This window comes from Gasterosteus aculeatus, chromosome 15 (genome assembly GCF_964276395.1).
Source record: "Gasterosteus aculeatus chromosome 15, fGasAcu3.hap1.1, whole genome shotgun sequence".
NCBI classification, from domain to species: domain Eukaryota; kingdom Metazoa; phylum Chordata; class Actinopteri; order Perciformes; family Gasterosteidae; genus Gasterosteus; species Gasterosteus aculeatus.
Genome location: NC_135703.1, coordinates 19,097,323 through 19,241,501, shown reverse-complemented (window position 1 = coordinate 19,241,501; position 144,179 = coordinate 19,097,323). Strand labels below are relative to the sequence as shown.

The window sequence follows — 144,179 nt, the reverse complement described above, 5'->3', positions numbered from 1 at the left end:
CAGGTCTCCAGCTTCTAATTCAGTTTCTTTCCCAGAGTTTTTTTTGTGCTTTCTCGTCTCACAGGTCTCTGTAAATCGTGGTTCCGTCTGGACTCTGGTCCTGACTCCTGCCTGGCCCCGTGGACACCTACAGTTTCTAACACCATTGATATTCCCATTTCTATTGCTGTAAACATTAATGCGCATCACTAGCGTTGTTTCTTCCACAGAGTATTTGGGCTTTCTCGCCACACAGGTTCCCATGGATCATGGTTCTATCTGAACCCTGTTCCTGCCTCCTACCGTGGCCCTGCTGACACCTGCTGCTATCATCATTATTATTTTAAATATTAATCATATTACTATTACTGTCATCATAACAACACAACATTAAATAGCAACATTACTCACTCCTAAAGTCTCTGTGCTCTCCCTCCCCACAGGCTTCTCTGGATTGTGGTTCTATCTGATGGTGGTTGTCCCTGCAGTGGTCCTGACGTGCACCTGGCTTTCTACTCACAATTACTTGAATCATTTCTGTTATAGGAGCTGAATGTATTGTATATCTTTTACATTGCTCATTCTGTACACATGACATCCTTTGTAGTCTGTCCATCAGGAGAGGGATCTCTACTCTGATGTTTCTTCCCTTTTTCCCCCATTTTTTGTGGAGTTTTTCCTGCGCCGATGGTGGGTTTTGGGACGAAGGATGTCGCATGTGTACAGACTGTAAAGCCCCCTGAGGCCATGTTTGGCTATACAAAATAAAATGAATTCAATTCAATGTCTGAAGAGGTCAAAAGGTTGTTCCGTGAATGGTGGTTCTACCTGTTACCTGCACCTGCTTGACATTAACAAATTGTACTTATAATGGCTCTTCTCTACAGCAAGTTGTAAATCGGCTAATTTAATGAAATTGCACTTTCCTGTTACTTGTTCTTTGGATAAAAGCGTCAGCTAAACGACATGTGATGTGATGTAATTATTTGTCACATTACTGTTATAATATACATTTTTTCTAAATATATTTCAGGGTTTATAGCTGGTTCTAAGGTTACCGGGTTTTGGCATAGATCTGTATTGGCAAAGGGCAGGAGATTATTCGTTTTCTCTCTAATCTTCTCATTGAAGAAGTTCATGAAGTTATTACTACTGAGGTTTAAAGGAATATACGGCTCAACAGAGCAGTGAATCTGTCAGTCTGGCTACAGCGCTGAGGATTATCTGCTGAGATTTCCATAAAAGGAATAAATGCATAAATGCAGTAATTTAATTGTTGTGTATTTCCTGGAGAGAATGATAATGCTGGTTCACGTTTGAGAGGCGTCCAGTTCTTTGCTCTGGTCCCATTCTTCGTTGGCTTCTCAAGGTGTGGCGTGTGAACTGGTTGAAATGTGAGCGTGTCGCAGTCAATGCGTGAGACTTGAGAATCCTGCAATGAGTTTATTATAGAAAAACGGACCTGGCAGGTCCACATGGATCTGGAACAGTCCTGAGCTGTTAAATGGCTTTTTATCCCCGAGCACATCTTGAACCGGCGGCGCGTAACTCTCTGAAGTGCCTCAGATTCAACCTGCTAGCTTAGACAGCTAAGCTAAGGAAGTGCACACTCATGTCGTCGTGGTCCATAGTCTGTTTACATGAATGATGCACTCATGACACATTAATAACTGCCCTCAACCACCCTTTTGCCTCTATGGCAACACTGAAGGGACATATTATCTCATATGCTAAACACTAAACATGAGTCAGTCCGTTCCACTACAATAAAAAATATGCCAAGAGATATTCGAATTCCACCCACCAAAGTGGCTGGTGAGAGTGACTGCTTTACCCGCCACAGCCACATTCTGGCCGCGGGTGGCGAGTGGCCGGGTGCTAATGTCAAGCCCTCATTGTACGGTACAATTATCTACCAATCTCTGTGCACGAGAGTTTCATACTGGCACACATTAACGTGTAAAAGACCAAGGTGGAATTTTCTTTAAAGGCGGGCACATTTATCAACAGAATAAATATAAAGTCAGATAAATCACTACCCTTCTACATACTTTAGTAGCAAAGGTCTATTTATTTGAAAAATGTGCAACAAATGCTGCAGCATTTCTTTCACAGTATTTCTGACATGAGAAAAGCCAGAGGAAAGAGGTTTGTGTGTCTTGTAATTGTTATGTAACAAGGTGTTTATTTTGCTATCTCTCTGTGTCATGAGGAGAGAATAAATGACTCAAAGCTAATGCGCATTACTGGAAGTGCGCGTTTCTATTAGTATTTTTTTTATTTGGAGGTTTGCGGAGTGTATGTGTCTGTGTGTGTGTGAAGGTTGGCTGGGATCGCTACCTTGCTCAGCATGGCATAGAGCAGGAAGTGGGCCAGAGGGGGATTAAATGGCTACTGCGCCAATGCCTCACCCTCCCTGTGGGCCATATATGCTGTGTGTGTGTGTGTCACTGGTAACCAGTAACAGAGAAAACCAGGTCCCTATTGCCACACAGCAGTAGTCAAGTGCAAAGATAAAACATCCTCAGCTTGAGTGGAGGACTTATTTTTGTGTGAATGAAGGGTGGGTTACCTCTTCAGCTCTTAGAGGTTGAGTACAGTGTTAGCTGCAGCGTTTGCGAAGACTCGCCGCACGAAGACGAGCAGGACAAAGACCAAGGAGTCTTTCGTGGGAGTCTTCGTGGCAGCTGAATGCGGCGCCTCCTTCTAATATTATTAATAACGAGTTTGCTCCCTCTACCTGTACCTGTTCAAATCTCTTCCCACAGATACTACAGCCCTCGTGCTAGATCTGCTCTCTATCGTAACCTCTCCTCTCTCACCGATCCCACCTGCTCCACACACGTCCAGCACCTCAGCACAGGAGGCCTCTGGAACTGCCAGTCAGCTACTCGCAAGGCAGACTTCATCTCCGGCTTTGCTATCCAGCAGCCGCCTTCTCCTTCAGCCACACACCCAGACCCACTGGCAGGGGTGGTGGCACATGTCTACTCATTTCACCCAAATGGAGCTTTTCTCTCAACCATCTTCCACCGTCCACCCGACTGTCTTTTGAATTACAGTTACTCACCCAGTACAATTAAATATCAGTGTCCTTTACCATCCACCAGGCTCCTTGGGTCATTTCTTGAAAGAACTGGACATTCTCCTGTCCTACTTCCCTGAAAATGTCCCTCCGCTCATCCTACTGGGTGACTTCAACATCCAGACAAAGAAGTCATCTGACCTTTTACTCCTACTACTTTCTTCTTTCGCTCTGTCCCTCTCCTCCTACTCACAAAGCTGGCAATCACCTTGACTACATCTTCACTAGAAACTGCTCTACCACTAACCTCTCTGTAACTCCACTTCATGTGTCTGACCACTTCTTCATCTCTTACTCTGTCCGAGGATCTGTGTCGGATCTGTGTCGGAACCTTGTCCTCTTACTACTGGAGTTCCTCAGGGTTCCGTCCCTCCTCTTCTCGCTCTACACCAACTCTCTCGGCGCTGTCATTCGCTCGCATGGCTTCTCTTACCACAGCTATGCCGATGACACCCATTGAATTCTCTCCTTCCCTCACTCGGACACCCAGGCGGCAGCACAGATCTCTGCCTGTCTGACTGACATCTCTCAGTGGATGTCCGCCCACCATCTGAAAAGACTGAACTACTTCTCTTTCCGGAAGAAGATTCTCCCACCCAGGACTTGACGGTCACTGATTATATGCATTCTGTTTGTTTAGGTGTCGTTAGGAAGCTTCTGAACATTTGGCTTAGAGGAGCTCTCTGATTCCGTTCATCTGCTTCGATTGTTGACCAGATGTCTGACAATCTAACGAGCTTGCGCAACTATATTCCGTTGGAATTTGCAAGAAAACCGAAAACATTGAGGGACATTGACAGGGGGAATGCAACAGAATTTAGGATTCTTTTGTTGTTAACTCTTTGATAGATTTGAAAAAACTGTACAACTGTTACTATACAGTGTCACACTTCTTGGTGTTTGTTTAACTCTACGTACTGTGGCGCATGGAGTAGAGAGGGAGAGCTGGGAACCACAAGGTTGGCGATTTGAATCCCGGCTGCTCCATGTCCCGTGTCAAAGTGTCCCTGAGCAACACACCTAATCTCTAATTGCTCCCCAGGCTAAAATGTAAAAACCATGGGTTAAAAATGCAATGTTAGTCGCTTTGGATAAACGTGTCAGCTAAATGACATGTAATGTTTTTAACAGCAGATATATTTTTTACACTTATTCCGAGTTAACTTGTTAACACTTCGTTGAGTGTTGATTTAACACTGACAAGATTGGGACAATATAAACACCAGCTTAGAGTTAAAATTGAATCTCACAGAGTCAAATTAACTCTCTGAAATTTGCTGTTTAGAATTCCCATTAATCCGTTTGAAAATATTATATGCAAATTAGTCCAGAAAATTGTGCTGTCAGCGGTGCAAAAGCTAACACGGACAAAAACATAGCGCTAGCCAAGATTTAGTGATATCATTAATATTTCTCCTTGATTCCAATGTGCCAGCATCCAAAATAGCATGACCAAAATACAACAGGCACATAGTTGATGGCATGATTACATTTGTGTTCATCCTGCAATGACACGGCTCAATAGGTGCTGTGTCAAGCGTCTTTACAAACATGACCATGTGTCCATTATCTCACTGACTGGCATTTGACACTGTGAGTATCATAACATGAATCTGAATGCAATAGTTATGCAATTAGGATACTAAAAGGTTCCTTTTTTTGATTTTATTTGAGGAGATACGGGAGTCAGTAAACATTTGTGGCAATGGAAAATAGAGCTCAGAACTCAGAAAACCAGTTTTGGTTCTTAGATACTGTATAAATAATCGGTTTTTGAACATGATTATTGTATTCATTGTGAGAGGCTCTTTGAATACTGAAGTCACTAGGGAACGCCTCATTACTTTTGGTATACACAACGCAATTCTGTATAACATATTGGTAGGTTTTAGGGAGGGAAAAATCATGCATGGTTTGGATTGAAATAGCTACATTTGTTAGCCTACGTAATTTAACATTACTCATTAACTATTAGTTTTACAAATACGAGTCTTCTGGGTTTGACCAATGTATCAGTCGTAACCACCGTCCTCTGCGGCTGCAGGGAATTTCTTTGCCTACCATGACAAAGGACCCTCAATTGGCATTGTCCCAGCGCTAGCACACGATTTTAACACATTAAGAGTTATTTTGCAATTAATGGCCAGGTACTTTACCTCCTTGAGACAACCCATGAAGTTGTTGCTGACTGGAGATCCAGGCAGGTCCGCAGTGCTGGGGCTTCCACCAACATAGAAGAAGTCATCAGAACCCAACATAGTGTAGTCTTCCTGGGTGTAACCGGTGGTGGTCAAAATCCCATCCACTGATATTGTCACCTGATAGGGAAAAATGATCGGTGAGTGTGGAAATGAAATGTTTCTCTGGAATTTTCAGGATCGAAGATTGTTTTATTGTTTTAGAATTCACTCTGGTCTGTGTAAAATAGAAATCTCCACACTGGTGATGTGTTGTGGACGAGGCAGATATAAATAAAATATGATAGCCAATAATTTTCTTCAGTTAGCAGATGCTATTTATAGAAGTATGATCTATATGATGCTTACTCTCTTTTTGTGTCAAAACATTTGAGGAGGTACTGAAACTAATAGAACCAGCATGCAGGGCCATAGAACATTATATTGACAAACCGAAAGGAGAGGAAGGAGGTAGTGGGAAGACAAAGAAAATAGAAGGCAAACATGCACAGGACACACACGCGGGACTTCAGTCCTAGAATAAAAACCTCCAAGCTGTGAGAACATTTTTATTAGTACAATCTTTAGCTACTTTTACTATACTCAACTATTTTGTTGTATGCTTCTTTATACCACTTTGCATGTATTTGACCATTTGCAACAAAGTATGAAAAAAGTATTACAAAACCACTGTTATAAAGAATAAAACAACAAGATGAAAAGAAATGTTTGCCTTCAGTAGATCTACATGTTAATAAACGTCTTTAATTGAATTATACTATACCCAAGGTGTAATCAATTTAAGTTTTCCTTAGATTTTCCAAATGTAATGGTAGTGAAAATCTATTACAATCTGGTTTATTTGACCATATTGTATATGGAGAGGGATGACATGACATGTTGAATTAAGTGCTTTATAATATACTATAAACTTAATAAAAGTAAGCACATTTTAGTTCAATTCCATTTCCACTTAACAGTTTTAGATTTTGTAAAAATATTTTCACGTAAATTTACTTTGAAAATTATATTTGAAGTTGGGAACACTGCAAAAACAAATATTTCCAGATGTCACAGGAAGTTTTTCAAACCAGTTCAAAAAGGTATGCAAGAACATAAAAGTGCAAATAAGCAATAGTTTCCCACATTGAAAAACTCAAGGGGCTCGTTCACTTGATCCGGGTGGTGGATTTCCAAGTCTCTCTTTAATTTAGTGGGCTTCATACTTTTAGATGCCAGAATGTTAAGACACAAAACCCACTGGGGTCTCTCTTCCTGACCGACCATCGTGCTTGTAAAGAGACGGATGTTAACATGGCTGTATTGTCGTTGATTTGGGATTTCTTTTGACTCTGGCCGCAGCGATAGGGTCAGGAAATGAGTACTGATGAACAAAGTTTACACCAGTACATGTGCACATAAAAATTGGTTGTCTATACAATGTTAGTCGCCTCTAGTTTTCACTTTGATTGAAAATGTGAGAGATGAAAGGTGGATTTAATCCGTGTCAGATTGTGCACATGAACTCTTGTGCACCAGAAACAATTTTAAGACTTCAGATGTGGACTTTGTCTCTCTCGAATGTGGTTGTAATATTCTTGTTAACACTAATCTTAACACCCTTGAAAATCTGAAATGAAACAGTTTCAGTAAAACCTTAATGGAATAAAAATGAAAGCAGTTAAGCAACAAGGAGAATGATAGAAGAAGAAAAGTAAAACAAATGAGAAAGCTGGGAAATATCATTATTTTTTTGTCAAGGGATGGTATCTTTATTTACTTAATTTAAATCATTTTGAGGCGAGGAGGAAAAGAACACAGCAAACTAAAATATGATAATAATAATAATGATATATACCATACAATGGAGAGTGTTTACCCGTCCAATGCTTGTTTGCTTTCCAAAAAGGTGGGTGGGTGAGAAACAAAAATACACAGTTGACCAAAGGTTTTCTAAGTACATAAAAGTAAAACAAAAGATAACCAAATTATGGAAAGTGTGGGAATACACATGTTTGTAAAAACAATGCTTAATTTCATTCTGTAAGTCACTACTTACTTACAAAAAAGAAGTTAGGAGCTGTACTGTGGAGCACTTTGCTCACATATGAATGACAATGGAAATGAGTTCTGAAACAATCATCTATTTTGCTTGCCAGCCCTTAAATGATTGTGTGAATAGGTTGATGAAAGGCCAAAATGCTATGAAATGTACTGTACCTGTGTACGTACCTACCTGCCTAGCTCTGCTTATCTCTTGTCCTACCTGTAGGCTCTGATAGTAGCTGCGCTCAACCATCCCTGTGCCTTACCTGCCGGAGGTTGCGGGTCACTTTGACATCGTGCCATGAATTGTCATTGAACTTTCCATTGACTGGCTCCACGATGGCTTCAAAGGCTCCAGAGCCCAGATTGATAACGAGGGACACGGCGCCGTCCTTCAGTGCCAGGTTGACGTAGTCAGCTGACTTGCCGGTGTGAAGGATGAGGCCATTGCGCTGCCACGTCTTGAAGGAGAGAGTAATCTCATCGCTGCTGCTCTGGATGGGATTCTGGGAGAGATCGTAGCAGAAGTACTCAGAGCCACGGAAAGTGGCCACATTCTCTTCTCTGGCTGTGGTAAGAAGAGCAAAGAGGAAAGTACAGACTTAAATAAAGCCTCAGCCCTGAAACTGTTCGAACATTGTCTCTTTATACACTACCATTCAAAAGTTTAAAGACATTTTCTCATTCAATTCAATGAGTCTGATGACTGATACTGTATCTCCTTAAGATCACAGGTTCCGTCTGATGAAGGAACCAGAACTAACAATACACTTCACATTGATAAAAGTCCTGTGCCCCTGTAGTAGAAGAAGAGTTGAACACTCTTCTATTACAGAGAGAAAGACAAATTGAATCAGAAAAAGGTAGTAATAATGATGTGTGTAGTCACAAGAACATGAAGCTGCTTGTAGATGGTCTTGACATTTTCTTTCTAATGTCCTAAAATAACTGTTGTCAATGTTACCAAACAGCACAGTGACTACTTTTCACACTTTAATTTGAATTTACATTGCTAACCACAAATTTGCTGAAAATGTTATTATTAGTGGGCTACAATTAGTATAATGGCAGAAGGCCATTATACTTACATTACATTTTAAATCCATTTCTTAATAGTTTACTATTAAGAAATGGATTTAAAATGTAGAAAGGGATGTAGAATGATTTGCCGCTCAATAAATGAAGTTGAATTCAAAATAACCATAAATCAAGAACGAATCCCTGCATGGCTGAAGACCGTTCTTACTGACAAATAAAAGGTCCCCCCCGGCCGGAGAGGAACGCAGAGGACTGGCAATGAGCCCGGCTGTCATCCAACAACATCAAAGGGCTAATTCTGCCCTTAAAATGACCAATTCCTGTCAAATGACTTGCTCATGACACAGCGGTTGCTTATGCTTATGATGACAGAGAGAAGACGAAATAAATGATGTAATCTTGATGAAAGGGAAAGACAGAAGAGAAGCAGTGAAGTGTGGAAAGAAAGAGAGAAACCAGGCCAGCTGACCCGAGGGACAACAGAGGAAGTCAGATCATCTTCAATTAAGTTACTGTTTTAAGTCATAATCCAACAGCCACCACGACACCCAGTGTGTCGTGCAGCATGCATGAGCATGCAAGAGTGCATGAGTGCAGCCCTGATACAAAAGCACCTCCGGCAGCCTCTCCTTAAAGTAGACTACAACATAGAACACAACATTGATCACTGATGAGGAGGAGGAGGAAGGAGAAGAGGATACACTAAAGTGTGTCGTTTTGCAGAATTCACCAAAAAATATTAAATGAATTGATGATAATAGACTCACTAAGACTTGCCTTTTCTAGTTATTACTGACATTGGAAATGAACAAAGAGACATTCCTACAAATATCATGTGGGCAAACAAGAGAGACTGTGGTAGAAGTCTAAATGTAAACCTCACTTTCTTTTCCCTTGGTTAATAAGCACATAGAAATGTAGATTTTACTCTATTACGTGTCAAACCATAGCTCACTCAAATCGGCTCGGGAGCGCATGCACTCAGCCACTCATCTGAGTCCTGCGCCTAACGACCGACGCCACAAACATTACGGTAGTACGGCATAATATAGTATAATAGTAGTTCACAAGTGCAGGAACAGTCTTCTCCTGAATAAAAGTCATGTGTTCTTTAACATGTGTAATGCGTAAGTTACTCTGTAATAATGCCATGGGGGGGTCAGCAATAGTTTCATGTATGGTGAGTCGCTCATGCTGTTTCCACCAAATGCAAAGCAAATTTTCTCATCACGCTTCTTTGTTTTTGTTTGTTTGTTTTTCTGCATTCTTACAAGTAAATCAACCGTTTCCTCGTGGTTTTCTTTTTAACGCCAGCGAGGAGGAAGGCAATGCCTCCATGTAGACTCTCTTTGATCAATCAATAACCAATATTGCTGCTTTGTACCCAAGAAACGAAAAGGTTGTATTCACAAGAAAGGGCCAGCACAGCTGAGGGATATCCCAGAAGAACGCTCCACTTACGTGTAAAAACATCTTAATTTAACACAACACACCACATCAGCCACCCTGAGGCCCAACACAACATGCATCCCTCATGGTGATGATGATGATGATGAGGCAGAGGACAATATGCTATATAGTTCTGTCATGGATTTCACTATTCATATTCATTCTTAAGTAGAGAAGATGAATTTGCTGCAGGTTAGAACCTGCCCTGCCCTGGTTATTTCTGATGAGTAAACTTCATAACCCTCGAGTACTGCTCTGCGGCTGTCTAAACTCAAAATTAAATATTTCTTATGTGGTTTAACAGCAATAGATGGATAAAAAGAATTCTTAATGAACACAAATAAGCACATATTATTGCACACAGTTTTGGGGGTTCAAAGAAAACCGAATGGAGTTTGTGCGTTTGGCACAGCTGCCTGTTTCCTGGTGGGTGGAGCTGGAACACTTTAACAGCTAATCTGATTGGAACCTTCAAGAAGGGAATAAAAGACGCACTTTGTCGAGTGTCTGGCTCTCTCAGCCTCGCCCAACCTTAAAGGAACTCAACTTATAGTGGAATAAAACAGTATATATGTTTGTGTGTGGCCTCCATTTTTATTGCCGGGTGGTAAGAAATGGGTGCTTGTCCGCGATATTGGCAAAAGGCGACACTGGGAAGTAGTTAAAATGCAACTTTGTTAGAACATATTTTTGGGTACAATTGTATTTTCTAAACTGCTGTTAGTCGTGCAGGCCAGTGGATCAATTGAACATTGAACATACATTGAACGTACATACAACAATGTATTTGACTTTTGGCCATGTTGTTATAGATATTTATAATGATTTTATTTATATACATGTAATATTTGCTAATGTCACCATCTTCCCCAACATATAGGCTACTATACAATATATACACATGTATTTTTTTTTATTGAGTCCAACCATTGCACCTCTGAGGCTGACCAGAACGGACTGCCTTAGTGGTTGAGAATATGTTGCCTTAATATCTTTCTTTGAATTATTTCATTAACAATGAAGATAGTATTTATATATTGAACTAGTTTGTATGTATGAAGTAATTGTATGAATTAATTGAACCTATTCATAGCACCCTTTCATTATAGTCATATGAATATCTTTTGTTAACACAATGGGTTATGGCTTAGCATAGGATGTATTTGGGGCTCTTTTTAAGTAGCAAAATTATTAAAATAGCATTTTAAGATTATCCAACATTTTAAGGACAGAGAAAAGAATGCATATTCTCATACATTACAGCCAATAAGGATATTTTTTTCATAACTGTATGATTTTAGTTTGATCCTGTGTGCAACTGTACAGTGAGATGCTGGGAGTCTTTGGATGGAAGATAAATGGAGAGAGGGAAGACAGTAATCTGAGGGGAGGCTGGTGTTGGAGAATGGGTGGTGGTGGTGGAAATGGGTGGGGTGTGCAAGATAATCATCAGTAATTTCAGCATGCTGGCGGATTTCCATTTGTTTTGTGGCTTGACCAATGATGCGTTGAGATGTCTGCACCTAACGGCAGTGGGGAGCTGAATCAGGGAGGGGGGATGGAGCCACAGATGCGTTAGCTCTGAGAAATAAAGAAAAAATGAAACCATTTTGATGGTTTCAAGAGAGCGGAGGCTGGGATGATGATGAGTCGGTTGTCAGTATCCATTCATACTGTGTGTCAGCAGTTCTGGGGGCTCTGAAAGGGGCCTTATCCAGCTCCATGGCTGCTTCAGCAATATGACCAATACTGGCACCATTTCTTCAATCAGTACATGGAAGATGTAAAATATGACCAGTATGACAAACAACATGGAGTAACACGCTGCTGGAATTGTCTTTAGACTGGAACATTTAGCACACTACTTGATGGACGGTCAAAAAATAAAAATGTCAATGTCATTTGATGCCACAACCCAATACCCGATCCAGAACACACACACACACACGCACACCTCTGACTTTCTTTTTTCTTTGATATTGAAAATATAACACTCTTCAATTTGCCTCTCTAACCGAACTGATAGCGGCAACAAGAAAAAATGTTCTTCTCTTTTTATTTTTTATTTTTCAATGTTTTCTTTTACTCTATCCTTTTGCCAAATTCCCCTCCACCTTTTTCATTCACTATGTTATCCCTTCAGCTCGCATTGCCAGTCACCATTTCGTTCTCATTTGTCATTATTTTCATCTGATGGACGGCTTGTCCTTTAACTCAGAAATATAATTGCATTTGGAGAGGAAAAGATGGCATGAAGGGAGAGATTAATCACAACAGTAAACTCATCTCTGAAGGAGTCAAGGTGGTCGGCAATGATTCCACACACTAACTCCTAGCAGAAGTGTACATCTCCAAAAATGAGAAGTGGCAGGTCTAATACTGCATGAACACAGTGGCCTAATGAGAAGACACTCAGGTCAGGATGCCCAGATGCCAATCAGCCTCCACAGGACACTGACACCCCCTCGAAAAGCAGTCTCTCACTGTGTCGTCGGCCCGGGTTTTGGGAGTTTTTGGCATTTAGGCAAAAAATACATTTGCAATGTTTTCTTCATACTTCATACTTCCATACTTCTTATTTATTAATTCAAGTGTAACCTTCCCACTTTGAGACTATAATTCCACCCTTGACCCCAGACCCCAGATATGCCTTTTTGGGCAGAGAGAATGCTGCATGGTTCCAGCAGCTGAGCTGATACTGGAAGATGGAGTCAAAACCCTGCAGACCACTGATTGGTCAGAAAATCCAGGGAGAACTGTGTCATCTTCAAGATGATATGGGAGTTGCTATGATAATATTCTATCTGCAGTGGAACATAAAATCTAGTAAAAAAAGAAGGTTGATCTGCATCATGCAGGAGAAATGAGGCTTTAGACGTAATACTTCTAATACACGATGATGATGAACTAAGATGCCTAAAACAAACCTTCCACTGCAAGCACTATCCTGTTTATACAAACACATGCGTATCCTTTGTGTCAGCGTGAAGCGAACAGACAGGGATGTCTGATGGGTTGGAGGAAGTAGTAAGTGATTTCGTATGACAGCGGGGAAGCCCACACCGCTCACACACAGCCGCAGGCTGCACACGCACACACAATAGGCCTCTGCAGGCCTTCCTGAGGCTAAGTGGCGTTAACCTCTTTCTCTCATGAGTCCCAGACAAAGGCCCCAGAGGAGCGCAAATAATCACCTTGCTATCTGTCCCTCCCCCACAACACCCCAGACCCAGTCCGCATGGCTGGGCTCTACAGTACAGCCTCATTCAACCGACCGTCAGAAAAGAAAAAGGATTTTTATTTCAAGCCACAGAAATCTGAAAATGACCTATTGTGGAAATATATATCCTATAATAAAAGCTTTTCTCTATGAACTACTAAATATGTTATGCTTATTGTTATGTTAGGCATGATCAGATATGGACAATGTAAGTAACTAAAGTGATATCTGACTCAAATTTAAGTCTTTGGTTTGATTTAAAGTCAGAGGCCCAACACACAAGAGGCATGGAGAGGTGGCTCCATTGTGTCCTCTTCAACCAACAAATCACATCAACCAACATCAAAATTAAAATTGACTTTAATTTTAAGCATGTGAAATGATTAAAGATTTTTTATTTTCTTTCTCTTGATGTGATTAGAAATATATATAAATGCTAGAAAAAGGAAACAAAGCAGGACAGATAAAGGTAAATAATAGGCGAGACTAGACTATAGAAGTGCATTACACATAATATTAACTTTTTATTGTTAATATTATCACATAGTGAAAATATATAAAACTGAGCATATTCATTTGTCATGAATGATTTCAAACAGTATGGACAAGTAAATATCTCTGCATCATATCTAGCCTCTAGCATTTAGATTGACAGTGACAGATGCTATTCACATATTATATATATTTATATATTGTAACTGTAAATTCGTCATCTATACCAGCAGGGGTGGATAGAAGGTTATTAGCAGTATGCTTTCTGTTAGTGTTCGTTACACTGACTGGCCTGCAGAAATAACACTCGGTAAAGATTCACAGATTAAAGACAAGATGTTCTATCTAATATTCACCATTTGTAACGTATATCTGAGTGTGTGCCATACTGACCCCATATAGTCCTGTGTTATGATAGTCAGCTTGACAAATGAAGCTTACTGTGTGAGCGTGTGTTTGTGTGTGAGAACGGAGGCATTTGAACAGCTGAGGGTGGGGGAGGTATTGAATTGGGAGTCATTGGTGTGTAACGGCCCAAACGCCCACTGATCCAGCAGCATATTTTTTCTTACAATTACCCTTATTTCACTTGAAACAATTATTTATTTTCTACCCCTGTGTTGTCTAACCCTCAGTAGCTCTGTGACTGTTAATTAGTATTTTAAAAAATTAACACAAGAGTCAAACACATTGAAGTTGCAGATGTAACATATAGGATTATAGACGTGTGCATGAATGTATATGCATGTTCACATTTACATAAACAAGTAGCATTGCAGCTCAGTTTTATTTCAAAAATTGCTACCCGGAAAAGGTTATATTTACTATTTTATTTAATTATTGTGAATGAAATGCAGAATCCTACAAATTTATAGTGAAGCAATACGGCCTGAAAGGTGCTAGTGAAAGCCGTGGGGAAAATGAGGCATGGAAATACTGTGCAGGAGCAGGAGGGGTGAGGGGGGTGAGGTTGCAGGATCTGGTGGGAGAGAGATAACAGCTGAGTTGTCATGTGTCACAGTAAGCGACTGGTCGACAGTGATATGGCCACGGCCCACCACAATAATCTGCTTTTCAAATACACACCTTCCAATCCACAAAGGAAACCTTGGCAATTATCAAATTTACTCAGGGGAGCTGCTCATCAAAATGTTTTTGCTCAGGAAATCTGCACCATAAATCCCACAAAATATCTGTTCGTATGTGTCGGCATATATGTTTGCATGGAAGTTAGTGCATGTAACTGCAATTTTACACAATTTTTCAATTTATCCACTTTTATCCACATTTGTACTTAAAGCACTTGTCCTTTGGAAGCCATTCAAGGTGCAATGTTTTGCTAAAGGACACGTGAAAAGGAGGAACAAAGCAACAAATCCTGTATTTAATGGACTTCCAAATGTGTAATTGACTGAAATTAAAAATCTTGGATGTTGGTCACTTTCAATAACATGCACATCAGGGATTCTAAGATTGTATTTATGAAGTCCGGACTACCAGGTGTCCACATCCATAATTCAGAGGCTTAAAGTAATCATCCTGCTAACTTCCTCAGGGTCCCCAACGGACGCTGAAGCAATTCATCTGGGTTTGTTTCGATGGTTATTCCAAATTAGATATACTGGTGTTATACCTAGTGATGGTTTTGGTTTTTTATTTACACAAGTGACCAAACGGTGCCAAAACAACAATTGACAACTTTGAAAAAAGTATTTCCGCGTCGGCTATAAACTCTCTTGCCCACCTCAGGTTCTTGGAGGCGAAGAAGATATGAGGGACGGCAGATTGCAGAAAATCACTCTCATAGCAAAGCGAATGATACGCTGCAGTATTCCGTTGTCCTTGGCGGTTGCTGCAGCGTACCAGACAGTGATGGAGAAGCAACATTCAGTTGTTTTCACATTAGAGTGAAGTTAAGAGGCGGTTCTTCTTCTGGATTACGCCCCGGAAAGCACCTGGAGCCAAAGGTGTAAGTGGACATGTCTGAATATGTATTGCATCGAAGGACTGTTTTAAATGTGTTGCAATAATAACTAATAAGTCTTTTTAATAGGCTTTGCTCGAATATAAATCTTCACTGAAGGTAGAAAAGGACATTTACATATGAGCGAGACTTTATCTACAGTTTGGTCCCGGTGTGGTTCCCTGTTATTGTTTTTTATATTTTAATTATCCTATTGATATTAATACTTTTACTGATATAGTTATATTTCATTCAGAGGCGGTATTTAACATTGGCTATCGTCCGTCACACGCACATACAGCTCGAGTATGTGTCAAAGTCAAGTTTAGCTAGAATGACCTCCTCACATTAACACTGTATTATCTAGTGAATGTGCTCGGTGATGCCCATGTGGTCGCAGCACATATTCCCTCCACAAGAACACCTCGCAGGGATGTCCGTGATGTTGAGACGCTCCTCGTAGAGGGACTCTTCATTTTATGCATGCGTTCCCCCGAGATGCCCTCCCTCAGATGCATGAGGTCAAGGAAAAAGGTGCAGTGGTCACGGCCTTCTTTGTGCTGAAGGGGAGCCATATAGGTCTTAATACAGGGAGATGGAAACATGTTTGCGAATATGGGGGAACAATTCCCCCTAGTTGAAGTGTGTTGTGTGAATTAGAGGCACATTTTAAAGCAATGCAGTTTATCTGCCGCCAGGAAGATAAAGGGGATCGAAGACCATACACAAGAGGGGATCGAAGGCCATACACAAGATCGCAAGCAATCTTGGTGAAGTGGTTGAAATCTTCCCTTATGAAATGAGACAATGAGCCAAGCCAAAGGCTAAAGTTAGATTTCCGCCGTCATGGGCCATCAATGGGGGGAAAATGAAACACAAAAATACAGTATGTAAGACGGACTGTTGTGCACAGATATGTCTTGAACCATTTTTTTGGGGGGGGGGGGTTTGCTTAGAAAAAGTCATTGCTATCGCCGGGGCACATGAAAATAATAAAATAATAATTTAGAAAAACATAGGTAGCACAGAGGGGTTTGGACAAAGAAGTGTAAGGATTGGACCCATTGGACTCATTTTGGAGGTTAGTGGTCCGGATGAACGGAAGTGCGATATACTGAGAAGTGTTCCTACATTACATTCATCTAGATTAATATCAATGAACATAGACGTAATACCAGAAACAACCTTGCTATATAGTGACATGGTTGCGCCTCAGCAGCGGCGTGATTAAAAGGTGGTTGATGTTACGCTACTGTAGTTTAGCCGCCATTTGCCATTTCCTGATGGCCGGTGTCTCTTGACAGTCAAGGCGCCCCCTGGTATACATGCAGATTTTACCAAGTTAATTGGTTTTACTCTGCTCTTCCTAAAGGTTTCTTCATTTATTTGTATTTTTTATCCTAACCCTAAGAACTATTCAGATGGTGTCCATGTTTCCTGTTTACATGTTTACTGTTTGCCTGAAGTTCTATTTCATTCTTACTGACCGCCAGAGGCAGTGCTTCACACTGGATTATCTTCTGTGTTGCGCATGCGCAGGTCAAGTTTTTATTCCGACAAAGTCAACTGTGACCTCAGAAGACCCCCCGAGTACAAGTACCGGTTTCATCCTGAGATCAGTCCTATTTCATCTTCTCGCTACGCAGGTACCTACCCTGGCAGCTAAGCTTAAACAAGCAATTTCTATAATATTGAGACATATTTGGGCTTATTGCGTGTTGCCTTGTGACCATTGGTTGGAGCTGCGGACCTTCCGCCCTCCAAAGGCTGTGACAAGCTGCCCCTCTAAGAGGGAATGGCGTGCATTGTCATGTTGAGGACCACCTAAAGCGCAAAGAATGCAATCGCTGAGATCGATTCAAATTATTTCTAACCGCCGTGGGTTATTACGGTTGGCAGCGCACTGCTGCGCTGAGCTGACCAAGGGGCTCGTTAACGAGAGCGTAGAGGAAGCTAAGCCGTGGCACCGTCCGTCCCAGTAAGCGCCGTACGCTAACTTGTGAGATACTAACTTGACGTTAGTTAAAGTTAGATCAAGACTTAGTCTACATTGTTTATAAACATTACAGCTATCACAGTTAGCATTGTGTTCTCGCCCAGACTAACTTGGCTGATGTGTTGAAGGTTGACTAATTGGGTCAGCGGTAACACTTTCTGCATTTGTTTGTAAGCATTACGGCTATCAAAGTTAGCGGGGTGGCCGCGCTCAGACCAACTGATGTGGTAATAATTTACTAGATCAACAGTAACACGTTGTACATTTGTTTTATAAACATTATGGCTGTCACAGTTACCAGAGTGTTCTCGCTCAGATTAACTCAGTGTGGTGGCGGACGTGGTTTGGCTCGGCTGCAGAAGGGACGGAGAACGGAGTGGTTCGGGTAACGGTGCCAGGAGGAGGCATAATTGGCCTCAGGTGTGTTAATCGGTGTGTGTGTTTGTCCTGCTGAGGGCGCTGAGCAGACGAGGAAGCCGGAGCCGATCGCGTGTTATTGTGTGAATAAAAGCATATACAATGGACCCTGTGAACTTCCTTGCTAGCGAGGCAAATCTCTGCTCGCGCTCAAAGGTGTTTTCTGTGCACTCGCTGTTGTTCTTTTGGACAGTAAGTGGGAAGAGCCAGTCACCATGGTAACTCTAATTGGTTACAAACCCCGTCTTTGGATTAGCCTCGCAAGCAAGGAAGTTCACGTTCCGCTAGCGAGCAAATATCTTGCGCGAGACAGACTTTTGCCCGTGAATGTTTGATTCTTCGCGCGTGAACCTCTTTCTCGAATTTTGACAGTGATTTGCCGCCAGAATTGAATCTTCCTTTTCTATCTTCTCCAATCTCCTAAAACCCCCCAGTCCTCCTCCCCCCTCCACCCTTCTTCCGGGAGACTTTGTCAACTACTTTACCAAGAAAATACCTGACATACGCTCCTCTTTCTCAAACCCACCTCCTACTACTCGCGTCCCACCGACTTGACCCCCCTATCTCCTTACCAAATTCTTACCCTAGTAACCACCTGCCCTCTTTCCCCATTCCATCACATCTTCTACAATCTGTCGCTCCTGACCTTCTTTTCCTCACCTGTCTTATCAACAATACTCTGTTATCTGGCTGTTTTCCCAATTCTTTAAAGGAGGCAAGAGTTAACCCACTCTTTAACCAACTATCCTCCGATCTCCATCGTAACAACCTCCTTGACCCCCCACCAGTCAGGCTTCAAGGCCGTTCCACAGAGACTGCTCTCCTTGCTGTCTCAGAGCAACTCCACACTGCTAGAGCCGCCTCTCTCTCCTCTGTCCTCGTCCTTCTGGACCTCTCTGCTGCATTTGACACAGTCAACCAACAGATCCTTATTCCTCCCTTCAGGAACTTGGTGTCACAGGCTCTGCTCTCTCCCTTCTCTCGTCCTACCTCGACGGCCGCACCTACCAGGTAACCTGGAGAGGATCTGTGTCGGAACCATGTCGTCTTACTACTAGAATTCCTCAGGGTTCCGTCCTTGGTCCCCTCCTCTTCTCGCTCTACACCAACTACACCACCAAGAACTATTTTGTTAATATCTCGAGTCCAGATTAATGCCGGTGATTTACCTATGTAAATGTTCTGTTGGGTGACTTCCTGTCAGCCTGGCAAGGAATGAAACAGTCACTGACATGTGACACATCGGAGCTAGACTCCGATGATGGAAATGAGGAAGTTGGTCGATACAAAAGAACACCTTAAACCTAATGTACTATTTTGTACTGGATTTAGGGGTCGACTGGAGCCACAAACCGACTTGAACTGACCGACTTTGTTCTTTATTCAGCCATGTCATTTATTTTAGTTGTTCATGTAATATTTCCATGGTATTGGAATCGGTCCAACAGACACATGGAGATACTCATGTCGGGAAACAAACAGGAAGTTGGCCTCAACAGGGCCTCTATTTATAGCGTGGGAGGTAGCTCACCACTTCGTGCCTCCTGTGGCAAGGAGGGCAATTGCATTCAGTTTCTAACAATCATGTTGATGATATATTTGTCATGCTTTCTGTTCACTTGGTCCAACTAAATATTTCAACTCTCTTATTTGAGTTCGAAGGAAATGTGACTTTCATAGTATTTTTACTTAAAAGTATGCAATGTTTCAAATGACCATTTAGTTAGAAGAAACACAATGTCTTGTTGCAAAAATGTATTTCTTGCATTAAAATGAAGTTTTTACATTATAACATGCAGACATCTAACAACTTCTTTACTGTATTTAAACAAAATATTCAGTGACAGAATATTCACAAAAAGAAAAACCTTCAAGGCAATGTGAGATGGACTTCATCACTTTACAAATAATGATCAACCCCATCCATCTTTTTCTCGAGGCAGTTCAAAATGTCTTTAGTGCCTGCAGCTTTGTAGACCTCTAGCACCCTTGCGACCAAGTCATCAACGGCTGCGTCCAGCTGGACCCTGCTTTGGATCAAGGACCAGAGAGTAGAAACGGTCCGCCGGGCTCACGTCGTAGCACAAGAATGTTGCTATCCACTTGCGCACTCCTTTGCTGTGAAAGTTTTTGGCCTAGAGAAGAGAAAGTGTCTTTAGCAGGGAAGAAACACGGAGAAGACAGTTAATCTTACATGGCCCAAGACAGCGGTGCAGAGGTCAGTGAAGTTCAGCCGGCCAGGCAGACCATTTGCAGCCAGGCAGCCTGCATCCACTGCAGCAGCAGGTGTGTGACTGTCAAACCAGATGATTTGTTTGAGGGTTACACTTTTGCCGCAACCTCAGCCATCTCTCAAACCAGGAGTATTCGTCTTGGGCACTCTGTTAGCCCGACTAAAATTCATGAGCATGCGAGTGGCGAACTTAATTCCCTTCGCATTGGTTAAGGTATGCCTTGTGCACTGTGTGCCTTAACGTTAGCCAAAGGTAGGTCCCTAACTAGCGTTAGCTGCAGACATTTTAGCCAAAACACAAGTAGTCCATAAACTGACCATAGCCCCTGTCATTACATGAACGTTGGCTTGATTAAATTATATTTTTGTAAATGTCCTCTGAAACATTAATATATTGATAGGACTTCATATACTATTGTTGGACAACCGTTCTATTGTGTCTGGGTCGGGTTATCGGGATGTACGCGGCTCAATCGTTGAACTAAGACTAAGACTAAACAGTGTACTATTTGCGATATTGTAACAAGTGCATTAAACTAACCTCTAGTCTAATGCATTTTTGGACAATACTGTCAACAAAAAAAAAACGTTTGGCTTGAATGATATTTTGATGGATCCACTCACCTCAGGCTTTCTTTCTTTTCCGAGATGTCGCGCCATTTTTCAAATGCCGACTCACGTTCATCGTCTCGTTGGTTAACGATATTCATCCGCCAGTTGGTTCGCTGAGCTGACGTACTGCGTGATGAGGTCCAGGTCATGTCTGTGATCCGGCTGTTCAGAACGTATTAATCCACCGCCTGGTTTAGGTTAGTTTGCCGTCTGGTATTTCCATTGGTTAGTGATGCAGCTGAGCAGACAGACAGCTCGCAGTTTGCGACCTGGTACAGTCAGATTATACATAACTTCAAGCCTCAATATAATTTAAATGGATAAGTAGTAAAAAATAAGACACCCCATACACAGTTCACGAAGGTAAAAATTTCCAAAACATTTAGTAGCAGAATGTATGCGTTTGTATTTCTGTGTACATTGTGACAATTTAAAATGGGAGTCCAATGGAAATTGAATCGCTTCAAGTGGCCGTTTGAGGAACTGCAGTAATTGGCACTGCATTTTGACTGTTGGACAAATAATTAAAACTTGTTTAAATTTACAATTTGTTGAACTGGCTTAAAAACCTGAGTTGGAGTACTGAAAACAATTAAGCTGTAATTGTATAAATCATTATGATAAAGTAAATAACACAAAGACGTTATTATGACTTATTGTCCTTTAAAATCCTTTTATAAAGTGCAGACATATAACTGTGTGTAAAATAATAAAAATAGTTGCAAAATTATAAAGGAGAGAAATTTTCCATATTAATTTAGAATGGACGAAAATGGTATAACTACTTATTTTGCTTACAATATGTCAGCTCTCAATTGTGTGCAAGAGTGCTCTTGGGAGTGTGTCAATTCTGTTCTTACCTAAGAACAAATCCCAAATAAGAAAAAACATCAGTAAATTGTATTCTACTATTTTCAGTGCTGTTGCTGCTATTATTATTTGTAGTACTAATTTAACTTAATACTATTACAGTTTATTATATGAAAAATTAAGATCCATTAAACGTATAGTAAATCTTTTACACAATTTTACTCTGTCCATTACGATAGCAGGATCCCTCCACTTCCGCTCTCCCTCTTCTTTTGTTTTTAAGGCAGGGGGGTCCTATACCGAAATGAGGGTCCTGGGACAGAGCATCTTGCATACATCTTGTACATACCTTTGAGAGCAAATTTTTCATTTTTAAATGAGTTGTGATTCCCATTAATACGATAAAGTAACCAGAAAGCAGGCCACTTAAATTACAGAATACATAAATAATTATTCCCTGAAGCACAAAAAAATGATTGACCTTCCAAAATTAAAATGAATGTTCGAGGGTGGGTAAGTAAGGGCAATCGAAAAGCATTGCATGTCTCCAATCTGTGGAGCCTGTCAGATAAAAATGGTAAATACATTGTTTAACAGATTACACCGACACACACAATCAAAAAGGCATCCATGCAAACAAACACCTTTGCAAATATGCTCTCCTCCACATCATATTTCATTTAACTGTTAAATGTGGCTTTACAGCATGAAAGCATGAGCTAAATGGAGAATGACAGCTGCAAATAGTCTCTCAGAGCTAGGCTTTATTGTTCCTTTAAATCACTATCTCAATAGTTTGTTGCCATCAATAGTCATGTCTGCCTTGAGTAGAAAATACAGCGTTCAAACCAGTATTATAGAGCAGGCAGTCTTTGAAGTACACACACTACCCCTGGCAGAAATCAATAGAAGGAGGATGAAATGCACTTCCATTTAATTAAGATAACCAGCACATTCTCACTTATAATCTATTTTCTTCTCCATTTCACTCTCCCTCCATCTTTCTCTCTGTGCTGCTTGGCAGGCCTTTCCCCTGGAGGGGGTGTGTGTGTGTCAGAGGGGGGGTGTTGTTGGGAGGAATCTTGATTTAATCGTTTCCCAGATCGGCGCCATGTTTTTCTTCCCCTGAGGCATGTTCTCCCTCCCCCACCCCCACAACCTCCTCTACAAAATACTGTCTAGGGACTGTTCTGCAACCAAAATGTGTTTGCCCCGGGGCAAATGAACTACTGAAGTTGACATCTTCAGCTGAACGGGATACAATTCATTTTATGGGACCGAGTGACAACATTTTCGGTATTTTGTAGCGAATAAGTGCTGCTTTGGCTTCTGAAGAGGAAAATGAGAGGACATCATATACCAAGAAATGACAATCCAAAGGATGATGATTGTCTCACCCCTCATGCTGCTGTTCGCTCTGCAGTGGTCCTGCCTTACACCTGGCTTACCACTCAATGTTTCAATCATTTCTGTCATTTAACGTACTGTACATCTTTTATGTTGTTCGTTCTGTATTCTCCTGTTCTTAAGGTTTCTTCCTTTTAAATCGTCAAACCAACTGTAAATCCACTTCATTATTGGAATTAAATAAAGAAGAATTCAGACAGTCTCCAACAGTTTACATGTTCACTGTAAGGTTTTACATTAAAGCAAACATTTCAGCAAACTTTCCAGATGTACTGTATCCTCTGCTGCTGCCATTATAATTATTATTAGTAGTAATTGTATGTACTATTCAATATTATGAATCATTTCAGTCATATGCATTAATATAACATAATAACCCAGCAGCCCTTCTTTGTGGAGTTTGCATGATCTCCCTGGCTATACCTGGCTCAAGGTGTACTTGGGGTCATTTAGCTGATGCTTTCATCCAAAGCGACTTACATTGCAATAAGGGGTTAGGCGTCTTGCTCTGGGACACTGAGTTGGGACATGGGGCAGCAAGGACTCAAACCACCAACCTTGCGGTTCCAAGTGCACCCTCTCTACCCCTGCGCCACGACAACCCCTCTATTGTCCGATGATCCGGGGATTGACTCCAGCCCTCCCGCAACCCTCTATGGATAAGCGTATAAAAAATGATTGTAAATCTGACTTCAACATCCAGACAGAGAAGTCCTCTGACCTCTTAAACCTACTTTCTTCCTTCGCTCTGTCACTCAGTCCCTCTCCTCCTACTCACAAAGCCGGCAATCACCTTGACTACATCTTCACCAGAAACTGCTCTACCACTAACCTCTCTGTAACTCCACTTCATGTGTCTGACCACTTCTTCATCCCTTACTCTCTATAACTAACGACTCCATTGACTGACTCTGTACCCGTTCGTCGCAACATTCGCTCCCTCTCTCCCTCCTCTCTGGCCTCCTCTGTTCTATCAGCTCTCCCTTCTACTGACTCCTTCTCACTCCTGCATCCGAACGCTGCTGCAGAGACTCTCCTCTCAACTCTTTCCTCCTCTCTAGACTCTCTCTGCCCTCTTACGACACGACGGACTGGCAAATCCTCTCCGGCTCCGTGTCTGTCTGATCCGGTGCCATGAGAGCCACCATGCGAGCGTCGGAAAGGAGATGGCGTAAATATAAACGACCTGAGGACCTGCTTGTGTTTCAATCTCTTCTCTCCTCTTTTTCTGCTTCTATCTCTGCTGCCAAAAGCTCTTTCTACCAATCCAGACTCTTTTCTATCTTCTCCAACCTCCTCTACCCCCCTAGTCCTCCTCCCCCCTCCACCCTTCTTGCAGGTGACTTTGTCAACTACTTTAGCAAGAAAATAGCTGACATACGCTCCTCTTTCTCAAACCCACCTCCTACTTCCTGCATCCCACTGACTTCACCTCTTTCGCCCTCACGTTCCTCTTTCACCGCCCTCTCTCCTAACCAAATTCTTACCCTAGTAACCTCTGCCCGTCCGACCACCTGCCCTCTTGACCCCATTCCATCACATGTTATTTATCTTATCTATTGCACCTGACCTTCTTCTTTTCCTCACCTGTCTCATCAACAATGCTCTGTTATCTGGCTGTTTTCCCAATTCTCTGAAGGAGGCAAGAGTTAACCCTTTCCTGAAGAAACCTACCCTCAACCCTTCTGAAGAAAACAACTACAGACACTTTCTGTCCAAAACTCTTGAACGTGCTATCTTTAACCAACTCTCCTATCTCCACTGTAACAACCTCCTTGACCCCCACCAGTCAGGCTTCTAGGCCATTCCACAGAGACTGCTCTCCTTGCTGTCTCAGAGCATCTCCACACTGCTAGAGCTCCTCTCTCTCCTCTGTCCTCATCCTTCTGGACCTCTCTGCTGCATTTGACACGGTCAACCACCAGATCCTTATTTCCTTCCTTCAGGAACTTGGTGTCTCAGGCTCTGCTCTCTCCCTTCTCTCGTCCTACCTCGACGGCCGCACCTACCGGGTAACCCGGCGAGGATCTGTGTCGGAACCTTGTCCTCTTACTACGGGAGTTCCTCAGGGTTCCGTGCTGGGTCCCCTCCTCTTCTCTCTCTACATCAACTCTCTTGGCGCTGTCATTCGCTCACATGGCTTCTCCTACCACAGCTATGCCGATGACACCCAACTAATTCTATCCTTCCCTCACTCGGATCTCTGCCTGTCTGACTGACATCTCTCAGTGGATCCGCCCACCATCTGAAAATCAACCCCGACAAGACTCTGCATGTGATAAACTGCTTGTTCCTCCTCACTGAGATCAAAACACTCGACTAGATCTCCACTCTTTGCTGTCCTGCTCCTAAATGGTGGAAGGAGGTCTCTGAAGACATCAGGACCACAGAGAGCCTTCACATCTTCAGACTAAAGACACACCTCTTCACACTCTCTTATATTGGACTTATAATGGTTCTTATCTACAGCAAATTGTAACTTGGCTTATTTGAGGAAATTGCACTTTCTAGTTTCTTGTTCTTCTGAGTTTGTGTCCTTATGGTTGAAATGTTCTTATTGTAAGTCGCTTTGGATAAAAGCCTCAGCTAAATGACATGTGATGTAATGATTCCTTCTGCTTTAAGTTCAGCATTGTGTCTCTATCTATCAGAGCACTATCGTGCCCCCGCATTTCTCTAACGTCATGACTTACAAATCTAAGTTGAGCTGATATCCAAAGAAGCATCAACCTTCGTTGACCTAACACGTAAAGATTAAAGAATTTAAGACTGTTCTTTTGCTTACAGAAAGCCTGCACATCACAGCTTCCATCAGCCAGGAGAAAGAATGTTTAGTGAGGAAGAGGAGATGCCTGTTGTTGTGAAAACCGATCCTGAGTGAATGTAACTCATAAATCTGTATAAATTGTACGGCATTTAAAAATATTACAAAACACGTGCACACACATGGTAAGAAAACACAAAGCGTCACACTCTCTTTCTATTCAGGTTGGCTTAATTACTCTACATGCACCCGCAGTGAGAAGGAGAGTAGTAGTGAAGTAAAGACATTAGACCATCAAGCGGATGACACCACACTTCTCTCAAACACTCACAGAGTAAGCGTCGTTTTTCATAGAGGCCGTAAAGGAAAGATTTCGAAAAAGCTGTACCTTTGCTTTTAGCTAGAGGGGCAGGAGGAGACAGAAGAGAGGATCCACAACCGAGACAGGGAAGAAAAAGAAGACACGTGAGACAATGTACAATGGCAGCTGTACATCACTAAACAAATGAAACATGCAACCACAGCAGGATTCCAGGATCTGTGAATGTCACAACAACACAGAGAACTACACACACATGTTTTTAGGCTTCTCGGGTTAAGAAGATGTCAATAAATAAATCCTTTTTAGGGCAATATTATTACTGAATGCATTGGTATTGTATGTAATAATAAGTGTCTACTGGTATTGTTCATATTAAGATTGTTATATCATTCATGATGTCATTCTATATTTGGAAATACTCCATTTTATATTGTTGCATTTACACAATGTAGGAGAACTTTTAAAAAGCAAATGTACTACAGTTAAGGATGAGGTTTAACGAGAACACATGTTTTCAGTTAGATACTTCGGTAAGGTGGCCTCTTTCGTCATGGGTACAACAACAACCTGTTGATTAGCATTTGAGCTGTTAATAGAAATAAATAGAAAACAAACAACGGCGCCCCGTGTTAAAGACATTTTGGTGATCCATCCCAAGTATAAATAGTACAAATTAGAGAGGTACCACCTTGGATATTTAGTTTTCTATAAAATGTTGATCACATGTGTGGACCATAATGTCTTAGCACATATTCTTAATTAAACTGGGATCATTTGTTGGAACTTTAAACATAAACTGAGTATTAGTAAGGGCTTGTTGTAACTTTAAACAGCTCTCTTGCTTAGGTGGAGGCCAGGGACTTTGCAGCTCTTCATAGCGGCAGTGTGTTTTGGATTCATAGGGCAGAATGAAAAAACCTCACTATAAAAATATGCAATTTCCTTTTCTTGGGCACAAAAACATGCGGTTGCACACTACAATCCCACACAAAGCACAGGCGTGACAGAAGAGAAGGGAGGAGGGGCATACCTTGTTCTGCCATCATATGTGCAAGGCCTTGAAAAGGAAAAGGAGAGGAAGGTGAAAAGGACAGAACCCTTGAGCAAAGAGAACACTTGGTCTCAATACACTGTGGTATTGTGACGACACATGTTTTCTCAGGAGAGAAAGCATAGCATTAGAACACACTGACTTCTGTGGCTTTCCTCATTAGAAATACCAGCATGTTAGCAGAAGAGAAGCCTATGGAACAACATCGTACCTCCCCTTTGCTTAGTTTCAATAAGCAGCCTCACATTCACCACCATGCTACTTGGTATGTGCATTTCCAATTTGCACATGAATGAAATTGAAACTATTGCACACATACAATTAGTGTGTCATGGTTCTAGGCCTCCGCCAACCAGAGAGGTCTCCAAAATATGTTATTATTCAGTTCTGGCCAAATACATATCTTAAGAGGACAACGTGACTTTTGAAGAAATTTGCTTACAGGGTTATTCCGGAGAAATAACTTAACAAACGACCACAAGGACACCGAAAAACCCTGATATCTGCAGCCATGCTGTTAACATTAGACTCGCCTTGGATAAAAGCATCCGCTAAATGACATGTAATGTAATGTAATGTAATGTAATGCCTGAGGTGGAAATGTACCAGTTGCTTGATATTGCTGACAAAATGTTTGCAGCGTTCTAGCCTGTCTGCATATATGCAGCTATACCAATGGTTGCTGACAAATGATATATATATATATATATTAGAATTAACTTTTTTCAAACTCACCTGGCATATTATTGTTGAACCCTGGAACACAAGGGGAGAGAGAAAATAAGCAAACAAAGCAAGTATTAGAAACATGCGTACTACTTGCATGAATATCATGCAAAAATATGATACACTTCATAGTCCATACAACGGGCACAGCCATGTGCATGCCATTAGCAATGTTGAAATGTTCTAACATTTAACATTTGGTCTGGAAGAGCTCGGTGTCATTAGATAAGATATCCAGCGTGATGCAGGGGCCTTTCTCCCTCCACGAGTTGGCCCCCGGATGACACACAGACGTATTCCGGAGTGTGACACCCTGCAGGTTATACAACATGCTGATGCTTTCCCTTTTCTAGGAGACACTGTAGTATAAAAGTGCCAAGGTTAATTCAGCCATGGGGCCACAAATATACGAATCCAAGACTCCCCTGGAAAGAAAATGATATCCATGAAACTTAGAATATTAGTGTGTGATCATAGAAATGCTCTCTGAATAGTGTCAATTCCTAAATGAAGCCACACACAGCTGCTTCCACTACCAATATTTGGGCTTTAAAATGATGCCAAACAATGCAAAATACAGAACACGGGCCCGAAAACCAAAGTTTTAGAGGCAGTGTGTGATGGTTGAGGTGCATAAATCCACTGTGGAGTCTCCTGACCCACAGTGAGGGCGTGTTAAAGATTAATGCAGGATTGTGGTCATCGTCTAAATAGACCCTGCAGACTGCTGGTTGGAGATGGATTACTTAAAGCAGCTGGTGTATAAGACTGGTATATGCTCCTGGTGTAAATGTAAATATAACTTGTATACAGGCGCTCATTTCCACTGGATGGCTCGGTTTAACATTTGCCTCTTCAGCTGACATCTCCCTTTTAGTGGAGGCAGGCTTCTCAGTTGGTCGCCGTATGAGCACGGTACTGCTGGGACGGCATTTTCTATGTCACAATTACCAAATCCTTTCATCACAACCTAAACAAAGGAACAATATTATAAATAACAACGTAAAGAAGAAGAATCGACAAAGTAAAAAACAACACAAATCTCTGGAAAGTCAATGTGATATTATGTAAGGAAGTGGTCATTTGGTGGAAGCAGTGCTCATCTTTCAGTTCCCTCTCCCCCTGATCTTCTGCCTGATTCCTCGTCAGGAGCCCAGTGTCTCTCCATCCTCTGTATCATCTGCTTTCTCTCCTGCCCATTTCATCATGTTCTTCTCTATCATGACCTACTTCCTTGGACAATTTAGTTCCTGTATTATGCCACTGTTTCTGTCACCGGGCTTTGGTGTGTGTGTGTGTGTGTGTGTGTGTGTGTGTGTGGACAGGGTGGCCTGCAAACACATAGATCTTTAAGTGATCACGGGTCCACAGCTCAGTGGCGGGCTGGCCTACATTGAACTTAATACTATGTGTCATGTGTGCTACGCACGTATACATCTCACCTCAGACATTTCCTCATCACCATTCTATGATGTGACAGTTTGATCAACTTTGATAAACATATTTATATATTTAATCTAGGTGAGAGCATGACTCTCTCTTATGATTCAATAGTCAAGAGGATTAGAGCTCAAAGTGGATGATGTTTGGGATGAAGTAGAAACGCACAGTGATTAATAAGGTTATTGATAAAATGCTGCTTTCTTTCATCAGTGCTGGATAAACTAATTCCTTTAATGTCTCAACATGGAGGGTGTAGAAGCACATTGATGGTATGCAGAGAAACATTCCCACAGGGTGAGGGCCGGAGTCCTAATGGCGTTGAGGGCTTGATTATTACGATTTTCATCATCAATATTGTAACAGCCATCACCTCCTAAGCAGCAGCCATCTTTCATGTTGATGTGACCATAAGGTGGCTGGAGAAGCAGACCAGGAGGGCTGCTGAATCCATCTGCTTGTGTTGGGTGGAAGTCGGCCGGGTGCCACACGGAGCTGTAAAGCCAACTGACAGCTGCTCCATTCCCTAGTCTCTGCCTGACCTTGTTCATGTGTTTAATCTACAACTCTACGTTTTGCGGCTTTTGTAACGACAACTTGCACATATTCTTTGGCTAAGAAGTGTAACTGCTTTTCAGAATATGGCATTCATCAATTACAACACTGAGAACAAGTGGTTGTGACTCTGTTAGTTCAAACTTCGACAAAGACCAGATCTACTACTCTTATTCTTACCTTCCACAATAAAATATGATTAAGACCATTATCTTTCCAGGTAATGTGGCTTCCTACCTCACTCCAAAGACGTGTTAGGTTGATTGGACTCTAAGTGATCCAAAGCTTAGGACCATTGACCGAGTGGTGGTGTTGGATGTGTTGGGAGGGTTGGAACGGGTTCTCACTGTCCAATCAAATAATAAAAACCATATCCGATAAAAGCTTTGCTGCCATGTGGTTCATATATATGAGTGTTCTCCCTCCTTAAAAACACATTCATGGACAGAATGAGCTGAATTAGGAGGGTGCAAAGCGTCCCACATGTCATGAACAATATATGTCCATATAAGTTTGATGGAAGGTTACTGAACAAAAGAGGAAATAGAAGTTATTGATTAATGCAGAATGAATGAGCAGTGGAGGGGTGGTGAGATATTTTATGCTTGTGTAAATCATTTAAATAAAGTGCATTAATATATGTGTAAAATGTTTGATGTCATTGTCTCAGCCTCAGGCAGCCTCATTAGGTCTGTTAACTATCTCTGATGCGTGCTTCCACTCACCTGTCTGCCTGGCAGGAGGCAACCAGGCATAAATCCACCCTGGGAACTGATCCCAATGTGGAGCATGTGAATCAGTGTTAAGAAATGGCATACCCATGATAAAAAGGTCTAACTGTAAGTGCTGTGGGGATAAAGGGGAAGTATTCTGTAACAAATCAGTTTATATGTTACAGGTTATCAAAATAAATCAATACAACACACAAACATTATGACAATCTCCTGAATAAAAGTCACGGACGGCCCTGTGAGACATACGATAAGACATACATGGTGGCCCAGTGTGTGCACAGTACACATGGAACTACTGGGGAAAGCTTCTGCCTCACACCACAGAGCTGATTCAAACACTTTTTCCAGTCTATTGATCCTTGTTGACCCCACTGCGTCCACGTGAACCAGCCACTCAGAAGCCAAATGGGTAAAATAAGGCTTAAGAGTCAGGATTGTCTGATAAAACAACTGCATGGAAGGCGCTGAAGTTGCTAACAATGGCCGTGGTACTTATGTCAGCGTCTTCTGGGTTTTTTACTACTAAGAAGTTTGTATCTTATACAATAATAGAAATAATAAAACTTATACAAATACAATATATTGTTGAAATGAAATCTGCGGTTACTGGCTAGTTGTTGTAGCGGATAAACTAGCATGTTGCGATTCGTACTCAAGGGGATCAACGGTTGAACCAACTGGTCCACTGACAGGTTTCTTTTTGCTTGTTACTTTTTAAACAAGTTATTGTGAATTTACTGCGTCCCTTCAGATCTGAATGGGTCAGGGACGCAGGACGCGTACCTAGAAACATCACTGTAGAGTTATTACACCTTTTATCATGGGTATGCCATTTTCAAAGCAGAGGCCAAAAAAGGCCCAAATAAGCCACGGCGAGGTTAACAACAGCAGGGAGAGGTGAACAACTATGTATAATGCCTGCCTCCGTCTCAACATTTACCCTGCAGAGAACCACTGTGTCCCTAAAAGACAGTGGTTTGGACAACGTCCTGGACAAATGTCGATTGTAGGGCACTTAAAACACATAAGTTTAACTTAAGACTTTTAATGATTCAAATGAAAATAGGTACTAATTATGGCGTCAACCTGTGCATTACTACATCATTTTATCCTATTCAACATTTGTGTGAATCTTTCCTAAATCAGCATTAATCATGACTAAAAAATGGAGAGTAGAGCGAGCAATGCTAAATTATTTAGCAGATTAGAAGATCTGTAATGCCTGGTTTCTGTGGCCAACATAATCCCATCCTAGACTTGTACTAACAGTAGAAATCTCTTCATGTATTTAACTCTGCTGCTCAGAGCAGAGAGGGTTTCCTTCCAGCTGTAGCTGGACCTCCACGTGTCTGATGTTGTGACAAAGCAGATTTCCTTTAATACTTCTTAAGAATGCAAAGTGAAAGATATTTCAACCCCCCATGATAAATTACCGTCAAAATCTGCCACATCCCATGTGCCTGCTACCCTCAGACACCGAGGAACATCTTTGGGTTTGTTCGAAGAGTGCTTCTCTCACTTGGACCCAAACTACAATCACTCAAAAAGCTACTAATGCAGTGAGGAATTGTCTTCATGATGTTTATGGTCTGTGACATGCTGCGGTAGACCCAAGAACTTCACCCTTACTCTTTACTATGGAAAATGTTTTGTTCATGTTGTCCAGTTGACTATTGCATTTGTTTATCCGTTTGTTACAAACCATAGTCTTACTTTTCCATGATGCAAGGCATGCTTTTTTTCATATTGTGGGTAATTGCATGTTTTTTGAAAAAGTTTAGTTCATTCTAATATTTGAAACCAACAAACAAGTAACAGAACATTGATTCATATTTGATTAATTGCCTATAGTCTTACAGTTAAATTGGATAGGACGGCCTTTTTTCTTTGGGTTTCCTTCAAATGCCCTTATAGCACTAAAAGGAGAGGCAATCAGGTTTTTTTGTTGCAATGTTTTAAAAGTTTGAGCAAAATGTCCACATTTCAAAACATGTCATTTTAAATGTTTTCATTTTTTAATCATGATTTAGATTAAGAAAATGCGTGAGGAACTTCCTTAGAAATAAACTTTGTCTTCCATTATAACTGTTCTGTCTTTGTTTCCGAAGCTTACAGTCTCCAGTTCAGAAACGAACTAGAGGCGATTTGATTATTTCTTAGTGAAGTGAATAGTTGGATTAGTAAAGTTAACTTTTTCTTATTAGTACTGCTTACTTAATATAACTCAAATCTTTAAGCTGACTGAACTGACTATTTATTGTCCACATAATTAATCATTTTAAGTTAACTATACTAATGTTTACTGCAGTTACATGAGTTGCCTAAACTTAGTTATTTTCAGTATTAACAACTTAAAATTAATGAGCGACTTTACTTAGAAATTTTGAGGCAATCGGTTTCCTGACGTTTTTCAAGTAAAGTCAACTTATTACATTTTACAGTGCAACACACACACACACACACACACACACACACACACACACAGAAAGACACCTTCCCTTTTTGTCAATAAAAAAACCCTAATCTTTAAATAGCAGAATCCCTCGTCTTTTGTCTGAAACCAGGGGATTTGGCGTCAGCACAAATGAGATGTAAATTCCATATTTGTGAGAGGTTAAGTAGAGGGCTCCAGTTCAGAGATGGGGGTAAAATAGCTAAATAAATATATTACAAAGAATTACCTCTGATCTGAATTGATTTAATGAAAATACTTTCAAGTCTAAATGGTATTGATTATCTAATAAGGGTTCAGATTAGTGTGTACTGGGAGCAGACTGAGAGATTTGTATTGATTATGAATAATTAAGTACATAAGAGTTTATTTTCAGAGCGCAGAAAAAACACAAGTTCAAAAACTACAAACCGCAAAACAGACATTATCTCTGTGTTAAGTGCCAAGGATTTATCAAATCACAGGAAACCCAAGCTTCCGCATAGAGCAATTGAAAGTGCCTTCTATGTGGCATGCAGGAGAGAAATAGTGGGGGGAAAGGGGAATGAGAAGAAAATATTTTTTATATACAAATTTATTTGGTCTAAGCACAGGCAGCTGGGGAGCAATTGGAACACAGCTCTGGTAAATTCTCAGCACAAAAGAATGTGATTTAAAACATCTGGCATCTTGTGATTGGGTGAAGAAAGGGGCTCAGGAGGCCCCGTTCTCTCTGTAGGCACCCTTATCACTGCCAGCAGCACCCATCGCATTCACCTCTGCCTCAATGGCTAATCACGCTTGGAATGGCTTCTGATTTTAAAACTCAGCTCCACATGAACACACGCACACACACACACACACACTCACACAAAGAGCGTGTATAAGATAATCATCATTGGGAGAGCAGAGTGCACATAGAAAGCTTCAGATCATGAACCGTCCTTGGACTAGAGAGATACAAAAAAACACTGAAACCTTTAAGGTTCTGACGTTGGTCATAAACCTTCCTGTGAAGTTAACAGAATGAATAGATTGACACTGTAAAATCCGCTGAATTCATGCACATGAAAAACAACAAACGGTTAAATCAAATGTGATAGTTGCTAGACAGCTACAGCTCTCCAGATGTGAAAATAAGCACTCAATGAAGCCAGGTCTTCATTTTTGATTGATTACGTGGATGATTATAGCTTAATACTTCACAAGCTTTAACTTTCTTTGTTCCCAGATTGCTGCATTATTGGCTACATTTCTAATTTGTATCTAATTCAAACCATGCCCTCAGGAATAGCATGGGGGCTATGTGGCAAACTTGGCATCATTTCTTTAGTTGTATTTGAAATATATAGTAGTATATAGTTCAAATACAAAAAAGAAAATTAGGTATGTTTAAGGTTGAATTGAGAGAATCTGTTTCACAGTTGGAGTCCTGCCAGAGTCGATCAGCATGAATGAATAAATCATGTGTCGTGCGTTACCTTCACTACAGAAGCGGCCCTTGTATTCGGTTTTGGAGCAGTCGCAGAAGGGCTCTCCGTCCACCACGGCGCACGTACCTCCATTCTCACATGGGTTCACCGTGCACCACCCTTCTGACTCCAGGGGCACCTTGAGGCTTCCCAGGAGCAGAGGTAGTGAAATACCATATTTGAGGTCTGTAATGGAGCCCCTGAAGGGCTGCGTGTTTCGCACCGTAGGCAGTGTGAGCGCACCTTGGCGGATATCCTGAGGCACTCCACCCAGGAACAGGTCGCTGACTATGTTCATGAACTGGCGCTGTGGCCGTACCTCGTCTGCTTTGGCCTGGCCGTCCAGTACCAGCACTGTGCGCAGGTTGTACCTGCTAAGACTGGCAAAGTGCCAGCTGCTGTCATCCACCCGTCTGTCAGACAAGACAGAGGTCTCAGCGCAGTCGATGCTGAAGCTCAGCTGCAGTCGGCCCCCCGCCACTGACAGCTGCAGAAAGTCACAGTAGCCTCCATCGTCAAAGTACAGCAGCAGCGCCTCCGAGGCCTCCGTCTTGAACTGGAAGCTGAGGTCGCCTCGGGTGCTGGCATCCCAGCGGAGGTAGCGGGCCCACTGACCTGGTGTGCCTAAAAATTCCAGTCCCAGACACGTGCTGAGGAGCACTTGTAGAGTGATATAAAAACCTACAAGACCCATGGCTGCAAATAATGTTTTAATCCGAGTGGTGTCTGACGGAAAACTAATAATGGAAATGTTAGTGTGATCCAAACGATTTCTAAGATCCAAAGATTTATGAATAAAATGGGCAGTTATATTCTAATAAATATTTCTTATAAAAATAGATTTTCAAAAGGGAAAAAGGCAGCGGCTGGAGAACAGTAGTTGTGGTTAACAGTCTTAGTGTCACTATCTTTACATCAGTAAATGGTCCAGTAGTTGCAGGGCAGTGGTCGTACCACAGATTGTGCTGTTTTCCGAAGTAGGGTTACCGAGAGAGCGGCTAGGGACAGGTGATGTTTCAATATGTTTCTTTTACACTTCAGAACAGATGCTATTAAGACTTGTTCTGCGAGGTCTGATGGGATGGACTTTTCCAGATATCAGGGCGAGATGAATTTCCTCCATATTGTTCGTTGGGAGATGGAGCTGACAAGGGATCCACTGGCCTCTTTTACTTCCATCACTGTCAGAAAAAAAGAGAGGCAAGAGGTTACGGTGGGTCCCATATTATTGATTTTACTACAGCACACATATCCTGCATCTAAATGTCATAATAGTTGCACATGAGTCACATAAGTGCAGGTACGCTCAGAGAAAAAAAAGCCAGAAACATCAGCAGTAATTTTGGTTTAACATCTTGTACTCGGGTAAAAAGTATCCAAACGCATTTACAGTGCATCCGGAAAGTATTCACAGCGCTTCACTTTTTCCACATTTTGTTATGTTACAGCCTTGTTCCAAAATGGATTAAATTCATTATTTTCCTCAACATTCTACACACAACAACCCATAATGACAAAGTGAAAACAGTTTTTTGCAAATCTGTTAAAAATAAAGAACGAAAACATAACATGTACATAAGTATTTACAGCCTTTGCTCAATACTTTGTTGAAGCACCTTTGGCAGCAATTACAGCCTCAAGTCTTCTTGGGTGTGATTCCACAAGCGTGGCACACCTATTTCTGGGCAGTTTCTCCCATTCTTCTTTGCAGAACCTCTCAAGTTCCATCAGGTTGGATGGGGAGCGTCGGTGCACAGCCATTTTCAGATCTCTCCAGAGATGTTCAATCGGGTTCAAGTCAGGGGTCTGGCTGGGCCACTCAAGGACATTCAGAGTTGTGCCGAAGCCTTTGTTATCTTGGCTGTGTGCTTCGGGTCGTTGTCCTGTTGGAAGATGAACCGTCGCCCCAGTCTGAGGTCCAGAGCGCTTTGGAGCATGTTTTCATCGAGGACGTCTCTGTACATTGCTGCATTCATCTTTCCCTCAATCCTGACCAGTCTCCCAGTTCCTCCCGCTGAAAAACATCCCACAGCATGATGCTGCCACCACCATGCTTCACTGTAGAGATGGTATTGGCCAGGTGATGAGCAGTGCCTGGTTTCCTCCAGACATGACGCTTGGCATTCAGGCCAAAGAGTTCTATCTTTGTTTCATCAGACCAGAGAATTTTGTTTCTCATGGTCTGAGAGTCCTTCAGGCGGGCTGTCATGTGCTTTTTACTGAGGAGTGGCTTCCGTCTGGCCACTCTACCAAACGGGCCTGATTTGTGGAGTGCTGCAGAGATGGTGGTCCTTCTGGAAGGTTCTCCTCTTCATAGAACAACGCTGGAGCTCTGTCAGAGTGACCATCGGGTTCCTGGTCACCTCCCTGACTAAGGTCCTTCTCCCCCGATCGCTCAGTCTGGCTGGGCGGCACAACTCTAGGAAGAGTCCTGGTGGTTCCAAACTTCTTTCATTCCCGGATGATGGAGGCCACTGTGCTCATTGAGACTTTCAATGCTGCAGAAATCTTTCTGTACCCTTCGCCAGATCTGTGCCTCGATACAATTCTGTCTCAGAGGTCTACAAATAATTCCTTGGACTTCATGGCTTGGTTTATGCTCTGATACGCACTGTCAACTATGATAACTTATATAGACAGGTGTGTGTGTGTAGGGTTGCAAAGGGGCGGAAAGTATCCACAAGAATTTTGGCTCGGGAATTTGGGGAATTTTGAAAAAAATAATGTGCCTAAGTTTTTTTGCAAAAGCATATAACAGGGAACTTAAATGTAGTTTAGAACAAGACTATGCACGCCTAGCTTAGCTGGACCCTGAATGCAGCTGGTTGGGAACATTGTCTGCCAGAAACATACACAGTATATATACAGTGGCGATTTTAGGCTGAAATTTCTGGTGGGGCAATTTTGTATGATGTCATGTCACCTTCACAAAAATAGAGGTAGCTGATTATTCTAAGCAGTAGCTCATATAGACCGGTAGAATATGGTATGGGCTGCATTTTGAGTGCCAGCAGGAAACAGAAATCCTATTTCAAATACATTTTACATGCTTCAGTGCGACACAAAGATGTTGCCTATAATACAGCATTAAAGTAAAATGATTGCAACAAATTAAAAAGATTAGACAGACACATAGCTCAAATAACTTGCATAATTTATTAAGCTTGTGGCACACGTGTGGTACACAATATGAAGCAAAAGGCACAACTGAAACAAATAACAGCAACAAAACACTTCCCTGCTGCTCCAAGCAGAGGAAACCGCAGTGGTCAATTCAATGGAGAAGCGCAAAGAGTTCTGCATAAAGCCAGTGCACGCAGCAGCATACATGCTGGACCCAAAGAGGTATGAAAAAAGCATACTCTCTGGTGAAGAGATTAACAGAGTTTACACAGTTATAACTACTATGTTTCTCCACCTGGGTCTTGATGAAGGCAAAGTTCTCGGCAGTCTGGCAAAGTACCGTACGAAGCAAAGCCTTTGGGAAGGAGATGGAATGTGGCAGTTGTGCCAGCACATTTCGGCATCCACCTGGTGGAAGGGACTTTGGATCTGAGACCCTTGCACCTGTAGCCTCCATCATCCAAATCCCACCAACATCAGCCGCCTCTGAGCGCAACTGGTCACTGTTCGCAACAGGCTCACCAATGCAAGGGTCGAAAAACGGGTGGCCATCCGGGCAAACCTAAGGCTCTTTGAGCCTGACAGAGCCATCCTCAACAAGCTTGGACAGTGACACCGAAGATGACGACGAGCCAGATGTTGAGGAAGTGGACAGTGAAGAGTACATTGATGAGGTCCAGGAAGAAAGCATTTAGACCTGAAAGGATTCAGGGAAAAACACAAAAAAATATTGGGGTTGGGGGTGGTGATTTTTTTAGTCAACGTTCATGTTTTTGTTGTTAGAATAAAGTTCTACTCACAAAATGTAAAAAATAGTACAAAATGTCATTTTTAAAAGTTGTATTATAAATGTTTGCATGCATGTCTGCTTATGACAAGGTAAATACAGTTAAATTACCCCAGAATTTCCAGTTTATTCCCGTTAATTCCCATGGAAAGTTTCCAACTTTGAATATTCCCAGAATTTTACCCTAGGTGTGTGCCTTACTCAATCATGTCCAATCAACTGAATTTATCACAGGTGGACTCCTATCAAGTTGTAGAAACATCTCAAGGATGATCAGTGGAAACAGGAAGCACCTGAGCTCAATTTTAAGTGTCATGGCAAAGGGTGTGAATACTTACGTACATGTTATGTTTTATTTCTTTATTTTTAACAGATTTGCAAAAATTTGCAAAAAACTGTTTTCACTTTGTCATTATGGGTTGTTGTGTGTAGAATGTTGAGGAACATAATGAATTTAATCCATTTTGGAATAAGGCTGTAACATAACAAAATGTGGAAAAAGTGAAGCGCTGTGAATACTTTCCGGATGCACTGTACTAAGGGAATGAACCAAGCTTCTCATCATCAGGCCAATACATTATTTACAGTGTCACAAAAATAGGACATTTTGTCTGAAGAAACACAACATTATTTTCCTACAAGAGTTAAGGAACCGGTAGGTTAAAGTCTCTGAAAGAAAGACTTGAATACTATTAGGAAAGCTGCTAATACATTTCAGCTAAAAATTTACTTCTGTCCGAAAAACCGTAGTTTAGGCAACAAAACTACTTTGTTAGGTTTAGGAAAAGATCTTGGTGTGGGTTGTTGAGCAGGTTTAACTACAAATTCTGGGGGAGACCAGTCAGCCAGAGTGGTGCTCTAAATAACCCAATGATACGTCTTAACGCTCAGAGTTTGCAAAGGGTCCAGGTAGTGCCAGAGCGAGCTCCAGTGTCCTTAAACAAATGTCACGGACTGCCTTCGTTCACCAACGTAACAGAAATGAGTTCATTCGTTTGCTACTTCCAGACTAGGTTACTGCAATTCTTTATTATACGGATGTTCTCACAAGTCTCTTAAGCCTCTCCACTTGATTCAGAATGCTGCAGCACGTGTATTAACAAGAACTAAGAAAAGGGATCATATCACTCCTGTATTAACTTCTCTGCACTGGCTCCCTGTTAAATCAAGAATCGATTTTAAGGCAATTCTCCTCACCTACAAGGCACTAACTAGATGGCCTAGACTAGTCTAGGATGGACCTGACTGTCGCATTTTAAAAGGGGAAAAAGGACCCAACAGAGAACAAGGGTTAAAAAAAAAAAGAAAAAAAAACTTTAATACAGAAAAGGCCTGGAATCAAGCAGGAGTGACACTGGAAACCACAATAGGAACAACAGACGAGCCGACGACAAGACAAGGGACACACATGGTTTAAAAAGGCTGGGCAGGTGGAAAAGATAGGACACAGGTGAAAACGATCAGGGACAAGAAACAAAAAACATACCAGCGGAGAAAGTGAAATTAACCCAGGAAGGGAAAAACCCAAAGATGGTGACATTGACTGCTGGGGGACTTCCAGGGACACACTAAGTTCCTCTTGCCTCTTCTCTCTCTCCTTCTATAAGAATTCCCATCTCATTAATGCACATCACTAATTCAGCTTCTTCCACGGAGTGTTAGTGTGTTTATGCCTCGCAGGTTTCCATGGATCATGGTTCAATCTGGACCCTGTTCCTGCCTCCTGCCGTGGCCGTGCGGATATCTGCTGCTGCTATCATCATCATTATGACTCACATTAATACTACTGTCATCATAAACCAACTAGTGTTGCACGGTGTACCGGTACTAGAAAGGTACCGCAGTACCCTTACGTTGACAACAATACCTTTTTTTTAGTACCGGTACTTTAAAAAAGTAATCAGAGCGTTCACTGATCTCTCGTCATCGGGCCGGGTGAACGCATTGACGCTTAGCTTAGTCTATGTGTGGAAAACACTGTGCAAGTAAATGAAGCATTGTTTGTTTCTGCCCAGCTAGATTGATAATCTGGTAAAAAAGGGAACCTTACAGATGTTTTATTTATTACTATCATTGATCAATATTCCAGTGTCCTATGTGGTATCGTATCATAAGTAGCGGGTCATTTTGGTTGACATTGTACTATTTTTACAATGTGATCAGTAGAAAGTACAAATATTTGAGTGAAGAAAGAGTCAATGAAAATAAATACTCCAGTGCAGTCTAGATACCCAAAATTTCAGTCAAAGAACATCAACGACAGGAATCCAAAAAGCCAAATAATCTTTGTACAATGTCTCATACCTTGGCGGTTAACCATGAAGTGTTTGCTTCCGGTTAAAAAGTTCAATGTAATACAACAGTCTAATGACCCCGGGCGGTCCTAGTCCTTTTTTTGTTCTTGAGAAAGGTACACAGTTGGCTCTGCCGCCATGACAGCTCCCCACTGATTCTAGTTGGCTCACAGTGCTGTCAATCTCATTTTGATGAGATTATATTATATAGGATGTAACCATTCTAAAGAGCTGTCGATAACGCTGAACATTTTGTGTAGACTTTCTTGGATTTTTGAGTCCTGCTACTCTCTCACCTCCTGGACTACACCGGACACCTCCTCACCCACCACCTGGACTACACTTGCCCTCTCCTGCCCCACCTCTCAAACCACACCTGTGCCTTCTTAACCACCTTGCCTTCCTGTTTGGACGTCACCTGCCTGTTCTTCTTGTCTCCTTTTCTCACCTCCAGCCCCCCTGGTTGAGGTCTTTATGAGGACCCAAGGAAAAATACCATGATATATCGTGATACCGGCGGAATCATGCAAAATACCGTGCACTGAAACACTGAGAGTGAGTCCTCTGACAACAGGGCTGGCAGCTGTGGGAGCTCTGCAGGGTACACTGTGCAAAGGATAAAGGAGTTTCTACAGAGTGAAAGGAGTACTTAAAGGATTACTTCTCCAAGTCTGTCAGGTCTCACATGAGCATTGCAGGCAGAGGAGGTCTCACAGATCAGGAGATCTTCAGCAGCATGCTATGCTCCTCTGGAACCACCACCCTGAGGTCCTGTACTAACAAGAGACACCTGAAGTGGCCTTTCTTCTTGGGATGGATTCCATCTGGCAGAGTGGGAGAGACCTTAGCAGGAGGACGGGAGGCTGACGGAGGTTGAGGTGGAGATACCACAGAGGGGAGAAGCCTCCTGACTCCACTGATTCATTTTTCATTGTTGTGTGTCTCGCTCTCTCTCCCCCTTTCTCTCACTCATAATTCCAAAATAAAAGCCCCATGAGGGAATTCTTACTGTAATGTTTGTGATGAGGCCTATCAATTAATAACTTCTTAGTTTGAAAGACAAACATTCTGTCTCTTAACGGCCTCTCTCCCTCACCCAATCACATCTACAACTACTAGTATTTCTACTGCTATTGTTGCTAAAGATTTTCTCATTTAGGTATTTTCAGCAATATTGTTGAAATTCATTTCAACTTTTCTCATTCATGTATTTTCAGCAATTGTTTGAAATTAATTTCTTTCTGCTCTCAGCATTTCAATGCATTTTCAGAAGAAAAATGGATTCTAGTATTTTTACTGCTACAGTACAGGGCCTGCTAAGGCCTAGTTTATGGTTATGCGTTTTCAAAGAAACGCGGCGACACGCAAGAGCCCCTTGCATGTTTTTTTCCCCCTTCTTGCTTGCGTCAAAAGCTACGCAAGCCTCACGCAGCCCGCTAAGAAATGACATGTAATCTCTCAGTGGATGGCCGCACACCACCACCTGAAAAATAACCTTGACAAGACTCAATTTATTTTTCCTCCAGAGAAAAGCCCTCCCACCAATAACCTGCCTTTTACCTTTGACAACTCCGCCCTATGCCCAGTTTTGCACTCGACGGTAAACTTTCCCTCACTGCCAACATTACAACATTACAGCACAGCATCAGGAGAATACGTCTCCATCTCACTCAGAAGGTGGCGCAGGTTCTGGTACAGGCTTTGGTCATCTCATGCCTTGACTATCGTATCTCCTTCTCAGCAGGTCAACCTGCCAGCACCATGTAAACTCTTCAGCTTATCCAAAAAGCAGCAGCTTGACTAGTCTTTAAACTAATTTCCCTCACAATACTCCGCCCTGCCGCTGGTTACCAGTAGCTGCCCACATCTGTTTAGAAATATGTTACTTCGGTAGCGTGCGGCCAACATATTAGGTCCGGTCTACATGCAGGACTAGTGTTGCACGGTGTACCGGTACTAGAAAGGTACCGCAGAACCCTTTGACAACAATACCTATTTTTTAGTACCGGTACTTTAAAAAAGCACGCAATCAGAGCGTTCACTGTTCGCTCGCCGCCAGGCTGCATTGACTGCGCAGCTCTCACACGTACAACATGAAGCCGTCACTCACAGCAAGTTATCAGGGGAGACGTGTCCTCATGTAGCAGACTGCTCCCCCACATACAGCCTAACCGAGTAGCATTAGCCTAGCTTAGCTCGAGTGACCAGACACCCTCTTTTACCCGAGTGCATTTTTTAGGTCTGGAAAAGAGGAAATGTCCGGGTAAAAGAGGACGTCTGCTTTGTCTTGTGTTGCACTTGACTGATGTTTGACTGTTTGGAAAATTGTTGACTTGTTAGTTTGTCGTAAACAAAGTAAGCGAACAGGTTTAGCCCTAGCAAGACATCTCGTTAGCGATGTTAGCAAGTTTGTTATAACGCACTCGGACATTAAGTGCTTCTTTTGTAACGTCTTTTCACAGAACCTTGGAGTGAGATGTTGGGGGTGAAGCTACGCTGCAATGCAGCGAATCGGGTTAAAGATGCGCCGTTTACCGTCGGCGAGGTTGGAGATGAACCAGCGTGGAAGAAGTTGGATGTGTGGCGTGAGTGCGTGTGAAAACATGGAAACACGCGTGTCACACGGGGAAACCGTGAGAGTTGACAACCATGTAGCTTTGCTGGTCAACAAACATCGAGCAACACAAGACAGTACAATTTCACTCATGTGGTCACTCATGGTCAGAATGACTTGATGCAAAAGGCTACATGCTGGTCGAACTTCCCCTAATTCTTTTCATTTTTAGTTAAGGAAATCTGAATGTGAGAATATCAAACTCTATATGCAAGTAAATGAGGCATTGTTTATCCCACAGACAGTCAAACAGATGCCAGGTAAAAAAGGGAACCTTACAGATGTTTTATTTATTACTATCATAGATAAATTTTCAGTATCCTAAGTATTGGGTACCGTAATACTTTGGCAGGTATAGTAATGAAGTCATAATTTTGGTATCGTGACAACACTATGCAGGACATAGTTAAATTGTACCTCATTCCTGCTCATTTCGCCAATCTGCTCGATGCTTCATCATAGAGAGCTAAAAACACAACAACCCCCATTATTTGGATCATACCTCAGTGGTCATTCGAAACCATCCGTCAAGTTTTTAACATGCTGCCATACAATCCCTCTTTGTAGGAAACATTTCTGGCCTATACGTTTTGAAGAGTCTTTTAGCAACACTGACATAATGACTCATCAATGTATTGAATTACATTTATTAAAGCTTTTTATTTTAAAAGGTATGATACATTTTGTCCACCCAACACGTATATGTGGTATTACTTATCTCATAATAATGATAACAATAATACTAATATAATAATAATAATATGAATAATATAAAAGAGCCCTACTATCTATTAGTAAGATTATGTATCATTATAATAATAATATGAATAATATAAAAGAGCCCTACTATCTACTAGTAAGATTATGTATCATTATAATAATAATATGAATAATATAAAAGAGCCCTACTATCTATTAGTAAGATTATGTATCAATATAATAATAATATGAATAATATAAAAGAGCCCTACTATCTATTAGTAAGATTATGTATCAATATAAACTGACTTTGGAATAGACCATTGTTTCGCTGTCTATTTTTATTGTAATTGATTATGTATACATTCTTAAAAAAAGAAAACTAAATATTGGCCTAATAGGAACTTGTATCTTAAATATTACAAATGTATCCTCCAAAAACAAATAATTTGAAAAAGTACATTTTTGTATTCTGAGCTGTTGTCTGTTATTTTCTCTGGCTTGGCTCTACACACACTGAGATAAACGGGCATGTTCATATTTTATTCTGTACGTCTTAAGCAATACATAAATATATTTTTATACTTGGCTAATTTTTTATTCCTTTTTTAAACATAAAATGGCTGCCGCTTAAACTAGGAAATTGCAGTATTTACAAAAACTAAAAATAGGTTGCTATTCTGTTCAACAATGTTTTAATGTACTTTCTATTTTATAACTTTGCTTAATTTTAATGCCAGAAAATTGCAAAATGTCAGCTTTCCGTCCAAAATAATACATACTTTGGCCTTTAAAAACTAACATCAGCACAGCTGTATTAATGTTTAATTTTACATTTATTTTGTTTGAGCTTAAATATATTTTGCATTACACTTTTCAATATGAATCATACAAACAAGCTCTTTTCCGACTCTGCATTCCCACTTCAGATTAATACAAATGATGACATTATCTGTGTGTGTGTGTCTTTTGTTGCTGTGTGGGGACCGTCAGGGGTTAAAAGGCTAAACGGCACGGATCATTGTTCTCTGTGAAAGGCTCCTTTGACGAACCCCACAGGGACGAGTACACATACACACACTGACAAAAGGCAGCAGCACTCTGGATCTTATTAACAACCACACGGACTGGATGGAGGGCGTGTGTGTGTAAGTGCAAATAAAAGCAGCCCGCCGGCAGCCCCGCGCATTTAAATGGGTGCCACTTGCCAGTCGTTTTAAGGCAGGTGCCCTGATCGCACACTAGTCTCACACAAACACAGGCGCAGGAAGACGCAGTGACAAAATGTCCTCCACGGCTCGCCGATAACATCTGAAAGGGACAGCAGTGTTCCTGATTTGCTGGAACAGCTCGGTGTGAGTCTGCGGGTGCAGTTTACGTTTCCAAATAGAGGTGACATTGTCTTTGTTGCTACCGGGATACGTGTGACCACGACATGTACAATGACAGCGGGGGGGGGGCAGGATCAGTGGAAACGCAGGGAGGGAGTGATGTTCCACCTCATCTACTCCCACTCATGCGTCGCGTGAAACGCCCTGACTTTGCTCTTCCTCTTCTCTCTCCATCCCGAGTCTTTGTGTGTAACCAGAATGGCTTTGACCCACCATGTTGGGCTGGTAGGGAACGTGGATAATATTACAACGCATGGCCTGTGTCATTTTCTATTACATAAAGACATAATAATAATGTAATACAATGGATACAGATTATCCAGAAATGGAGCAAAGTTTGCAATGGCCTTGTGAACAGCACACTACAAACCACCTCAGCAGCTACAAGCAATGGATTTATAAAGACAAGGTCTTTCATTCATAAGAGGAACAGCAAAGCAAGACAGAGAACAGAAAGAATGTAAATCCTCATTTAAAATCAGGGCGGCATCCTTTGGTTAGTTATAATGACTATAGCTGTTTGTATTGACCCCTTGTTGGTATGCAGTGTCATTTTAAGAAGACAAACACAGATTTGTGGATGTCGGGTCGGGTGGAAGCGGAAGGCTGGCCGTGTTTTGGGGTGAGGTTTGCGGGCACCATGTTGTTTTTCAGCTCCTCTGCAAGCAGGACACGCCTTCTGTGGGCTCCTGGTTCTGCTGCAGCACCCTTCATGGCATTACATCACCCAGCTAGAGAGCAGCCCACCACCCGACACACACCCCCATGCACGCGCAAAGTGGTCCACACACAATGACTGCGTTACACAACCATCCAGCTGTCTGTCGGCCCAGTACAACACCAGCAACTTTTAATTCTGACTCATTGGGCTTTTTATATTTGTTCAACGCACTCTGTCCACGTTATAAATTCCGACATGCAATGATCCGAGATATTTACACGCGAGTCGTTTCCTTCATACTTGGACACAGTGACAGAAGAGATCGCATGACGAGTGTCACGGACGAAATAACGAAATGCACAACGACAGGAAGAGAGACCCGTAGAAACACGAGTTTATTAAAGAAAAGCGCATTGAGTGACAGAGCGACCACTCGGCTTCCTGCGCACTTCATCGGCTGCCAACCAAAACAGCCAAATTACCCCAAACACCGTAACCGGACGAGGGGGGGCATGAATTGGGACAGGGTTCAGTAAAAAATCCCATCCATGTTAGACATCCCACTGGAAAAAATACAAGTATTTGGCAAAAAATACAATAATCTTTTTTAGCTGAATGGGCGTCAGTAATCATATTGAGTGCAGTTGGATGCATTTAAATTTAAATTCCGAGTAATGCTGCAGAAATAAAGCGAAGAGCGGAGAAATAATAAACCCGATTACCTGCTAGAAGCAGAAAGGTGCTGCGGACGCGTCTTTGGCTCTAATCCGAACGTCCGAACAGGTGATGGAGCATCCGGCCCTCCGCAGGGGGACGACACGCGTCCTCTGGGTGTGTCGCGCGCGCGCGCGCTGTGCAGCCAGATTAGGGATGAAGAAACGCCTTTGCTCTTATTCTACGAACTCTTAAAACAAAAGCCCTCGAACGTGTTCTGGTGGTAATATTAAGAAGCGGGACCGTCACACACACGGCGCGCGTGTCATTCAGGTGAGCGGCGCTGGGCGCGCGGAGGCCCGGACACGTAACGGCTCGTGCATCGGAGGCTCGCGGATGCGCCGCGGCGCCGCACGAGGCCTCGCGCTCACTGTGTTCTGCTGAACGTTCGTCGCAGTGAGGCCTACAAAAAAATAATCCCCAATCCGTTTGAGGCCCGCTGGCTTTAAAATGCGGATGGATGGAGACGCAGCATAAGAATGCAGTTATTGGAGGAAGAACGGTCCCATTTGACCCCCCGGGCCCTGCAGCGCTATTCGATCCACCAGGGAACTGACATAATCGAAAGCTTCATAATTCCGTTTTCCGAACAAAATCCCCAAACTCAATCATCGAATGACACCTTCTAGAAGAGGCTGCGGTCCGGTTACATTTCGAGGCCATTTTCACAGTAAAGCAGCATCTGTTTTAATTCACGCCTAAAAAGGTTTTAGTTTGATGGTTTTTAAAATGTTGAAAACATGAACCAGACGTTCGACTCTGCAGCTGAATTTTGGAATCCACCCACCTGAGCGGGATAATGGAGGAATGTGCCGCTCATCCGCCTCCATGGCGCGGACACGAGCACTGCTACTGCGCGCTGTGCGTCTGCATTCACACAGAAGGTCATGCATCAAAAGGCATGTCCTACTGCTCATATTCCCCCCAAATACGCAGCCCTGTTTACAGTGTGCGAGCCGCTTTTGCTGCGCGTGAGCGTGCACTTGTCTGACATTTGAACACGAAGCTGCAGACGCGAACAATGCGCGGACACTCGATACTTGGCGTTCATGCTATTTATTATTCATCATCCCTAAAAACAAGGCGATCGTGGTTTAAGTCTTTTTTTGCAGACTTGCTCCTCTTCCTATTATATAAAATAGCACGGTGACATCTAATACAATGATAATCCAATCAAATGGATCCTTCAGAGACAAACAGGACGTGTGTAATTCTAAACCCGCCTGCCACGGTTCCTCTTTCGTTCCCCGTAGGAACGACATTTAGAGGCCAAATATTGCAGATATTCCATTTTTGAATCCCCCAAAAGCGGCTTTTCCATCGGGGAGACGCACACCGGCCCCAGCTGCGCCATGTTCACAGTTCCATTTGGCACAAACAGGAAAGTCCTGTGGAAGTTCCGTGATATCTGCGCGTCAGGAGTAGAACAAATGCCTTTTTGCTTCATATTTGTTCCCGTTTCACTCCATATACAGAAGCAGGACCAGCGGCCCCCGCTACTGACCTTAGTTGCGCATCCGACTGCTGAGCTCCAGTTTAAGATCCGCTCACGTGAACTCGCTCCTCACAGGTGCGTCGACCACGGTGCTTCACGCGCACAAAGGCGGCTGTTAGATCCGTGCGACTCACGAGACTGCCGACAAGAGGCGCACACACGCACGCGCGCACGCACGCGCCACTCGGGTCCGCCCTCTGCTCAGCTTCCGACATTTAAAGGCGTACCAGCTCGTGGCGGAGCCTGTGCACGCGCATACACACGCACTATCCCCGTGCACATTAGGCGCTGATGAAAAGGTCCCACGAGGAGCACAGAGAGGCTGAGTGTCACTGCGTGGAAATAAGGAATGAACATGGAACCTGAAGGTCATTGTGAGAGGATCTCCAAGCAGCCAAGGTGCCTTCTGAAGGCCCAACAGCACCACACGAGGTTCTAGATGTGGGACAGGGAGCAGTGCCAACTGAATGAAAGACAGACTTAATTGCCTTCATTCCAAAAGAGGAAGCCTCCACAATGCACACTGCTGATGTGCTAACCCGTCCCACAAGGCTCAATAAATGAATGTTCCACAATTTATGTTATAACATAAATATACAATACTACAATTCATTTATTTTTGTTAATGGACAAATATGCATTGTTCTTTTTTTTGTCTTCCTTTCGTTTATTTGTCTTTGTATTTATGTTCCAATTCATATTTCTTATTTCATTTTTCCATTTTTTTTAACTTTATTTTTGCCTTTGTAACACATACGTAATACATACTTGGACGCATAGAAAAGAAGAAGAAAAAAGTGTGTGGATGGCTCTGTCCTCTCAATAACGGAATAAATCCTGAGAAAACCTTGATGTGCTCTTCTCCTGTCCGGTCCTGTCGTTGATGTGTGGAACATCTTCCATTTCTCCCACTTGTCACGACATTGTTGCTCTTTGGTTCTTATTTTGTCCAAACAGTTCATATCATTCAGCTCAGTCACACTTTTCATCCATGCCTCTGGTGTTGGTGGAACTTTGGACAGAAGCTGGGAAAAGCTCCCAGAAACGTGTTAGCATTTGCTATTGTGAGCAGTTTTTTTTTTTTAAATAGTACTTTTAATTCGTAAAAGTAGAAAATAAATAAATAGTTTTTTTCTTTCCTTTTTTTCTCTTAAGCATGATACTCCTCCTCATTGCTTTACATGTCTTTTAGATTTTCTGTCACTATGTCACTGTACTAATTGTTATTCCTTTGTGTTTTCCACTGATTACTCCCAAGACAACGGACATTGTGTCTCTCTGACGGCACTAAGAGGCCTCCCATTTTTGTGCGGGATGATACCACAAAGTTTTCCTGGAGTGTTTGGTAACGATGTGTAATTCAGTGAATTCCTTCACTGAATCGATTAATCGATTTATATTCCTGCGATCCAACTGAATCGATCTGTGCTCAGCAAATCGGCATTCCGGACGACATATATCGATTACAAATCGATTGAAATGGTACATAATCGATTGTATCGATACTAACGCCGACAGTCAGGACCTCTAGCAGCGTCACCGCTGCAGCAGCAGCAGGTAACTGCAGCTCTGCATGCACCTCAGGCCTCGCCAGCACCAAACTCAGCATCACAGTAACAAGTTTCGCTGTAAAGACATTACATTACATTACATGTCATTTAGCGGACGCTTTTATTCAAAGCGACGTACAATAAGAACATTCAACCATACGGTGCAAACTCAGGAGAACAAGAAACAAGAAAGTGCAATTTCCTCAAATAAGCCAATTTACAATTTGCTATAGATGAGTGACGTTACAAGTACAATTTAAGTGCTACAATTTGTTAGTCGGGGTAGAATCTGAAGAGGTGTGTCTTTAGTTTGCGGCGGAAGATGTGAAGGCTCTCTGTGGTCCTGATGTCTTCAGAGAGCTCGTTCCACCATTTCGGCGCAAGGACAGCGAAGAGTCGAGACCTAGTCGAGTGTTTTGCTCTCAGTGAGGGAGGAACGAGTAGTTTTGCAGATGCAGAGCGGAGAGTGCGGGTTGGGATGTAGGGTTTGACCATGTCCTGGATGTAAGCTGGACCCCATCCATTCACAGCATGGTACGTGAGCACCAATGTTTTGAACTGGATGCGGGCAGCCACCGGTAGCCAGTGAAGAGAGCGGAGGAGTGGAGTAGTGTGGGAGAATTTCAGAAGGTTGAAGACCAGTCAAGCTGCTGCATTCTGAATGAGCTGCAGAGGTCGAATGGCGGTGGCAGGGAGACCAGCCAGGAGGGAGTTGCAGTAGTCCAGGCGGGAGATGACAAGAGCCTGAATCAGTACATGCGCTGCCTTCTGAGTGAGAAGGGGACGTATTCTCCTGATGTTGTAGAGCAAGTATCTACAGGATCGCGTTATCGCGGTGATGTTGGGAGTCAGGGAGAGTTGGCTGTCGAGTGTGACGCCAAGGTTCTTAGCGGTCAAAGTGGGCGTTAGTACGGAGTTCCCAAAGTTGACTGTCAGGTCCTGGGTAAGCGAATCTTTTCCGGGAAAGAGAAGTAGTTCAGTCTTGTCGGGGTTGATTTTCAGATGGTGGGCGGACATCCACTGAGAGATGTCAGTTAGACAGGCAGAGATCCGAGCCGCCACCTGGGTGTCCGAGTGAGGGAAGGAGATAATTAGTTGGGTGTCATCGGCATAGCTGTGGTAGGAGAAGCCATGCGAGCGAATGACAGCGCCAAGAGAGTTGGTGTAAAGCGAAAACAGGAGGGGACCCAGCACGGAACCCTGAGGAACTCCAGTAGTAAGAGGACAAGGTTCCGACACAGATCCTCGCCAGGTTACCCGGTAAGTGCGGCCGTCGAGGTAGGACGAGAGAAGGGAGAGAGCAGAGCCTGTGACACCAAGTTCCTGAAGGGAGGAAATAAGGATCTGGTGATTGACCGTGTCAAATGCAGCAGAGAGGTCCAGAAGGACGAGGACAGAGGAGAAAGAGGCGGCTCTAGCAGTGTGGAGTTGCTCTGAGACAGCAAGGAGAGCAGTCTCTGTGGAACGGCCTGCCTTGAAACCTGACTGGTGGGGGTCAAGGAGGTTGTTACAGTGGAGATAAGAGGAGAGTTGATTAAAGATAGCACGTTCAAGGGTTTTGGACAAAAAAGGGAAGAAGAGAGACCGGTCTGTAGTTGTTTTCTTCAGATGGGTTGAGGGTGGGTTTCTTCAGGAGAGGGTTGACTCTTGCCTCCTTCAGAGAATTGGGAAAACAGCCAGATAACAGAGCGTTGTTGATGAGACAGGTGAGGAACGGAAGAAGGTCAGGTGCGATAGATTGTAGAAGATGTGATGGAATGGAGTCAAGAGGGCAGGTGGTCGGACGGGCAGAGGTTACTAGGGTAAGAATTTGGTTAGGAGAGAGGGCGGTGAAAGAGGAAAATGAGGGCGAAAGAGGTGAGGTCGGTGGGACGCGAGAAGTAGGAGGTGGGTTTGAGAAGGAGGAGCGTATGTCAGCTATTTTCTTGGTGAAGTAGTTGACAAAGTCTCCCGGAAGAAGGGTGGAGGGGGGAGGAGGGGTAGGGGGTTCGAGGAGATTGGAGAAGATCGAGAAGAGTTTTTTGGGGTTAGAGAATGAGGATTCGATTCTGGATTGGTAGAAAGAGCTTTTGGCAGCAGAGATAGAAGCAGAAAACGAGGAGAGGAGAGATTGAAATTCAAGCAGGTCGTCAGGTCGTTTATATTTACGCCATCTCCTTTCCGACGCTCGCATGGTGGCTCTCGTGGCACGGACCGGTTGAGACAGCCACGGAGCCGGAGGGGATTTGCCAGTCCGTCGTGTCGTAAGAGGGCAGAGAGAGTCTAGAGAGGAGGAAAGAGTTGAGAGGAGAGTCTCTGCAGCAGCATTCGGATGCAAGAGTGAGAAGGAGTCAGTTGAAGGGAGAGCTGATAGAACAGAGGATGCCAGCGAGGAGGGAGAGAGGGAGCGAATATTGCGACGAGCCGGTATAGAGTTAGTCAATGAGGGAGGTTTGTTAGTTATAGAGAGTGGAAGGGAGTAAGAGATGAAGAAGTGATCAGACACATGAAGTGGAGTTACAGAGAGGTTAGTGGTAGAGCAGTTTCTGGTAAAGATGTAGTCAAGGTGATTGCCGGCTTTGTGAGTAGGAGGAGAGGGACTGAGTGACAGAGCGAAGGAAGAAAGTAGGAGTAAGAGGTCAGAGGACTTCTCTGTCTGGATGTTGAAGTCACCCAGGGGGATGAGCGGAGGTCCATTTTCGGGGAAATTAGACAGGAGAATGTCCAGTTCTTCCAAGAAATGACCTAAGGAGCCTGGCGGACGGTAGAGGACAACGATGGTTAATTGTACCGGGTGAGTGATTGTTACAGCATGGAATTCAAAGGACAATGGGGTGGATGGTGGTAGAGGGAAGAGAGAAAAGCTCCATTTGGGTGAAATGAGTAGACCTGTGCCACCACCCCTACCAGTGGGCCTGGGAGTGTGGCTGAAGGAGAAGGCGGAGGAGAGAGCGGCTGGGGTGGATGTGTTCTCAGGTGTGATCCAGGTCTCGGTGAGAGCGAGGAAGTCGAGTGACTGCTGGATCGCGAAGCCGGAGATGAAGTCAGCCTTGCGAGTCGCTGACTGGCAGTTCCAGAAAACCTCCTGTGACGAGGTGCTGGACGTGTGTGGAGCGGGTGGGATCGGTGAGAGAGGAGAGGTTACGATAGAGAGCAGATCTAGCCCGAGGCCTGTAGTATCTGCGGGAAGAGATTCGAACAGGCACGGGTAAAGGGGTCAAACACATTATTAAAAATAGCAGAAGAAGGCGCCGCATTCAGCCGCCCCGAAGACTCCACGAAAGACTCCCTTGTCTTTGTTCTGCTCGTCCTGACTCCCATGAAAGACTCCCTTGTCTTTGTTCTGCTCGTCTTGACTCCCACAAAAGACTCCCTTGTCTTTGTTCTGCTCGTCTTGACTCCCACGAAAGACTCCCTTGTCTTTGTTCTGCTCGTCCTGACTCCCTTGTACGTCCCTCCCTCACTGAGAGCAAAACACTCGACTAGGTCTCGACTCTTTGCTGTCCTTGCGCCGAAATGGTGGAACGAGCTCTCTGAAGACATCAGGACCGCAGAGAGCCTTCACATCTTCCGCCGCAAACTAAAGACACACCTCTTCAGACTCTACCTCGACTAAAGACTAACAAATTGTAGCACTTAAATTGTACTTGTAACGTCACTCATCTATAGCAAATTGTAAATTGGCCTATTTTCAGGAAATTGCACTTTCTTGTTTCTTGTTCTCCTGAGTTTGTACCCTATGGTTGAATGCACTTATTGTACGTCGCTTTGGATAAAAGCGTCCGCTAAATGACATGTAATGTAATGTAATGAAAGACTCCCTTGTCTTTGTTCTGCTCGTCCTGACTCCCACGAAAGACTCCCTTGTCTTTGTTCTGCTCGTCTTCGTGCTGCGAGGATAAGCTAACGCTTCCCACGATTTCTAGTTAAATACTCCCTAGTTAGTGGAAGTCGGCTGCGGCTGCGCTGGCCGCTCCCCCGTCATTTAGGAGACAAAAGGTCGATTGGCCTCGACAGAAACTCCTCAAAATGCAAAGCAACCTGCTGGAACTGGAGAGAATCTGCAAGGAATAATGGCAGAGAATCCCCAAATCCAGGTGTGAAAAACATGTTGCATCATTCCCAAGAAGACTCATGGCTGTACTAGCTCAAAAGGGTGCTTCTACTCAATACTGTGCAAAGGGTCTGAATACTTATGACCATGTGATATTTCAGTTCTCTTTTTTAATACATTTGCGAAAGTGTCTACATTTTTTTTTTTGTCAAAATGGGGTGCTAAAATGAGAAATAAAACTTTTTTTATTTTAGCAAATGGCTGCAATGAAACAAAGTGAACAATTTAAATGGGTCTGAATATTTTCCGTACCCACTGTATAATCACTTTAGAAAACGTATTTTAGACAATGTAGTTTAATTGTATTTTTGTTTAAACTATACACACATTTGATCAAGGCACACAGTGTAAGGAGACGCCGGATTCGGAGGGATCCATTCGCAGGTTTTTATTAGAGCATCAGACAGGCAGAGTCAATGACAGCAGACAGGGCAGCGTAGAGCAGACAGGATCGTAGTCAGCGGGCAAGCAGGGGTCGGGGCAGGCAGAGAGCAATCAGCAGTACGGTCCGGGGTCACTAAACAGGGATCAAGACTAGGAGAAAACGCTCAGAAATGACAGCCGGGGCAGAATCAAGACTTCGCAGTGAGTGTGTGGGTGTCAGTGGCTTTTGTGTGTGTGTCAATGAGGTGCAGGTGTGTGTGTCAATGAGGTGCAGGTGTGTGTGTCATCAGTGGTGTTGTGGAATCAGTCCCAGGTGTGAAGCATGATGGGAGATGGAGTTCGAAACCAGTTAGTACTCGGGAGAGGGGTCCCTCCGATGGCGAGAGGGAGGCGGTGCGGGAGCGTCCTTCGTAACAGAGCCCCCCCCCTGTGAGCGGCTCCTGACGCGAAGAGATACGCGGCGCCGAGGTCTTCCGCGGGGACGAGGGGCCGGCTTCTCCGGGTGTGCGCGATGAAACTCCTCCGTGAGTGTGGGGCCAAGGATGTCCTTAGCGTCGGCCCAGGATCGCTCCTCCGGACCGAACCCCTCCCAGTCCACCAGATATTGGAGGGTCTTGCCCCGGCGTCTGGAGTCGAGCAGCTCATGCACACGGTAAGCCTCCTCGCCGTCGACCAGGATGGCGGGGGGAGGTTGTGACGTGGATCTCTCCTCCCGCGCTCCTCTCGGGCCATCGGCAGGTTTTAGCAGGGAGACATGGAATGTAGGGGAAATACGGTAGTTGGCGGGTAGGTCTAATCGAAAGGATACAGGGGTAATTTGCTTCTTAATTTGAAATGGACCCTCATACCTGGGGCTGAGCTTGCGACATGGGAGTCGAAGTCGGAGGTCTTTGGTGGAGAGCCAGACCCACTCTCCGGGACTGTACTGGGGACCAGGACGACGGCGACGGTTGGCCTGACCTTCCTGGCGTCTAACGGCGTGGAGGAGGTGAGTGTGGGCCTGGTTCCAAGTCTCCTCGCTTCTCTGCAACCACTCTGTAACGGATGGTAGATTAGTGAGCTCCCCTAACCACGGGAATAGCGGTGGCTGAAAGCCCAAGACGCATTGGAACGGGGTGATGCCCGTGGCGGGTTTGACCAGCGAATTCTGGGCGTATTCGGCCCAGAATAGATATCTGCTCCACTCCGTCTGTTGTCGCTGGCAGTATGAGCGGAGGAAACGGATAACGTCCTGGTTCAGACGCTCAGTCTGCCCATTGGATTGTGGGTGGTAACCGGAGGTGAGGCTGACGTTAACGTTGAGGCGTTGGAAGAAGGCGGACCATACTCTGGAGGTGAATTGGGGTCCCCGGTCTGACACTATGTCCTCCGGTAGTCCGTAGAAACGGAAGACCTGGTTGCAGAGCAGTTCCGCAGTGGCTAGTGCTGTGGGAAGTTTGGGTAGTGGGACGAGTCGGCAGGCCTTGGAGAATCGGTCTACGATGGTGAGGATGGTGGTATGTCCCTGCGATGCGGGTAGGTCGGTGATGAAGTCTATGGCAATGTGGGACCAGGGTCGTTGGGGTATGGGTAGTGGTGTTAGTAGGCCGGCTGGTAATTGTCTGGGGGTTTTGGAGGTGGCGCAGTTTGCGCAGTTCTGCACGTGTCGGGTGGTGTCAGGAGTCAGAGTGGGCCACCAGAAGCGGTTCTTGAGGAGCTGAATTGTGGCGGTGATACCGGGGTGTCCGGAGCTTGGGGTCGAGTGCACCTGATCGAGGAGTCGTGAACGTAGCGTCTCGGGGACAAAGAGGAGATTTGCGGGACATTCGGAGGGAGGTGCTTGACGAAGGTTCAGCTGCTCGATCTCCGTGATGATGTCCCATTGAACCGGCGCCACGAGCAAGCTTTCCGGGATAATGTTATCCCTTGCAGTGGGTGGAACTCCCTCGGTCTGGCGAGAGAGGGCGTCGGCCTTCGTATTCTTGGAGCCTGGTCGATAGGTTACCGTGAACTGGAATCTCGTGAAGAAGAGGGCCCATCTGGCTTGCCGGGGTTCCAAACGTTTAGCGGAGCGAAGGTATTCGAGATTCTTGTGATCGGTTAGAATGATGAATGGCTGGTTCGCTCCCTCCAACCAGTGCCGCCACTCCTCGAGTGCCAGTTTCATGGCCAGTAACTCACGATTGCCCACATCGTAGTTACGTTCGGCTGGGGTTAGTTTGCGAGAGAAGTAGGCGCATGGGAACATCCTGGCGGGTGTGCCTTGACGCTGGGAGAGAATGGCCCCTACTCCGGTGTTGGAGGCGTCGACCTCCACTATGAATTGGAGCTCGGGGTTGGGGTGTCGCAGGAGGGGTGCTGAGGTGAACCGTGACCGTAGCTCGTCGAAGGCGTGTTGTGCCTCCTGGGACCAGTTGATGCGGTGCGTGTGGCGCTTGGTCAGGGTGGTTAGGGGAGCAGCCACTGTGCTGAAGTTTCGGATGAATCTTCGGTAGAAATTCGCGAACCCCAGGAATCGTTGCAGTTCCTTCACCGTGTGGGGCACTGGCCAGTTCGCCACTGCCGTAACCTTCCTCTCGTCCATGGCCACCCCCTCCTGACTGATTATATACCCCAAGAATGCAGTTCTGGTCTGGTGAAACTCGCATTTCTCTGCTTTGGCATAGAGCTGGTGTTGAATGAGTCTTTCCAGGACAAGTCGGACATGTTGGATGTGTTCCTCCATGGAGGTGGAGTAGACCAGTATGTCGTCGATGTAGACGATGACCCATTTCTCCAGCATGTCACGGAAGATGTCATTCATGAAGGACTGGAACACGGATGGGCTGTTCGCTAGGCCGAACGGCATGACCAGGTATTCGTAGTGCCCGCTAGTGGTGGAGAATGCCGTCTTCCACTCGTCACCCTCACGGATGCGAATCAGGTTGTATGCGTTGCGTAGGTCTAGTTTGGTGTAGTATCGGGCTTGACGGAGTTGTTCTAGGGCGGCTGGGACGAGAGGCAGAGGGTATCGATACTTGACAGTGATGCATTAAGTCCACGATAATCGATGCAGGGGCGAAGGGATCCATCCTTTTTCTTAACGAAGAAAAACCCGGCCGCTGCCGGTGACGTTGATGGTCGAAGAAACCCCTTCGCTAATTCCTCCTCGATGTAGTTCCTCATCGCTTGTGACTCGGGTTGTGACAGAGGGAATATTCTCCCCTTGGGGGGAGAGGTGCCTGGCAGTAGGTCTATGGCACAGTCGATTGGACGATGTTCGGGGAGTTGAGCAGCCCTCCTCTTGCAGAAGGCCTCAGCGAGGTCGGCGTATTCGGGTGGCAGATTCTGTTCTGTTGACCCGGGGTTGACGGGTTCTGGAGGGTGATGGGGTGCACGGGGTACCCTGGTTAGGCAGTGGTTGTGACATGAAGTGTCCCATTGTGTGATCTGATTCTCTCTCCAGGAGATGTGTGGGTTATGGGTGCGTAGCCAGGGCAGGCCCAAAATCACAGAGTGGTTGCGAGCCTGGATAACGTAGAACTTGATCCTCTCCGAATGTAGTGCACCGACGTGCATGTTGATCTCTTCGGTGAGGTGTTGTACTCTCCCCTCCCCTAGCGGTCGGCCGTCTAGCGCCTCCACTGTGAGGGAGGAACCACAAGAATTAAACCTCAACTGGTGGTTAGTGGCAAACTCACGTGACATGAAATTCCCCGCGGCCCCAGAGTCCAGTAGCGCTGTGGTTGGGATAACTTTGCCCCGAACCAGCAAACGAATGGGTAGAATGAAGCAGGAATTTAGTGTGCTAGATTTGGGGATCGTTAGGAGGACGTACTGGGCAGGCGGCCCGCAGGTGTCCGGTCTGTCCGCAGTAGAGACACAGATGTTTCTGCAAGCGGCGTTCACGTTCCTCCTGAGTGAGGCGAGTGACGCCTAGTTGCATGGGTTCAGGTGTGGCGGAGGTCTCCCGTGTGAGCCGGGGTGGATACCGGTTAGGACGCCGTGAACGAATCAAGTTGTCGATTTGAATGGCCAGGTTAATGTATTCGTCCAACCCTCTTCCCTCGTCCCGACAGGCCAGCTCCGATTGTAGTTCGGCAGACAAACCTTTGCGAAACAGGGTCTTCAGTGTGTCCTCGACCCAGTTGGTTTGCGCAGCGAGTGTGCGGAAAGATAAAGAATACTCAGCTGCGGTTCTCCTCCCCTGGGTCAGTTCGAGCAGCTGCTCCCCGGCATTCCCGCATTCAGTGGGGTGTTCGAACACGTTGCGGAACTGTAGCAGGAAGTTGGTGAACGTGGGGAACGCGGATCCGTCGGGTCTCCAGACGGCGGTCGCCCACTCCAACGCCCTCCCGGTGAGTAGCGAGCTGATGAAAGCTATCCGACTCGAATCCGTTGGATACATCGAGGGTTGTTGGTCGACGAAGAGTGTGCATTGGTGAAGAAAGCCTCTACATTTTACAGCAGTGCCATCAAACTTTTCCGGAAGAGCCAGACGAGGATTAATAGAATGGTTTACGGTCGCTGGGGAGGCATTGGGAGGAGGATTCGGTGGCGTGGCGTCTGCTGATACCCGTAGCCCGTGTAGTGCGTGCACTAGTTCCTCGGTGAGGGTGGTCAGACGTTGTAGCTGATGGTGGTGCTGGGCCAGCTGGGTGGCTTGAGCGGAGAGCTCCGAAGACAGGTGTACGAGGCCTGCTGGATCTGTGAGTGGCGAAGTCTTCTGTAAGGAGACGCCGGATTCGGAGGGATCCATTCGCAGGTTTTTATTAGAGCATCAGACAGGCAGAGTCAATGACAGCAGACAGGGCAGCGTAGAGCAGACAGGATCGTAGTCAGCGGGCAAGCAGGGGTCGGGGCAGGCAGAGAGCAATCAGCAGTACGGTCCGGGGTCACTAAACAGGGATCAAGACTAGGAGAAAACGCTCAGAAATGACAGCCGGGGCAGAATCAAGACTTCGCAGTGAGTGTGTGGGTGTCAGTGGCTTTTGTGTGTGTGTCAATGAGGTGCAGGTGTGTGTGTCAATGAGGTGCAGGTGTGTGTGTCATCAGTGGTGTTGTGGAATCAGTCCCAGGTGTGAAGCATGATGGGAGATGGAGTTCGAAACCAGTTAGTACTCGGGAGAGGGGTCCCTCCGATGGCGAGAGGGAGGCGGTGCGGGAGCGTCCTTCGTAACACACAGCTTGAACTAGAGACTCCTCCTGCTGTCCTCGTGCACTTTGCTCTCTTTGATGGCTGTGTTTGAAGTGCCAACAATCTCCCAACATTTAGCTACTAACATGTTTCGGGCACCATCAATCCTAAAGTGGTCAGTTTGCCACTCATCCCTTCTTCACGTGGAGGAATTCCTTTGCACAGTTCTTCCGTTTGTAGCACCCCCCAACCTAAACTCAGCAAAAAAAGAAACGTCCTCTGACTTTCAACTGTTTTTACTTTCAGTAAACTTAATGTGTGTAAATATTTGTATGAACACTACAGAGTCAACACCATAAGACATGTCACTAAACATGTTTCACAGACATGTGACTAACAGAAATAGAATAATGTGTCCCTGAATGAAGGGAGGCTCAAAATCAAAAGTACCAGTCAGCGTGTGGCCACCAGCTGCTTGATGTACTGCAGTGCATCTCATTTTCATGGACTGGACCAGATTTGTCAGTTCTTGCTGTGAGATGTTACCCCACTCTTCCACCATGGCACTTTCTGGAAATTTCTGGGGGGAATGGCTCTAGCCCTCACCCTGCGATCCAACAGGTCCCAGACGTGCTCAATGGGATTGATATCCGGGCTCTTCGCTGGCCATGGCAGAACACTGACATTGTTGTCATGCAGAAACTCACGCACAGAACGAGCAGTATGGCTGGTGGCATTGTCCTGCTGGAGGATCATGTCCGGATGAGCATGCATAAAGGGTACCACGTGAGGGAGGAGGATGTCTTTCCTGTACCGCAAAGGCATTGAGATTGCCTACAATGACTGATGTCTCTGATGGTGATGTGATATACCGCCCCAGACAATGACGGACCCCCCCACCTCCAAATCGATCCCGCTCCAGGTACAGGCCTCGGTGTAACGCTCATTTCTTCGACGATAAACACGAATCCGTCCATCACCCCTGGTGAGACAAAACCGTGACTCATCAGTGAAGAGCACTTTTTGCCACTCCTGTCTGGTCCAGCGAAGGTGGGTTTGTGCCCATGGGGGGCGTTGTTGCTGGTGATGTCCGGTAAGGACCTGCCTTACAACAGGCCTACAAGCCCTCAGTCCAGCCATCCTGTACCTGTCACGCAGGTGTGATATTCGGATGTACCGATCCTGTGCAGGTGTTGTTACACGTGGTCTTCCACTGCGAGGATGATCCGCTGTCCTTCCTGTCTCCCTGTAGCGCTGTCTTAGGCGTCTCACAATGCGGACATGGCAATTTATTGCCCTGGCCACATCAGCAGTCCTCATGCCTCCCTGCAGCATGCCTAATGCACGTTCACGCAGATGAGCAGGGACCCTGGGCATCTTTCTTTTGGTGTTTTTCACAGTCGGTAGACAAGTCTCTTTAGTGTCCTGCGTATTTAGAACTGTGACCTTAAATGCCTACTATCTGTAAGCTGTTAAGGTCTTAACGACCATTCCACAGGTGCATGTTAATTGATTGATTATAGTTAATTGAACATGAATGGAAAACATTGTTTAAACCCTTTACAATGATGATCTGTAAAATTATTTGGATTATTACAACATTATTGTTGAAATACACAATTTATATACATTTAATTTTATCTGTATATTCATTTGTTAAAAATAAAACAAAAATAAACAAATAAAGTAATTTGTTACAGTTTTTTATATTGTCACAGGGCCTGTTGGCTTGAGGAATGTGGCCGCGCGTCGCGCTGTTGCTCGGCTCCGCTGTGTCCTGCTCAGCTCTGCACAGCACAGCACAGCACAGCACAGCACAGCACAGCACAGCACAGCACAGCACAGCACAGCACAGCACAGCACAGCTCTCGTGCTCAGCTCTGCTCTGCTCACGTCCACCGATCTGGATCCTGCTCACTGTTTTTACCAGAGACAATCAGTGCAGATTATTTCCACCTGTGCTTTCTCCTCACCTACCAGCACCGTCCGCTGAACCACTCCCCCGCTCTCCCCCCTGCAGCTGAGCTAACCACGCCCCTCCACCACATACACCCACCGCCCGACTTAGGCCGGGGAGCCATCCGGCCGAACCGACTCCCCACCCCTCCCTCCTGAGGGCGGGAAAGGAAGTCCGCCACGACCATCTGTGCCCCCGGCCTATGGATCACCTTGAAGAGCCAGATACCACCGAGTGATCCGGGCGTTGGCATCCTTCATGCGGTGGAGCCACTGCAGCGGGGCGTGGTCCGAACAGAGAGTGAACTGGCGTCCCAGGAGGTAATACCGCAGGGAGTCGACCGCCCACCAGATGGCCAGGCCCTCTTTCTCGACCGTACTGTACCTGGCCTCCCTCTCCGACAGCTTCCGGCTGATGTAGAGGACCGGGCGGTCCACCCCCTGCACCTGCTGGGACAAAACGGCCCCCAGCCCTCTGTTCGACGCATCAGTCTGCAAGACAAAAGGGAGAGAGAAGTCAGGTGTATGGGGCAGTGGTTCCCCACAGAGAGCTCGTTTCACCCCTGTAATGGGAAAATGATATGTGACCCGTTTAAATGCTTCATTTGTATAACCAGTTTATTAGTTGCAAGTGGTTAGGTCCTGACATAAGAACTGATGTCTCCCTCTTGGATTAGATGTTTCCAGCGTCATAGCTGTAGAGATTGAACAAAGTGTTTGTTATGTCTATGACCACCTTTGTTTAAGCATGTTGGGAGAGCAAGGATACGGTCAAAGAACTGACGTGTCTTACATGGATAAGATGTTCCCAGTACCCTGGCTGTAGATACTCAACAAGATGGTTAACGGTTTCTGTTGACGCCACCGATATCTAAATTTAGGTATAAGAACTGCCTCGATGTGTTGGGAAGAAAAGGAGGTTCTTAACAGTCTACTGACCACGTAGCTGTTGTGACCCTTTTTCCCTTGCAAGGAAATAAACGGAGAAAAGACATACTTGACTCAGAGCCTTTGATTCTTACTTAACGATTGTCTGTGCAAAATCTTCCACCACACCCCCTCAACCGCCCACTGGCACCGCTCCGTCCACTGGACCTGATCTGAGGCACCTTTTTCCGGGTCAGGTCAGTTAAGGGGCTGTCAGCTCCGCAAAGCCCGGGATGAACCTTCTGTAGTAGCCCGCCAGCCCCAAAAACTGCCTCACCTCTTTTTTCGTCTTGGGCCGCGGGCAGGCTGCAATGGCTGCGGTCTTGTCCACCTGCGGGCGCACCCGCCCGCCGCCCAGGTGGTATCCCAGATACCGTACCTCCCTCCGTCCAACTGCACACTTCCCCGGGTTGGCGGTGAGCCCGGCCTGCCTCAGGGACTCCAGCACCGCGCCCACCCGCCGCACATGCTCCGCCCACGTGGTGCTGTGGATGATGACGTCATCCAGGTAGGCGGCAGCATACGCAGCGTGCGGACGCAGCACCCGGTCCATGAGGCGCTGGAAGGTGGCCGGGGCGCCAAACAGCCCAAAGGGAAGCGTGGTGAATTGGTATAATCCAAACAGAGTGGAGAACGCCGACTTTTGCCTGGACTCTGGTGACAAGGGAATCTGCCAGTAGCCCTTGACACCGCATTCATCCTGCGATAATCCACACAGAACCTTATCGAGCCGTCCTTCTTGGCGACAAGAACGATGGGGCTGCACCAGGCGCTGTTGGACCCCCATCTCAGCATAGCAGCCAATTCTCGCTGAACCATTTTCCTTTTGTGTTCAGGTAACCTGTAGGGCCGTGTCCTCACCGTCACGCCCGGGGACGTCTCAATGTGATGCACTATGAGGTCCATGCGACCTGGCAGGGAGGAGAACACATCACTAAATTGATCTTGCAACCGGGCTATGTCGGCTTGCTGGGCTGCAGAGAGACGGGCGTCGGACGGGAGCCGGGTCGGATCGGTGGACTTTGGGACCTCTGGCCCCAGCTCCTCGCTCTCTGCTACTGCAGACACCAGGGACACGGACTCCGCCTCCCTCCATGCTTTAAGGAGGTTGAGGTGGTAGATCTGCGTGGCTCCCCCTCTGTCAGATCGCACCACCCTACCTGACGTGTGACCACAAAGGGCCCTTGCCACTTGGCGAGTAGTTTTGAGCTGGAAGAAGGAAGTAATACAAGCACTTTTTCTCCCGGTGTGAATTGTCTCAGCTTGGCCCCTCTGTTGTACAGCCGTTGTTGACGTTCCTGGGCCTGGAGCAAATTCTCACGTGACAACTCACCCAGTGTGTGGAGTTTGGCTCGCAGGTCTAGGACATACCGAATCTCGTTCTTACCGGGGCTCGGACCCTCCTCCCAGTGTTCCTTAAGCAGGTCGAGCACCCCCCGTGGTCTCCTGCCTAACAGCAGCTCGAAGGGAGAAAATCCCGTGGAGGCCTGGGGAACCTCCCGTACTGCAAACAACAGAGGGTCAAGCCATTTATCCCAATTACATTTATCGTCGTGAATAAACTTACGAATCATGGATTTCAGCATCTTGTTCAGCCGTTCCACCAGGCCGTCAGTCTGGGGATGGTACACACTGGTCCGAACGGACTTAACCCCCAATAATTCGTACAGTTCTCGTAGGGTGCGTGACATGAACGAGGTGCCCTGGTCAGTCAGAATCTCTTTCGGGATTCCGACTCGGGAGATGACCTGAAACAGCGCCTGCGCAACACTCTTGGCGGAGATGCTGCGCAACGGCACTGCCTCGGGATATCGGGTTGCGTAATCCATCAGAACCAACACAAAGCGATACCCCCGTGCACTCCGGTGAAATGGCCCGATGAGGTCCGTACCTAAGCGTTCGAACGGCAGCTCCATTAACGGCAGCGGACGCAACGGCGCTTTCGGGATGGCCGGCTGGTTCACCTGCTGGCACTGTGGGCAGGACGCACACCAGCGGCGTACATCCACCCAGATGCCTGGCCGGTAAAATCGGGCCACTATCCGATCCTATCAGAGTTTTATCGCTACCCAGGTGGCCCGCCATCGGGTAATAGTGAGCCGCCTGGAAAACCGCTTCCCGGCGGCTTTTCGGTACCAACAATTGCGTAATTTCCTGACCTGTCTGAGTGTCGCGACTCACTCTGTATAGCCTGTCCGTAATGAGTGAAAAGTGCGGGTATGCTAATGCGGCGGCGTCGGGGCGCACCATTTGACCATCAATTTGTATCACTTGGTCGAAGGCAAGGTACCCCGTTGAGGGGCTAGGGCCCGTGGGGCCGGAGGGGGCCGAGCCGTGACAGGTAGCGGGGATCTCCTTCGTGGCGCGGGAACGGGCTGCGTCGATGTGGTCGGCCGACCGCCCTCCCCCTGCCCCCCGGGGTGCACTGCCAGGTGGTCCTCGGCGAGGGTGACGGCGGCTTCCAGCACTGTCGGCCGGTGGTAGCGGACCCATGCCGCAGTCCGCGGCGGCGGAATTGCTCCATCACCACCTTCTCCACCACCGCCGGCGCCCCTCTCGCGCCCTCCGGCTTCAGCCACCTGTTGGCTGCGTCTGTGAGTCGCCGGGCAAACGCGAACGGGCGGTCCCCCGGCCCCAGCCTCGCCTCCCGGAACCGCCTCCTATGGTCCTCGGGGGGGGAGCCCCAGTCGGTCCATGATGGCCTTCTTTAAGTTGCCGTAGATGTGCCTGGGCCCGGGTGGCAGGCCCAGGGCCGCTGTCTGCGCGGCCCTGGGCCTGCGGATCGGCCACTCGTCCGTCGGCCAGCCACACGCCCCCGCCATCGCCTCAAACATCTCTAGGTACGACTGCACCTCGTCCCCCGGGGTCATCTTGTGCACCACCATGCCCGTATACGCCGAGGGACCCGGCGCCGTTGGGGAAGCGACTGGTCGGGCCGGCAATTGTTCCAATACCTGGGTCTGCCGGTCCGCAGCAGCCTGCAGCGCTCCCAGGAAGTGCCGGTTGGCCTCGGCCTGCTCGCGCTGCATCACGGCGATCTCTCCCAGCATTCGTCCAAGCGCGACCGCCGGCTGCATCAGGCCCTCTCCGTAGTCGTTCGCGTCCATCCCTGGCCGGCCGCCACTGTGGCCGTGATAGCGCTACCACCGCCGGGTTCCGTAAGGACACACGGACACGCGTTGAGAGCAATAAGTCTTTTTATTTTTCAAGGGGTCAGTGGGCAGGAATAAGGCCGCTCGTCGTGCTGTTGCTCGGCTCCGCTCTGTCCTGCTCAGCTCTGCACAGCACAGCACAGCTCAGCTCAGCTCAGCTCCAGCATCGTCCGCTGAACCACTCCCCCGCTCTCCCCCCTTTAGCTGAGCTAACCACGCCCCTCCACTACAGGCTCCTTTCGACGCAAAGGAGCAGCGGCTCCACTCCGAGCTCCTCGCGAATGGCTGAGCTTCTCACCCTATCTCTAAGGGAGACGCCAGCCACTCTCCTGAGGAAACCCATTTCGGCCGCTTGTACCCGTGACCTAGTTCTTTCGTTCATGGCCCATCCTTCATGACCATAGGTGAGGGTAGGAACAAAGATTGACCGGTAGATCGAGAGCTTTGCCTTCCGGCTCAGCTCTCTTTTCATCACAACGGTGCGGTAAAGCGAGTGCAATACCGCCCCCGCTGCTCCGATTCTCCGGCCAAACTCACACTCCATCTTCTCCTCACTCGTGGACAAGACCCCGAGGTACTTGAACTCCTTCACTTGGGGTAAGGACACATTCCCTACCTGGAGTAGGCAATCCATCGGTTTCCTGCTGAGAACCATGGCCTCAGATTTAGAGGTGCTGATCCTCATCCCGACCGCTTCGGAGGTCACAGACAGAAGATACCATCAGGACCACTTCATCTGCAAAAAGCAGCGATGAGATCCGCAGCCCCCCGAACTGTCGACCCTCCTCCCCCCCGACTACGCCTCAATATCCTGTCCATGAAGACCACAAACAACATTGGGGCAGCCCTAGCGAAAGCCAACCCCCACCAGAAACTCCTTTTTACTTACTGACGAGAACCCGAACACAGCTCTTGCTTTGGGCGTACAAGGATTGGATGGCCCCAAGTAAGGACACCCTCACCCCGTACTCCCGCAGCACCTCTTACAGTTTCTCTCGGGAGACCCGGTCATACGCCTTCTCGAAGTCTACAAAACACATGTAGACTGGATGAGCAGCCCCCTCCATGATCCTGGAAAGAGTAAAGAGATGGTCCGTCGTTCCACGACCAGGACGAAAACCGCATTGTTTCTCTTCAATGCTTGGTTTGACTTTCGGCAAACTCCGCCTCCAGTTCCGCCTCTACCAAAGAGGGCTCAGGAGTTCCTCAAAGTGTTCCTTCCACCGCCCGATAACCTCCTCAGTCGCGGTCAACAGGGTCCGAGGGTTACCGCCCCTTGATGCACCTTAAGGCCACAACTCACTGCCGCAGCTTCAGCAATGGAAGTTTTGAACATACACCACTGGTTCAATGTCCCCTACCTCCACAGGAATGTGGGAAAAGCTCCACTGGAGGTGTGAGTTGAAAATCTTTTGGACCGGGGCCTCCTCCAGACGTTCCCAGTTCACCCTCACTACAAGGTTATCATAATTGAAACTAAATTAATTAATAGAATAAACCATACTATTTTGTTTCCCAAATTCAAATGAGAGTCACAGCTTATTATTCAGTTACATTCACTACTCGTACAGTTCTTTTTTTTAATCAATAATCATTTAGTATAATCACATCTGCTACTAATAGCGCTATTATTGCTACTCTAATTGCACGTGCAAATAGTAGGTTTTATATTAATAATAACTTGTGCCTCATTACTTGGCACTTATATGTGCACAATCTTATAGCTTGAGAACAGTTTGTATGAGAAGAGAAACACCTGAATGTCTCATTCCTTTTCCTTTTTTAATAGGTTAATGAAATGTCACCTCAATAACTTGTGGACGAATGTTTACCTTTTGTCCTGGGAGAAATCTTATGTACAGTATTTCATGTTGTAGTTCATTGATAATAGAGTTTCGTATTAAGGTGGCATCATTCACCCTGCGATAGTCCACACAGAACCGTACAAATCCATCCTTCTTAGCCACAAGAACGATGGGGCTAGCAGGCACTGTTGGACTCTTCTATTACCCCCATCGCCAACATAGCAGCCAATTCCCCCGAACCACTTTTCTTTTGTGTTCGGGCAACCTGTAGGGTCGTGGCCTTACCGTTGTTGGGCCCTCCATTTTGCTAGCAAACCTCACCACGTTTTTATTCACTGAAGACAAAGGAAAAACACAGAAACATGGAGGGAGACCCTCATCTCGTATCCAGGGCCCCGATAACAACAACCCCCACTGGGGCCCAGACCCCACCTGGCCATAAAAAGAGGATGACAAAAAAACGCGCACAGCTCCCATTTTACAAGGACCGTGTCACATGACCCAAAACCCGCGTTTCATAAAAAGAGTTTCCATCCATCCATCGTCAAACCGCTTATCCTGCACGCAGGGTCGCGGGGGGGCTGGAGTCCATCCCAGCCAACTTCGGGCGATAGGGTCGCCAGCCAATCGCAGGGCTAACACAGAGACACACAACCATTCACACTCACATTCATACACCTATGAGCAATTTAGAGTCCCCAATGAACCTGATCCCCAGAGCATGTCTTTGGACTGTGGGAGGAAGCCGGAGTACCCGGAGAGAACCCACGCAGACACGGGGAGAACATGCAGACTCCACACAGAAAGGCCTCTGGACAGAGTCGAACCCAGGACCTTCTTGCTGTGAGGCGGCAGTGCTAACCACCGCGCCACCATGCCACCCATAAAAAGAGTTTGCGGCATAGAATTTTCTTTCGCTTAACTTCCCGTTAAGAACAGATCGAGACACTACAACATTGTTGATTTTTCTTTTCCCCCAATTCCCAAAGTTTGGTCTTAATTTCGCTGAACAAACTCTCGCCTTCACCTCATCCCCGTTCATTTTTGCCCCATTTGATTTCATTCGCTTTGGACGATCGATAAGACATCTGCTCTGATTCCCCGCGTTACCTGGAGGCCTCGAATTACCTTGGTCCACTGAGTTTTTCCGCTAAGGAGCTCAAACCTTCACAAGTCAGCTGGAAGCTGTTGAATAATGCTGAAACAGACCGTTCACCGCGTCGATCGAGCCCATCAAAACAGGACGAGACTGGTTTTCTGGGCAGATGAATTTAGCGTGTTATATATAAACGTACTAGTTGTTAAGTCCTAATGTGGTACTATATAACCCGGACCAACGAGTCCGCTATTATTCATTTATGTTTGAATGTGTACTTGCAAATATCGTCATATTCCCTGTTGATTTGATACTGTGATAAGTTTTGCCACAAGGGATTGAAAGCGGCAAAGTTATTATGCTGTTGAATGATTTCATGGTCAGAATAGTTTTCTTGCTTTTCTGGGTTTCCGCTTTAAGATCAGTTTACTATTTTTCTTTCGTATATCTAGTCACATTGTTTGTTTAATGATCCCTAACTGCACACACATAAGCTAAACCACACTGATTCACATTGATTATAGACGTTACGCTTGTCACCCTCCAGAATCCCCTCACGTCCACTAGCTGCTCTTAAGTATTTCCCCCCTTTGTCTTAGCCGTTGTTCATAGCAACAGATAGCGTCTCTGTCTCCCTCTGTGGTTTTGATCACGTGGGACACTTGCTTGCAATTTGGCTCCCGCTCGCTCCTCGCGTTGGGTAGTCGCATTACTCTGTTTCGCATTCTCATCTTCCTTGGTGGTTTTATTTAACAGTGTCACTTCCGCCACCACTGCTCTCGTTCGCCCCTAGTGTGATAGTCACGCTCACCCCCACCCTCGATTCTCTCTCACCCCCCTTTCTCCCTCCTTCAATCCCACACACACTCTGGTTTTGATTGTTCGTTTAGTGAGTAGGTTTAAAATAAGTGTTATGGGGATTGTTGGTTGCAGTTATAGGTGATCTTGATCGGTGTTTCTGTGAGTTAATAAACCCTGTTATACTTTAAAGAACCGTTTTCCTGTGTTTACTTGTGCATTTATATGGTGGTGACCGTTGACATACATTGCCAGTGTTGGAACTTAAATCCTTCCAACATCTTCACTCTCAAGGAGTGAATATCAATTATGAGACTTGATTTATAGTATCTTCCACCGAGGAAGAAAGGAATGTTAGGCAGTGCAATACGACTATTCTACGCGGCTGTCAACGTTAAAAGCTGTTCTCATCTCTGTTGCTGTCAGTTGTCATTTCAACCACGACCAGACGCAACCCTCCACCACCGCGGACACCTCCAATCAGCAGCGGAATCTGGCATATCAAAAGAGGAACTTATTTATCTACCACCACCACCACCAGTGTCTCATCTGATCTCGGCATCCCGGCACCTGGTCCATCCTACGGCTCCAAACGAGTCCGAGCCCCAACAGACTTTGCACTTTTAATACGTAAGTTTTAATGCTTATGTTATTAAATCATTGTTAAACGTTCAGAAAGTCTCTCCTGATTGAAAGGATTTTGGCACCTCCAGCCCCAGCTCCTCTCTTCAGATACCGCGGACACCAGAAAAACAGACTCCGTCTCCCTCCAAGTTTTCAGAAGGTTCAGGTGGTATATCTGCGTAGCTCCACCCCTGTCAGACCGCACCACCTCATAGTCGACATCCCCCAACTGCCGTGTGACCTCAAAGGGCCCTTGCCCCTTAGCCAGGAGTTTGGTGTTGGAAGAAGGAGTAATACAAGTACCTTTTCTCCCGGTGGCTCCTCTGTTGTACAGCCGTTGTTGACGTCCGTGGGCCCAAATTCTCCCGTGACATCCTACCCAGTGTAAGGAGCTTTGCTCGCAGTTCCAGGACATACTGGATCTCGTTTTTGCAGGGGCTCGGACGCTTCCTCACAGTTTTCTTCAATCACTCCCCCGCGGTGCAAACAACAGAGGATCAAGCCAGTTATCCCAATTACGTTCATCTTCGCTAATACATTTATGGATCATTGACTTTAGAGTCTTATTCATACGCTCCACCAGACCATCAGTCTGTGGGTGGCACACCCTAGTCCGGACTTGATGCCCAGTAACCTGTAAAGTTCTCTCAGTGTACGCAACATGAACGAGATGCCCTGGTCCGTCAGAATCTCTTTCGGGAGATGACCTGAAACAGACCATGCGTGACCCTCTCTGCAGAGATGTTGCGTAATCCATAAGGACTAAGACAAAGCGGAATCCGTGTGGGCTCCGTGTGGTGAAATGGCCCAATGAGGTCCATGCCGATTCGTTCAAATGGAACCTCCATTATTGGCAGAGGACGCAAAGGTGCCCTTGGAATGGCCGGGTGGTTAATTAATTGACACTCCTGACAGGACACACACCAACGGGTGTCCCCCCAGATGCCTGGCCAATAACATTGGGTCATTATCCGGGCCAAAGTGCTTCTGACCAGCGCTTCCGATGCACCTGGACCACTGCCGGGAGACAGTCAGTGACAGGTCAGTAAGATACACTGCACAGTCGGTCATTGATTAGTAATGGCACTAAAGTCTTACTTTAGCTGCATTTCATGCTTCATTTAGCAGACCTTGGCATACAACTGCTCCACTGTGACAAGAAGACAAGAAGGCGAGAAACATCCATGCAGGAAAATGTCACTGGCGGTAATTCATCCAGGTAATGAGAAACAAATCTGGCGATGCACCCATGTATTACTCTGATCTCTTTCTTTATGGAAAAAGTACTAGAGAAATTATTCAAATATTGATTTTAGTAGGTCAGGTGTCCGGCAGGACTGCAGTGACAACCACCATCAGACATAACCACCATCCCCAGAAACCTGTGGAGAGGGAAAGCACAAAGATTTAGGAAAGAAGCAGAGTCTGTAATGTTGGTTCATGATGACAGTAATAGCAATAAGATTAATATTTATAATGATGATAGTGATAGCAGCAGCAGTTGTCAGCAGGGCCATGGCGGGATGCAGGATCCAAGCAGAACCATGATCTATAAAAGACTGTGAAGCGAGAAAGGACAAAAACTGCGTGGAAGAATAAAAGTTAGTGATGTGTATATATGTTAACAGTAATGGTAATGGGAGTAATAGTGGAAGGGGAGAGCTCTTTATAGCTATAGCACCCCTGGGTGGTTGTGAGTGATGTAAATGAATAGTCCACCACAAACTTCAGGATTAGTTGAAGATGGTAAAACACCTGGGCCCTGTTCCTCGTACGTGGTTAACTGAGTTAGTTGGATGATCTTTAGGAGTTCAGGCTTTTCGGTTCCCCAAAGCAGCTTTGTCTAAATCACCACAGCAACACATCGAAAAACTTGAACCTGCTCCGGTTCATCTGAGCTGCTGGATCAGTTCATCAGTCCTCATTGATGAAGGAGCGACATCAGTTAGATGAACGTTTTATAGGGAGAGACTTCTCCCAGATCAGAGACCCGTTTAGCCGCCATGACGTCCTGTACGAGCGCTACAGATGCTGAGGACCAGAATCATTTATTCACAAGAAGATTTCCCCGTTACGTGATGAACACCACACGCTGCAGCTGAGCGTCCACTGTCCCGCAGACTGTCTCACTTACTGTCCCGCAGACTGTCTCTCATACTGTGCCTCAGACTGTCTCACTTACTGTCTCACAGACTGTCTCACTTACTGTCCCGCAGACTGTCTCTCATACTGTGCCTCAGACTGTCTCACCTACTGTCCCACAGACTGTCTCACTTACTGTCCCACAGACTGTCTCACTTACTGTCCCGCAGGCTGTCTCACTTACTGTCCCACAGACTGTCTCACTTACTGTCCCACAGACTGTCTCACTTACTGTCCCGCAGGCTGTCTCACTTACTGTCCCACGGACTGTCTCTCATACTGTCTCACACAGTGTATCATGTCTCACACACTGTCTCTCACACTCTCTCATGTCTCACACAGTGTCTCTCACACTGTCTCTCACACAGTCTCTCTCACACTGTCTCTCATACTGTCTCACACAGTCTCACACACTCTCTCATGTCTCACACAGTGTCTCACACACTGTCTCATGTCTCACACAGTGTCTCTCACACTGTCTCACACAGTGTCTCACACTGTCTCTCACACTGTCCATGTCTGTACGGTGCTGCGATGCAGAGAACATCTGGAAAGCAGCTGCATGTCGTGCTCTTGGTAAAGTTCTGTTGGTTTATTTGTCTCTTAATAAACTTCTGGATGTTCCACATTTCACTGCTTCAATTGATCAAATGTCTGATGATGAACGATGGATTTATAATGATTCTCACACACATGTAATAAACTAGTTCTATGTGGTCGTCTACATACATATGATACATACGCTGATACATAGATCCTGTTCATTCGTATCAATCTGATGCTTTGGGCTTGTTTTCATCTACATACTCTGAAGGAGTTGAGATCTTTATTCTCATTGGATGATGATCATCATTTAAATAGATATAATGTGATTGATTAGAGTGACGAGGCACTAAAATGAGCCGTTACATTTTACCATCACGCGTAACGTTAACTTGTGTGTGATACTTTGTGTACAGAAAGAACAACGTGAAATATGTATAATACATTAAATTGATCCGACAGAAATGATTCAAATGAACATGTTATCTCCTCATATGCCTTCATGATCATCTCCTGCTCTTCCTTTAACTTTATTTGCCGTTATACTGTTAACAAATCCTGGTTTCTGTGATCGACTCTTCCGCCTTCTGACGTGAGACGGTTATCCTGATGACTGAAGTCTGGTTCAAACTAACGAGACCTCTGAGCGCCCATCGGCGGCCTGCGTGAAACACTCCCCAAGCTTTCTCCTACAACACAGGGACAATATGAGGTCAAAGGGCGTAACATACATCCATGACCCTTCAACCATATCCCTGAATTCCCACCACATCCAATGAAATACATCAGTGTTTTAGGAAAGCTAACAGCACTCCACCCTGTGCTCTCTCGCCCATCTTCAGTAGCCCCATTTCCCTCATCCTCTCTCTCTCTGTATCTCATGCTTCAACAACTCAATATGTGCTCACCTGACTCCTCTTCTCCACGTCCTCCACACAACCCTGCCTGGTGTTTCCCCGTGTGTTCTTTAGAGCACAACGGTCCAAGCTTAACACCACTGTCTGCTCCTACTGCCCACCCTCGTAATTCTGACATTCTTATGTATTTATATATACACTTCTTTATATTTAAATAAATAAAATGAAACAGCCAGGCTCTCCAGGATACCACCTTTCTTAACCATGTCCTAATTTATTATTGGATTAGTAAGTGTATTTGTAATTGTAGCACTGCTTCTAGTCGGACGGCAGGCGGCGACATGCTGGTTTAACGTGGACTGGTCCACGCGCCACCATCGAAGAAGAACGAGACAAGGACGAAACATGGCGCTGCCATCCAAGAAAGTGTTCGAGGTCTTCGTGTCTAAAATCCCGTGGACTATAGCCGGCAGTGAGTTCATTCGATGGTTCAAACTAGCGTCCGTGTCCAGCGTCGTTGTGGGTGTTCGCTTCGTACCGTTAGACAACTTTACCGCGTCGCGCGGGACCCGAGCGCAGACCGGGCAACGCGAGAGCGACATGCACCCGCACCTCGGCTGGATGTGGGTCACCTTGCTGATGCTAACGCAGCTCCATGCTAACGAGGAGGACCCGCCCACCGATAGCCTCGTGACGTCAGTACGCAGTGTGTGTGTACGTAACGTTAGTGTGTTTTGTTTCTAAGATGTCTGGACCCTGTTCCTCGTACGTGGTTCAACTTAGCCGATGAAATGTCCGATTACCAGATGATTGGATGATTGACATCAGACTGTCTCGGCTCAAACGTCTCGTTAGTTTGAACCAGACTTCAGTCATCAGGGTCAGCAGGCGGAAGAGTCGATCACAGAGACCAGGATTTGTTAACAGTATAACGGCACATCAGAGCAGCAGATGATCATGAAGGCATATGAGGAGATAACATGTGTAACAAGTGCAGTTCCTGTCTGCTGGCAGGAGGCTTCATGGACTCGTCATCATCCAGCGAGAATAATCATCTCAACTCTTTCAGAATAAGCAGATAAAACAAACCCAAAGCGTCTAATTGATACGATGAATAGTTATGAGGATATATGTACTGTATCCTACCTGCATGTGTAGATGACCATATGCAACTAGTAGTCGTATTATGTATGTGTGTGTTAGGGCTGCTCACCAATGACGTTTGAATATATTACTTGTGCAGGTCATTTCTCTAAGTTTAAACATATTTAACAACATATTACCGACACAAAAATACGTAAATGAACTAATGGCCCAGACCACAGATCTCTGCACAAAGCGCTTTAAATGAACGACTACAGTAAACAGATGCTGAGTGCTGATCAGCAGTTCTGTCCAATTTAAGGTCGTGGTTCTTGTCCCAAAGAGGTCAGGCTTCATTCAGTGATTGAGACAAATATTATTAACATTAATTGAAGATTTACGGTATTGAACGCTCCAAGCGAATTGTGTCAAATAATCAAACCAGTGCACAAAGCTGTTGTAGCCGATCTAATCTATTTTATTCATGCAGTATACAGTCGGTAGTATTTCCTCCACACTGACCCAATCAACTTAATGCATAATTAACACTGCTTGCTTGTTCATTGGGTGAATGTGCACCGTTTAGAGCCGCTGTCTGTTGGATGTATTGCTCCAATATATGTGACTCGTTTTGAGGGTTTTCACCAATATGATGTTGTTGTGTTGTGAATGTGGGACAGAGGCAGATAACTGCTGCTGCTGTTAAGTGAACCCGCACACACATGTAGGGGAACCAGTAGGTTTATGCACCAGCAGGAGCCTCAGTGTGCACACATGTAGGGGAACCAGTAGGTTTATGCACCAGCAGGAGCCTCAGTGTGCACACATGTAGGGGAACCAGTAGGTTTATGCACCAGCAGGAGCCTCAGTGTGCACACATGTAGGGGAACCAGTAGGTTTATGCACCAGCAGGAGCCTCAGTGTGCACACGTGTAGGGGAACCAGTAGGTTTATGCACCAGCAGGAGCCTCAGTGTGCACACGTGTAGGGGAACCAGTAGGTTTATCCACCAGCAGGAGCCTCAGTGTGCACACATGTAGGGGAACCAGTAGGTTTATGCACCAGCAGGAGCCTCAGTGTGCACACGTGTAGGGGAACCAGTAGGTTTATCCACCAGCAGGAGCCCCAGTGTGCACACATGTAGGGGAACCAGTAGGTTTATGCACCAGCAGGAGCCCCAGTGTGCACACATGTAGGGGAACCAGTAGGTTTATCCACCAGCAGGAGCCCCAGTGTGCACACATGTAGGGGAACCAGTAGGTTTATGCACCAGCAGGAGCCCCAGTGTGCACACGTGTTGATGATGCTGTTTGTTTTGCAGAGGAGATGAGGGAGTACTTTGGACAGTTTGGCCCTGTGAAGAAGTGTCTTCTTCCATTTGTAAGTTGTCACAGCATTAGAAGCACTGAATGAGTCTGTCTGTTCCATGGTGCGTATGTTGCGTTTGTTCCAGGATAAAGACACCGGCTTCCACAGAGGCTTCTGCTGGGTGGGCTTCACAACAGAGGAAGGACTGAACAATGCTCTTCAAAAAGACCCTCACATGCTGGAAGGAGCAAAGGTAGAGCTAGAAGACAGAAGGATGAAAACTGCAATTACACACATTTCTACAGTTGTTTAGGCCTGTTCAATTATGGCCTTATTTTCTATCCTTTGTTCTTGTATGTTTAAGGCTTTCGTTTATAGTCAACTTCTATGTCCAAACCAATTTCTGTTTCTCAATAGTTATGTGGAGGTGTCTCCAGCTCACCGATGCCAAGAGGCCGCTAGTCCCAACGCAGCAATATCAGCATGCTTTCAGGCCTCGTACCTGACAGTAACTCCTCACTATCTTTGCGTGCTCTCCTTTTGCTTTCAGATGCAGGTTCAGAGGAACAGACGTCCGTTTGCAGGGCAAAGGTCAAACCGAGACAGTGAACACGAGTGAAGCTGTGAGGGCGAAGCAGACGTCCCTGCTGCTCGGATGTTTATGAGACGTTTCAGTTTCTCTGCATTTGTTCACCTTGCAGTGACGATGACTTGCCATCGTCTCAACGTGGAGGAGGAGGCCTTATTGGCTCTAATAGTGTTTCTTTCTTTCACCGTTCTGATCTCCAGATTAGTGCAATAAAACACTGTTGGGATCCATTCTGTCTTTTTACATTTTTATTCTTAAGATACAAACTTTGACTTGTGCCGTAGTATTTTATGTGGTGCTTCTACTCCAGTGCAGGATCTGAGTACTTCCTTCACGAAGTAGCTGGTAGAGCCGGTGCTGTAGGTGTTAGAGGCATAGAGAGCGACGCAGGACGGGGAACAAAGCCCCCTGAGGACCAGGGGACGGAGCTGGGGACTTGGACCCGCTGGATTGAGTCAACTAGAGAAAACCCATTCCGTTGGTGACGGACGTGTTGTTGTTTCCCCAAATGAACTGTTTGTGATGAAGAATAAAATGGTACCTTCTTGTAACGTTGTACTTGCTTGTTTTTAGTTAGGTGCCCCCCCCCCCCTCAAACATCGAGTCATGAAACGCTCCACTTCACTGTTTAGTGGTCCTCAGCCAGTGATCGCTGAACTGTAACATTGGCATGGAAACAAACACAATACTGGGAGTAGTGTACTACAGTATCGCTGGTTATAGTGTGTCAGCTAAATGTCATGTGATCTAAGCATATCCCATCATGCAGTTAGAGGATTTCATTCACTCAGGACGGAGGTAGGAGAGCCAGCATCAGGGGAAGGGTTCACTTACGTTAAGTCATGTTCTAATATAATCAATGCCGGTTGGTGGAATTAGGGCCAGCCAATAAACTTCAGAACATCCCAGTAGTTAAATATTCAACATTTATTCCAACAGTTTGACATAATGAGGACATTTTAATCACACGCCCTCTACGGCACCTTGAGCCACAGAAAAAGATTATAATTATTATAAATATGTGTGTATTTATTTATATATATATATGACGCGTGTGTTCTCCGGAGGCTCCATTCCTTGAGCGCATCGGAGGGAGCCGACGGAATGAGACAGCAGCAGCCAAAGTGACGCAGTCAGTCAGGAATGAGGAGCAGGGCTCCGGAGGATGCAGCCGACGGAATGAGACACGGCCACTGTGCTGCTGGTAAGCCTGAAGGAAGCAGCCATCACCTCTAGTGGCACAACGTCAACCAGTCGTCCCCTCTATGAACACATGGCTCCTCCGGTAAGTGTTTCACAGCGTGGCTGGCAGTGGCAGCAGTAGTAGCAGTAGTAGTAGCAGTAGTAGTAGTAGTAGTAGCAGTACTAGTATTAGTAGTAGCAGTACCCACCTCGCAGCGGTAGTTACAAAACGCAGCCAGTACCCACGTTACACAAGTCACACAAGTGTAGGCGATGTCGTACACGCGCGCAGACAGAACAAAGGAACCGTGAACCTGTTTAATCACATTCACAGGATTCAAGTCAGGAACCATTGAAGGACTTTGCAGAGGCAGCGGACATGTTGACGTGACAAACATCCGGTTTCCAGAGCAAACTGTCACGTGTGTCTACGGACATCAGATATTATATATTATATATTATATGTTACATATAAAGGCTCCATGTCGCGAGCGCGTTTCCGGTGTTACGCGCCGACTGGTTTTTACACCTACTGGTTTGTCTCCGCGTGTTTGTTTGTTTGTTTGTTTGTTTGTTTGTCCCCTACAGCGGCAGATGTTTTCCGCCTCGGTCACCTGATTAGTCACAACATTCACACACATTTTGCTGAAAATGTTCAAAAGTCCTCACGTGTCCTTTGCAGCGGGTACTTTGTATAAGTATAAGTGAGCACTACGTCACTGCCACGTGTGGAGAAACACATTGAAGACCAGAGATTTATTAAACGATCCACCTGGATTCAAACCCTGTGAAGCAAAGTGACAACACGTACAAGACGACGCGATGCGTCAACCAGCACTGATGTCTGCTGCTGTTTGCTGTACTCGTCATCTCGTTGTACATCGGCAGTGGCTGGAAAACCAGTCGGTTCAGAGGGAACCGAGACCACTGGTTTTACACACTTAACAAACATGTGTATCGATGCTTTTTCGCGAGGCTGCAGCTTTCCACCACCGACACATTTGGACAAAATGATGATTCTGTTCATCGTGCATCACAGCCACTTAAGAAAATATAGATTCAAATATATTTGAATGAAAGATCGCCACAGCCTGGATTCGAACCCTGTGGAGCAAAATAACAACACGTTTCGGGGCGTCTGCTCTAAGCGGTCGGCCACTCGAGCTTGATAGTTATTGTTGATAGTTTCCTTATTATCTTATTAAACTGGATACAGTTGTAAACCTCTTGGTTCAGAGGGAACCGAGACGACTGGTTTTGGTGGCGTATCGTTGAACACTTTGTCGGTGCTTCGTGATGCTTTATGCTGTGAAAATACTCAATAATTATTAACACTGAGCACAGAAGGATGTCATATTAGAAATGTTCTATCCACTAAATGAAGAAATGGACGTCATGATTTACAGCCATGTAAACACTGCCTGTTTTTGTAGAAACCTTAAGGCCTTAATCGGCTTATAAGTAATTGTTTGATGGCTCACAATTTGCAAAAAAATAAAAAAATCACCGTGCCTGAATATCTACAAGAGCAAAAAGTCAGGAGCAAATTCTAATTGGATTCCATTCATTTTGTCCATTAGAGGACTTTAGAATCTGTAGACGTCCTCTGTCCCAGGACTCTCACACCCAAACAGGAACAACTCCCCCAAAACCCCCCAACGGAGAAACGAGGAAGGAACCTGTGGGAGAGCAAACCGGGAGGGATCCTCCTCCCCGGATGGACACAAGTGCAATAGTCTACAGGATGATCCTCCAAACAGTCAATGCACAGAACCACAGAGGCAAGACCAGGTCCAGATGGACCCGTGACCCACGGTGACCTGTGAGGAGACGGGTGGCAGGCAGGAGGTGCAGAGCGGACAGGGTCCTTTCCACCGTATTATCCCCTGTTTGTAATGTTACACGCTCTGTATTTAGACCCTTGCATTTCCACCCAGATAAGACGAATGTTTTAGGACACCATGTTTTCAGCAAGATGATTATCAGAGGTGAGACGTATCGGGGGGGTTCTCTAAGTTCATTAGCACCCTGTTGATTGGATTGTTTTGCCAGTGGGAAGGAGATGTTCAGATGTTGTACACTGGATCTGAGAAGAAGCGTTGACGAGTAATATATTATATTTGTAAGATTACAGAACTGTCAGTTTAATCTCACCTATGACCTTTGTCCCTGGACTTTGCTGTGCATCCCCACATTCTCTACATAGTCAGTCTGTCAGGTTTTCTAGCACACAAGTATGATTACTTTCTCAATAACATCTAAATTCATATTACAAAAAAAGTCGTTCACTTTGGGAGGGTCCATTTTATCTGAAGCTTTTCGAGATATATTTCTACTGAGCAGAGGTCGCACCAACTGCAATTCTCCCTTTATGCGGATGTTGCTAATTAACGTGATTGATTAATCCGCGGTGTATTTTACGATTCCACGTCTGTAAACTCCACTCCTCCACTCCTCCGCTCTCTTCACTGGTACCGGTGGCTCATCCAGTTCTAAACATGGTGCTCAGGTACCATGCTGTGAATGGATGGGGTCCAGCTTACATCCAGGACCTGGTCCAACCCGACATCCCGACCCGCACTCTCCGCTCTGCATGTGATAAACTGCTTGTTCCTCCTCACTGAGAGCAAAACACTCGACTAGATCTCCACTCTTTGCTGTCCTGCTCCTAAATGGTGGAAGGAGGTCTCTGAAGACATCAGGACCACAGAGAGCCTTCACATCTTCAGACTAAAGACACACCTCTTCAGACTCTACCTCCACTAACACACTAACTAACTGCAGCACTTACATTGGACTGTAACGCCAATTATCTATAGCAAAATGTAAATTGGCTTATTTGAGGAAATTGCACTTTCTTGTTTCTTGTTCTCCTGAGTTTGTACTCTATGGTTGAATGCACTTATTGTAAGTCGCTTTGGATAAAAGCGTCAGCTATATAACATGTAATGTAAAGCACTTTTTTAACGGTGTGGATGTAATGTGTAAATAACTGTATCAAGCATCGATACACACGTTTGGAAGTGTTCCACAACACGCCACCAAACACCAGTTGTCTCGGTTCACTGTGAACCAACTGGTTTTCCAGCCACTGCCGATGTACAACGAGATGACGAGTACAGCAAACAGCAGCAGACATCAGTGCTGGTTGACGCATCGCGTCGTCTTGTACGTGTTGTCACTTTGCTTCACAGGGTTTGAATCCAGGTGGATCGTTTAATAAATCTCTGGTCTTCAATGTGTTTCTCCACACGTGGCAGTGACGTAGTGCTCACTTATACTTATACAAAGTACCCGCTGCAAAGGACACGTGAGGACTTTTGAACATTTTCAGCAATATGTGTGTGAATGTTGTGACGAATCAGGTGACCGAGGCGGAAAACATCTGCCGCTGTAGGGGACAAACAAACAAACAAACAAACACGCACGCGTAGACAAACCAGCAGGTGTAAAAACCAGTCGGCACGTAACAGCGGTGCCTAACACACGGCGGCCGTCTTGGTAGGACGAGCTCGCTCATGATACATGTACTTTTTAAATAACCATCTGTTTTTTAACTGTTTGTTATAAACGTCAGATGTGGTTATGACACTGCATACATAATATGAATAATTATCTTATGTTCTAAAATAGGGACAAGCTTTCCCTTTACAAATATAAATCAAGAAATGCCGCATGTTGAAATCCCCACCCTGACACTGCATACTAATTAGAACCGTGGGTTTTTATACGAAAATGATATTAAACCGAACATTATTCATACGTTTGCAGTGTGATAACAAACCGAACTGTTGTGGGTGAGCGAGCTCGTGTGCCGATGTGTGCAGATGTTCTGTTCTCCGCCGTCAGACATGATATCTATGAATGCATTTCCCCTCTTGGGGACTTTAGTTCAGTCCAAAGCTTCCTAAACGTTGAACATATGTGCCTACTCAAAGGTTTTCCTCTTCGGAGCAGGAAGATATCAAACAGGCTCTGTCCCAAACCCAGGTGGTCTGGGCGTCCACCTCGGGTGTAGACGATCATCTTTGACACCACAAGATTCTAAACACCGACGCACAATTGTCTTGATTATCAGATGACAGAACACCTCTAAGTGAAGGAGCACGGACTCACTACATCTCACCTGCTTTCCACACGACGTTCATTCTTCCTCCCGTAGTTTCCCTGATGGCCGGTCACCTGCTCAAAGTCTCCTCCTTGGCCACGGCGGTGTTTGCCACCTCCGGCTTTTACCTGTACAGCCGCCCGCTGAGCCTCAATGACCTGAGCGTCGTGCGCTTTGGACGAGCTGCCACCACCGTGAGTTACTTCCAAGTGGAGCGCGTGCGTCCTTCTTGTGGACGATTCATGTTGATGTGTGTGTTTAACGTGCTGTCATGACAGATCCTTTTCTGAGACCACTTTTAGTTCATCAATATTCTATAGAATTTTGAGGGCTGGAGGGGGCTGTCCTAAGCGAGGGGGGCGTGGTCCTTGTGAGCGGCGCTCTGTATCCGCTGGTGAGCGCGTGCTCTCTTGTGTACGATGCTGCGCTGAGAGAAATAGTGCAGACTTTAATAACGGAGGGAAACACTGACTTCTAGATCTTAACAGAAGGCTGATGACTAGCGAGCTGCTGTAGCTGCACCAGCGCTGGGCTGCTGCGTAAAGCTTTTCAATGGGCTCAGGCACCGAAAGCTGCGCTGCGTTTGGGTGCGGCAGGTACCGGTCGTATAGGAACCGGTGCCATATTGGTACTGGTTCTTGGTACTCGACGCATTGATTTGGCAGTGTTTATATCTGAATAGTGCACAGTTACAAGAGGGATTTAAAATAACTTGAGACATTTTATGGGGCAGTTAAAAAGTGGGCGTGTAGTCCTGCTGTTGCTTTATGAAGCACTGACTGGTTTAGGGCCAAAGCACATTACAGTAGAACCGCCACGAGCCCCTAGGTGGTCTGGGACTGGTCGTCTTTCTGTTCTCAGTGTCACATGGAGAAGCAGCGTTGAGTTTTTCTGCTCCACGTATCTGGAACAAAGTCCCAGAAAGCTGCAGGTCTCTCAGCTCCATTTTGGTTCTCTTAAACTGCACTGCAAATTCATTTCTATCTCTTTTAACGCTGTCTTTTCAATGACTGCTTTTTCATATGTTCCAATCAATTTTCTTAACTGTTTTAAAATCTACTTCCTTTACTTTGGATGATTTATAAGCACTTTGAATTACCTTGTTTTTGATATGTGCTTGCTGCCATTATTACATCAAGGACTCCGTCAGTGCTTAAAAGTCTCCAAATAAACAGTGTTGATGATTCTAGAAAGTGTGTCCAAGTCCCACTCGGGTCTTGAAACTGCTCCAGATAGCGTTGCCTGCTTTTCTCTTAGCTGTTCGCTTATGCTAATCGTTCATCCTGTTAATCAGCCCTTCTAGAACCAAGTCATCCCATTCTAATTGTTTCCACCCTCTATAAATGTTTAGTTAAATCGTATTCCAAACTCTAAAGGTGTACTCTGCTCTTTACATGTCACTACTCTGTTGTCTGCAGACGGTGCTCATCAGTGTCGACTATATCACTGCTTTCAAACATGTGGAATACGACACAGAGGAGTATTGGGCACTCAAATCCAAGGTAGGACTACACTTTGTGATACATGTGGACTGAAGGACTGAATCCATCTCATTTCCTTTCACTTTGCTGCGCTCAAATGTGCGCAATGTACAAACTCACTGGGGTTATTTCTTCAATGTTCAATCAAAGCAATGTTGAACTTATATTTTGCTGTACAAATACTATTTATGAAAATATATAATATTATTATTATTATAATACTATTATGTTATTGTATTGCTTCATTAGGTATACAGCAGACACTAAGAAAAATTATGATTCATGTTCAGATGTTTGTGTCCACCTTACTTTCCTATAGCTCACTGATCTCCTTATTGGCTGCTAAATGTATCACCGATTATGTTGGACATTGAAATGCTAGTGTGAAGTGCAGCTTCAGAATCTCGTTCAAAAAATATTTCTATTTCACCCACATTGCCGCAATTTTCACACTTGATTCATTTTTGGATTCCCTCAGTTTTGCCCCCCAGCTTCCCCTTTCTAACCCTGCCTCTGAACCCTTCAGTTGCCCCCCAACTTCCTTGTCGCCAGCCCCCTTGTCAGCTCCCTCAGACCTGCGTACCATATACATTGTGGGTTGGTCTACCTGTAATATCATTTTCATTACAGCATATCATGGTGTGACGGCCCTGCCTATTGGCTCATGTCATGACGTCACTGTCTTTCCCAGAGGTAATGCCATCAACTGGATTGGGAGCAGCTGGGGCGTTCTGGCAGTATAAGAGCTCATGGTTCCTGCCTGCCAGGGTCGCTGGTTTTCCCTGGCCAGCGTCCGCACCTTTGTTTTGTGTCTTTTGACGTTTAATTTAGGTTCACAACATTCCTCCGACATGATCAAGCACCCACACTGACATGACTGAAACTACTGACGTACACACCTCATAGTTGTTTTACTTTTGGATTAGTTACTTTACTTAAATAAATATATTTGGAAATCACCTTTGCATTGTGCCTCTCCCGTGTTTGTCATCCCCTTCGAGCCGGGTCATGACAAAATGGGGGCTCGTCCGGCCGTTCGTCTGCGCAATTTAGTCGAGTGTGTTTAAATTTAGTTACTTGAGCTTGTGATTTGGTAGGCCTGGCTGCAATGGTGTTTTAAGTACGGATTTTTGTAGTCGGTGCCGGTGGTTGCGCACACGTGGAAAGTTGCGATAGAGCGTGCTTGTTGCGTTGGTTAGTTTGCCTGGAGTGTAAAACATTTGGTTGTATTCGTAGTAAATTAGGGGAGAGTTTACAGTGCATGTGGGCTGACTGATCAGGGAGAGCATCGGATTTGGCACAGTCTGTCTATATATCGGTTTGTGTGGATTCCTTTACCTTCAGCGGGGTCAGGAGGAGCTTGTTTTATTTTGGGGTCGGTTGTTTAAGTTAATGCCAACGTCCGGGGAGACAAGTGTGAGTGTTCTTAGCGTACCTGGAGATCAAAGTCTGGAGCGGAGTTTTCCCTTGTAGGTTTGGTAGCGTTCCTCTTTTAGGATCGTTGCGTGGGTTCGTGGTAGTGTTGTGGTGGCATAGTGGTTAAAGCTTTGTCTTGGGAGCATATCCGTGTCTTTGGGAGAGTTGCTGGCTTGCTAGTTGCTCCCCCGGGGCAGCGGTCTCTGGTGCATAAATACCCACCACTGCCCGCTGCATGAAGACTAGCCGGGAGCTTAGATAAGGGGGTTAATGTTAGATAGCGGGGAAACTCCAAACCGAGATCTTGGTGCGCACGGGGATACCTCGCTGTCTTGCTGGTCCTGTTTGGCATAGATTGGTGTTGTTTGCCTGTTCTGGGTAAACTATTGATGTTGCGATGGCTGAATATGAGGCGTTCACGGCAGCCCCGTCAGAAGAGGCCTTGGAGAGCTGTACTAAGAAGCAGTTATTGGAATTGGCTGAGCATTATTCAGTAGTTGGGATGGATAGGAGGCGTAAAGACGATATTAAAGCTGCTTTGAAATTAAAACTTTGTGAACTGGGAGTTCTTACGTCTGGCCGGTCTCCACCGGTCGTATGCGTTCCTGCACAAACTCAGGGGTTGACTTTTGAGCAACAGAAAGAGCTTCTCCTGTTGCAGATGGAGCATGAAAAACTCAAGTGTGAGTTAGAAGCTAAAAAACAAATTGAGCTGGAGATGATCCACCAGCAGACCGAGAAGGCAAGGATGGAGCTGGAGAGCTATCGTCTGTCCCTAGGTAAGGACAATAAGTGGGCTGGTGAGAGTGAAGGTCGGCAGCTGTCTGGGGTCGGTGCGCGGCCCTTCGACATAAACAACTTGCGGTTGTTGCCACCATTCAATGAGAAGGATCCTGACTCGTTTTTTGTGATGTTTGAGCGTGTTTCCACGGCGAGGGGCTGGTCGGATGGAGACTGTGCTCTGCTGCTCCAGTGCGTACTCACCGGTAAGGCGCAGGGGGCATACTCGTCTTTGAGCACGGCTGATAGCGGTAGCTATGTTAAAATAAAATCTGCCGTGCTGAAGGCTTATGAGTTGGTGCCGGAGGCGTATCGCCAACGGTTCCGGGCTTGGGAGAAGAGAAGTGGCCAAACGTATGTTGAATTTGTTCGCGATTTAACAACTCATTTTAAACGTTGGCTGGCTGCGCTTGAGATCACTACTTTTGATGATTTGTGTGAATTAGTCATTTTGGAGCAGTTTAAAAACAGGTTGCCTGGTCGGATTGCAACCTACATTAATGAACATAAGGTTGCCTCCGCTGCAGAGGCTGCTGTGTCAGCAGATGAGTATGTGCTGCTTCATAAGGATGGTGTGAGAGAGCGCACGCCCAACCGCGATGATGCTGGCTGGGGTGAACACAGTCGAAGCACCGTAGCGGCTGACCAGATGCGTTCGAGGAAGCCTGGCTTTGTTAGATTCGAGTCTCACTCACGGAGAAATTTTGACAGCAGTAGAAGCTGTAATTACTGTCATGAAAAGGGTCATTGGAAGGCGGATTGTCCAGGGTTGTCTAAACATAGAGGGGGCCATCCTAATGTTAAGCCGGCTGCGGCTGCTGTTCCGGTAGTTACCGGCTGTGCGTCAGTCGGATGTTCTGAGCCGGATGTTCTGGAGGCATATGCTCCTTTTATCAGAAGTGGTTTTGTGTCGCTTGGGGGTAGCGATGTTAAAGTCCCGGTTACGATATTGAGGGACACGGGGGCATATGATTCCTATATGATCGAGTCCGTCCTGCCGTTGTCCGTAGAAACTGACAGCGGGGACCGTATCCTCAGTCGGGGGATGGGGTTGACTGTGTTACCTGTGCCTGTGCATAGGGTGGTTCTGGATTGTGAGCTAATACAGGGGGAGGTAGCTGTGGGAGTGCGGCCGGCGTTTCCTATCGAGGGGGTTCAGTTCATTTTGGGAAATGGCTTGGCTGGCGGCCGCATCTGGGATGATGTTCCTCCCGCACCTGTTGTTACACACTGTCCAGTTAGTACTACGCCTGACTGTAGCTCCATTGAGATACCTGAGGATTTTCCAGCCTGTGTGGTTACACGCGCAATGAGTAAGGCTGAGCCTGGGTTAACCGATGAGGAGCGTGGTGATGCGGATTTTGAGACTCTGTCCTTGTCCAATTTTCCACTGTCGGTGCCACAGAGCGAGTTGTTGCAGGAGCAAATCGGTGATCTCTCCCTAAAAGAATTGTTCGAACGTGTGTTGTCGGCTGCGGAGATAAAAAGTGCAGCCAGCGGCTATTTTCTGCGCAACGGCCTGCTGTTTAGGAAATGGATTGGGGTGAATAGTGACTGTGTAGGGGATGCTATTTTCCAGTTGGTCGTGCCGGCTAAATTTCGTCCTTTGGTGCTTAAAATAGCGCACGACGAGAGTGGGCATTTTGGGGTCAGGAAGACATATCTAAACATCTTGAAACATTTCTTTTGGCCGCGCGTGAAAAGAGATGTTGCTGTATATATTAAAACATGTCAGGTGTGTCAATTGACGGGAAAACCAAATCAGCGTGTGAAGTCTGCTCCTCTACAACCGATCCCTGCCATAAGCCAACCTTTTGAATATTTGATTGTGGACTGCGTCGGCCCGTTGCCGTGTGCTAAATCTGGCAGTAAGTATTTATTGACAGTGATGTGCCAAAGTACCAGGTATCCGACTGCATACCCGCTAAGGTCCATTACAACTAAAGCAGTGGTGCGGGCTCTGACTCAGTTTATTTCGGTTTTCGGTATTCCGAAGATTATCCAAAGTGACCAAGGGTCAAATTTTTCCTCTCATATGTTTGGTCAAGTGTTGAAATGTTTGCGCATCAAACACAATCAGTCATCTGCTTATCATGCGCAGAGTCAGGGTGCGTTGGAGAGATTTCATCAGACTCTCAAATCTCTCCTGCGTGCTTATTGCACTGAGCTGGATCGAGACTGGGAAGAGGGGCTCCCATGGCTTATGTTGGCTGCGAGGGAGGCCGTACAAGAGGGCACTGGTTTCAGTCCAAATGACCTAGTTTTTGGGCATGTGGTGCGGGGCCCTTTGGCGGTGTTAAAAGATGATTGGGTCGATGCTGAGCCGCCCAAGAACTTGATCGATTTTGTGAACGGGTTTCGGCATCGATTGTTCGTGGCAGGTGGTAGAGCACGCGATAAATTGCAAATGTCTCAGAGCAAAATGAAGGGGAATTATGACCGCCATACAGAGCGGCGCGAGTTCAGTCCGGGGGACCAAGTCCTGGCATTGATGCCTATTGTAGGTTCGCCCTTCCAGGCCAAGTACACTGGTCCATATACGGTAATTGAGAAAATCACGGATTTGAACTACTTTATTGCGACACCGGGGCGGAGGAAGTCCAAACAGCTTTGTCACGTGAATTTGTTGAAACCGTTTTACAGCCGTGGTATGGGGTCAGGACAGACCGAGGAAGGGGTTTGTCCAGCTCTGGCCGTGGGTTCAATGGCTCTGATACATGAGGATGGGGTGCCTGAGCCGGATGACAGTCTGCTGTGTGGTCGCTTAAAAAATTCAGAATCTCTGAGTAACTTGGATAGGCTGCTCTCTCATTTACCGGAGTCTAAACGTTGTGAGCTCACTAATTTGGTGCGCAAGTTTCCCTGTCTGTTCGGCGATGTCCCTTCGCGCACCGATTGGGTGGAGCACGATATTGAGGTGGGAGATGCACAGCCGATAAAACAACGTTTCTATCGTATGTCACCAGAGAAGCGTCAACATCTGGACTCTGAAGTAAAATACATGGTCGAAAACAATATTGCTGTACCGTCCAATGCCAGTTGGGCATCTCCGTGTATTTTGGTACCGAAGCAGGATAAAACGCCGCGGTTTTGTACAGATATGAGAAAGGTAAATTCGGTTACAAAGCCAGATTCTTTCCCTTTGCCGCGAATGGAGGACTGTGTTGACAGTGTTGGTGCCGCCAAGTTTGTGAGTAAATTTGATCTGCTCAAGGGATATTGGCAGGTACCTCTGTCCAAGCGGGCTCAGGAGATCTCGGCATTTATTACACCAACGGGTCTGTATTCGTATACTGTCATGCCATTCGGACTAAGAAACGCTCCCGCTACGTTCCAGCGATTAATGAACAGAGTTGTGTCCGGGCTGGAGGGATGTTCGGTTTATTTGGATGATCTGGTGATTTATAGTGACACGTGGCACTCCCATTTGCAGCGCATTCGGGCGCTGTTTGAGCGCTTGGAAGAAGCGCGACTCACCATTAATTTAGCAAAGTGCGAGTTTGCTAGGGCCACTGTTACTTATCTGGGGCGGGTAGTTGGGCAAGGTCGTGTAGCCCCAGTCCAGGTTAAGGTTATGGCCATCGAAAAATTTCCACGGCCCACCACCAAAAAAGAGCTGCAGCGGTTTCTGGGTCTGGTGGGATACTATAGGATTTTTTGTAGAAATTTTTCCACTGTGGTGTTTCCTCTTACTGAGCTGCTGAAGACCAGAGTAAAGTTTGTGTGGTCTGTGGAGTGTCAACAGGCCTTTGATAACGTTAAAACTGTGCTATGCTCTTCTCCTGTTCTGGCAGCACCGCGTTTTGATCGGACCTTTTTGCTCCAGGTTGATGCCAGCCAGGTGGGAGCAGGCGCCGTCTTGATGCAAGGAGATGACCAGGGGGTAATGAGACCAGTGAGCTTCTTTTCTAGGAAATTCAATGGTTACCAGTTTAATTATTCTGTTATCGAGAAGGAAGCATTAGCGTTGGTTTGGGCGTTGCAACATTTTGAAGTGTATGTGGGGGGTTGTGCACCACTTGTTGTGTATACAGATCATAATCCTCTGACCTTTCTTCGTTCATTGCGATGTCCGAATCAGAGATTGATGAGATGGGCTCTGTTTCTGCAGGGATATGATCTTGACATTCGGCATATCAAAGGGTCCGATAATACAATTGCAGATGCGTTGTCACGTGCTCCGTTGCCCTGAATTAGTATTTCGGAAAAGGGAGGTCTACATTTGAGTTATGCCATTTCATGTTGCTCGTGACTTGTTCTTGCTGTGCCTGTTGTCTTAAATTGCTTCTCAGGTACCAGAGTTGCTGAGGACAGGTGGGGAAGGGGCGGAACATGGGCAGGGTGATGGGTTTCTTGTTTATAAATTTTTTGTAGTAATTCGGTTATTTTTGTTTTTCTGGTCAGTTGCTTATTTTTTATTAGCATTGTTTAAGTTTCGTTTTAGTGTTTTTCTAGGGGGACTAGTCCTGCTTTATTTGTTGTAGTGTGTCGGTGTTCCCTTTGGGACACCGATCTTATGGGGGGGGGGTGTGACGGCCCTGCCTATTGGCTCATGTCATGACGTCACTGTCTTTCCCAGAGGTAATGCCATCAACTGGATTGGGAGCAGCTGGGGCGTTCTGGCAGTATAAGAGCTCATGGTTCCTGCCTGCCAGGGTCGCTGGTTTTCCCTGGCCAGCGTCCGCACCTTTGTTTTGTGTCTTTTGACGTTTAATTTAGGTTCACAACATTCCTCCGACATGATCAAGCACCCACACTGACATGACTGAAACTACTGACGTACACACCTCATAGTTGTTTTACTTTTGGATTAGTTACTTTACTTAAATAAATATATTTGGAAATCACCTTTGCATTGTGCCTCTCCCGTGTTTGTCATCCCCTTCGAGCCGGGTCATGACAATGGTAGTGGACAGGTGGCTTTGTTCTGGGAGAGAGGAGGCCTGTCTCTGAAAGGCTGCATCACAATGGTTTGCATTGCAAAAAATAACAATAACACAAATTAAGAAACCTTGTATTATGTGGTTGAGGCAAGTTTATTTACATGTCATTCAAGCTGACACTTTTATCCAAAGCGACTTACATTGCATTTACATTACATGTCATTAAAGTTGATGCATTACATTAGATGGTTTACACGTATAACCCATCCCACACAGTGGGAGCAGTTAGGGGTTGGGTGTCTTTCTCAAGTATGGGACATGGAGCAGCCAGGGTTCAACCCTGCGGTTCCCAGCAGCCCCCTCTCTACCTCTCACCTGTTTTGTATCCCCCAAATCATTACAATGAACACCACAGGTGTTAAAACACAAACGGACCAGGACACTCTTTGGGGGATAGCAGACACACGACACTCTTGCGGTGGGAGGGTGCAGTCAGCGGGGTGGACCAGGACACTCTTGCGGTGGGAGGGTGTAGTCAGCGAGGTGGACCAGGACACTCTTGCGGTGGGAGGGTGCAGTCAGCGAGGTGGACCAGGACACTCTTGCGGTGGGAGGGTGTAGTCAGCGAGGTGGACCAGGACACTCTTGCGGTGGGAGGGTGTAGTCAGCGGGGTGGACCAGGACACTCTTGCAGTGGGAGGGTGTAGTCAGCGAGGTGGACCAGGACACTCTTGCGGTGGGAGGGTGTAGTCAGCGAGGTGGACCAGGACACTCTTGCGGTGGGAGGGTGTAGTCAGCGAGGTGGACCAGGACACTCTTGCGGTGGGAGGGTGTAGTCAGCGGGGTGGACCAGAACACTCTTGCGGTGGGAGGGTGCAGTCAGCGAGGTGGACCAGGACACTCTTGCGGTGGGAGGGTGTAGTCAGCGGGGTGGACCAGGACACTCTTGCGGTGGGAGGGTGTAGTCAGCGAGGTGGACCAGGACACTCTTGCGGTGGGAGGGTGTAGTCAGCGAGGTGGACCAGGACACTCTTGCGGTGGGAGGGTGTAGTCAGCGAGGTGGACCAGGACACTCTTGCGGTGGGAGGGTGCAGTCAGCGAGGTGGACCAGGACACTCTTGCGGTGGGAGGGTGCAGTCAGCGAGGTGGACCAGGACACTCTTGCGGTGGGAGGGTGCAGTCAGCGAGGTGGACCAGGACACTCTTGCGGTGGGAGGGTGCAGTCAGCGAGGTGGACCAGGACACTCTTGCGGTGGGAGGGTGCAGTCAGCGAGGTGGACCAGGACACTCTTGCGGTGGGAGGGTGCAGTCAGCGGGGTGGACCAGGACACTCTTGCGGTGGGAGGGTGTAGTCAGCGGGGTGGACCAGGACACTCTTGCGGTGGGAGGGTGTAGTCAGCGGGGTGGACCAGGACACTCTTGCGGTGGGAGGGTGTAGTCAGCGGGGTGGACCAGGACACTCTTGCGGTGGGAGGGTGTAGTCAGCGGGGTGGACCAGGACACTCTTGCTAAGTTATTGGCAAGTTATGTGGCAGGTTGCAAAAAGGAGACAACTTAACATTAGCTAACGCTAACGCGCATAGCTAGCCGTGCACATGGGGACTGTCGGCTTTTTAAATTTGGTCGAAAATAACACTAAATAACAAATAGCCTCAACAGAACAACTAGCTAAGATGTGACGACATTAATGCACATATGATTGTTTTACATTTAGAAGGATGGTGATGGATATCAGCTTACCTTCTCCATGTGCGGGTCAACGTGTATCTTCTTAATCTGGTTGTCACGGACGGCCTCCGCCTTGGTTTTCGCGGTCATGTCAGCTACTCGATTGTCTGTTTATCGCAACATGAATGGATCTAATAAATGTTACGTTTTTGAAGTTCATGCAAATCCTACGTGACTGAATCACGTTCACATTGGAAACATGAATTAATATCGTTCAAAATACATGTTGCACTAAAGTAAATGTAACAACCAGCCAACATCATTTTTTTGAGTGTAGTTAAACCAATGGTAAATAGGATCACATTAACGTAGCAGTCAGTGTAGAAATGGAAGTAGTGTCTGGCCCACAGTTCCATTGATGTATGACAAACACGGGTGGGTTGTGTCACCAGGGGGATTTTTGATTGCACAGCTGCATCTCATCTTCCTTATAATGGTGGTAGCGTGTCACCCTGTGGTCACCTTCCATCAGAGCAGCCGAGCTTCTTCAGCCTCTCATTCAAAAGCCACTTAAACAGTGAGTCTTCCGAGCTCATCAAAGGCTGCCCTGAGTGGGCCGAGGGGCCGTTCGCAGCCAATTAGAGAAGGCATGCGAGCACTCTAGTCGGCCAAATTAATGGAGGAGCAGAGAACCGATAGACAGCTTTTTGTCCTCTACACTGTGTGTGTTTGTGCGTTTTTAAAGAGAAATGGCAACCCGGCTTTCCTTGAGGTTAACTACATCAGTTTGGCTCTTTGGGAAATGTCCACGTCTACTTACATTAGGGATAGAAATGAGAATGATGAAAGCCTCAGAGGGCCTTACAATCTGTCCACATACAACGCGACCCGTGACCCTCACATGGGGAAGAAAAGGGCCAAACCTTTGACAGAGAAGTGACTCCTCTATTGGCTCACAGTCACTTCTTTCTACATTCCAGCAGTCTGGGAAACCTCAAGTAAGAGCAGTCTGATAATAAAGAATTGCAATAATCTAGTCTATAAGTTGCAAATGCATGGACTGATCTGTCTGCATCATTTTCAGAAAGGAAGGGCCTGATTTCTGTAACGCTAGATAGAAGAGCAGTCCTTGATGTTTGTGTGTGGACACGTCCTGGTTGAAGATCACTCCAAGATTCTTTACAGAGCTGCTGGATACCTGAGCAACGCTATCCAGAAAAACTACATCACTAGATAATCGACTTAATACGACAGCCTGTTTTGTCTGCGGTAAATTCTAGAAAGTTACTGGTTATCCTCAAAGACAAAAGAACAAGTATCCTTTATTAAATAAGTATTCTCTTGCCCCGTGTTGTTGGCGTCCCAGACTGTGGGAGCAATATGCCCATGTGTTTGCTTCAGTGTGGAAGCACATTCAGTGAGGCCTCAGATCTTCTTTGCAGCAGTGTGAAAGGGGCTTTTGTCTTACCAGATGCCCTCTGCCGTCCACTGCTGATGTTGCAGATTACAATACAAAAGAACGGTACAAAATGATATGCATAAAACTAAAGAGGAGCTCTGATGGAGCACGGTGCTTATCTCTGCATTGATCATGCAAACCTTTCTTCTCCCTCTTATAAGGAGTTTAGGCTTCTCCACTCTTCACATCTCATTATGAACCATGCCTACAGATAATTGGACCATGAGATGTAGCTTACTTAGTTCACATGAATAATGCATGTTTGCCCCGCCTAAGGGGCGAGGGTGGGAGGGGGGTGGTTAAGGGCTGGGTGCCGCAGATTAGGTGCCTTTGGTTAGTACTCGGGCTGTTTGTTCTGTTCCTATAACCAGTATGTTGATGTTTAAGAACAGCAATGTGTGGCTCCCCCTCACTTTTGCATCCGTTCATGTTACTGGTAGATCTTTTCTACACAATAATGTCCATTACATGAATGTCAATCTTCTTAGTGCTCTGGATTTAGAGATAAGCAGTGCAGTGATCTCTGATTATAACATATTAGCATGTTCTTGCATATGTAAACTAAATGTGCCAGTACAATGAACAATCATTTTGAAGGAATTAATGACAGCGAGGAAATACAAAAGCGCAATCACCGGCAGTGTCCTTCCAAGAAGACCCGGCGTGAAAGGGAAAGCCGCACATATGACGTTTCTGTAGAGACTTCTACGCGGGATGTTTAGCTGGCTAGTTAGCTACATGCTAACGCCATACATTCGTGCACCGCGTGAATGACGTCGTTGTGTTAAAGTTAACATTGCTAACCAGCGGCGACGTACACAGGACTGTGGTGAGGACACACAACCAGGACGTGGATGACAACAGGCACAAATAATTCATTATTTGACGTTTTGTGGAGCTTTTGAGTTGGTCTTTCCTCAACACACTGTTTGGGTGTTTCCCCAACAAACTAGGTTCATAGAAGCATCTCAATATACGTAACGTTCATACATGCTCTAATATATTTTGCTAATATTTACCATATGGTAGTGAATTGTTTGAATAAGATGTCCTTATTATGTTAAACTGTTGGAATAAATGTTAAATATTTAACTAATAATAATGCGTCTTTGATACTGGGACGTTAACTGAAACTGATTGGCTGGCCACTGGTTTTAACAATCGTATCACTTGCCCAGTAATTCCAAGTTAATTCCTGAAAATTAACTGATTTGTGAAAACTTTTTTACAGGAAAATGTATAGATCACCAAATATGCAAACTGAAGGTTTTCAATATTACTCTAAATGACAACTCAGTAGATATTTACTTAAAATGGCCAAAATCCACACAAATATCTCTTCTACTGTTGAACAGTACAGTTTTTAAACAGGATCCTTTTCACGTGATCACATAAAATCTAAAAAGAAATCTTTAGAACTTTTACAACAGCAATACTTCCCATATCTCTGTGTATCTACCAACGTCTAAATACAATAGTCTTGTTTGGACTGCAGTAAAGTGCACAATCCACCCCCACGTTTAATCATTGAAAGATTTGCGAATCAACTTCATCTTGAGATTTAGGACTTGTTTACGATAGTGATCACATTGATACGTGTATTCTGCATCATCAATACAATGACTTCATTTGATTTGCATTGTTCTTACAATCAACAACCTCACACATTTGTAAGCATTTGTTACATTGTGCATAGAACAGGGAAACATTAATTGACTAAATACGGCATTTTAGGCTGAGACTACATGGAGTTTGAGGCGATTTGGTGACATCAATTTCTGCGTGAGCTCACTTTGGCGAGATCCAAAGAACAATGGATTCAAAGAAGAATGATTGAAGAGACCTTGTCAATCCGGTTTAATATAATCATTTTCAATTCTCAAACTGTTCAAGGTTTGGTTCTAAATACAATGGTCTGGGTCCGGACCTGGATTAGTGGGCCATGGTATCGGCTATAAGCTTGCACACCTCAACACGTATAAGGTGCTCATACTACACGCTTTGCTATATGTTGAGCATGCATTTTGTGAAACCACAGTAGACCCCCTGGATTAGGATCAGGCCCCTGGTGCTATGATATGCACCGACTCTAAGGGAGTCCTCACACAGCCTAGACCAGGGGGGCCCAATGGGTCGATCGCCGAGGCAGTGCCAGTACATCGCCAGCAATTCACGCTTGTGCGGATGGCTGCGGGAGCTAACAAAAACTAATGCTAATTAGCGATCCTAGCTTACTGACGGACACATTTTGATGTAATTCAAAAGCAACCCTGGCTGACTCCAATCAGTGCAAGTCATCTGAACTAGGTAATGACCAAGAACGCATGCAATGTTTGCGGCGGTTCCCCCCTTCTGACAGATGACAGGCTCCTCGTTTTTCTTAAAAGAGCTCGCGAGCCACAAAGTGTGGGCACCCCTGCTTTAGACCCAACATTTAGCAATGTCTGTGAAATTGACATCTTTGTAAATATTGTATATGTACCTTTCTGGGAAGTTTCAGGAGTCTGTGTCTCAGTTGTGTGAAGCTAAGGAGCATTTAACGTGGTATGAAGGATGGTTTGAGTTATGGAGATGAGGATATTATCACTACTGCCAAATAAATGTAGTGCAATAAAAAGTACAATATTTTCTCTGAAACATAATTGGGTCAAATGTAAAGTTAAAAAAAAAAGCGTAAAACCCCTACTACAATTGCCTACTTTGCACATCTTCAATGTGCAGACGTGAACGTTGACATGCATTGAGTTAATGCATCTCCAGATGGTAGTATTGCTCAGGGAAGCCCTTCGGCACCACTAGATGTCAGTACATCAGCATGTAGGTGTGCCTGCCGGTCCTTCAGCCCAGCTCCTCTGGGGTACGGGTCACAGCACCACATTTAAATCTTGTGTTGTACTCCAAAAATACAGTCTGCAATTATTACGCATCCATACTATCAACTTTTAGACTACTATCAATTTAGACTATATTTCTTTTTTTTAAATTGCAGACCAAATCTACAGCATGTCACAGCCGGAAACTGAAAAAAAGGTTTAAATCCTAAAATAATGTTTTCTCTTCCCAACGCATCTGCAAAAGATCACTGCATTGTTGCTGAAGCTGATGTGGTCTGGTCTATTTCTGATGCGCATGGACCCTTCAGTGTACCTCAGGGGGGACCCTTCAGTCCCAGTCTTGTTGATTCGCCCCTGAGAAACGGTAATAAGCTTCAGGGATCAGTCCTACGCGGAGCAGCAGAGCGGCCTGAGCTGAGCCTCGGCGTATTTAGATGACACACCGTGTGTGTGCTGCTTTTCAATAGCTCTGTTAACTTCTCTGCTTCACTGCTGCAATACGTATCACCCGGGCACCTTGACTACACAGGCTGCCCCCCCTCAGCTAGATGAGCCTCAGTGAGCTGAATAACGAGCTAATCATGAGCATCCCAGTAATAAATAGGTCTTGTTCATACTCCACTAATCCCAGTGATTTAGCCCTGGTGTGGCAGCAGGAATCAATTACTGCAGCTGGTCTCTGCTGTCCAGCTGCACACACACACACACACACACACACACTCTTTTGACTGTTACACAATAGCGTGCCATTATTTATCTATTGTTGTAGGTTTGCTCAGAATTTCCAATGAGATAAACCAAATATAGTGTTTTGACCTATAGATTGAGGAGAAAAAGATGTTGCGGTTCATCCTCCTAATCGGTAACCATGCATGTGTAGTGCTTCCTGGCGCTCTGGGCAACTTTATGTCCAAAAAGTAACCCTCATGGTGTCCCTGGGCTGTCTTGGGTTTTAAATGCACTCTCCTCTTTCCAAGTTGGCTCAGACCTAGTTAAAAAGAGGCAGCCATTTCCTGCTTTTGTTCCCGTCCCACCGCTGCACAAGTCTTTCATTTCACAAATGTGTTGTTCACATGAATCAGAGAGACGCTAAATTTGCAAACCAGATGGCATTGTGGTGAAAGACAAATATTAACCATATATTTATTTAAATATATGTCTTTCACACTATTGTGACTTTTATGAAGGTGATCCAGAAATGAGAAAAGAGGTCATTAATGTATCCATGATGACTGGTTGTGTTGCACCCCTTCATATTTAGGGCCTCTCAGTTCTTTAGGTCTCTGGACACATCTTGTGACCGGGATAGTGTTGCAAGACAGCGTCACGTAACGCCACAGATTATTATTATTATTATTGTAATATCAAATGAACAGGTCCAAGCAAGGGCCCTCAGGGTTTGGGATAGGAAGTGGGAGAGGGGCCAATGGAAGCCTCTATCCTACTTTAGTGGGATGCTCTAGTTTCTCCCCCCACAGTCTGGAAAGACTGGAGCTTCTCACTAAGTGATGATCGTGATATATTGGGTGAATTGTAAGTCACTGCAGTAGTCCCCAAATCCCAGTGGGGGGAAAAGCTCCCCTGTAATCTCATGATGACATAGTACCATACTTAATAAAAGCTTGTTTAGCTTGTTACAGACCTGATCCAAAGTAACGTGTGAGTGCTGATGACAGTCCGACTCAGCAGTCCAATTAAGGGAGATGAAATGCTTCTACCACTGGTGAGGAGAAAAAAGCTGAAGATACTGTTAAAAAACAAACTGCAATTTTACCGTTTACAATGCGTCTCCAGCAGTAGCGGCCCGGTGCCCATCTGTGGGCCAGAATAAATGACCTTTTCCTCATTTTACGTTATTTTCTGAAATGACGCGGTTCTTTCCCAATTCCACGTGGTTGTCCCTCTTGACACATTCCCCAAGCCTCATCCACGTGTTTTATTACGTTTACAATCCGCCCACCAGAGGACAGAGCTATTTAATTCAAATCTGTGCAAAGGAGACCCAAAGAGTCTCCGGCGACGCAGCTCGACCCGCGACAGCCAACAAGACCGTTTTTCATGTCAAAATGTTGAACTGCAGAATAGTTTGGCCCCGTGTTGTTACACCGATGAAGCTATTCATTCTTTTAGAATGTCGACATAACGTATGAAGCTCCTCCTCATTTTTTCTTTACTTCAACCTTAATAAAAGAAATTCGATAGAGCCAATATGAATGAATGACTCAGATACAAAGAAATGTTTAAAATTTGAGTACAAAGCGTAGATTCAACAGTGGATATAAAACCACGCAGATGGAAAAAAAACGTATACTCATTCAGTGTTTAAGTGTAATTTAATGGTTGGAAAATACTATTATGCTAGATCATGAAAATAATTTGTGTTAAAATGTAGAATGGGCCACACATTTAGCACAGCCCCTTGTTAATCCTGGAGGTTTTACAAACTGAATTTAGCATCTATAATCTGCTACCTCTTTAAACTGTTTATTTGCATTCAATGAATATCAAAAAAACATCTAAATAAGTTTCCAGTCAAGACAAACCTTGTTTTCAAAAGTTCAGTGAATAAATTCTCCAAAAGGATGGAACAAGGACTTTTTTTATTTTTTATAAATGCGATCCTTTAGATCTAACTCATGTTTTCTTTCCAATTCATTCATTGGCTTTGACCTCACCACAGTTCTTACAAAGCATGTGAGATGTGTATTTTTCCATATATATATATATAAAAAAAGATTGTTTTAATTTCTTATCTTTTAGTGGACAGTTATTGGGATTCCTTTTATTTAGACCTAAATTCCTCAGTCCTTTATGTACAAAGGATCGACTTTGGTCAAAATGTATTTTACAAAAATAAATGAGGTAAATGTAAGAGAATGTAATGGTTTAATGCTCGCATCAAAGTCTTTAGCATTGTGGTTCCGTGTGGTCAGATATCCGTGGCTCCCTGCGCTGTATTCAAGCTGAAAGGCTCATCTGGTAATCTCTGGTGACTTGTTTCCACCATTGCTTTGTCATCATGGCCCAGATGACACTCTGTCAAATGGCCCAGTGGGAGTGTGTGTGTGTGTGTGTGTGTGTGTGTGTGCGCGCTCGGGGGTATTCGTGGTGTGTGTTGATGGGGTTACAGAGGTTAAGGGGAGCTAATTTCACGGCTTTTTATTTGCACTGGTCTCTGGAGATGAGCTCTCTACAAGCATTAACGCTTCCAGCTGGTTGTAATGGCAGAGACAGGAGGGGGCCACCGCACACGCACACGCACACACACACACACACACGCACACACACACACACACGCGCGCCATTCAAGGCCCTTCCATACATACAGGCATAGACTGTTTGAGCAGTGTTACAGGACATTTCTAGCTCACAGAATAATCGGTCACAGCAGCCAGTATCGTCGTCCCACTGAGTAAACCAGCAGCTGGTGATTGATGGAACAACCTTTCAGATTATATTGGAATAAAGGAAAAGTAAGAAGTGGTGTTGATTGCTTTCAGACGACCTTCTAGACCAGGCGAGGGCATAATGGCGCATTCTTTGGGGGGGTCGTGTCGCCCCAATATTGAGAAAATGCAAATCTGTCCTCCCCAAGATACAGCAGAAAATATGTTTGCAGAGTATATGTTTCCTTCCTTTTATGAACGTTTGTTAAGCGAAACGCGCCGGGACTCTCTGAGTGCTCGGCGGCCGACGAAGCAAAGCCACACGAAAAGCCCCCCGGCAACTAGCGTCCGGCGGACCCCCCGCGATGTCTAGACCATGGAAACACCCTGAGACCAGGGGTCACCGACCTTTCTGACACGATACCGAGCAGAACGACGGGCTCCTTGTTTGAGGAGCAAAGTTTCACAGATCACCTTTTAATAATAATATGTAATAAAAATAAATCAATGATAGTAAACATATTTAAAAATACAAACGTTTTTGATAAAAAAAGAACAACCAAAATGTTTATGCTACGTTCACACCTAAAGCTGAGAGAATTATTTGCAAAATCATTTTCAGTGGGCGGCGTGAAGGACCTGCTGCAAGCCGGACGCAAAGGAGAAAAGCGAATAAATCTCCTTTTTGCTAAAGTTGAAGTATTTCAACATTCGACATTTTTGGGGGGAAATTCGCCGGACGCTGTCTATCGAGAGCCAATCAGCGTTGAGATGCTCCGCTCGTCATCACCGGCGTCCTGCTGCCACCGCGTGAAGACGTTATGAAACGTCCGCTCACCGGAGACACACAGACCGAACGCGTGTAAGTTAGTGACGGTTGTTCTAGACTACAGATTCTTGCCAATCTGTAGTAGTGGCCACGTCTACCCTTGAGCTTCCTCATCTCTCCACTGTCGCATTAGAACAATAAACTTGTTTTTAAAGGTTGTATATTATTAAAAAACCGTTACATCTCCCATTCAATTTATTTTCTATAGCCTCAAATCACAAATTTGCCACAGAGGCCCGGAACTTCCTCTTTGTGGATGTGTCCTTGGGCAAGGCACATTGCCCCTCTAGCTGTGAATGGTGTGATTGTAAGTTACTGATGTGTGTATGGTAGCTTCTGTCATTAGTAAGTGAAAGAGAAAAGTGCTCAATCAATCAGTAAAATCCATCTATCATCACTAGAGGACTGGAGGTATTCTGCGCCTGGATTGGCAGAAAATATTGTAGCCGACCCCTCTCACCCCAGACCCAAACCTTTTGAGCCCCTTCCCTCTGGCAGGAGGCTGCGGTCCATTCTTTCATTTTATTCTACCGTGTTTGTCCCGTAAAACCACCAATCACCTGTATGTGTAACATACACAGTAATAAATGGCTTCTGATTCTGATAAAATGACACCAGGAAGTTGCTGGTTGATTTTGTCTGGCTTTATAGATCTAGTTGAATGTCGTCTGCAGGACAATGATAGTTTATGGAGTGTTCTAATAATATCGCCCAAAGGAAGCATAGAAGGTGATGACAAAAGGCCAAAGCACATAACCTTGGGGAACTGTGACTAATGTTGGTAGGGTTAGCGGTGCTCGGACACGTCCTTCTCACGATACTTGACCTAAGAGGGGAAACGGCACAACTACACAACTGCTATTTTTAAGTAATATATATTTTTGGACAGCTAAGAATCTTCTGATTCAATTGTGAACATCTTGATCTTTGTCCAACTCTAGTTGGCAGAATCTCATGATTACCTAAACATTTTCCACCTTGTCACTGCTTACAGGGCCCTTAGCTGCATGCTAACATGTTACCTCTGTATCACACGTGGATGTATACAGATGAAGCATCCTTCTTCACTGGGCTCTGTCCATCATTTCTCATCACTTGGGAAAGAGTTTTTTACTGGGCTCAGAAGTCATTTTCTCGTACCATGTAGATGTTCCCTGCAGTCATTGAGACTCCGTTTCCTCTGTCTGGCATGAAGGTGCACCTGCGATCCGCGGAGCGTCTTCGAGATTTGTGCTGTGCCAACCGGGGTACTTTCATAAAGGTGGGCCAGCACCTCGGTGCTCTGGACTACCTGCTGCCTGAGGAGTACACATCCACGCTGAAGGTGCTCCACAGCCAAGCTCCTCAAAGCAGTATGGAGGAGATCCAGCAGGTCATCAGAGAAGACCTCGGCAAGGAGGTACATTTTAATAGCCTTTGGTTATTTTGTTATAAAACCACCGTTTACAGTTCAAGCTTGAATTTGTTTCACTGTACCAGATTGAGCTCATTTGCATTTGTGGTCTCTTCATAACGAGGACAAAGCGTACATGGTGACAGACATCCACACAGCACAAAGCCTCAGAGGAGCTGTGCTTCCTGTTTCATTTAGTAGCTTCCTGCCTCTGGTGTCTCTGGGTAACTTCGCTTCCTACCTTGTCCTGTGATTGTCTGCCGTGTCCAATCACCTGCACCTTCCTGTGTGTCTCTTGTCCTTTGTCGCGTCATTGATTGTTCAACCCTGGATGTTGAATGTGAATCCTGGGTGTCCTGCCCTCAGTGTCTTGCCTGTTCCTGCTTCCTGCCTGAGTTTTTGCACTATTGAATTACCTTTTTGTTTTCCAACTCTGCGTTTGAGTCCTGCCTCCAGCTGCCCGGTCGTGACCGTAGCACATTAAAGCAGCAGTGAAGCTGAACTAAATGCCAAAATATACAAATTAAAAAAATAGTCGACAAAGGTGTCTCTTTTTGCAAATTACATTTAGCTTTTTATAAAACATCATGAAGATTTGGACAATAATAAAAAAAGCACTTGAGGGACCAAGCCCCCTCTCATGACTTCCCTCCTATGTGGGGCAGTGGATTTAGAAGATGGGCTGATGAAGGTCCTAAAACTATCACCAATTATTTGACCTCAATCAAATGACTTGTACCTTCAAATGTGACACTATGTTACAAACAAATAAACACAGGTAGTCAGATTATGTAATAGAATACTATTTTATTAGTATTCCAGAAAAAACGTTTTCCAACTAAACCCACATCTGCCACATGTATAAAGACAATTCGCCAAATACATTGAACATCAAGGAAAAGTGGGAATTAGACTTGAATGCTACAGTTGGAGATAGAACGTGGCGAGTTGTGTGGGCGTCGTCGCTACCAGACGCCATTGTTTGCTGACGTCGGACCTGTATCGCTGGCTGCAGATGTGTCCATGTTGTGGATCTACTCACATCAGACGAGTCTCAAAAACCCCACGCAAGTGTGACGCGATCCGCAACAAATGCATCTACAAATATAAACATAACTCGTGTGCATTGAAATGTTTTCTAAGTCGAATCTATTTGTGAATCTTTCTGTGTGCATTTGCAATGATTGAGAGTGAGAGTATGTGTAACAGTAAATCCATGTGGGGAGGTGTGTGCATAGGTATGCTGTGCGGGTATGTATGTGGATGTAGATGGTTGTATATGTGTAGATGCTCATATATAAGCATTTGTCGGCGTAGATGTGCATGTATGTAAAGCCTAGCATCTATACTCCTAAAGCTAAACTATTGATACTAATATTCTTTGGATTATTTATTATGTGTGAAGGACTGTCCAGTTGTGTTGGAAAGGCAAAATAGAAAGTAGTAAAAACCATAATGATTTTGCTCAATGTGCTGAGCAGCATTTGTAACCAAATCCATAATCTTCCACTTAAAATGTGAGATATTTTTCACTTTGAAAATTTGAATTCCCTCTTCATGTAACACTATGGTAAGAAAAAACCTGCAGAACGATGTTGTGCTATTTGCATTCACTCCTCTCGACATGAATCATTTGTGCAGGAAGTGTTGAGTTTGAAGTGTGAGCAGGACATATACGTGCACCAGCTATCATCTAGCGTGTGTGCAAAGGACTCAAAACGTCAAAAGTGAGGTGTGGGGGATGCAAGGGTAAGAGACAAAGGGTGACATGACTGCTACAACAACGTCAAATCGTACTGATTGTAGGGCTAGAGAAGTGCTTTTAGAGTAACGGTGATACTCATAAGTATGGAAGGGAATTAAGGTCCGGGGGCAGCGGATGTGCTGGACTGACGGGTGCAGGCCGACTCAAAAGAAAATCAGGTGCCAGCTAAGTGAGGATCCACAAAGCATCAGATGCTGCAGATGGGCTGTAAAGGAAGGGAGGCATGTCTGCATGCATGTAAACTGTAAGGGATGACGAGCCGGTGGCATGCAGTGGACAACTAGCGAGAGGGCGGGAGGCTTCTTGACAAAACATGAGGAATCAAGAGTAAAGGTCTGCTACCAGCCCGAGTCTGACATTTAGACAATTTGACAGGGATGTCTGTGCACACTTTGATTTCTTCTACTCAATAGAGCAATTGCTCTCATTTATTCTCTTCTGTGGCGTGATGATTAATGTGTCTTCATCCAGCTGGGGCTGTGGCTGGCTTGCTACGTTGACGCAGGCACCGACGTGTTACCATCCAACTGAGGCCTCAGGGGCCATTTTATTTGTGCCATAACTCATTTCAGGGAACGTATGTCACTACGGGTTTGCAATCTGGGAGCCAGACCCAAGCGCATACATTAACATGTTTATTAACTCCACTGCTGACATTAGCATATATGCAGTGCGTGGCTGATATGAGTCAGAGGTCACAGTGCCAACTTTCTTCTTTTTTAACTGTGTCGGAAAGTAATCCAAATAATACACAAATGTCTATGTCGCAAAATGTAATGTTTAGATTTCATTGAGATTTCTCTGATTTCACGGTGCTGCTTTAAGTCCACCTGAGAAACTGCATGTTTCTTTAACAGATCCTGTTGGGGGCTCTTTGTCATAGTACGTAGACACTGCTGGCTGTACACGATTACATTCATTTAGCATATTTGCATAATACATCTCAGCTGTTTCCACACCAGATCCCAAGCTTCTTGCATAATTCATCATCTGATGCATCTTCTACAGGGTGCACGTTGAGCCTCTATCCCCGATGGGCCAACATTGTGTTCAAATTAGCCTCTTTTTAATGTTTCACTAGGTATAAACTGCTGGGGAATTCCCCCCACAATACAATAGTATGACCAAGCCAAAGCCGACACTAGCTTAGCATGCTACGTACTAGAATGTATGAGATGATGAAGAAAGAGGTAATTACAATACCATAGCCTGATACATTGCATATACCCCTGGGGACATCTTCAGGTCTTAGTTGGACTATGCAGAACTCAATGAGAATAGCAGACGGGCTGATCAGACCATTGAAGTTCTATCCAACATGGAATAAAATGATACTGGCTATTGTAACACTCCAGGTATAGTTTTCTAGATATGCTTCTCTCAGGGCTTGTATCAGATCGTTATGCATATACCTACAGAGCCTTAAGGGATGAACGTCCACAGAGAAAGTTCAGACAATGAAGACACTGGAATCAGAGGGTGGAATTAGTATGAAGGATATTGTAGAGAGGAACAGAACATACCACGTGTGGACATCAGAGGTATCAGTGGTGGTGTGTGTAGTATCTCCACTCTGGTTTCCCAAAGACACCTTTCTTTTTCTCCCTGATTTTTAGTTGCACATTTACGTTTAGCTGTTGTGTTGCGCTCCAAAAGCTTCATCTGCCAGTGCGTGAGGCAGGTGTTGGTTAGGCTAGAACAGTGGTATCAACCTCAATCACAGAAATATCAAGATACCCGATACTTGCGATACCAGAGTTCAATACTCCCTGCGATCCCTCGCTGTGAGCGCTGTTGGGAGCGGCCTTACGCGGGGCACCATTTGCTGGGCACGACGTCGGGGTAATGTGTTGGTTAATAGCTAGTGTGAAATTGAGCCCAGACTTAGCCTTACTGTGCGTTCATAGGGTTTTCTGTCTTTGCTTGAGTTTCATTTAACTCTGTCCTTTGTTGCAGGGAACACAAGTTGTATCCAAGGGGGTAGAAGAAGTTTTCCTTCTTGGTGAGCTGCTTGGGCCAGAAGTGGGGACTGGGGGAGCCGGACTTCTCTGGAGCAGCTAGAAAATGGTTGGAGAGGCCTGAATCCTTAGTCCGGAAAGTTGATTTGAAGAGGCTGTGTTGTCTCATCCTTGCACTGACTAGAGTCCGTTCGGAAAGATTCAGGAGAGACTGTCTTTAACCTCACACCGACCTGAGGTCAGTCCAGAAACCGTTAGGAGAGACTGTCTTTAACCTCACACCGACCTGAGGTCAGTCCAGAAACCGTTAGGAGAGACTGTCTCTAACCTCACACCGACCTGAGGTCAGTCCAGAAACCGTTAGGAGAGACTGTCTCTAACCTCACACCGACCTGAGGTCAGTCCAGAAACCGTTAGGAGAGACTGTCTTTAACCTCACACCGACCTGAGGTCAGTCCGGAAAAAGTTAGGAGAGACTGTCTCTAACCTCACACCGACCTGAGGTCAGTCCAGAAACAGTTAGGAGAGACTGTCTCTAACCTCACACCGACCTGAGGTCAGTCCAGAAACAGTTAGGAGAGACTGTCTCTAACCTCACACCGACCTGAGGTCAGTCCAGAAACAGTTAGGAGAGACTGTCTCTAACCTCACACCGACCTGAGGTCAGTCCAGAAACAGTTAGGAGAGACTGTCTCTAACCTCACACCGACCTGAGGTCAGTCCAGAAACAGTTAGGAGAGACTGTCTCTAACCTCACACCGACCTGAGGTCAGTCCGGAAACAGTTAGGAGAGACTGTCTCTAACCTCACACCGACCTGAGGTCAGTCCAGAAACAGTTAGGAGAGGCTGTCTCTAACCTCACACCGACCTGAGGTCAGTCCAGAAACAGTTAGGAGAGACTGTCTCTAACCTCGCACCGACCTGAGGTCAGTCCAGAAACAGTTAGGAGAGACTGTCTCTAACCTCACACCGACCTGAGGTCAGTCCGGAAAAAGTTAGGAGAGACTGTCTCTAACCTCACACCGACCTGAGGTCAGTCCGGAAACAGTTAGGAGAGACTGTCTCTAACCTCACACCGACCTGAGGTCAGTCCGGAAAAAGTTAGGAGAGACTGTCTCTAACCTCACACCGACCTGAGGTCAGTCCAGAAACAGTTAGGAGAGACTGTCTCTAACCTCACACCGACCTGAGGTCAGTCCAGAAACAGTTAGGAGAGACTGTCTCTAACCTCACACCGACCTGAGGTCAGTCCGGAAACAGTTAGGAGAGACTGTCTCTAACCTCACACCGACCTGAGGTCAGTCCAGAAACAGTTAGGAGAGGCTGTCTCTAACCTCACACCGACCTGAGGTCAGTCCAGAAACAGTTAGGAGAGACTGTCTCTAACCTCACACCGACCTGAGGTCAGTCCAGAAACAGTTAGGAGAGACTGTCTCTAACCTCACACCGACCTGAGGTCAGTCCAGAAACAGTTAGGAGAGACTGTCTCTAACCTCACACCGACCTGAGGTCAGTCCAGAAACAGTTAGGAGAGACTGTCTCTAACCTCACACCGACCTGAGGTCAGTCCAGAAACAGTTAGGAGAGACTGTCTCTAACCTCACACCGACCTGAGGTCAGTCCGGAAACAGTTAGGAGAGACTGTCTCTAACCTCACACCGACCTGAGGTCAGTCCAGAAACAGTTAGGAGAGACTGTCTCTAACCTCACACCGACCTGAGGTCAGTCCGGATAGAAAGTATGAGAAGGGGAACTCACAGTAGACACCAGGGGGACCCCTGGAGTGTCTGGCTTGGCCAATCAGATCTCAGGGCTGTTTCACCCAGAGAGAGATCCCACCTCGGTGTGAAGGCACATTCCCTTTGGGGGTTTTATGTCCTGCAGCAGAACACTGCATTTGAAAGTCAGCCTTGGTCTTAAGGCGCTGGTTTCACTTCCTGGTTGTAAAGTCTTGCGTGTGTTGCAGAGCGATTCACCTCCAGAACAACAGGTGGAGTCACGTGTTTTGTTGAAGACAACCTGGAGAGTCACGTCTTTGTGTGTGGAAGTCGTTGGTTGCTTTATTTATGTATCATAGACTTTATTGCCCCGTGCATCCACACTGCTGCTTTTCATCACGGACACATTTGTCCCGTATTTTCCTCCACGACTTTGTTCCCCTCGTTTGTGGAGATCTCCCTCCATGAATCAGAGGCCATCCGGCGTCCTCATAGTCCGCCAACGACAGCTTGTACAAGCGCTCATATTTACGCATTTCTTCACACAAAAGCTCTTCAATATGATAGCTTAGTAATAAAAGTACGCTATTCCACAGAACAGAGAACGTTTTCTTTGTTAGAATAGTTAGACATTAGAATCAGAACGTGAAAAAAACATATCCTATATGAATAAAACAAAATACACAATAGGCTAATGAGGGACTACCTTTGCTGTAAGGGCACACTGGGGGCTCAGTTTGTGGGTGTCTTTATATCCCGTTCTAATGAATACAGATTGTACCTGACCGCCCCATGGCTGACCATATTAAAGCTTTAATAAACGGACTGTGATTGGTTTCAGGATAAAGACTATTTTCCTGACTTCAACTCTTACTCATTTAGTTCCTTTTTCTCTCACTGTTCGTCAACAAAGCTAAATACCACAAGAACTAGTCCTAGTTGTTTGTGTAGTGTGACTCTGCTGACTTCTGTGTGAGGAGTAAGAAGACCAGCAGCAGTCACTAATTGGCAAACCGTGAATTAAGAATCCTTTTATTTCGACAGTCAACAAACACAATGTCCAATGACATGTGTTGTAAATCCTGTCAAGTAATGCTACTCTGCTTTCAAATATGTATTTTCCCATAAAATAGCTCTCGACTCGAGTGAGATATACACAAACACAAGGGAGAGCCTGAGGCCCGTGTACGTACATTTGCAAACCTGCAGATAGCGCTCGCTGTCATACTTTAGTTCAAATTGCATTTACGAAACCTTCAGCTCATCAGGTAATCGGCGCCTTTCTCCGCACACTACACTGCAGATTGCTTTAACATTTAGATTTAAATGCACCCGTTAATTCTTGTCTGCCTGGAATTACTGCTGTCTTATATAACTGTATGTATATACCATAAATTACTGTGAAAATCCTAAATTAGGATCAATGTGTATTTTGAATAGACAATGCAACCGTCCTCTAAGGCCCTGTTCTAAGTGCTTCGCTTATGGCATTTCACCTTCATGGTACCTGCCTCACTGTTGAGATGTATATTGCTATGTTGCCTTGGTTTGTATTTCAAAGCACTTTGTAAACTCTTTTAAAAAGTGCTTTATCTATAAAGATAATATTGTAGGGGATTGTTTTGGCTAATAGCTAGTGTGAAATGAAACTATTGACATCAATCTACTCGAAAGTCCAGATATCACCATCAATTCATATCACTTGGTCAAAGGCTGAGCGTAGAGCAGAGGTCCCCCAAACTGATGGCGAGGTGCAGCAGGGACCCCCTATTCTACAGAGTTTGGTCCGCCATCTTTTATTGTTGAGCTTCACGCTCTTTAGACGTGAGCATGAACGCGATCTGATTGGCTGGTCGTATCAGCATGAAAGGAGCAGTGAGGGAACCGGTGAGCAGCTTGAGAGCTGCTGAGGGAAGCGGAGTGTGTGTGTTGTGGACTGACAGATCACGTCTTCTGCATCAAGTTATCCGTTCGCTTTAATATGTTGGATTCATGTTAATGTGTATTTAAAGACCTTAAATAAAATTCTGATTCTGAAGACATTTACATTTGTGGGGAAAAAATTGTCTTATCAACCAAAAACTTTGCGACCCCCCCTGCAGTACCTTCGCGGACCCCTTGGGGGTCGCGGACCCCCTGTTGAAGACCTCTGGCGTAGAGTGTTGTCCCGACACTGCGCCAGTAGAAGATCTTCTGTGGCCTCCACGGGAAGCTGCGCCATTTCCTCTTCCCCATCTGTGGTTTCAGACCACGTCGCGTCGCCGCTACGCGCAGCACACATACACATACGAGGCAGCTGAGGTCAGTTACACCTCCACCTGGCTCCGTTTCCTGAGCCTCTCAGCTGCCGCCAGCACAGACCACACCGACCGTCTGTGAAGATACACATTTCTAAATATATATATATATATATATATATATATATATATATATAATCAATGGGGTTGGGAACTCCGTTTGTCTCCTGCACTTTGGTCCAAGTCAGTTAGGTTTCAGAAACGAGCACATACAACCATGATGCAGTTGATTTTGTGTAACATTGAATCATATTTATGACCACTTGTTGACCTCTCTGTCTGTAATTTCTTTCGGTTGAACAGCGTCTAATAAAAGCGTTGTAAATGATGAAGATGAAATTGATGATCCCTCTAATATCCCACTACCTAATCCATACCACTGTCCCTTCTGTCTTTATTCCTCCCACTCTTTCCCTTTTGGTCAAATCTTTCTTTTTCAGCTGTCGGAGTTATTTGTTTCCTTTGAGGTGAAGCCTCAGGGTGCAGCTTCTTTAGCCCAAGTCCACAAGGCAGTCCTGCATGATGGGAGGACTGTGGCCATCAAGGTACAACACCCCAAAGTCCAGAAGCAGAGCTCCAGGGACATAGTGATCATGGAGGTGAGTTTGTGTCTAACTTACCTTGTAAATGTGCAGAGATAAATGTGATATACTGGCCACACACATACCCTCTCTTTACAACCTAACCCAACCTGTAAACATGTCCATCAGTCCACATGGTACTAACGGACAAGTCAATAGTGCCTTAACACAGCTGCTGACAGAGGCTTAAAGTGTCCACTGAATATGTTCTTACTTCGATGTGAAGATTCAACTAAAAAACATCCAATCATATACCTCTTGAACTTAAAGAATTCCTCAAGTTCGACCAAACGATGGTGGGAACCCCTTAATGGCTAACAACACACTTCACAAGACGGGTTTGTCGTCAAGTCCATAGTCGGTAGTATTACTGCCACCTCCTGAAACCGAAACCTCCAAGAACTGTGGAATTGTCAAAGGCTGACCAAGCATCTGAGTCACTTCTGCATCCCATGTGGCGGCTGCCAGAATGACCGATAGCCGCCAGCACGAGAGACATACAGCGTTTCTTCTTCACCGCTCCCCTCGTCTGGTAGGAGTTAACCTTCCACACGAGATCCACACCACAGGTCACACCCATTCACAAACTGACCTCATTTGGGGTTGAGTGTCTTTGGGAGCAGGTATTATCTTTTAGGGTTGTGTGACCTTGTGTGACCTTGTGTGACCTTGTCCTCCCTGCCATCTGGAGATCAACCAAGGATGAATATTTACGTTTCGTTGGCTTGCTCTCATTACAACGAAGCATTGAACCAAAGTTAGAAGTGATCCAACTGCTGCTTACGTCAAATCTTGCTGAAGGCTCAGCGGGCTGGTGGCTGCTGAAAACGCTCTTTCACGAGCAAAACTTGTTAAGGGCTACCGACTGTCATTTTAAAACAAAAAGGATCCCTCTCAGGATGGACAGAAGGCAATGGATGCCATGTGTACAGAATGAACAACGTCAAATATGTACAGTAGATTCAATGCATATGACAGCTTAGATTAAAACAGACAGGTGTAAGGAAAGACAAAAAATAACCTAGTTCCATAAATATGCACAACTTTAACGTAATACTTTGTTGAAGCACCTTTTGATATTATGACGGCACTCACAGGAATAGAGTTCCTAAGCATGGCAATTCTTGACTTGGTAATATTTGTCCACTCTTTTTTGATGTGCCAGATTGCGAGGGAATCGCCTTTCTGGCAAGTTTGGATTTGGATCAGGAATCAGGAAACATTTATTTGCCAAAATATGTCAAACATACAAGGAATTTGTCTTGTCTTAGTGCGCGACAGTAGACAGACAAGACAGCAGTGCACAAGTAATAAAATAAAGTAAAATGAAATGCTAATGCAATGGGTTAGTAGAATAAGGCTATGGGTTAGTATAAAACAAGGGAATAAAGTTAAACATTTTAAATATTAGAAAGTTAAAAAGAAAAATATCAAGCATAAAGTGCACTAACAAACAAGTAACAGACAAGTAATAAAGTGACGAGTGACAACAATGTGACGAGTGAGAAATGACAGTTAAAGTGACCGGTGGAATAACAGAGTCAGTCAGTGGGGGACCGGCTCTGTTGATGAGCCCGACTGCCGACGGGAAGAAACTGTTGGTGTGGCGGGAGGTCTTAGTCCTGATGGACCTCAGCCTCCTGCCAGATGGAAGGGGCACAAACAGGGTTTGTCCGGGGTGAGAGGAATATATATATATATATATATATACATACATCATTTCTGCCTCACCCAGCTGGTCCCAGTGCCAAGGACAAGAGAGAAGACAAGAGATAACAGCACATTTAGTGTCTTCTTGGTCACATCAATTTGAAAGCTGGATCAAAGTGTTTGATTTCATTCAATTACATAATTAATTACATTAGGGCAAATAAAAAGTTTAGTGAGGACAGCCTCAATAGGTAGATCTTGCTTGTAACCAAGGCAGAGGTCAGGGATCTTGGGCTCCAACAGGTTGGTGACCACTGCTATACAACAATATACTTTAACACAACATCTGCGCATGCTCTGTCCAGAAAGACAGCATCACGTAATGTTAGCTAGATATTCAGGAGTCATTTTAACTGAATGGAAACATAGTGAATATAATCCAGGACAAATGTTATCCAAACAAATAAAGCCAGATCAACTTTTTAGGTGCTTTTTCAGCTCTTTACGATATATGATCAACGGTCTTAAATGTATCCTTTGCCAGATGTTTTTATGCTTTTGTGTTTCATGTGAAGCACTTTGAAATGCCTTCCCGTGTCTATATACTTGTTCTGTATTTGAAAGTAAGACTCGTTGTGAATTGTTGTTTGAAGGTGATGTTGAAGGCAGTCCATTGGCTCTTCCCAAATTTTGCCTTCATGTGGTTGGTGGAGGAGGCCAAGAAGAACTTGCCACTAGAGCTGGACTTCCTAAACGAGGGCCACAACGCTGAGAAGGTGGCCAACATGCTGGCCCACTTCTCTTTTCTCAAGGTACACACAATTACAGTACAAGCATCCCTACAAGGATTACTTGTAAAGTAGTGCACACTTTACCCACACACATTTTAAATTTCTGATTGTCCAACAATTATTATTTCAAACAATTTAATGGTGATACAGACATACAAGTCAGCTCTGATTGTTGTCATAGTAACACAACAGTGTTGAGTTGCCACTGAGGAATCTAGTGTAATGTGGTGAGAACTCCCACTGTCTACAGGTTCCCTTGATCCATTGGGATTTGTCCACAAAGAGAATCCTGACCATGGAGTTTGTTGAGGGGGGGCACATCAATGACAGGGACTACATGAAGAAACACGGCATCAATGTTAACGAGGTACTGCCTGCAGGCTCTCTGGAAGCCTCTGAATGAATAAACGTGTATGTTTTTGTGTGAGAGAGAGTGGCTTTAAAGTGAGAAGTATTTTTAATCTAGTTGGAGTAGTTGTGATGTCTTAATATATCATGTAGTGATGGATTTAGTGATGATTGGTTTTAAGGGTTTTTTGTTTGCAGCTTTAATTTAGTAAAAGGTGACACAGCAGTATTGCTTTTACTGAAAATACACACTAGTTCTTCAACACATTAACTAAAGTAGTATTTCATTTAAAAATGTATTTCAACATTGTACAAAAACAGTTTACGCTAGCTGAACGTCAATCAAAGTCACTAATTTAAAATTATGAAAAAAAAGATTGTTTTGTTTGAACATTGGCCAATCCAATCCTCGGTTCATGACTCCAAATGTTTCATATTTTCTATGAATGATGCTGTACATCAGGGGTGCTCAATAGTCTCAAAGGCAGTACCAGTCGATCGCGTGCCATGTCCCACATGCACGGTCTACCGCGAGAGACGACCCAAACTAATGTTAATGGGGTTTAGCAATTCTTGCTTACTAACGGACGGATTTAATTTCCTTCCAAAGCAACCCAGCCGGCATCGCCACGACCTGGTTAGTTGAAAAGTAGCTAGCGAGCCATAAAAGTGTGGGGACCCCTGCTCATAATCCAGAGGACTTCAGATGGCATATAAATGCTTCTTCCCTGTTAACTGGTTAATCCTGTTTCATTGCCCACGATGGCTTACCAACCCAAAGAGCACCAATTGATCAATGACGGACGGAACAATTGCATTAATTCTGCTCTTCTCAATTCCCGTATATGTGAATAAACTAAACTTTGGAATAAATTCCCTTCTCTAATATTTCAGCCTTTGTTATATGACATGGGTTCTACAGAAGATGGTAACTTGATTTAGCCTAAATATGTGGCCAGAATAGATAGATGTATCAATCATTTTCTCTGGAGACTATTCAGACATCGGATTTAATTGACATAAGTCAATCTTTAGAAGACAACAGCAGCGAGGTTTTTGCTATATCTCTAAGGGTTATGCAGCTGTATATTAGAAAACTCATTTTTATTAGCTCTGGTCCTATTTGCTAGAAATATCGTGACAAAGCCCAAATCGTTCGTTCCTCCTAAAACAGTTGTAGCATTTTACACTTGTTGTCTTTGAAGTGTCATTGTAGCATTTATTCACCTTATCTTGTACCATTGTCATGTCCCTGCAGATCTCTGAGAATCTGGGTAAGATGTACAGCGAAATGATCTTCGTCCATGGCTTTGTTCACTGTGACCCGCATCCAGGCAATGTGTTGGTGCGAAAGTGTCCCCGCAGCGGGAAGACTCAGATTGCCCTGCTGGACCACGGCCTTTATCAGGTGAGAAACCCGGCGGCCTGCACAAGAAAATACCGTTTGTTGTGAAAACGTTTCTCATGCTACTGGCTTAGACCTTCAGTTAATGGGGAGAGCAGCAAACCCAGTCGACACGGCCATAAAAGACACGCTTTCATTACAGCTACAGCCGGATAAAAGCTTTTTGATAAACAACTCATTTGATGTTGTTCTTAGCAAAGTGCAGTGTGCTGTGTTTGGATTGGTGCACCCGAGCCGTAATCATACAGGCTTATATATGCACTCTTGTGTTCTACGAGCGCACACACACACACACACACACACACACTGATCAACACACTTCTTTCCACAAATGCCTGCAGGTTGACACGGACGTCCACAGATCTGACATGTGTTTGTTAACCTTTTGTTCCTGTTTTCATGGAGAGACCGTGGTACAACAGATAAGCTACTGCCTTATCTCTGATACACACACACACACACACACACACAGACACACTTCTCTGACCATAATGGCACCAATTTATTCCTAATGACTTCTGATTTCAGCTGTCATTTTTTAGTACAAAATAATCCCCTCATGGACACACACTCCCACACAAAGGGACATACACACATTACCACATAATGCATCTGTGTGTGAGGGGCTGTAGTTGTCTGGAAGCGGGAGAGGTTTCTTAAATGAGGGACTAATGTGTCTAAAGGAAGTCATGTAACAAAGGGCCAAGTAGTCCAACATCTTCTATTTCTTCCTTTCAACATTTTCATCTATTAAAACCGTTCACATATTAAAATGTTCAGCTCGTTCAGGAGAGGGACTTTCAGCTTTCTACCTCTTACGCTTGAATTTATATGAATCAAATTCCTAAACCTTTTTTAACATGGTATTCCAATGGAGTCCTCTCACTAATACACTTTCACATTGTTCTGCTTCGCCAATCTTTCAGCTACAGACACCATTTAAACCTTAACATGTTGAAAAAAGTCTAAACTTATAAAAAAAACCCAGCTTGTTATATATTTGACTTGTTTCATAATCATGGTTATGTTTCATTAGTTTTACATCAGCGTCAGAATCTGGTTCAAAGAACATTGCCTCAGTTCACTCGTCACTACACTGGATCAAAACGATGGCGTGCCTGTGCTGCTTGTACCCATGTGACATTTACTCGGCCTGAGAAGCCAGAGAGTGAGACAACGTCTGACTCGAGCTCCACAATACAAATCTGCCCAGAAATATGTCAACTGCCATTAGAGACGTGTAAATAACCTGGACGCGTTGGTCAGGGTGTTGGGTCCAGTTTCCTGGCTAATTGGATTCTGTGTAAATGGCTGTCTCTCGGTATTGATCAGCTGATTAACGCAGTCTGACAGGAGACATTTGGGAGCCTCCTTTGCACCGCCGCGTTGCGTTGCATTGCTGGAGGCTGGTTGCCTGCCACAGAGCACAACGCTGTCTTCTGTCCTGCTATCTATGCTTCTCCATTCACCTGTCCTGTGCTCGTCCTCTTTGTGTCCTCCTGTACTGTGTCTTTTTGTCCCTTTTCCTCTTCTGTTATCCTCTGTCCTTCGTCTCTCTGTCCTATTTCCTCCCCTGTGCTTTTGCCGTCCTTCTCCTCTTGTCCTTGTCCTAACACTCACTCATGGTTGCATGGTTTTGAATTCCCTTTGTGACAGCTGTACAAAGTTGTGGTCTAAATTGTACGAGGGGTTTTTGGAGACATGTTTTAATTGTTACTGAGTATTTGCTTTATGTTTGATTGAACAGATGTGACCCCAACTGGCCCCCCTCTAGACTAAGAGGGGCAAACGGGACACACGCACTAGCGGACAGAGAGCGTGCGTACCCAAATACTGGTGGCTGTCGGCTGCCCATCCGTCCATTCACCCGCCCTATCTGTCCCACCGTACGTCCGTCCCTTTCCGCCAAGAGACAGTGCTCCGGCAATCAAGGCCACCGTGCATAACATCTGCAACCTGATGGTGGCGCTCTGCCTATCAGGTTGTGCTGCTGGCCCCGCCGTGTCTCTCAGGTCGCCCGTTTGTTCTGATGGCACATTCTGAAAAGTAGTGTGGAAATCATTTGGAGAAGGAGAAAAAAGCTCTTAGCCGCTTTGGGAATGGAGAGTGCTGCAAAAGGCCGGGCTTTGCCTCCCTCCATACTGTCAGCCTCCACCGTCCACAACAGGAGTGTCTCATGTGGGACCCTCCGAAGGGTGTGACAACCATCCCTAACCAGACAGCAAGGCAGGATGAACACTCCTAGGATTCCCACCAACCAACTCAGCCAGTTGCATCCGATGTTTTATTGGCAGTATGCATTCACACAGCCACACATCCGGCTACAAAACTATAGTAGTTTACAACAAATGATCAATCTAGTAGATTCAACCCTAACAAAAAACATCTCACCTTCCAGGTCCTTCAGCCGGCCTTCAGGTTGGACTATTGTCGGCTTTGGCAGGCTCTGATAAAAGGTGACATGTCTGGGGTGGAACGCTACAGCCTGAGACTGGGAGCTGGAGACCTGTACGCCCTGTTTGCCTGCGTGGTCACCTCTCGCTCCTGGACCGCCGTCAATGCCGGCATCAGTTCTGTTCCTGTCACGCGCTCTGAGGTACTGTATGAGCTCACACACACGCATGTACAGGTACATATGTATTAGGTGGACCGGCTGTGGTTTAGATGGACTACCCAAAGTATGACTTCTAAGGACCAAAAAGGGACAATGATAAATAAATACACACAGGCAGGACACCGCATTACTGGAACCATCAATTTAATATATAAAATAATGTTAAAGGATGGCCAAATTAGTGGCATGCACCTTTGGCTCCTCCAAAGTGAGACAGCATGTGTAGAAATCGATCTATACGATCTAAAGATCCATCTATGCAGAGGGATCAGCGAGTGCCCCGACAACCTGGCTTCCATTTAACGTGAAAAACACGACGACGAGCTGGGCCGATTTTTTATTACTGTCCCACTCAGGACACAAGGGACCAGACTAGAGTCCTTTTGTCCTGTTTAACAAACAACCGAAGAGAACGACCTCAAGACAATGAAGGGGAAAACGTGCACAAACTTGAAGGTTTCGGCCATTCAGAATGTATGACGTCTCTTGACAGTATTATTACATCATGATGAGGTGAATGACCAAGACGGGTCCTTCCACCAACCTGCAGCGACTGCATTGGTTCTTGGTGGCCAGGTGACCTTTACGAATATGGTCTTAAGTGCCGCATTACTGCTTGAACCTCAACTTTAGACCACGCTCTCTTTGTCCCTCTTCTGGACCCAGCAGCTTTTCCTGGAAGATACACAAAGTACATTTGGTCAACAGCGACAACTATAAAGTGAGGGAACCTGCCTGCATCTTGAAAGTCATGCTTGGTGATTGTCGGAGTCGGATGCAGCATTTACAGGCTGGCTGGTCCCTCCCTGTGATCAGCGTCGCTCAATGCAACTTCATCTGAAAAATATTAGTAGCACTCATGAACGGCTGTTCTACACACTGTGACACACAAAAATCAGGTCATATGGTACAAAAGGACTTTCCACAAGTATCTTATTTCAACAGTTATAAGCCGTTTACACTCGTTGTTTCATGAGGACCTCAGCATGGTCCGTATATACCATATAGGTCCTCATAATGCTGGTGTGTAATCAGGTGAAAAGTCCACATATACCATATCCACCCACACACACACCGTATGTATTCAAATATATGTTTTTGTTATAAGGTGTCTCAGTGTTCAGTACATACGTTGCAGTATAAATACACGCCGTTGAAGGACTGGTTCTGATCGCTGTGTTGGTTCCGACTGCAGACCAGTTCCCTCATAACAACTGAAACTCACTGCTGACATGCTACCGGAGTAGCCTCTACCAAAGGCCTATCGTTCCGCGAGCGAGCAAATATCTTGCACGAGACAGACTTTTGCTCGCGGATGTTTGATTTCAAACATCTGCATCCTTTGTCCTTTGTTTGATCAAAGGTCGATGCGCGTAAATCAAAAGTCAAAAATCATATTTTTTACTTCGGCTGATCCATGATAGAAAGAGAAAATCCGTCCCACAATTCCTTGCGGCGGTAAGATCTAAATAGTAACTTGTCATTAGGCCGAGAATTAACGATCATGACGGAGAAATATGAATAGATCATGTAAGTATTTTATATCAACTATATTGCAACCTTGTTAAGTAATACTTTGAACCAGGTTATTTATGTTGTCTGCATGACTCAGGACTGTAATTACACATGAAGATGCTTTTTTGTAGTTAGTAACTGTAGTTTTGTCGCTGCAGACTGACCGAGTAACGCGTTACTGTAATTCCACTACTGTTAGCGGTAGCGAGCATGTAACAAAGTCTTTTTTTTAAATCAAGTAACGCAGTTACTGAAATTTGAATGAGTTTGTTTCTCGTGTTACTCTCTTGTGGGCTGGCAAATAGTAAATAAGTTTCCTTTCAGCACAAAATAGTTGTAGTCACCAAACGTTGTGTATCTCATTTCAGTAGAGAAAAGTAGTTCCTGTACGTGCACGTAAACCGCGTTCCACCATCTCGTTCATTGACCTCGCTCATGACGTCCACCTTTATTGTCCGGTTGCAAAAGCTCACATTGCCCCTAACTGATTGTTTGTGGGATTTACGGGTCTTTTTTCGCCGAAAAGCTGAAACGTCAACTAGCGGTCAGGTCAAATGTAACCTGTTACTTTGAGTGCGCAGTGATACGGAACGCTGGGGTCGATGTGAGCAGCAGCTGTACGTTATCGCTTCATCTATATTTGTGGTCTGCAGCTGCCAGACCTTCTTGTCACGGCCCCCATTAACAAAATGGCGTGAGTGGGCGCTGTGGCCGCCTAGCACTCTGCCGTCTGTAGAACCTGCTTGTCCGTTCCTACTGGCTCCTCATCGCTGATCCCACTTCCTTTTGTTCCTGAAGGAGCCGAATTGGACCAGTTGGAAACCTAGAACATCTGCATTAGAAAGGAGGAGGTCCTTCTAAATATAATTACTTTAATTTACCAATTCCAACTGATTTATGTTGCTGCATCGTTCGCGTGTGTGTGTGTGTGTGTGTGTGTGTGTGTGTGTGTGTGTGTGTGTGTGTGTGTGTGTGTGTGTGTGTGTGTGTGTGTGTGTGTGTGTGTGTGTGTGTGATAGAGAAAGGGAGCAATGTAGTGTACTTGATTGTTTCCTGACTGGTGCTCTTTTTTTCCTTTTTTCTGCCTTAATGATCTTAACACATTATGAGGATTTAGGGCCGTCTGTCAACATTGATGAAACACTGAGTTTTCTGGATTACTTGATTATTCACAGCAACATTTTGAAATGATGCTGTGCAGCTTGCCTTCTTTTGGGGTTTTAATAAATTCTGGTCATATTTTTAAATAAGCAAATCAGAAGGAAGCATGTCACATGGTTAAGGTGATTGTTGGAAAGGGAAGGATGCAGTCCTACAGCTTGAGACCTTGATCAGTGCTTAGCATTAACCCAAAGGCTGGTTATTTCAAACAAAACCATGAATATTGCCGAACCTCAACAGTCATATTGATAATTAGGAAAGCGACGACGCTTCTGTGCATCTTTATGCTTTCATCATTTAATAGTTGTATTCCAATGTAAGACATGCTCTTCTTCCTCCAGGTGTCGTCCACTTTAGCTGAGATGAAAGCTCTCTGCTAACCAAACACACACACACACACACACACACACACACACACACACACACACACAATCTGGCGAACTCCACTCTAGTGCCCTCTACATGAACACACTTGCTGATTGTGTTGCACTCTAGAGTGAAGAAGACCTTTGTGGTCACAACCACTCATCTGCTTTGCTTCTTCTTTATGTCTACTGACATCTCCTCTCTCTTGTTATCTTATTCATTGGTAACGCTTTATATTAAGGTCCTTGTAATAACCATTAATTAAAAGGTAATAAGGCCCTTGTAAGTCCTTACAAGATGCTTATTAACATTTATAAGCCTATATAAGTGTTAATAAGGGCATTATAATACAATTAATAGCAGGCTATAACACATTTATAAGCATTTTTGCTATGCCTTTATCAATCTTTTTGTTTGCTTATTGATATTAAAATATACTTTATTGCTCATCTATTATAAGTTAACTATGCACTTGTTAACGGTTAACTATGCTTTAACGCCTCCATTTAAAGCAATTATCTACATTTAAACCATTCCTTCTCTACTAGGTGGGCATTTGATGTAACACATCTGCAGGAAACACTGAGTTTTATTGATAGAGGCTAATCATTGATGAGAAAACGGCCAATAGAACTGTTTTCTCTGAGTGCTTTGATTTATGTGGCTCGCCACCAAATAATCTGGAAAAAACGATCTAATTCATTCACTTACACTGCTATTTCTACTACATGCACTATTTTGTAACTCTCACTAGCTGCACTAGCACTCACTAGCACTAACACCACTAGCTGCACTAGCACTCACTAGCACTCACACCACTAGCTGCACTAGCACTCACTAGCACTAACACCACTAGCTGCACTAGCACTCACTAGCACTCACACCACTAGCTGCACTAGCACTCACTAGCACTCACACCACTAGCTGCACTAGCACTCACTAGCACTAACACCACTAGCTGCACTAGCACTCACTAGCACTCACACCACTAGCTGCACTAGCACTCACTAGCACTAACACCACTAGCTGCACTAGCACTCACTAGCACTCACACCACTAGCTGCACTAGCACTCACTAGCACTCACACCACTAGCTGCACTAGCACTCACTAGCACTCACACCACTAGCTGCACTAGCACTCACTAGCACTCACACCACTAGCTGCACTAGCACTCACTAGCACTAACACCACTAGCTGCACTAGCACTCACTAGCACTCACACCACTAGCTGCACTAGCACTCACTAGCACTAACACCACTAGCTGCACTAGCACTCACTAGCACTCACACCACTAGCTGCACTAGCACTCACTAGCACTCACACCACTAGCTGCACTAGCACTCACTAGCACTAACACCACTAGCTGCACTAGCACTCACTAGCACTCACACCACTAGCTGCACTAGCACTCACTAGCACTCACACCACTAGCTGCACTAGCACTCACTAGCACTCACACCACTAGCTGCACTAGCACTCACTAGCACTCACACCACTAGCTGCACTAGCACTCACTAGCACTAACACCACTAGCTGCACTAGCACTCACTAGCACTCACACCACTAGCTGCACTAGCACTCACTAGCACTAACACCACTAGCTGCACTAGCACTCACTAGCACTCACACCACTAGCTGCACTAGCACTCACTAGCACTCACACCACTAGCTGCACTAGCACTCACTAGCACTAACACCACTAGCTGCACTAGCACTCACTAGCACTCACACCACTAGCTGCACTAGCACTCACTAGCACTAACACCACTAGCTGCACTAGCACTCACTAGCACTCACACCACTAGCTGCACTAGCACTCACTAGCACTCACACCACTAGCTGCACTAGCACTCACTAGCACTCACACCACTAGCTGCACTAGCACTCACACCACTAGCTGCCTTAAGAGGTCCAATGGTACGAACACTTGATGGTGATGAACCTGGGAAGTTGTTCCATCTCTACCCTCCATCCCAGACCTACTGCCTCCTCAACAGATACTTGTCTATGCTCTAAAATAGCTTTTGAATGTAGGCTACACATGACGATATCCAGCTCTGGTGTGCTCTTGACATTTGACATCAGACTGCATGTGGTCTGTGGTCTGTCTTTTTGTATCAATAAGGATACATACAGGTAGGACAATATCTTGTAAAAAAACGGACCCTTAATCCAAAGGCTCTATGATATCTGTTGTAGTTGTTTATTATTTATTTACCTCCATTAGCTTAGAGGGCACTAATCTTCCTAAAGGTAATACATACAAAGCTGGAGAGATGCTTCAGGTGCTGTTCAACAACCCAAAAAACTGTACTGACCCCTCCGTTAATCACTGGAGAAAACTGCCTCACATTCTCAACTCTTAGACGTTTACTACAGGAAAACATTGACTTCTCAGAGTTTCCCTTCCAAATGTACAATCTCGCTGTCAGCAAAGACATTTGTCAAGCCTATTTTTTTCTGCCTGGAGAACAGTCGCATCGTGAAAATGTCCTTTATCACTACATATCTTCTACTGCATTCTGAAATTCTCTCTCGGTCACAACCCAGTATTTTCCCATGTCTGCTGCCTCCTGTATGAACTCATATTTAATACACAGGGCAGAGGAGAAAATCACCAACACAGACCTCCCCATCCCCCTCCAACTGCATTCCCTTTGCCTTTTGCACGGCTTATTATCGCACCACTCTCAATACAATATGTCCTTATTGAAGCTTTCAGATGCAAATGAGAGCCCGTCGCCTTCCTGCGTCCTACTGACAGCTGTGAGGCCGCTAACCAACCTCCTATAATTGCTCCTAATTGTTATTCCCCAAGCAGGATTCAGCAGAACACTTCAGAACACCAGCCCCCAGTAGTTACAGAATAGAATATTATGTTGTTGACTATTTATTAACCTTTTAGTTTTTTTAATAAATAATGTAGACATGGAGAGATGGGAAGTAATCATAAGGGCTCGCAACTGTTCCCCAAGGAAGACGTGAGGACAGAAGGAAGTAGTTTCCAATTAATGCTGAGCGAGGATGAAGTCAGCGTCGTACTGCAGCGTCCCGTCCTAACCGCGGCTGATCGCTGCCGTCTGCTACACCACCAACTCGCTACAAATGCTAACTCAATAAATGTTTTGCAATGTTCTTAATTGCTGCTGTTTGTTTTGGAAGAGATTTCTCAGTTAATCCCATATATTAACATTGGCATTGATTGACAGTTGGGAGGCTCATTAGCCAGTTGGTGAACAGCGCTTGACTTGTACATAATGATGTTCCGGTTTGTCCCTTGGCAGGACGTTGAGATTCGGAACAACGCATCTCAATACCTGCCCCAGATCAGCGAGCTGTTAAATCGAGTTCCCCGGCAGATGTTGCTGTTGCTGAAGACCAATGACCTGCTCAGGGGCATTGAGACCACCTTACAGACCAGAGCCTCCTCCTCGTCCTTCATCAACATGTCCCGCTGCTGCGTGCGCGCCATGGCCAGGTGAGAAAGATTGCAATCGTACTAGTACATTTTTTTATTTTATCATTGGACATGTTGTATGTTGTCTCGCTCTGTATTTAAACCAGAAGTGATTCTGGTGAAATAAGACAGCGAATCATCTGTTCAGTCTACAAAGATCCGCATCCAGCTGGGCGGATTTAAATAAAAGTCCTTTCTAATCTTATGGCGGTACATTTGAACTAAACACATTCATTCATTGATGCCATAAAGGACAGTTTGCTTGTTAGCATATTAGCGGTTGCGGCTGCTAGTGTCGCCACCAGAGGCTCGACCAACTTTGCAATAAATAAAACCAAAACCACCCCCCAAACCTCCCTCCTGTCGGGGCACAAGTTGCGTTGGTGCTTCTCTGGTCTCTTGCTCTTTTCCCTGTTTTCACGTAACGTTTCTTCGTGTTGTGACAGCGGGTCAGCTGTACCCAGCATGCTGTTTATGTATTGTGTCGTAGTGTTTTAATCATTGGTTATGGGTCAGTAATTGTTGTAAAATAATGAATCACAGGAGTACCACAAGCAATTTCAGTGCTTCTGAGCAGGTTTTAGGAATTAGGGCGTTTTTTGTTCAGCCAATCCTCACTTTCCATTTTACGCCTCCACCCGTTTTGGCTTCTGAACGGCTTAAAAAGCTGTCGCTCTTCTTCACCTGAGGTTAGTCGGATCCAATGGGATCAGGTGATTAAAAGAAGTGGGTGAACTATGCCAATCGGCCAACCAGAGCCGCACTGAGGCTGCACAGACCTCCCCTCTATGGTAGTATCTTTGTGAAACCTTCCATGATTACTGTCCACTCTGGGCTACACGTAGCTGCTCTCTAGCCTGGTAGCTCATGTTGTATCAGACCTACAGGGCTGGAAGGGATTTCATTTCATTTGTGTGTTATATTGATTCATTTCACACTCACAGGGATCATCTTTATCCTGATAAAATAATTGTCCAGATAGACAAAGTATTGAAAGACTTTTTACTCTTTTTATCACTGTATGAAGTTTTCAGAGCAGAAGCCCCAAAAAAAAACGCCTCAGAGTGTAAAAAGTTGAACTAATGTAGTCTACTGTGTCCAGGTGAGACGGCATTAATTAGCTAGTTTAGTTTATATCAGTGCAGTAATTTGTGTGAATAAATTGTCGTTCTGAGTTAAGTGTTGTTGAGCAGATGCTATTCTGACATTCTGGTAGGAGCAGTTATCGATTCCCACCAATATCTTTTTCCTGATCACGGACCAGAACAAGTGGATGTTGCAGAAATGTTTAGTTTTTTTGGAGTGTTTCACTTGTCAGTATCGCAGGAAGCTGTTACCACTAATATCACGTCAGTGAGCCAGTGAATGTACTTACCTGTGAGTCTCTGATGGTTGATGGCAAGGTGATTCATTGCCATTATGGACGAATAGGTGAGGCGCTGGCTGGTATTATTAAAGATGACCTCTATCAGTGGTATAGGCCTCTTTCAGGAAAACCCTCATTTTCATGCAGGATAATCGACTCCACATGCATAGAAATACAGTGAGGTAGACTGGTCACAGATGAGGTTTGAGTCAGAAATCGTTTTTGAACAGAATTCTTGTAATGATGGGAAGGACTGCCGAATGGCTTCGACTGTCTGAGAGGAATCATTTATACCCTCCCATCACATAGAAGTAGGGTGGGGCAGCGTAGCATCTTCTTCATGTCCATTCATCGGTATTTGCCAGTGTAGATCTGTCAGAACCAAATGGTCAACTCTTTACATCCCAGGGACAGATGCTGAACAACCATGTATGTTGGTGTTTGAGATTACATCCATACAATGTTATCTCAACATACTGCAATACTGCATAAACATTCCTGTTTCTAAGGTACATCTGCAGGCGAGAGTCTGTTATTTGTTTGTGTTTCATTCTACTACATATCGCTTCCTCCTTCCTCCGTGTCTCAAATCTCCTCCTACTCGTGGACACACAACCCCCCCCCTCATATGTACTGTTATATGGGGCTGGAGTAGTAGCATGAAACATGAATATCAATTATGAGACGTGATTTATTGTTTGGTTATTAGTCGCTACCAGCTTGTAGTAATGCTCTGTTATTTATTAATTTATTGATGCCAATGATTTAGATTCACGCTATTTATTAACCACTTTCTTTCTCCTAAACTGAGCCCTCCATCACTGTGTATTTGTCTTATCTCCATGAGAGTTTGATATTGTATAACAGGTGAAATAGTAACACAATATCAACAATTATCTTTAGTCAATACAACTTTTTATGCTTTGATATCATTGAGTGATCCTCAGGCTCACAATGCAAACAAGCTGATGTTTAGCGTTTGCAACATGCCTCATACATCATAAGGCCATTTTTATTGACTTTTCCTTGTATTTTCTTGGAAAGCTGAGCCGCTTTGTTTGATCCATGTTACTTAAACACAAGTTATGTATTTCATGAATTGAGCAAATGAGACCCTAATAAAATATCCTGCGACCCCCCCCGGAGATCAATTCAATTGATTTTATTTTGTAGAGCCCAACATCGCAAATGACTAATTTGCTTCAGAGGACTTTACAATCGGTACACATGCAACATCCAATGGAAGGCCGGAGTGACTTGGCTGTAGGACAAACCTCCTTCACCCTCATGTGTTTGGATTCAACGAGAAGACGAGCGCATTTGTAAACCTTGAATTTGAACTCACCTTTGACCTTTTGCTCCTCTGACAGACACAGGAGGAGCAAGGCTCGGTCCTGGAGGAGGCGTATCCAGATCACCCTGGCCGAGTGCGTCGACCTGTGGACGCTCACCATGTATGAAGTGTTTCTGCGGCTGAGCGGCTCGCCGTTGGGACACTGGCTCACTGCTCTGCTGCCATTTCTGCACTGAGACATACCTGGACAATGGGACAGTTAACATCTGCTCATATACATTGTACATAGACCCCTGAATTCCACTTATCTTAATGATACGCTTTGCTACTGTAACGTACACAAGGACACCACTTATTAATGTCTATCAACACCAGGAAGCAACGATATTTCTCATCAACTTGAAACGTACTTGATCTGCCATCATACAGGGTTCCTGTTCTCACACTGCAGGGACACGCTTTGTTCCTAACACTTACATTGTAGTTTTCAATGACATGTTAAAGTGTATATCATCTGCACATGTGGAAGTGGTTGAATGTTTCCTCATTTCTGATAAATTAAAAGAAGTCATATGAGAATTCAAGTGGACGATTTCTGCTGACGTGTTTCATCATTTTTGACCTGATCATTGGAACCGTGGTGCAACACCTTCCTTCTAAGACAATAGCTGCAAATAATCGCAAATTACAATTTTGCCTCAGAGGGCTTTACAGTCTGTACACATACGACATCCTCTGCCCCGAAACCCACCATCGGCACAGGAAAAACTCCCCAAAAAGTGAAAAACCCCTTACAAGAGGGAAAAAAGGGAAGAAACCTTAGGGAGAAGGTCAGAGGAGGGATCCGTCTCCTGATGGACAGACTACAATGGATGCCATGTGTACAGGATGAACAATGTATAATACATGCAATTCCTATGACAGAAATGATTCAAGTAATTGTGAGTAGTAAGCCAGGCGCACAGCAGGACCACTGCAGGGGCAACCACCATCAGATAGAACCCCCATCTACAGAAGCCTGTGGGGAGGGAGAGCACAGAGACTTTAGGAGAGGGTAATGTCGGTTTATGAGTACAGTAATATGATTAATATCTAAAATAATGATGATGACAATGATGATGATGATGGCAGCAGCAGGCGTCAGCATGGCCACGGTAGGTGTCAGGACCAGGATCCTGAAGGAACCACGATCTACGGAGACCTGCTAGGGGAGAAAGCACAAAAAAAAAACTCCCGGAAAGAAACTGAATTAGTCATGTGCATTAATAAAACTTGAATTATGGTAGAACGAGAGCGTGAGAGAGGAGCTCGGTGTGTCCTAAGAATTCCCCCGGCAGTCTAAGCCTATAGCAGCTTAACTAAGAGCTGGTCCGGACTAACCTGAGCCAGCCCTAACTATAGGCACAATCAAAGAGGAACGTTTTAAGTTTTACTTTAAAAGAGCTGACCGAATCTGCCCCCCGGACTGAAAGTGGAACCTGGTTCCACAAAAGAGGAGCTTGATAACTGAAGGCTCTGTCCCCCAGTCTACTTTTTAAAACCCGACCCTTTAAATTCTATTCTTGATTTAACAGGGAGCCAGTGCAGAGAAGATAATACAGGAGTAATATGATCCCTTTTCTTAGTTCTTGTTAATACACGTGCTGCAGCATTCTGAATCAACTGGACAGGCTTAAGAGATTTACAAGAGCAGCCTGATAACAAAGAATTACAGTAGTCCAGTCTGGAAGTGACAAACGCATGAACTAATGTTTCTGCATCACTTTGAGACAGGAAGTTCCTGATTTTTGATATGTTACGTAGATGAAAATAGGCAGTCCTTGAAGTCTTCTTCATATGCGAGTTGAAGGTCATATCCTAGTCGAAGAGAACTCCCAGATTCCTGACGGTGCTGCTGGGTACCAGAGCAATTCCATCCATAAAAACTGTTATCACGTGACAGCTGGCTTCGAAGGCGCTCTGGGCCTATCAAGATAACTTTTATCTTGTTTATCCGTTTTTTCTGAGTTTAGCATCAGGAAGTTGCCGGTCATCCAAGTTTTGATGTCTCCAAGACATTCTTGAAGTCTTAACTAACTGGTCCGTCTCTTCTGGCTTGATCGACAGATACAGTTGAGTATCGTCTGCATAACAATGGAAGTTTATGCGGTGTTTCCTGATAAAATTGCCCAAAGGAAGCATATAGAGGGTAAATAAAATCGGTCCAAGTACAGAACCTTGTGGGACTCCGTGACCAACATTGGTGGTCTTTGAGGATTCACCGTTTACAAGCACAAACTGGGATCGATCCGATAAGTAGGATTTAAACCAGCTGAGTGCAGTTCCTTTGATACCAATTATGTTCTAGTCTCTGCAGCAGGATACAATGGTCTATGGTATCAAATGCCGCACTGAGGTCCAGCAAGACAAGAAAAGAGATGAGTCCTTGGTCCGATGCAAGTAGAAGATCATTCGTAATTTTCACCAGTGCTGTTTCTGAACTATGATGCGCTCGAAATCCTGACTGGAAATCCTGGAACAAAGCATTGTTTTGTAGAAAGTCACATAATTGATTTGCGACGGATTTCTCAAGGATCTTAGAGAGGAAGGGAAGATTAGAGATAGGTCTGTAGTTAGCCAACACCTCTGGAGCAAGAGTAGGTTTCTTAAGAAGAGGTTTAATTACAGCTATCTTGAAGGACTGTGGTACATGTCCTGTCAACAAAGACAGATTCATAATATCTAATAAGGATGTGCTAAATAAAGGAAAAACTTCCTTAAGCAGTTTGGTCGGAATCGGATCCAAGAGACAAGTAGAAGATTTAGACTTTGAAAATATAGAAGTCAGTTGATCAAGGTTGATGGAAGAGAAGGCATCCAAACAGGCATCAGGGCCCACTGCTGCATCCAAGGTTCCTACATCGGAGGACAGGTCGGCACTGGTTGAAGGCAGGAGACCATCAATTTTCTCTTTGATAGTCAGAATCTTATCATTGAAGAAGTTCATGAAGTCGTTCCTAGTGAGGTCCAGAGGAATCCACGGCTCGACGGAGCTGTGACTCTCTGTCAGTCTGGCTACAGTGCTGAAGAGAAACCTGGAGTTGTTTTTATTTTTCTCTATTAATGATGAGTAATAAGATGCTCTTGCGTTACGGAGAGCCTTCCTATACGTTTTAAGGCTGTCTTGCCAAACTAGCCTAGATCCTTCTGATTTGGTGGTACAATACTAATGTAGTGTGAAATTGAAATGTAGTACAGGTGTCGATAAACCTGTAATAAAGGCCGAAAGAATCCAAAACTAAATCTAGATGAAGAGAAAAGAAGTCATCAGTTTTTATACATTTACATTTCCAGTCAGAGTGGAAACCTCCTCTTCATCCAGAGGTGTTGTCTAACTAGACCTCTCAGATCCGATCCGATCCTCTAAGAACCCTGAGAAAGCCGTCGCAAACCAGTTGTGTCACTTTCTAACTAGACTGGTTTATTTGAGGACTTCAAACTGTGGCACAATTGTTACTTGTAGACTTGTTGGTGATTCTATGTCGCTTATCCTTCAGAGTATTCAACTTAAAGAGGTCCAGTTAGAGAAAATGTCTGGGTGAAAAATATAATAAATGGAAGAAAAGATTTTCCCCTTTAAGATAGATTGATAATTTATTGATCCCTCAAGAGGGAAATTTTGGTATCACAGCAGCATGTACAGGGAAGAAAATAGAATAAAAAGATACACCTTATATACAATAAAATAAGATAAAAATATTTTCAGTTTCACATTTGGACTCGATTAACAGTTAATTAACCCGATTATAAATAATGCATCTTATGTTTTTAGTAGTGCTCCCAGTAGGAGTAGTATGAACAGAAATCAGTCCGTCCACTCTGCATTAAATGCTGTCCACTTTACTGTTTTTGGAGCGCGCCATTTGTTCCTTACTTTCAAACCCTTCCCTTTCTCACTTTCTCCATCTTTTTCTCAAATGTTGCCATCTTTTCTTCCTAACGTTTTTTTATTTGTATAAATAGCCGCTATCTCTCATTGGCTGCAGTATTGAGACGATATTATCCTGGAAATGCAAAGACTCGATTGGTCGATTTGTTAGTGACCTCTGCTTTAGAGGGTGGAGAAGAGGCTGGTGAAAGACTGGGTACACCGCCAGTCAATCGCAGTGTAGACTTAGCAGATACACAACCATTGACAAATGGAGTCACCAAGTAACCTAACCCTCAGAGCATGTCGTTGGGAGGAAACCGGAGAACCCACAGAGAACCCACGCAGACCGATGGAGAACATGCAAAGTCCACGCAGACCGCTGACTTTTCTAGAACACGTGACCTTCTTGCGAGGCGACAACGCTGAGCAGCCCACCACCGCCAAATTCTACACTAGATTACTGCAATTTCTTTTTTCATCAGGCAGCTGCTCTCTCAGCCACTTGATTCAGAATGCTGCAGCATGTGTATTAACAAGAACTAATCAAAAGGATCATTTTACTCCTGTATTAACTTCTCTCTACAACGTGTGCATATGACAAGCAAGGAAGTGGAGGAAAAGCTTATCTTTTTTAATTTCATAAGTTCCTTACACACACAGAAACACAACAGTAAAATAAAGTTATGTAAACAGACCTGTAAACATAGACATTTGAAGAATGCAGTAGATGTAAACATAATAAACAAATGCTAAGCTAACCTCTCCTCAAACCTTGCTGGGAGTTACAGTTGTTACTAAATACGTGTCAGACAGGTTTCCACAGTACACTATGTTGTTAATTTATTCCACCCTTGCTGGGCCGTGTTCCTCGTACCAGCTCAGATTACCAGATGATTGGATGATTGACATCAGGCTATCTCGGTTCCTTGAAGGCGGATCGGCGCTCAAACGTCTCGTTAGTTTGAACCAGACTTCAGTCATCAGGATAACCGTCTCACGTCAGAAGGCGGAAGAGTCGATCACAGAAACCAGGATTTGTTAACAGTATAACGGCAAATAAAGTTAAAGGAAGAGCAGGAGATGATCATGAAGGCATATGAGGAGATAACATGTTCATTTGAATCATTTCTGTCAGATTAATTTAATGTATTATACATATTTCACGTTGTTCATTCTGTACGTCCATCGCGGTCTGTCCGTCCCTGGAGGACCGTCCTGTGTCTCTAAAGGTTTCTTCCCTTTATTCTCCCCATCAAACACCTTTCATTGTTTGGGGAGTTTTTCCTGTCGATGTGAAGGGTTCTGGACAGAGGACGTCACATGTGTTCACACTGTAAAGACACATGAGGCTAATTTGCGATATTGTGCGATAGAAAATAACATGAAATGAATCCTATAATGATGTTAAAGACTGACAGCGCCCCCTGGAGGCTACAAGCCCCACAAAGTATCACACACAAGTTAACGTTACGCGTGATGGTAAAATGTAACGGCTCATTTTAGTGCCTCGTCACTCTAATCAATCACATTATATCTATTTAAATGATGATCATCATCCAATGAGAATAAAGATCTCAACTCCTTCAGAGTATGTAGATGAAAACAAGCCCAAAGCATCAGATTGATACGAATGAACAGGATCTATGTATCAGCGTATGTATCATATGTATGTAGACGACCACATAGAACTAGTTTATTACATGTGTGTGAGAATCATTATAAATCCATCGTTCATCATCAGACATTTGATCAATTGAAGCAGTGAAATGTGGAACATCCAGAAGTCTGAGGGACAAGATGTGAGACAGTCCGTGGGACAGTATGAGAGACAGTCTGAGGCACAGTATGAGAGACAGTCCGTGGGACAGTATGTGGGACAGTATGAGAGACAACCTGCGGGACAGTAAGTGAGACAGCCTGCGGGACAGTAAGTGAGACAGTCTGCGGGACAGTGGACGCTCGGCTGCAGCGTGTGGTGTTCATCACGTAACGGGGAAATCTTCTTGTGAATAAATGATTCTGGTCCTCAGCATCTGTAGCGCTCGTACAGGACGTCATGGCGGCTAAACGGGTCTCTGATCTGGGAGAAGTCTCTCCCTATAAAACGTTCATCTAACTGATGTCGCTCCTTCATCAATGAGGACTGATGAACTGATCCAGCAGCTCAGATGAACCGGAGCAGCTTCAAGTTTTTCAATGTGTTGCTGTGGTGATTTAGACAAACCTGCTTTGGGGAACCGAAAAGCCTGAACTACGTCCTCTCATCCTGAAGATGATCCGGCTAACTCAGTTATCCACGTACAGGAACGGGGCTCTGGTCTCATCTCTCCCGGTTTGAGACCCACCAGGAGCTTCTGTCGGGTTTCTCTGCCATGTATCTTAATATGCTTGTGTTGTGGCTGATAGGGAGCTCAGTATTGTTTCTGCTTATTTCCAGTAGGAAAGCAGAACCCTCGTGTTTATTGTTTTGGCCTTTGAGACCCTGATGTCATTTGTTTAGAACTGGAAACGGTTCAGTAAAGAACATTACGGCTCGTCTGTCTCACGGACTTTCCCAGAGGCTGTAATAATGTATATGTATGTATAGGAAACGTTATTCAGTTATTTGTTTTCATTTATTTTGGGGGGGAGACAGTGTACTGACGGATCCACCCTCCGGGGCACAAAGTGGCGCTAATGCCCCAATAAGATGACTACCAACTGCCATAAACCTACAGAAGAAGAAGTGGATTACGTCATGGCTAAAATGGCAGCCTCCATGGCGGAGAGTGGGGAAGATGCATTTAGAAAAATATTCAAGTTTTACAAGAGAAGAAACCCTCCTCCAGATTTGAGCAATGTCATTGACTTTTCAAGAAGTGCACCGAGTGACCAGGTGAGATATAACAACTGAGATATGACGTGAGATATAACGTGAGATCTAAAGTGAGATATAACGTGAGATATAACGTGAGATGTGACGTGAGATGTGACGTGAGATATAACGTGAGATATAACGTGAGATATAACGTGAGATGTGACGTGAGATGTGACGTGAGATATAACGTGAGATGTGACGTGAGATATAACGTGAGATGTGACGTGAGATATAACGTGAGATGTGACGTGAGATCTAACGTGAGATATAACGTGAGATGTGACGTGAAATATGAAGTGAGATATAACATGAGATATAACGTGAGATATGACGTGATAACGTGAGATATAACGTCTCACACAAGAACTGAGATATAACGTGAAATGTGACGTCAGATATAACGTGAGATATGACGTGAGATATAACATGCAGCTGAGATATAACGTGAGATATGACGTGAGATATAACGTGAGATGTGACGTGATAACGTGAGATATAACGTCTCACACAACAACTGAGATATAACGTGAGATATAACGTGAGATGTGACGTGCAACTGAGATATAACGTGAGATATAACAACAACTGAGATATAACGTGAGATATGACGTGCAACTGAGATATAACGTCTCACACAACAACTGAGATATAACGTGAGATGTGACGTGCAACTGAGATGTGACGTGAGATGTGACGTGCAACTGAGATATAACGTGAGATATAACGTCTCACACAACAACTGAGATATAACGTGAGATATAACGTGAGATGTGACGTGCAACTGAGATATAACGTGAGATATAACAACAACTAAGATATAACGTGAGATATGACGTGAGATATGACGTGCAACTGAGATATAACGTGAGATATAACGTCTCACACAACAACTGAGATATAACGTGAGATGTGACGTCAGATATAACGTGAGATATGACGTGAGATATAACATGCAGCTGAGATATAACGTGAGATATAACAACAACTGAGATATAACGTGAGATATGACGTGAGATATGACGTGCAACTGAGATATAACGTGAGATATAACGTCTCACACAACAACTGAGATATAACGTGAGATGTGACGTCAGATATAACGTGAGATATGACGTGCAACTGAGATGTGACGTGAGATGTGACGTGAGATGTGACGTGAGATGTGACGTGAGATGTGACGTGAGATGTGACGTGCAACTGAGATATAACGTGAGATATAACAACAACTGAGATATAACGTGAGATATGACGTGAGATATGACGTGCAACTGAGATATAACGTGAGATATAACGTCTCACACAACAACTGAGATATAACGTGAGATGTGACGTCAGATATAACGTGAGATATGACGTGCAAGTGAGATGTGACGTGAGATGTGACGTGAGATGTGACGCGAGATGTGACGTGAGATATAACCTGGATGTGACGTGAGATGTGACGTGAGATGTGACGTGAGATGTGACGTGAGATGTGACGTGAGATGTGACGCGAGATGTGACGTGAGATATAACCTGGATGTGACGTGAGATGTGACGTGAGATGTGAGATGTGAGATGTGACGTGAGATGTGACGTGAGATATAACGTGAGATATAACGTGAGATGGTAAATGGTAAATGGACTGTACTTGTATAGCGCTTTTCTAGTCTTCCGACCACTCAAAGCGCTTTAACACTACATGACATCATTCACCCATTCACACCCATTCATACACTGATGACAGGAGAACCATACACAGTGACTCCTGCCATCAGTAACTACCATTCACACACTGTAGTCGCAGCTACAGGAGCAATGTTGGGTTAAGTGTCTTGCCCAAGGACACAACGACATGCAGGTTAGCCGGGCCTGGGATTGAACCCACAACCCTCTGATTGGAGGACGACCATGCTCCCCACTCACCCACAGTCGCCACAGATGTGACGTGAGATGTGAGATGTGACGTGAGATGTGACGTGAGATATAACGTGAGATGTGACGTGAGATGTGACCTGGATTGAAATAGTTTCCGTCCGTCTATCTTTAAAGCCGCTTGTCCTTCATGGGTTGCTGGGGGCTAAATTGGGGGGGGAGACGTGGATCCTTATTACGTCCACGTCCGATGTCATAAGTATGAGTATGAGAGACAGCCTGTGGGACAGTATGAGAGACAGTCCGTGGGACAGTATGAGAGACAGCCTGTGGGACAGTAAGTGAGACAGTCTGTGGGACAGTATGAGAGACAGTCTGTGGGACAGTATGAGAGACAGTCTGCGGGACAGTAAGTGAGACAGTCTGCGGGACAGTGGATGCTCGGCTGCAGCGTGTGGTGTTCATCACATCAGTTTGATCACAGGCATTCCTTTAGCAGGACGTTCATCTTTTACCTGGTCGATTGTCATGAGGACGCTCTCCATGTCCATATGTAGCTTTGTGAGATGCCCGTTTTGGGAAGAACTAAGGCAGTCAACTGGTTAATTCTTTGGAATAATTTCCTCATATTTGGACAGATATTTGCCTATGTCAGTCAATTGAGTTGGAATTATATGGCGAAGGCCCTAATGAACTACAATCCAGTAAAAGTGAGAAAAGATGTTAAGCGACGCTGTGATATTTGAATAAACCATTTATTTCATATATTATTTATCTGTGAGTGGCTTTAAAATATCATCTTCCATTATTATTTTTTTGATTGTCAATTAATAGTTTACTGGGGGGGTCTGCAAATCATGACCAGCCCCTCGCACAAAAAGTACTGGTGTATTATAATGTGACATACATTGTAGATGACATTGGGGGTTTTTCTGTGACAATCTTGGAAAGATTGTCCACTGTGAACGTTTGGTGCTTATTGTTTGTCTGCAAGACACTTCACAACAGTCTATATTTAAGCCGTCATTGGGTGTGTATGCGTGTCCTTGTCTGTGTGATTGACAGGTAGTCCCGGCTATACTGGACGTTGGTGGAGTGAGCGATGGGGAGGCTGCCAGGGTTGGATTACAGCCTGTCAGAGACTGGAGAGCCTTCGGCCTGCACGGCTACCCAGGTACACACAGGACAGACTGAGGGACGGGCAGTTAGGTAACAACATAACACGCTTTCATACCCAAACTAAACATGCAAACAAACACGGATGCATGACAAATGGAAGATACATTCAATGTGACTCACTGCTCAGCCGTGTGGAACCACAGCTGTCTGTGTAAACACTGAACTCTATGAAGATATTTAGCATATTGATTACTCAGTGAACACTCACACTCTGCTTTAAAGGCTCTGTGAGTTGTTTCCTTCTTTTCTTTCTTGTGTCACCTGACACGGGAGCATCTTTCCTTCCACAGGCACTGTGTCCCATGACCGTCCTGCAGGGACACAAGATGTATGATAACGGTTTGATCCTGACCCCAAATGTTCTCTTTGACTAAGTACTGTACTACTTTGTTTTCAGGCTTCACGTTTATCTCCAACCCGTTCCTGCGGGGCTCCAAACCCTTCTGGGTCACACAGTGTCTGAAGGTCTACCCTCAAAAGCCCAACGTCTGCAACCTGGACATGCACATGTCCCCCTCTGATACCGAGGACATTTGGGACAAGAGTGTTCTTAGCCTTAGGTAAGACATTTCTCCCTGAATGTCTCCCTGTGCGTCCACCTTCCGTGTCCATCGGACTCTTTCCTCATGTGGCTGCTGGTCAACATGCAGCGCCACGTTATACTGTTATCACACCGGGTAGACTCTGGACCACGGGTCTCTCTCCTCTCACAGTAAAATGATTCACTTAAGTCTCTGGGAGCACAGCGGCCTGCTGTGACCAAGCAAAGCGCTTTACGTTTGCTCGGCCTCAGCACACAGCTTCCCTCTGGTCAATCAGAACAGAGGCAATGCAAGTCCCTCTATTCACACAAACGTGGACACTTCAAAGCCTTGGGGCTGTAAACCCAGTTGAAGCTATTTAAAGTTTAATTTGAAGGGAATGGGGAAGAAGATATTTCTGATTCTGTATTTCAGACAATACTACACGGGACAGTTTAAACCGACAATGTAATCCGTCTGATCCCAGCAGTGGTTCTCCCTGTGGAAAGACACAAGCAAAGACTCTACTTGAGAAGCTGCGCTGGGTTACTCTGGGATACCATTACAACTGGGACACCAAGGTAATCGTGACATGACTACTAATGCTCTGATCACTCGTGTACAGTTTATTAGCATATCATTCACGTTTGATCTTTTTATTACAGAATGAAACTTGCTTTGAGTCCCAATCAGTTGTTTTTATGGGGAGTGTGCAAGAGAAGGTGCATGTTTCGATGTTCCCCCTCACATTCCTGTATGTTTCTACAGTGTTCACAGTCATAGTCAGGAGATGCACTCACTAAAGCAGAACCTTGGTCCAATGACCGAGACCCAGAACATCTGTCTGTAATACTTACTTTCAGAATAAAAGCAAATAATAGACCAAAATGAATAGAAACGCAGGCTACAGAGCTGTTTCAGACGCTGCTTTGAATGAGTTGCAGAAAGGGTCTCTATCATCTCATCGACCTCAGGTTGTACACACATGAATCACGTGATGCACTTGTGATGCACTTGTGATGCAGCGTCTGCGCTCGCAGCCCGGTTTGATAAAGTTGGATTTGTCCGCGTGCACTCGTCTGCTGCTCGTGGCTTGTCAGCAGGTGTGATGGAGGCTCCACACATCAGACACTTAAACCTTGATGTTTTCAGGTGATTTCATTTGTTTTAGAGATTTGGCCAAATGTCAGGAAACCGTTTGGCATCGAAGAAAGCGAGAAAAGGGTCCAGGCTGCTCTTCTTGTACAAACCTCAACCCCTCCTTTTCGTTTGGCTGTTCCCAGACGTACTCTGCCAACCACTACACTCCTTTTCCAGCGGATCTCCACTCGCTGGCCTTCCACGTAGCATCGGCATGTGGCTCCCCGGGCTTCAACGCACAGGCTGGAATCCTCAACTACTACGGGTGTGACTCCTCGCTGGGAATACACGTGGACGAGTCCGAGTTGGCTCACAGCCGGCCTCTGCTGTCCTTCAGGTGAGAGGAGACGCTCAGCAGTGCTCAGTGCCGTGGGACAGAAAAGGTACAAATCCTGTTTTCTGTCCCCATAGTTTTGGGAGGTCCGCGATCTTCCTTTTGGGAGGCAGCCGCAGACAGGACCCCCCGACCGCTATGTACGTTCACTGTGGGGACGTGATGGTGATGTCGGGACCGAGCCGGCTCTTTTACCACGCGGTCCCACGCATCGTGGCACCACCTCAGGGTCGGCCGGTGTTTGAGGCGGAGAGCTGCAGCCCGGCCTCCTCGGAGCGGGACTGGGCAGCGTGCTGCAGGTACATGCAGGGCTCCAGGGTGAACGTGACCGTCAGACAGGTGCTGGGGCCTGGACAGAGCTTCTGCCTCAAGGACTGATGCAGACCAGAGGGGCACCGCCAAGAGGAACTCGCTTCAGCAGAGACATTGGCACCGGCGCCGGCATTTGCAATGATATCGTGTTACAGAATGAAGTGTTTTACGTGACTACTGAGGAATAAATAAGCCGGTCCCCTAAAGCAACAGCATTCAGGTGTCCGTGTGCACGTGGCCACACACTGGCCACCGTTACTGATAACAAAGGATTCCTCACCACAGGTTACATGTGGACGCTGGGGGCTGTTTTACAATTCAAAAGGTGAAGATTCTCGGGAGGAATATCAAAGCATGGTGCATCAGTTTGATGTATTCATGTTTAAAAGAATGTGTGTGTGTCTCCAAAGAAATAAAGTGAAAATGAAATGACAATATGAGATACAGAACGTTAAAGATTCATTTATTTTTTGTAGCCAATAATCTCAAATTACGGAATGATTTACAATGCGTTCAATGCAGAAGACGGAAATGATTTCTATACTGAACGTACTCAAACAGCAAGGTCGTATTACTGCCAATACCAGCTGTAGATTAACAATGAGAACACACGTACTAATGATGTCAGACATGGAACCTAAAGCTTTCCCACTAGTTTCTGTTCAGTCATTCCAGGTGTTGCTCGATAGTGGAGGTCACAGGAAACTGACTGACTCCATGTGAGACGGCTGTAAGGTAAGAAATGTGTTGCTGGGGTCTGGAGGGTCCGGTCGGGGCCTCAGTGACCACACAGCCGGATAATGCACGGGACAGATAACGGGAAACATTAGGATTATATACCGTTGGTGACTCACTGATATATTATATTCTCTGGGAAGAAGCAAAGCCAGCGGTCAACATTAATGGGACAAAGAATTAGGACATTTTCAAAATGATTCAAAAATCCTCCTGAAATGAGATATTTTATACATATTGAAGTTAAACTGAATTTTTATATTTAGCTCATTCTCAAACCTGAGTGAGCCCCAGGAAGGTTTGACCCCAGCTGTCAATCATTTAACTGTTCCACGTTAAACGTAGTAAACATGTTCACATCTCTACCAGTAGGGGGCACAACACGTATTTAAACCCGATTTATTAAGGTTTAGTTGTGTCTTGTTACTGAGACAGATTCATTTAATGCTTGTCTTTCTAATTTGATATCAATGGTTCATTTGAAACCATCGTGTATTTATGTCATAAAAGTGAGTGTTCATTAAGCAATAAATGATAAGTAGATAAATGAATCAATGTTGACATTCCCTCAGCACTAAGCTCGCTGGATCAACCAGTCCACGTCAGCCAGAGTCCACGTCAGCCAGAGTCCACGTCAGCCAGAGTCCACGTCCTCACGTCCCCACGGAGCCATTTAAATAGCATTCTTGCCACGTCTCCCCCTGCATCCAGGACGAAGGCGTGGCGGAACCTGTTCTCACACAGTCGGAAGTTCCCACGAGGAAAGTCCTGCTTGATGTCATGATAATACTGGACGGGGCACCAGTGGTCTGAAGCTCCATAATAAAACAATAGCTGCAAGAGGGAACACGAGTAGTTTACAGCTGACGGAACACAGACGGATCACTGGGCTTGTTGACCCCGTGTGGCGTTCATGTTATCAATGGAATACTATGCGGTGCAGGCAAATACGTTGAGGCCTTTCCTACCTTGTCAATGTTTTTCTCTATAGTGATGTTGTCTCGTTCCATGACCGTCCTCATTTCCTGACCCCCCATGTACATGGCGTTAACTACAAAAAGAAACAAATCACACCGGTTCATTTCTTTACATCAGACACTCTAGAATTAGGAAATGACAAACATTCCATATCATTTAGGTGACGCTTTTATCAAAAGACTTTTGTTTTTGGTGCCTTGCTCAGGGACACTTTGACCTGGAGCAGCTGGGGTTCCCAGCGCTCCCTCCCCTCCATGCGCCAATGTAATGTAAATGTCCCTGAGCACAGATCTCATCTGAGAGCAGCTAGAGGCCCATTGAAACAGTGTAAACTGTATTGTTACTACAGCAGGGAAGCAGCTGCACCTTTCTGTATTATGATCATCAAGGAACAGCGCAGACTAATCAAGCACACATGCCTCCAATTGGTAATGTTTCGGAACCAAAAAACTTCTGAACTTAAAGAAATGAAAGAAGCCCCACGTGTGACGTGTGAGCAGAACGTGTCCAAGCAGCTTTCTGCTAATCTGTCCCCTTGTGTCAGTAGAGATCCTACGTAGAGTCTTCGTTTGCACGCCTAAAAAGAATCATATAGCGATCACTGTAGCCACCTGAGAACTAAAATACTAAAGTGAAGTGGTGACCAAATAGGAGCCAACCTGCACAGTCTCCGCTGAGTAGAGCAACAGTAGGCTGGACTACAGCGCCATCCAGGGAGCGGATGCTGCTGAACGCCAGTCTAATCAGGCCTTCCTGGAGCGCCGCGGGCAGCAGGGAGAGCAGGAAGACGGCCAGGTAGGCCAGGTAGCGCATGTGACACAGCACAGGGGTCATGACCTTCCCCTGAGGAGTCTCAGCCATGCGCTCGATGGTGGGAAACAGCAGGACGGCTTTTATGATCTGCATGAAAGGACGGATTAAGAAGGTACAGCCACGGGTGTTCACACTTGGTATTTCAACGAGCCGCCCGGGGAACTCGCCTTGAGTTTAGGATTTCTCTTCATGATGTCCAGAATAATGTAGCAGCCGATGGAGTGTCCCACCAGCACCAGGCTGGTTTCTCTGGGAACGTGTCTCCTGATGAAGGCCAGCTTGTGTTCAATCTGCCCGTTCAGACCAAACACGTCACGCTTTGCCGCTGAGAAGTTATCTATATGGAAAGAGGTGTTAAAAGACTTCATTTTTATTTTTTATTTAGTATCATTCGAATGTTCTCTCTACCAATGAACTTGGAACAATTCTCAGAAGGTTGCAAACCTTCAACCATGTCCATGGAGTGTGGTGGCTCGCAGTGGCCTGCGTGGCTTACAGCCCACACTGGGTGGCAGCAGCCAAACATACTGTAAAGGGTCTGCATGAAGGTTCTGTAGAAGCCCACTACACCAGGGTTCCCTGTATGGATCACACAGAAGATCAGCGTCACACGATCAGAGTAAAAGCTCAAAACGGTTTGCTCTTTGTCACCTTCTTCTTCCCTGGCACCTTTCAACTCCTTCACTTTTAGCAATTAAACCGTTTAAAATATTCCGCTCCTTTAGGACATTTCTTTAAGGACTCTTCAGCCTTCTAGCTCTTATAATTGGATTTATATGAATTAAAATCATTAACTTTTCAAATCCTCTCAAACTTCAACTTTCAGATTTTTCTGCTTGGCCAATCTCGTAGCTACAGACGCCATTCAAACTGTAAACGTTTACAAAAGTCATTTTATATTAAACAATCATCTTTTTGGTATCTATTTTACTTCACTGGTTTGTCCCTGTGGCACACAGCGAGGACCTGATGCTCCAAACAGGGTTCAATTACCTCACCCTCCTTCAGTGAAGCAACCTGAAAGGTTTCACGTTGTTTACTTTGAAGTATAAATGTGTTTTTGTCAAACAGACATTGGGGACAACCACTGTCTGTCCCCCAGGTAGGACATACATGGCAGAAGCGTTCTGCAGAGACAGTGACGTCTTTGCTGGGTGGGTTGTTTTAGTCATCGTCTTTGCTGTGATTTGATTGGTTGGTTAGTCCCACGTGGTCTTTTCCTCGTTGTTTGATATGGATATGAAGTGAACAGTATTCAATGGGACTTATTTGAAGCGTTTAATAACCCGTTTGCACCAGTCTCTGGCTCGTAGAATATGACTAATACACCAAACAGTACCCGCATTTATGCTGCTATTAATACGACTAACAGCATCACATCTGTATCTTAAGCAGGGACCGGGTCCAACATGAGCTCATACCGCATCCGCTAATGCTAAAATGTACCAACCTGGTACGATGAGGAACAGCAGCTGGTGTCCGGAGTGTAACCGAGTGGGACCGAACTTCAGGACCTCGGTGGCGGCTCCGCAGCAGAAGCTGAAGTCCGTCCGCGGCCCCGCGTCGTCCATCTGGGACTCACCGCGTCACCTCGCGGCTCGTATCGACCCCTGCGAGCACCTTCACGCGCATGACGTTACGCAACGACACGCCGCCGCGTCCAAAGGTCCGGTTCGCCCCCCATAGCGGGATGCTAGCTGCATGCTAACGCTGCTGCTCGCCTACCGACGCAGTAGGAGCTCTTCTTCTTCTTCTTCTTCTTCTTCTTCTTCTTCCTCCTTTCGTTTACTGGCAGATCGCAACCAACTTAAAGGTGCGTATACCGCCACCTGCTGCACAGGCGTGTGAGGCCGGTCACGGCCTCCCGTCTACATCCCGCTGTAAAGCCCCGCGTTCCTAAGGAACAGAAATACTGCCTTCATTACTGCCTCCTTCCCTTTCCCACCACCTAAGTCCCAGCCCCGCTCCGTCTCCCTGACACTACCATACAACACCACCCTCTCCTTATCACACCTCCCACAGACAAACAGTACACGCTCAACCGTTTCCACCACCTCACATCTATCACACAAACTGTGTCATGTTTTCACCCCCGTCTCTCCCACTTAACCTCCCTGCGCCCTAACGACACCCTCAGTCCTCCTTACAGCACTCTTTGCCACCATGTCAGCCACCTCATTACCCTCCACTCCAGCATGCGCAGGAACCCAGCAGAACCTCACCTCTACTCCCTGTCTCTCCAACCCCAGCAATATCCCAGTAGGTCTTCCCTGTCAGACCTACCATCCATAACACTGCTGCTGAGTCTGAACATATCAGCACCCTACGTGGTGTCACATTCCACCCATCTCAACCCAATGATCATAGTGTGGTGCCGGGTGTGGTTTGGCTCGGCTGCAGAGGGGACGGAGAAGGGAGTGGCTCAGGGAACGGTGCCAGGTGGAGGCAATTGGCCTCAGCTGAGCCAATTGCACACTAACTGTTTGTATTGTGGTTTTAAAATGCAGTAGCGGAGAGCTCGATTCTGCATAAAGAAACCAAAATAAACATATTGCATCTGTACCTGCTGTGTCGTGCCGACCCTGTACGCCCCCCAAGAATCCGCACCGTGACAGTGGGCCCCACGCCTCAGCTGAGGCCAATTGCCTCCACCTGGCACTGTTCCCTGAGCCACTCCCTTCTCCGTCCCCTCTGCAGCCGAGCCAAACCACACCCGCCACCACACATAGCCACCATCTCTGCTGTGTACACCGACACATTATCAGTGACTCTTTGACAGACACTCACACTGAACTCAGGAACATGCACTCTACCCCCATTCACTACCTTAGCTCCATCAGTGTACACCCTTACAAAACCATAAAACCGTTTACAGACATACTTCTCCACACACACGCTCACGCCCCCCTTGCCCCACTCCCTCCTCTCCTCCATCACGCCTACATCCACTCTTGGCATCGGGAACATCCACGGAGGGATGGGCCCCAATGCAGTCGCCGGCCCTATCTCTATCCCCTCCAAGCCATACTCTGTCACTTTCTGCCCTATTGTCCACCCATACATCCTCAAACTACTCTTGTCCCTCTCCCAACACTCCCTAGTTGCCACAACCGCCGTGTGGCTTTCAGCACACCCCTTCAGCCTGCCCCAATACGCCAGCGCCAACTTGTCCCTCCTCAAGCTCAGTGGCAATTCCCCTGTATCCACCTGCAACACCACTACCCGGGTGGTCCTGATAGCCCCCACACACAGCCTCAGTGCTCGTGATTACATGATGTTTCCTCCATGTGAGCCTCTCATCAAACCATAACCCCAAATATTTAAACTCTGACACCCTTCCCAATTCCTGTCCATACATATGTAACCGAACCTCCCCCACCCTCCTCCTCGAGTACACCATGAAACACGATTTAGTCACAGACATCCTAAAACCATCTCTTGGACCATTCCTCCACCACATCCACCGCCATCTTCCTCATTACAAACTTCTCATTCTTACCTCTCTTCCACAAAGCCCCATCATCTGCATATAGTGCCATACCCATACCTCTCCCTACATCCCTCAACACATCGTCTATCATTGTAAACAACACAGGGCTAATCACGCTGCCCTGTGGGGTGCACACCGACTCTGCCCC

At 45.2% G+C, this 144,179-nt stretch overlaps 5 protein-coding genes and 1 long non-coding RNA gene across 10 annotated transcripts in view; 3 read left to right on the top strand and 3 right to left on the bottom strand.

Annotated features, from left to right (window-relative positions):
• The window catches only part of nrxn3a (neurexin 3a), a 119,226-nt gene extending 70,755 nt beyond the window's left edge, over positions 1 to 48,471 (bottom strand). The window contains 4 exon segments of the mRNA XM_078089104.1: positions 5,221 to 5,382; positions 7,554 to 7,855; positions 34,429 to 35,600; positions 48,207 to 48,471. Coding sequence (XP_077945230.1) covers positions 5,221 to 5,382; positions 7,554 to 7,855; positions 34,429 to 35,113 — 1,149 coding nt within the window. The 5' untranslated portion in view covers positions 35,114 to 35,600; positions 48,207 to 48,471.
• On the bottom strand, positions 11,736 to 26,005 carry LOC120833415 (uncharacterized). Its single transcript, XR_005714313.2, has 2 exons — positions 20,720 to 26,005; positions 11,736 to 19,997 (listed from the first exon to the last, which is right to left on the bottom strand). It is a non-coding gene; the product is annotated as an uncharacterized LOC120833415 (long non-coding RNA).
• A 25,069-nt stretch (positions 48,472 to 73,540) lies between the features above and the next one.
• Positions 73,541 to 76,750, top strand: slirp (SRA stem-loop interacting RNA binding protein). Its single transcript, XM_040199580.2, has 4 exons — positions 73,541 to 73,691; positions 75,624 to 75,682; positions 75,756 to 75,863; positions 76,161 to 76,750. Exons 1-4 carry the CDS (start codon positions 73,625 to 73,627, stop codon positions 76,227 to 76,229), a joined length of 303 nt encoding a protein of 100 aa, XP_040055514.1. The 5' UTR covers positions 73,541 to 73,624; the 3' UTR covers positions 76,230 to 76,750.
• Positions 76,751 to 77,238: 488 nt separating this feature from the next.
• On the top strand, positions 77,239 to 126,492 carry adck1 (aarF domain containing kinase 1). 2 transcript variants are annotated; one of them, XM_040199578.2, is made up of 11 exons: positions 77,239 to 77,484; positions 81,544 to 81,683; positions 82,908 to 82,991; positions 101,421 to 101,624; positions 109,798 to 109,956; positions 112,242 to 112,400; positions 112,630 to 112,746; positions 113,986 to 114,135; positions 116,531 to 116,728; positions 123,076 to 123,269; positions 125,985 to 126,492. In XM_040199578.2, the coding sequence occupies exons 2-11, from the start codon at positions 81,552 to 81,554 to the stop codon at positions 126,142 to 126,144; spliced, it is 1,557 nt and encodes a 518-aa protein (XP_040055512.2). In that variant the 5' UTR covers positions 77,239 to 77,484; positions 81,544 to 81,551; the 3' UTR covers positions 126,145 to 126,492. The 2 variants fall into 2 exon arrangements, with proteins under 2 accessions (XP_040055512.2, XP_077945215.1); XM_078089089.1 differs by lacking the exon at positions 101,421 to 101,624 and having other exon boundaries at positions 77,343 to 77,484.
• Positions 126,493 to 132,492: 6,000 nt separating this feature from the next.
• alkbh1 (alkB homolog 1, histone H2A dioxygenase) lies at positions 132,493 to 138,461 on the top strand. Of its 4 annotated transcripts, none has more exons than XM_078089086.1 (6): positions 132,493 to 132,693; positions 135,595 to 135,703; positions 136,106 to 136,268; positions 136,720 to 136,810; positions 137,547 to 137,706; positions 137,781 to 138,461. In XM_078089086.1, exons 1-5 carry the CDS (start codon positions 132,508 to 132,510, stop codon positions 137,574 to 137,576), a joined length of 579 nt encoding a protein of 192 aa, XP_077945212.1. In that variant the 5' UTR covers positions 132,493 to 132,507; the 3' UTR covers positions 137,577 to 137,706; positions 137,781 to 138,461. The 4 variants fall into 4 exon arrangements, with proteins under 4 accessions (XP_077945212.1, XP_077945211.1, XP_077945214.1 ...); XM_078089085.1 differs by having other exon boundaries at positions 136,717 to 136,810; XM_078089088.1 differs by having other exon boundaries at positions 136,665 to 136,810.
• Positions 137,815 to 142,574, bottom strand: ldah (lipid droplet associated hydrolase). The gene is made up of 7 exons (XM_040199637.2): positions 141,992 to 142,574; positions 140,986 to 141,120; positions 140,709 to 140,878; positions 140,388 to 140,628; positions 139,719 to 139,801; positions 139,408 to 139,584; positions 137,815 to 138,065 (listed from the first exon to the last, which is right to left on the bottom strand). The coding sequence occupies exons 1-7, from the start codon at positions 142,110 to 142,112 to the stop codon at positions 137,928 to 137,930; spliced, it is 1,065 nt and encodes a 354-aa protein (XP_040055571.2). The 5' UTR covers positions 142,113 to 142,574; the 3' UTR covers positions 137,815 to 137,927.
• Between the last annotated feature and the right edge of the window lie 1,605 nt (positions 142,575 to 144,179).

Excerpts from the sequence above, each read along its gene's own strand:
- ldah (XM_040199637.2), bottom strand. The coding sequence starts at position 142,112 with ATGGACGACGCGGGGCCGCGGACGGACTTCAGCTTCTGCTGCGGAGCC. Across the intron at positions 140,629-140,708 it reads AGAGAAATCCTAAACTCAAG|ATCATAAAAGCCGTCCTGCT; the intron begins GCGAGTTCCCCG and ends CCTTTCATGCAG. Across the intron at positions 139,802-140,387 it reads ACTCAGCGGAGACTGTGCAG|TTAACGCCATGTACATGGGG; the intron begins GTTGGCTCCTAT and ends TTCTTTTTGTAG.
- slirp (XM_040199580.2), top strand. The coding sequence starts at position 73,625 with ATGGCGCTGCCATCCAAGAAAGTGTTCGAGGTCTTCGTGTCTAAAATC. Across the intron at positions 75,683-75,755 it reads AGAAGTGTCTTCTTCCATTT|GATAAAGACACCGGCTTCCA; the intron begins GTAAGTTGTCAC and ends CGTTTGTTCCAG. Across the intron at positions 75,864-76,160 it reads ACATGCTGGAAGGAGCAAAG|ATGCAGGTTCAGAGGAACAG; the intron begins GTAGAGCTAGAA and ends TTTTGCTTTCAG.
- adck1 (XM_040199578.2), top strand. The coding sequence starts at position 81,552 with ATGGCCGGTCACCTGCTCAAAGTCTCCTCCTTGGCCACGGCGGTGTTT. Across the intron at positions 112,401-112,629 it reads CCCACTTCTCTTTTCTCAAG|GTTCCCTTGATCCATTGGGA; the intron begins GTACACACAATT and ends CACTGTCTACAG. Across the intron at positions 123,270-125,984 it reads TGCGTGCGCGCCATGGCCAG|ACACAGGAGGAGCAAGGCTC; the intron begins GTGAGAAAGATT and ends CTCCTCTGACAG.
- alkbh1 (XM_078089085.1), top strand. The coding sequence starts at position 132,508 with ATGACTACCAACTGCCATAAACCTACAGAAGAAGAAGTGGATTACGTC. Across the intron at positions 132,694-135,594 it reads GAAGTGCACCGAGTGACCAG|GTAGTCCCGGCTATACTGGA; the intron begins GTGAGATATAAC and ends TGTGATTGACAG. Across the intron at positions 136,811-137,546 it reads ATTACAACTGGGACACCAAG|CGGATCTCCACTCGCTGGCC; the intron begins GTAATCGTGACA and ends CTCCTTTTCCAG.